This window comes from Nelusetta ayraudi, unplaced genomic scaffold (genome assembly GCF_046127955.1).
Source record: "Nelusetta ayraudi isolate G7.1 ecotype Tasmania unplaced genomic scaffold, CSIRO-AGI_Nayr_v1 ptg000008l, whole genome shotgun sequence".
Classification (NCBI taxonomy): Eukaryota; Metazoa; Chordata; class Actinopteri; order Tetraodontiformes; family Monacanthidae; genus Nelusetta; species Nelusetta ayraudi.
This window is the reverse complement of record NW_027466058.1, coordinates 7,013,986-7,152,500: the sequence shown is the minus strand read 5'-3', so window position 1 is coordinate 7,152,500 and position 138,515 is coordinate 7,013,986. Positions and strand designations below refer to the sequence as shown.

Genomic DNA, 138,515 nt, shown 5'->3' with positions numbered 1-138,515 from the left:
CACTTGTCAATTAATCCTATCTAGCGTCAGCACGCTGGCCTTTATGAAAACAAATGTCAGCTTTCAAGACAAGGACGATATAACCTTTCTTAATAGAATGCACAGCAGCCTCAGATTACCAACGCTGATATGACACTACAGGAGTCTAATAGAAAGCCACCCACCTCTGCGCCTCGCTGTAATTTAACCAAAAAGTGTTTTAACTAAAGTCACTTATCAGTCTCCAACACTGTTATTTATATATTTATTAAAAGTGTTTGTGTTGTGTTGTCTTTGGGGACAAATGACTTCTGATGTTTTTGTTTTTTGAAGGGGGGGGGGGGGGGGGGGTCATCAATTCTCAAACATGTCAAATTTCTAAATGTTTTCAGTGGAACAAGACTGGTTAAAAATCCCACCAAAAGCAGCAAAATGTCATTATACACTTGAGCCATTCTGTGCCGTGTTTGTATGACTCAAAAGAGTAAAAAAAAAAAAAAAAAAACCCAACCAATTGCACAAACACACATGCGAGAAAAACACACAGGCATGCCGCAAAACAAACACAATTTTTCTTTCTGCTTTCCTGCAACGGAGCAGGAAGAGGTGGTCGCTGATGTGAAACATCAATTTCCAGGTTAGCTGCTCTGCGTGGCTCAGGCAGGTATCAGCCATGACCCACCTGGGCCTGATAAACAGCTGCAAGAAGCTGATCTGCCACCCAGCAATGCACCTCTTAGTGTCGGAGAACACAGTTAGCACCCGCACCAGCACACACGCGCGCGCAGTCACACACATACACACGCGCGCACGCACACACACACACACACACAAACACACACACACACACACACACACACACACACACAAGTATTTCGTCTCCAGTGAATGAAAGTGCATTTTCAAAATCATCGGTACGAGCAAACTCACGCACGCACACACACACACACACACACACAGGTTGTGAAGTGAGGTTGTTGATTCTTTGATCGGCCGGTATTGCAGAAAAAAAAAGTGATCATTCATGACAATGTAACAATAGTTGGACTGGTCGTCACAAATGCTATGTGAACGCTGATGACCCATGCGGGTCTGAGCTCCCTCCTCCAGTCTGCTGCTTGCATGATTCAGCACAAACAGTGCCAGTCCAGTTATTTTTTTTTTTTATTATTATTATTAGTTGTCTTGCGCAGTGGCATTCTAGCGAGGAAAGTTTTTCTTGAAAAAAAAAAACAATAACAAAAACAAAATAAATAAATGAAGTGTTGGCGGGAAAAGTTTGCTGTGGCCGGCTCTGAGCGCTGCCGCATCCACAGCAGCGTCGATCACTTCACTTCTGTGCAGCCCGGCTGCATTGCTTAACCTGGTGTTGTGTACCATTGCCGCCGACATTTTGAATTAACTTTCACAAGCCGAGGAAATATCACACACACACACACACACACACACACACACACACACACACACACACACACACACACACACATACACACAGCCCAGCTGCTATTTAACTTGCATGACAATCTTTGTGTCGAGTAAAACAGGAGAATCAGGTGCCACCTCGGGAGCAATGCGTCCTCTTGAAGAGGATCGGGGGAGAGATCCGTATACGGTAACGTTACTATGACGGCATGTCGAAAGAAATACTAAACGAGCCTTACGTAAGGTGTCGGAGTGCGCAGGTGAAACGGGAAACCGCACAGCACGCTGACACGTGACCTCGGCCGGGTGTCGTTTTAAAGGACGTGCGAGTGAGCAACGTGCCTCTGCGAGTTTACTGACCAACCGGTAACTGAGTCAAACGTGAAGTCACGAGTCAGGCATCCGGAAGTCGTTCTTCTTAGCCTTCTCCACCTCAGAGTGTCGGGCAAGGATGCCTTTGAACTTGGAGGACCCTCTGTGTGGCCTGTCTACAGAGTGTTCGTACTCTGGCCCGGTCGAATCTCTCTTGCAGAAGTTGCTGAGTGGTTTTCCTAGTTTTAGTTCTCTATAGGGGAAATCCCCGGGGACGTTGCCATTGTCCATGCTCGGCATATGACCAAGCTAGTACTTCAGTCTCTCGGTATTCTCCAGAGTTGGTTTACTATTCACACAAGTGCCGAATATACACCCATTGTTTCACTGTTTTTTCCAATTTGCCGTGCCGGGTTGCGGAGTTTCTCACCTGTGGGTAGACCCCCAGTGGAGCAGTTTTCTTATGCTTTGGTTGGTCCCTTGCGTAGCCCCTTGACGTTACCAGTGTCGACTACATTTTGTATTTGGAGCACAGCTTGAGGAAGCATCTTAGCCGTTGCTGCATCACCCTACACTATGTTGAATTTTAGCCACAGGCAGTCCAAAAGACTCTCAAGCAGCTATAATATGCAACTAGGGCGTTTTGCTCCTTTCCGCTGGTGGGTATTAATTCCTTAAAAAAATAGCTGCCGTCTTGCTGACCTTCCATCTAAAGGTGAACTATTGTAGACAGTATTCCTGAAATGTACCAATACATTGTTGGCTTTGGAAACGGATACATTATACTTGCATTAGTCGTGCATATTTCTGTACACTCACAGCGCTCGAGGACGCTTCTAAGAGAGCGGCTTTGTGCTACTAATAGGCTGACGAGTGAAGCTGGAGAGAAAGGACCGGCTTTCTTCTCCCTGTGGGTGGAACAATAGTTTGCAGCAGGCTGTTCCTGACCACAAATTCCACACTGCGTCTCCTTGTCTCACCTGGTGGCTCCGCCTGACAGAACAAGGAGAAGATAAGGAACAAGGATCCTCTGCATCCTCTTCTCTAAAACCAATTAACTTCGTATCCTCTTTCACATCAGCCATAAATCTTTTTGGTCTTCCTCTAGGCCTCCTGCCTGGTGGTTCCAACCTCAGCACTGGACATGTCCAAACCATCTCAGTCTGGCCTCTTTGGCTTTATCTCCAAAACATTTGATGTACTACTTCCTGATCCTGTCCATTCATTCCAAAGATAACAAGCATAAACACGTTTTTCTTTGTTTCAGTGACACGTGGGCACACTGATGTTTAAGGCTGCTTTTCAATGTGGTTGTACATTGATCCACCAAATGTAAAACGAGTTACTTGGAATCCAAATCTACAAAAACAAGCAAAGTAACTAATCATGTTACAATTCTTCAATTATTAAAAAAAAAAAAACTGTTACATCACAGAAAATAATACCATAGGTTACAAATCCATGAAGCACAGTGGCAACAAAATTAATCAATAAAATGAAGGGATTTTTTTTTTTTTAACTGTTTAAAGTTACAAACTTAAATGGGTCGACTGAAACGATTTATGGGCAGCAGCAGAGGACGTATTAAGGCATCGATGCGGTGATTGGCTGAAGAGGTTGTCAATGTATGCGTGGGCCATAATAACAGCAAGGCATCACGTGCCGGGTAAGTGCAAACAATATAGTGCAGCACAGCGTCATAATGGATGGTGTGTTTGCAGACTCTACTGAACCGTGGACCCCATTATTTCCTGAGGGATAGAGAGGGAAGCAAAAGCACCACAGGAGAGAGATAAAGGATGATTGACTCAAGCAAAAAGCAGAGGTCCCTCATGGACGGCGTGCGCTAGCGCCGCTGCAAAGCCACCGTGAGATTCAGCCCAACAGCTCGGTGACGCCGTGGAGCCGTCGCGGGAAGTCGCACGATCGAGTGTATCTCTCCCCTCAAGTGTGGCAGGGAAGGAGTCATCACATGGAGAAAAACACTCCTAGTCATTAAGACTATCTCTGCGACACGTTGGAGTCCTTTTCCAGTTGAAATACAGGTGGTTCATACCTCGACAAGGCAGAATTTGTCACTGCTGCAGCGGGCAGATACGATTTACAGCCGTGAGACACGCACAGCAATGGGGAAAAAAAAATATATAAAAGACTGAAACACACTCAGTATCTTGTGCGCAGCACTGCCGCCAACTTCAGTTCGTAAACAGTGGCAGATACAATGGCAGCTGCCAGAGATGCGAAAAGGACACACACATCACATTCCAATTTGTTTAAACGAGGGCTGGAAGCGTGAGCAGAGACAGACCCTGCCCACACAGATGAACAATAAAATTGTTCTCATCCTGGAAGTGGGAACTGCAGACAAGGATACCAAAAAACCAACAACAAACAAAGGAAAAACATTCCAAATACCCAGAATTGATTCCATGCAGCTCCTGATAAAACCTGCCCTAGAAAAAACAAATCCAACGCAAATAATGATCAGCCATAAAGAGTCTGTCCTTTACTGCTCTGTGGAAGTTATACAATTAAATTATAAAATCAAAGCTACTTGCATCATCAAAACAATGGACTTGAATCTGGACTTGAAAATATCGTTTGTTTGTGATAGTGATGAATACGGACAGCGAGTGTTAAATTCATCTAAGTTGTAACACCGATAAAACAGTCAATGAAGTGAGTCAGACAATCTCATAGAGAAATACTAACAGGAAGAGACATTTTTCATGCAGAGTGCTGGGAATAGACGAGAGAGAGAGACAGAGAGAGACAGAGAGAGAGAGCGAGCACAGGCACTATCAAAATGTTGAGAGGACTACATTCTGCTCATAATTATTATCATTGAATTAGGGATGCGTCAGAGCTGACTGAATGTGTGAGGTATTTAGTGCGGCAGAAGAGGAATGTGAGGGGGCACAGAAGGATGTGAAATAGAGAGAAGTCTCCTATTACTGCCAAATGCAACTCATATTTAATTTGTATTAGATGCGAAGGACTAAAGACAGCGTTGCTTTCTGGCTTGAACTATGAAAATAAACAGGAGGAAATATGCAGGGATAAGAAGTATGTGGCTGATAACTGGAGCTGTCATAAGGACATTTGCTCGCGATTCAGTTGTTACTTGGGTGATTTTAAAGGAAAATATTACAATTACGTTTTTACGCACTTTCAATTTCAAACTGTCATCTTCCTCATCGTAATTAGTGTATTTCTATTATAAAAAGCAAATTAAAAGAAATGTTTTAAAAGTTTGCTTTAAACATAAAAATGCCACATTTTCACAAAGTGATTTGATGCAAACTAACTGGGCAACTGGAAGCTTATAAGTGGTATGAATAATTTGCAAACATTTTCCGTGCCAATGTGGAACAGCTTATTCTGTTGCTGCTATCGACTCTGATTTTGATTCTGGTTCCCCGGGGTTGCAGCATTATGTTCAGGGATGAAGTCCAGATTCGTAGGGGCAGTGTGGTCAGTGATGTCAGTGTGAGGTGTGGTGAAGACAACAACAACCCCATGTGATCGCTGCACCGACAGTGCAACATCTTTTTGGCAGATGCTGCGTGATGGTATGGTATGGGGTGGGTTTGTCATCAAGGGAGGCAATCTCAATGCAGAGAGATATCCAGGTGGCTTCCGCTTACATATATCCACCACCGGGGACCAAACTCTATCCTCTAATGTCCCCACAGAGCAGTTTTATCAAGGACTTCCTCCAGTATTGAGGAGTGGAGAGGACCGAATGACCTGGCAACAGTTGACTGACTTGACTTGACTGACCTCAAACCTCAAACTCATAGTATCAAAGTCAATTATAAGACAGACCAATGCACTGCATAAGAAGAATAAAGCAAGGCTAATAAAAAAAAAAAGTGAGTTCACACTGAACTGGCAACAGCAGAGCAGTTATGGGATGAAGAGGAGAGGTCACACAGTGGGAGATAACACTCAATAGACAAACTCCACTAGTGTGAAAGGAAGCACATTCCTCGCACAGCTAGCAAGAGAAGAGACTGAATCAGGCTGAACATTTTTCCATTATCACAATTGAAGTTGCAACGACTTGTTTGCACATTTTACAGACGCAATCCTCAGTGCTCCTGGGAAGCAGCTCATCATTTGGATCAACATCAGCATTTGCATACGTGTGACGTCAAGACTGGAGAACTTCTAGTGAAACCGGCTCTTGGCATTTGTGGCCTCTTTTCTTTATTGTGTTTTCCGCCTGCTCAGGCTTATACGCCCTCATCGACTGCAATTCCAGCATGCATTATTCTGAATTAAACAAAACGCTGGCTTTACAGCGTTAGCCAAAGACAAATTCGAAGCCTTTACCATCCCGGCAGAGTGTGGAAGTTTTTCATTTTCGACAAATGTTGTGTTCTTTTCACAAGTTAATTACTCAGAAGAGCGCTTAATCTGCCGAATCAGGCCAAAGTGGATTAGGAGATGAGAGCGCTTAATCAAAGTGTTCTCTCGGTCTAATTACGCATCCCGTTTCCTGATACACACACTGTTATCTGCCACTGTATTTAAACATCAACCGCTCTGTTTGCCTGCCCCCACCCAGCCAGGCGGCGAACAATCCTGGTGCCTGGATGTGACAGAAGTGAGTGAAACGTAAACACAAAAGAGGCGATGTTTTGGTTGTGACAACTACCATTTTCTTCCTTGTGCAAAAAAAAAAAAATCACCCGACACATTTTGCACGGTGCCGAGAAGGCCGCCGCTGCAGCTCATTGGTGCATCGCAGTCATCATTCGCGGCAGACGGAAATGAAGAGTCGCCTTCAGTTCAGTCCTCAGTTCAGAACCAAGAGGGAACAAACGTTTCCAGACAATGAAAACAGCTCCAAAGTCAAGTTGCAATATATTTGCCCGGGGTGCGAGTTTAATCCCATCGGCGGACAACACATCTGTGCCTCTTCAAAAAGCCCTATGCTGCTGTCTGGACTCCGAATCTTCTTCTTGCTTGTGAGATGGAGGAGGGGAAGAGGTGGAGGCAGTTCTGGCCTCAGATCAAATTTCCATGATGTTTGGATGTGTTCCCTCATCCTTCTGATAAATAATCATTTCCCCGCGCTGACCATACGGCGCCGAGGATACTGGCCGAGACCTCAAGTCACTGATCTGCTGCCCCAGAAAAGGCCAGATGCGCTCGCCGCTTCATGGGCACGCATGCAAACTAGCTGGCGCTGAAATAAGATTTTGGGATAAAGACACATGCATGCAGTGTTAATGATGGTCGCAGTGCTGCCCACATGACACCCGTGCTGTTATATTACCACAAAACCTTGTCCACCTCGGTTACGGTCTGCAACCAATCATAATGTCCGTGGAAAGCTGATCACTCGGCTCGAGTCTTCGAGCCTGGCCTGCGACACCTGCCTATTACTGCTAATGAAATGCGTGTTGAAGTAAGAGAAAAGCAGAAGGCACAAAGACTTGAATACGATTAAACTGCCTCCATTGTGTCGTGAAAGGCCAATTTCGCATGTCTTTATCCTGGGCACAATGCTTTTACTGAACCCTGAGATGAAAACGTGTTCTTTAATCTACCCTTTGCTCAACTTTTAGATAGAAGGAGCGATTTTAGCGCTGAGGCTACAGCCGGGCTACTCTGTTTAGCCAGAGTGCTGGACGAATCTGGGGTTTGTGTGAGGGCAAAGCACTGGCGTCCAAAAAAACAAAAACAAAAAAACAAAAACCCCTTAGTCACAAAATACGAGCACACGCCGCCACACAAACACACAAACACACAAACACACACACACACACGCACAAACGACACGGCATGTGTTTATAAACTGGAGGGCTTCCCGGACGAGGACATCTGCTGAGCTAATAAACAATAATCTTGACAAATTGTCACTGTCTGATCACTCAGCCCGCCCTAATAATCGCACTACAGACGAAACAATCGCCGGCGGGCCAGAGACATGAGCGACAGCTCTCTGCACCAGCGGGGGAAAAAAAAGGCGGTGCTGGCCCGCAGCCCAGCTGCCTGAGGAGAGGACACTGTGATTCATGGCCAAAGGGCAACCTGGACAGAGTAGTTCAGTAAATTAGCCACGCCACCCACCAGCACCGCCATGCCCTTCACTGGTTAGAACACAGGCTGCCCAAGAGGCGAGGTGGCCCCCTGCCAAAAGCTGCTTAGTACTGTTGGACAACGATATTATGGCAGCCAAATATGAGGGTCACAGTGATGATGATGTAGTGTTTTTGTTTCTGTTTTTTTTCCAGCGGGATATTATAACCTCCCCAGGTTACAGAGGACGTAACCAGGATTGTGATGAAGATGAGGGGAAGTTAATGGCAGTTAAAAGCAGCACGGTGACAGCCTGTGTATTATATATACAGGCTTTATGGGCCCGCAAATGGCAGGTACGCACATACAACACGCAAGGTGCAGATGTGGTGAGGGAAACGCGCCGCGACTCAGAGGAAGTTTGACAGACAGGCAGTGTAAAGGTCATGTGATAAAAAAAAAAAAACTTCTGGAAAATCAATCCAATATAAAGGATTTTAATTCCAAGTCACTGACACCCTCGGAGATGATGAAGAGCCAGACATCTCCAAATTGCCTTGTCAATCACAGCAACCAGCCAAAAGAAGAAAACATAAATAAGGGTTAAAGGCGACATAATGGATTCAGGAGGAATCGAATTCAACTCTTGCTAGCGCCGCAAAAAAAGGGGCCACAACAGTGACGGAAGATAACGTAAGAGGCTTATAATAAGGCGTGAATGTTAAAGACGGACGCTCCTTAGGACAGCGGGAGGCAAAATATTGACGGTGGACGTTAGACCTGCATGAAGGTAACACAACGTTTCCGCTGCAATGCCAACAATTTGATATTTTGTACCTTTTTAAAGTCAATAAATAATTATCTGCACTCTGTTTCGACATATATGAGCATTCAAACTTGAGACTCACCGACAGGCATGTCTTCATAGATCAGAAGGTAGGTTGAGAAGAAGTAGTTCAGGAAGCGTGGCGGCTGGTTCGAGCCTGTGATGAAAACAAAGTCATGGTCATTTGAATCAATAACACCTCATTCTTTATTATAGGATCATAGGGTTATTATAGGATCATGTATCGTGAAGAGTAGCATTGCAACAGGCAGCACATAGAGCCACAGGCTAGTCAAGCAAGCCTCTAGTGGCCACATAATGTACTGCAGAAACATTTTTAAGGGCACGGATTATGCTTGGCTCTCACCCATCCTCATTTATTACTGATGCTCAGGAGTGAAAGAAGAAAGAAATCATGCAAAAAGTTAATTGACTGCTTAATAATATACTGCGGATAAGGTGAAAAGAATACATCCAATTTGACATTTACTATTGAGTGTGAGTTATCTTATTGAGTCACATGCCCCTTTGTCTGGCGTATCTGTTCAGCTGCTGAAAAGTTTTCACCGCGGGATGTCCCGATCCGATCATTTGGATGCTGAATCGGCATGCCGATCTAGCATATGTTATTAGATCGGAGATCTGCGTTTTAATATAGATATGTTTTATAAATGTGAGGAAAAGCAAAGCATGGATTGATCATTGAGGCAAACAATCCAATTTATTTTTCAGTGCACCAAGAGAAAAGTTTGAATCCAAAGGATTCAGTTTAGTCAAGGTAAGAAAAAAGATCAGATCGGGAAAAAAAAATCGGGATTGGCAAATTAACTCATCATTTAAAAAAAATCTACTTCGGATCAGGACCAAAAATATGTGATCAGGACATCCCTAAAAACTACAGTTTGCATCTACGTCAACCAAAACTGGCCTGATGAGCTGTGATTCCTGCCGCAACATTTGGATGGGAGGGCCAGAATATGGTGTAACAGAAAAACAAAAACATTTAAGCATGGAATAAACGGTCCTGCCTGGAATCAATGGTCCGGGCTGCTGCTCATGGCGGCGACATGGTTGTGTGGGATATTTTCATGACACACTTTGGAGCCCGCTCAGTACAAACTGAGCATTGTTTAAATGCCACAGCATTGCAGGGGGAAAAAATATGGAAGGAAACGGCACACAGGCAACACGGATGACTGCAGTCTTGACAGGACTGTCAAGCAAAGCAGATTTAAAAATTGGGGGAGCTTCACAAGAAGTGTGTGAGACTGAGGTCAGCGCATCACGAGGCACCGCACTGATGCAGTAAAATACAACAAAAGGAGTGGCAAATAAGAACTGACATCATTGAACATATTGCAGTAATTCAGAGTTGTGTATCTAGCGTTGCAGTATTCGGGTAAAACTGGTTGAAAAACCTGAAAAACATTATAATGATTTCAATTGTTACATATTACACTTGTTGTATTTGATAGATTAAAAAAAAATAATCACAGTTTGAATTAATGACCTGAGGATTTTTTTTTTTTTTCATCTATATCAAATAAAATCTTGGTCACCTCTCGAATTTTTTAGGGGAGGCTGTAAAACACGATGAGGTTGACTTCCGAAATCCTTCCAGGAGGAAACAAACCTCAACAGTAATTTGCACGCGGGACGCTGCGATTAAAAATAATGTTCACACAGTTTACTCAATGAATCCTGGCAGGCAACACTACAGCTGGCGTGATAAGCGGTGCCGCCCTGACCCGCTGTCAGGTGACGTACCGCAGCATTAGACAAATTAACTGCTGAAAGAAGAAGAATGGAAAACTGTGTGTTTACTATCTTTTTTTCCCTGTCCATCGGTAAGTGCCTGCTGCGTCTCATTTCCAATTTTGTTGGCTGGCTCACGTTAATACTCCCACACAATACGCCAGCTGTGCATAGAATGCATATCTTAATGAGTGTATTCCAGCCAACTATTGCACTCATTTATCATGGTATCTTTGCTTGTTACATTGTTAAATAACGCATGCTTTACTACCCCCCCCCGTTCCCCCCCCCCCCAACAGAGATCACACTGTCACACTGTTTTTTTTGGCGGCAGGTGGTGTTCCGTGGTGTCAGAGGTTCCGTGCGATACAAGCTGTTTTGTTAGGAAGATCAGGTGAGCGAGTTGGCAGTCTTTGATCACACGCTAGAAAGAGGGAACGGGAGATCAGCTTGTTTGAAGTTGGATAAAGTGAACGGGCGCTTTGAAAGGAGGACTGTGCTCCTTCGCCGGACTGGCCGTGGTAGGAGGAGACGCCCCCCTCCACCCTCCACCCCCCACTCCCCCCCCCCCACCACCACCACCTGGCCTGTCGCCGCGGTGTAGCGCCAACAGCGTTAAGAATGTGTTGTGCAGATCCTGCACTTGATCTGCTTGTGTTTGGTGAGATGCAGGCGCCAAATGATGCCACAAATGTCTGTCGAGTGATTTTGTTAGATTGTGAAGGTCATGTGCGTCAGAAGGATGATCCAACTTCAACACCGGCATGTGCGCTGGACCCCCCTCCCCCTCCCCTCCCCTCCCCTCCCCCCAAGAGTGAATGCTTCAATACTGCTGCTGCACGATGCTGCATGGATTCCCTCTGGGTTCTCCGGCTTCCTCACACTTTGCAAAAACATCCATCCAAGGCGAATTGGGAAGTCTAAATTTTGCGGAGGGGTGTGTGAGTGTGAATGGTGGTTTGTCTTTCTATGTGGCCGAGGTGACTCATCTCACCTGAGGACAGCTGGGATATTCTCCAGCAACCCCCCGTGACCCTGAGTGCAGGAGAAGTGGGTATCGAAAATGAATGAATGAATGTATAATGAACTAATTTATGACCACAGTGTGATTTGGGGAGGTCATGGTGACTTGACAAAAATTCCACATCGCATGCAAAAATATGGAAAAACGAGATTAGCTGGTCCACTTCTAATGTATTTTGTCCAGCAGAAAACTAAAATCACAAAACTTGAAAACGTAATTTGTCCGTCTGATGGGGAAGCACAAAAAAAATATATATATATATGTATGTATATAATGCCTCCATAAATTCATTGTGTTTGATGGAAAGAGGTTGTGGCATTCACTTAATAACTTCTCCCTGTTGCTTTGGCAGTGTGTGTGACCTGCAGCGTCTCCTGCCCGTCACTGACAGACAGTTACTTTTCACAACAGAAAAGCTCCCTCGCACTTAATCTGTCGCTCTCTCATGCCGTCACAGAGACACTCTAGCAAGTAGGCAGATATTCTTAAGCAGCGCTTTGGCCAAACAATGGCTCGGGATTTTATGCAAGACAGGCAGGAAGCGAAGAGGTGAGAGAATGCACTGAGTGCAGAAAGTAGGTGACAGACAATCCCTTCAAACAGTTGATGGAGAGCCGAGAGAGCGAGAGCGAGAGAGAAGGGAGAAGGTGCTCCAACATTTGATTCAAATACGTTCTAAAGATACAGATAAGTATTCCGAAAATTTTAAACCTCATAAAAAATTTTGAACATTGGTTGAAAGTTTGATGACACAAATCTGCTCAAAACTTTGAGTGCATGCTTGGTGAAGAAGGTTTATCTTATCATTCACATCCTTGCAAACAGATGTGCACACAAAGCAACAACAAAAAAAAAAACACGATCAAAATTAAAAGTATGGTTCGCACGAGAAATTTAAGATCATTCTATGATGAAGCATGAAAAGCTTTCTTCTCATATTAAAGTTGTCTCGCATTGAAGAAAAACCAAACTCTATGCAACAAAAAAGGACTCACCTTCGCAGAAAGTGTGGATAATGAGGAAGGGGAGGAGGAGCCTGGCAAATGTCATCCTGCTGCCTGAACCCACACTCCGCGACATCACCTGCGCCTGGCAGAACACACAGAAACGCAGATTAGAGTCGCTATCATTTGGTGGGCTCATTATCCACCTTGCAGTTTCCGTATTGCAACAAAAAAAAAAAAAAGAAGCATTTCATCTCTTTTACGGCGGGGACTCTTGTGTAAGTGAGCGGGAGATGGAATCTCCACAGTTAGACCAGAGTAAAAATATTTGCCTCGTCGCAAGTTGTGTGTGCGTGCGTGTGCGTGTGTGTGTGTGTGTGTGTGTGTGTGTGTGTGGGTGCGTCTCGGGGAACTCTATCACTGAAATGGCTCATTTGGAGTACACACTGCTAGAAACCATCGCCGAGATCTTGCAGCCTTAATAACTCTGATAGAGAACTAAACAGGGAAAATCCAGCCGGCATCAAATTGGCCTCTAATAGCCGCTTCAATTCGCTGCGACGTCGCTCTGTTTCGTGCGCACATCCGCTTTGATCGTCTGCCTCGACGCCGGTGGCGGGGGCAGCCGCGGTCACGTTGACGAACTGGAATCGCCGGCAATGCACTGGCTAACTGTAGATATCTATATTAAACATGGGGAAATGATTTAGTTGCATTAAGTTAAGGTTCTCATTGCCAAGCACGTCAACATGGTGAGCTGGCTCTCACTCTGAAAATGTCTTCTACATAAGTCTTTTCATTCATTCATTCATTCATTCATTCATTCATCTTCTATACGCACTTCTCCTGCACTCATGGGGCAAAGGCAGGGTTACACCTTTGACAAGTTGCCCAATATATTAGACTAACAACCACTCACATTCACACACACACACACACACACACACACAGTCACATCCACGATATAGAGTTCGCAATTCGCCTCTGACGCATGTTATTGGACTGTGGGAGGAACCCCGGAGAGAACTGACGCAGACACGTGGAGAACACGCAAACTGCACACAGAAAGGCCCCCGGGGCCTGGGAATCGAACTCACAACCTTCTGTGAGACAACTGATTTTTCCACACACTTTTTCTGGCCGAGAGAAACAGGCCCCACACTTGTTGGCCATCCCATTCGCTGACCGTTTGCTTTTGATGGCTTATCTCTCTAAATTCCTCCTCTGCTCTGAATGTACAGCAAACCTGTGCATTCAGAGAACACAACTTGTCCGATAGCAGCGCGGCGGCAAAAACACAATGCCAGACGCGAGGCGTGGCCGCTGCCGATTGTCGTCCCCGTCACTGCTGGTTGCCTTTACAGATTAACGGGATGCAGGCAGGTTCGATTGTCGGCAGGAGCGGCCGGGACGCACAGGTGAATGCGGAGAAGACACGCGGTAAAGAATGGGCCATCACCGCCCATTGTGTAAATACAGTACGCCCGCGTGCACACACGCGCGGTCTTAAAATAGCCCATGCAACGTGCGCGCGCACTTACGTTGAATGGGCACATTTGTTTTCATTTGCATTCTTGCATTTCACATCCCGCAACAATAAAACCTGCATGGCTTTGTTTGCCACTCTTTCTCCACTCTGTCCTCATTTCCTTCACACACCCCCCCCCTCCCCCTTCCCAAACATGTATTGATCCCCCTCTCTGGGGCACGAAAATGATGCATTCTGACAACTTAAAAAAAAAAAAGTCTTGTTCATAATTTCCTACAGTTTCCTACATAACTTCCTATCACAAAAGCAACTCTAGTAACAAGAGGTATGCGTGCCTTTGAGGCTCAAAGTGGCCGCGTGAAGTGGCAACGCACGTTTATCAACGACGGCACAACAAGTTCGACAACCTCAGGCCAAACTCTCACTGTTCCTTTGCTTCTCCCCGACGCTTGGCCGAGCAGCGCAGATGAGGACGATCAATAAAGTCCATTCCCAGCTCTCCATACTGAAAATATAAACAACTCCTTTTTGGGCACTCCTTTTTTTTGCGGAAATCCCTTTGGCTGAATGGTAGCCGCACTCTTATTTTAAAAAAGAATATCATTTTGTGAACCGAGACTAAAACATTTCTCATGCAAGTAGTCTCATTTTGAAGAGTTAAAGTTGAGTATTTCAAGACCTCACCAACAACAGGCTGATTCGGGATTCAGGCTCTGCCTGGTGCACAGCTGATTCCTCTTCCTCTTTACCACACGCGCAGGTCCTTCCGCCAACCCCCCCGCCCCCATCCTCTCCCCTCCCAGTAATAAATGACATTTCTGAGATGACAAATGGGTGAGTGACTGACGGATACTAACTGAGACAGACGTGGGGTTTGATTTAGCTGAGGCAGCCTTGATAAGCAGCCTTTCCGCTGCCACATCCGGCTCTCTGATGTGGCCGCGGTGCAGGATGCTTTCGTATAGAGCTGGAATCTCATGCGCATGGTCACAAATGCGATACTACCGTCACCTGAGCACACCGGCTCAGCCTGTTTGGTCTCTGCGAGCTAAATATAAATTAATGAAAGAATAAAATGATATCCGCCGCTAATTAGTGGATACCATTAATAATCAGCTGTTTTTATTGTTTCTTGTATTGTTTCTTTTTTTGCATTGACAGTTTGGGCACTTTGAATCTCGTTGTGCGGGTGACAATGACACTAATAAATAAGTCTATCTATTGAATTGAATTGAATACTTGATTTCGATCATGTAAATTATAACAAAAAAAAAAAACAGCTAAATAAAAAAAATCAAACAGTTAACAAAAACCACAAAAAAATCAAACAAAATAGAAGCTGCATTTAAGATTACATGAGTGAAAAGGAGCAGGAAGAAGCACAAACTGATTTAATCCTACCCCTTAAAATATAATGTTTCATATTCAAACTAAATCATATCCTTATCATATATATTCATATATACACATACACACCTAGTTATATATACACATATATACATACATATGCAGTACATGCATACTTATACATATGTATAATTACATACATATACATATATAAACACTGACAAACACACATATATATACATCCATACATACATATGTCATCATGTTGCTACATTAATCTTATAGCATGAACACCTTATGATAATAATAATAATAATAATAATAATAATAATAATAATAATAATAATAATAATAACAATCATTATTACTGTTATCATCGCCACCATTACCATTATTAATCATACCCCCCACTCCAAAAAAAAAAACACAAAAAAAACTGCTGCCCTTCATTGCAAATGTATTCAGAAACCTATTAAAAGGTGCAATTTGTCAAATTTTGCATGGCAGATGTGGGCACCCTGTTGTTAATTTCACAAGCACTATAACTGAATCTGGACTGACCATATTCTGAAGACCTTAAAAGAATGCAGACCATGAATGCATAGGATTCATGGTCTGTAGCAAAACACGGAAACTTTATAAAATCATTGCGAGAAAAAAAAAAAAATCTGACCCAAAAGGACAACATGTCCGGACAAAAGAGGACATATGGTCTCACCTTACTGGAACCCCGGTAGATATCTAGCAATTAAGATGAGAAGCTAAGTGTCTTAGAGTTTCTACAGTATGAACATAAAGCAGAACATAAAAAACATCAAGCACTACGAGTTCAGAACAGAAATGCCACAGCCGGTGACCTCTGAAGGGTGAATATTGCAGAGAAAGCTTAAAAGAGTTGCATTGAGATACAAGATATCGCTTTGTTTTGACAAAGTGGATTTTCATTGTGTTGTCTGTCGACATTTTCATCCACCTTTTTTGCAGAGTAGTTAGTTATTAGTTAGTTAGTCTATTTGTTTTATTTTTAGTCACAAGTGTAATGATAGTTCTCACATATTTAAGTTTCATCATGCCCCTGGTTTACAAAACACTACTAGTGGCAACCGCTTTGCTTTTACTAATTCCATATGTGACATTTGAAAAAAAAAAAAAAAATTCAGCTGTCATATAATTAGCATTGAGAACGGAGCGGACGAGTGATTTTCAATTAAAGTTGGCTCAGTTTACAGCATGGGGAGCAGGTAATTAAATCAGAAATATAACCTGGCTCTGGATAGAAGTGAAGAGGAGTGCTGGCAGGACTGGGTGCTGCGTCCCAATCAGTAATTTATGGGGGAATTACATCGCAAATGACTATAGTGACTAATCTGTTCCTTGGTGCAAGTCCTCAGCACTGTATCACTTGGCTGGCTGTACTGTCAGCGTCTATCAATCGCTCACTTTCTCCGCCCCTCCTTCACTCTGTCACAGTCACTGCTCATCTTGTGTTCAGCCGCTCAATCTCGACAACAACACACACATCTCAAACTTCCTCTGAGCGCGCACCTCTGCGCTCATTTCCTTTGTTTTATTCTTTCGTCACTTCACTCTATTTTTTTTTTTGTCATGGTTCAGCTTGCAGGAACTTTTTCTTTGCCTCACTCTTTAATGAATGATGACTCAATTATACATGCATTTTAAGTTAAATTTATCATTGCACAATGCACACCTTTAGCCAATGAATATGACTAATATGTTAATAGAGGGCGACACGGTGGCGCAGTGGTTAGCGCTGCCGCCTCAGAAGCAAGAAGGTCGTGGGTTCGATTCCGGGCCTGGGACCTTTGTGTGTGGAGTTTGCATGTTCTCCCTGTGTCTGCGTGGGTTCTCTACGGGTTCTCCGGCTTCCTCCCACACTCCAAAAACATGCATGTGAGGTCAATTGAACATTCTAAATTGTCCGTAGGTGAGCATGTGAGTGTGAATGGTTGTCTGTCTCTATGTGGCCCTGCGATGAACTGGCGACTTGTCCAGGGTGTCACCCTGCCTTCGCCCTAAGACAGCTGGGATAGGCTCCAGCAGACCCCCGTGACCCTGAATAGGAATAAGGGGGTATAGAAGATGAACGAATGAATGAATGTTAATAGAGTGAATGATAGCCTATGTGCCTTGTGTATATGTTTTCATGCATACTGTGCTTATCAATTTCCTTGTTTTTGTATGGTAAGATCAGATGTGATGCAAAGTAATAAAGCAACATGATCGACATCACATTGTATTAAAGTGTAGGACAGATTGTCCGCTGCTTTAAGGGTTAAAAACTTGGTAATCACAATTCAGCTGCAACTCATGATTTATGCAACAGGCAAACAAAGGACCAAAGTATAGCGACTATCACATTTGATGTTTGCTCCTGCAATAGCTGCCAATATGACAGATCCTGCGTTTTATACAACTACTGCGACTGCAAGTTTTTCTTACTCACAAGTGCTCACGTTGAAACAATTATTCATGACTCAGTGAAGAGTGGCTAGAATTTAAAGACGAGTGTACATAAGGTCTGGGACTGAGACTATTGGGTGCAGAAATCTATGTGAAGGCAGAGCAAAGCACGCGATGACTGAGAGCCAGGTCTGTTGAACGTGCTGCAGCTCAACAGTGTATTTGACGGTAATGTGTGATTAAGGCAGTGTAAAATAAAGACTAATATCTGGACCCACTGTGCTCTCCCTCGAGAGGCCTTGACAGCCCGCACCGCCAGAACTCCGGGCTTACGGGACTCAATACTATTGATTACAAGGCAATTGTGTCTGACTTGCCGGAACCTAAAAGGCGGCCTGCAGCCAAATCGGGATTATCACGGCAAATCAACGGCAGATTTCTTTCAACTGGCAGTCCCCCGAATAAAGCCATCAGTCATTAGGAGAGTGATCACAGAGAGATTAACGTGCATTTAGCCTTGTCAGTGAGGAGAGGGACAGAGGAGCTCCGATGAGCTGAGTAATGTCTTCTTTCCTACCCTCTTGATCGCTTCATCTCCAGTGTGACGTGACTTTCCGAGGGCCTTAGTCAGCAAGCAAATCAGACCAGACTGCGTCGTCGATTTTTTTTTTTGCACAGCGTGCTGCGCTCTCTGGAAAGAAATAATTACATAAACCAACGCGGCGCATGAAGCTGACACTCGGGTCGGGTCAAATGTGAAACTGCTGTTCCTGATTTTTTAAATTAGATTTCTTATCTCATTTTTAAATGCACTACACAGCTTATTAGCTGGCAGGAACTGTGTTTTTTATGCTAAATCTTCGAGAAGATAAACAATACAGACAGAACAGACTTTAACTTTACAAATATAAAGAAAATACAAAATACAAGTCCATTTAAAAAGGAATTTAATTTATGTAGTTATGAAATCAAACATAAGCCATTTGAATAATCTAAAAGCAATTGACTCTTCAGGCATTACAGGTCAAATCTGTAATGTTAAATGATTAACATATACCCCTTTTGATCTGATTCCAGGCTGCCAGATGAGCATGCAACACAAAGTGAGTTAGGATGGTTTCATGAGGACGTATGAAACAAAGTTTGATTTTACCAGAGCCAAATCTCAGAAGAGAATTACAAAACCATCGGTGGTCACGGGACAAATGCCAAAAACCATTTTATTTTTCTACGGGGGATGCAGCCAGCCAGCGCACTGCATGATCCAGCACACAAGAGGAAAGCTAACGTTAAGCCAAACGAGACGAGAGATTACGTCTGAGTCGCAACAAGACCCAAGATGCAACACAGTGTCTCGTGACAAAGCACTCAAACGGACGGCAGGCTGTTCGGACAAGCGACACGATGATTTTCAGCAGATCGTGTAGTCGAGAGTAGAGCGGAGAGTTAGGGGGGGGGGGGGCTCTGATTATCAGCGGTCTGAATTAATGATTCATAGACTGACAACAGTTTGACTTGACAGAAATATCAACAGCAACTGTACTCTTCTGCCCTCTTTAGCCCCTGCCATAGCGCCCCATGGAGAAGTGGATTGGCCCTGAGTGTGCTTCTCCAGGGACAGCGTGTCTCTAACTCTCTGCTGAGATCAGCCTGCTAATGCACCAGCAGCAGAAGGGGAAGAAGAGAAGAGAGAGAAGTTTACGGTGCTGGGCTACAGCCTGGTTAGGGACAGAACGTGGCCTAGCTTAAACGTCACCTACGCACATCCTCTGTGTGTCACTTCGAGATGACACACAGAGGATGTGGCGCCTCCCATCAAACGCTTAAAGATGAAATTGGCCGCCAGTCCAAACCGTTGTCACTTGCCAAGATCAATCGGCCGGCACAGCGTTGTATATGTTGTGGGATTGCTCAAGGCAACGCTGATTTCTGGACTTTAGTAATGTCGACACCGTCAGAGCTACTATCTTACAATATTACCTTGCCAGAGGCACCGCTGATCAAATTGTTAATTTCCTCTTCAGATAGTGAATATTTCATTTCGTATGCACAAAGCAAAGCTGAACTTTATATTTTTCTCTTTAAAAAAAACAACAACAACAACATGAGAAAGACTAACGAGGCACCTACAAATAAACCTGTCTTCTCGTGCCCCTCAGAAAAAGCCTCTAATTGTCTAAGCATCACACCCGTGTTATTAATTCGATAGACAACACCGGCACTCTGTACGGCGGAGTCGAGGTGTCTTTTCTCAACTTTGAATTTGCTAAAGTCGGCCCAACAATCTGCCGCACTTCCGAGCGTTGATTGCATAGCGATCTTGAAGAAAAAGGTTTGTACCTATAAAAACAGAAAAACACACTGCACGACATCGAACACGACACTGTTTTTTTCTGCCGCCACCTTTTTGCCCAGATGCAGACTGACACGGCAATCTTGCTCACTCTCTGATTTTAGGCTTTTAGCGCCCTTTGTGGTCAAATTGCGGTGATAAAAGGGTGATGCACTTTTCCTCCTCTCATTGCACACTATGAAAATCAGCACAGATCAATATCATTCCACCATGTCACCTTTTGCCTCGTGCTTCACTCTTCTAGCCTTTACCGATTGCCGCTCTGCTCGGTAGCGGCGTTTTCAGAAAAAGAAAATGCCTTTTGCATTTCTCCTCTGTACCCCAATTAGAGCCTTGCAAAGGCAATTATCTTAACAATTATGTGCTTCAGTTCTCATCTAAACTATTTTTCTTCCTGTCCCCAACCGGTTCAAAGGCTCTATGTCGTCAGCCGACTGCATACTTCACGCGCTGGCACGCCAGCCTTTAAACGCCTCTTCCTTAACTGGCCCGTATGTTCACATGGCCATTATTCGCTGCGACGAGCCTGGCAAAGCTGTCCCAGCCGAGGGCCGCGTATATCAGACAACAAGCACAGACAGCCGTGTCAGAGGGCAGCCGATACACTGGTGAGACTCATTCAACTCCCTTTGTCTTCCCGCGTGTTCCAGCGCGGCCGTTCCTCTTCTGTCAGCGGCCGCTCGCCGCTTCTGTCCCACCCCAAAGATCAAAACGCGACACTTAGTGGCTCCTCTCCATGCACGGGTGACCTTGGCATCTTAAAACTTCACCCCACTGCTCGTTGGTTTTCTGTCGTCACCCCGACCGCATTGTCTTGTGTCTCCTTCGACTGCTGCCTGTGCAGTTCAGGCCGGTGTCTAATGCATATGCATGGAAATCCTTTGTTGCCCCCACCCCAAAGAAATGCTGCCATTGAATCATTTTTTTCATTTTATAGCACGCTTTACCTCTGAGGGGGATATAACAGTAGCCTGGATGGTATTGGTGGTGAAAAATGCTGTGGGTTCCGTTTTCGAGCCTTTCACGTTGGTTCAACTGGCAGCTCTAAAGTTGCCCATACTTGTGAATGTGAACGCAAGTGGTTTGATGCAATGATGCAGTGATCTGGTCCCCACTGGGAAAACTGGGATTGGCTCCGGAAAAAAGATGGACAAATGGAACTGTAGTCTGATGAAGGAATGTTACGTAGTTAAAAATGCTGTGCATTAGGAGGGCCAGTCAGTGTGCAAAACTTTTTTGGATTTAAAATTTTCCTTGCGCTATTATTTTGCATCTGAATGTAGTGTTTCTGGGTGCATGCCTCTTCTTTTCTTCTTTTGATCAGGACAAAACTCAGTACGGACTACAATACACATCAATATTGAAAGGTAAATCTAAAGGTCATAATCCCCTTTGGTAAACAGACCTTCCAGTTTCATTTGAAACAAGTTCATAATGGGTACTCTTGAGTGAGTCACCCTCTTACACAAGAGGAAAACAACTTTGCTGTCTTTTTCAAGGGAGTGCTTTTGAAGTGGACTGGCTGCACTTTTTGGTCATTTACAAAATGGCCAAACTGCTTGTATTAAAAAGTAAAATGTGATCATCATTAAGACCTGAAGTTGTTCAAATGACCCTAAGATGTTTTGGCAAACCATAAAATCTCCCTCGGGGAATTCTTGCAGAGGCACCTTCCCAAGTTAATTATAAACTTCCTGCAGTCAAATAAAAGTAAGATACTTAACAGCCTAAAAAAAGAAATGTTGCTGCTTCCGCGTACTTGTTTGACAGAGCTGTACCTCTCATAGAGACACCTTTTCATTCATTCAATTCTGTCAGTAAGGTTTCTTCAAGGGCTTCAAAGAGCCTAGATCCTAAAGAATCTGCGGACCATGACAACCTTCCCAGTCTGACTGCAGATATGACTGCTGAGCCAGTTTCACTTATGTCCTTTTATCTTTCTGATAAAAACTCATATTATTCCTGTTGTTTTGGTGAACAACTGCTGTGCTGTCCTTTAGCTAAATCGGTTAAGATCCAAGTTGTTGAATAATTATCTTCTCATTTCCAAACTCGTGCATCTTTGCCAATATTCCTGAAAAGCCGATGGACGAGATTAAAGAGTGCTGCTGTTCAATTAGCATTTTATCTCCCCATCAGAGTAGCTTTGGGAAATGGCTCAGTACATCTGACTGCCTTCAGCAACATTTGAAATGATGTTGTGGAAGCCTCTGACACTAAAGACCACAGAGACTTTCTGATACAAGTCTCTCACACGGCGCTGTGCTCTGACTCACGTCGCAGGCAACGCGTTCGGCTCATTAGCCACAAGGCTTTATTTTTTTGTCAATGTTGTTCACATCCAAAAAGGTGCTAAGGGGCACTCTTAAGTTTGGGGCCTCTGATAATTCTCTTTGGATGAAAATCTTTAATTAAGGCAAAAAAAAAATAAAATAATTGAAAGCAGGCTTCTCTCCGAGGAACAATTGCAGTTCTTCACTCACTGCCACGGAAGGACTTGTTGCTTCCTCATCTCACTTTGATATTGCTCACGTGGATGCCACACCAGCTCTTTTACACATGCTGGGTGCTGTATATCTCGGAGCACTCCGATTCACGACAAGAAGTAAACCCCTCAAATCACCACTGCAGTCACTGCTTCCAAGCCTCTCACAGTCCCTCATTCCATATACAGAGCTTGGGAAAAATGCACTTTCCTCTGAACCTTCAACATGGTATGCACTGGCCAGCCACTACCTGATTGTAAACATATTTTATGGACAACAGAAATCAGTTCCATTTTGAATATTTACTCCAATTCACCACTGTCATTTAATTGCTCTGTGTGCATTGATGAACCGGCCTGAACCCCAGTGGTTTTTGCATGACTTTGTAACAGGTGTGTCTTTAAAATGAGAACTAGTTTCCCAAAGCGATAACGGCCTGTATAACCTGATTTTAAAAAAAACGGTTTAGAATTGTTCATTTTTAATTAATTTATTTTCTACCCTCGTGCACTCGACAGGGCATCACATTTCCGAAGAGCACTGTGCAACAACTGCACATGCACTCTTATATGCAGCCACTCCAGTGAGGGAAAGAACATAGCAAAAGATACACTGAAAATTTAAAATCGTCACAATCACAGAGGCATAAAATTCCAAAAAGCAATGTTATGCTATGCTGTCTTAGTTACACGCAGAACGAGTCTCGTGCACAGATGCTCTCACATTTAAAATTAATGACACTTTCTAAATCATTCAACAAAGAAGTTGAGACTATTAAAATAAGATTCCTTCAAATGAAGATTTCCATATAGCTTTAGGATGTGATGTGAGAAAAGTTTAGCATTTCCAATCATATGTAAACAACACTACAATGCTGTAGTTATTATGAGTTAATTGGAACGGGTTAGAGATAGATAGATAGATAGATAGATAGATAGATAGATAGATAGATAGATAGATAGATAAGTCCCTGGTGTAACATATACTAGGAATTATGAATATACATGTCTGCGTCACCGCGTGAATTTGTATTGAAATAATGGCGCGAAGGCAACTCAAGCGTGAAAGCAAGAATGCGAAGGAAAAAAAAAATGGACAAGCAATTCTGAGGGAAAATATACCATCATACTGCTGCGTTTGGAATTGGCCGGTGTCACCCGTTTAACCCGGCGATGGCTCGCCGCTGCGTTCAGGTGACACATGAATATTTAAGTGGGCAGCAAGGCGCTTCCCAGCCGACGCTTTCTGGAGTCACCACGGCTACCTGAGATAACACAGTGCACCTGACACGTCTGCACGCATGCAACACTCAACCCCGCACGATTCCCGACAGTGTAACTGTCGCCGAGGAGGGAGGGAGGGAGGGGGGGCAACACGCTAGCACATACTAAGCAATAAGGTCCAGCTTTTAAAAGAAAAAAAAAAAAAAAAAAGGATGCGCTGCATCCGAATGTTTCCGCCAACTTCACGGCAGCGCAGTGAATGAATGAATCGCTACCCGACACAACTCTTCGGAGGTTTCATTCAAAGGAAACTGCAACAGCCGCATGCTTAAAGTCGCTGAACTACTGGCACGCGTAAAAGTCTTGCATTGAGCACAGCAACTACACTGGGCAGGGCATGCAGCACAATCAAGGGGGGGGGCAGAGGATGAAGGGGAAAAAAAAAAAAAAAATCATTATCGCTTAATGTGACCACCTCGGTGCCGCAGTCTGGCCGCTAAAACCGGGGGGTCAGGGCTATTAACTTATGGCAGGGTGATCGAGTCATTATCATATCGTCCTACCTTCCTCGTCCGTGTCCGCCGCTGGCTGAGCGCCTTTAGATTGGATTGCCTGTCCTGCTGTGATGCGTTACCAAGTATCTGCTGTCCCCCCCCCCCCCCCGCCTCACTCACTCACTCCCTCCGTCTCCCCCCTCTCTCACTCTCTCTCTCTCTCTCTCTCTCTGTACCGTCAGCCTGAGTAGCACCGCTGCCAGGACATGACCAATTTAACTTGACCGATTTTCAAACTATAAAGTATGAAAAAGACCTCCCCCCACTCCACCCTCTCCTCCGCACCATGCACTCCAAACTAGAGCCTCGCCGCTTTGGCGCTCGTGAATTACGTCCCGTCTCGCGTTACGCACATTCCTGAAGCGCGCGCGCGCGCGCACTCTCCAGTAATCCCAGCGCCTACAGGTTTGCCTCGCAAGGTTTTTCAATGGTCATCCGAGTTGATATCTTGTTTCAGAAGATGCAAATGTTTCACGCATGCGTGCGGGGGCAACCTGCAAGACGTTATCTACGCCTTGGATTTTTGATGTGAGCTGAATTTAATTTGTCCCATGCCTGCTGTATTTCACACACACACACACACACACACACACACACACACACACACACACACACACACACACACACACACACACACACACCTTCTTTTGAAGGCTACACTGCAGGTACAGGTAAAGGAGACTAAAGAGCCCCATTATAAACTTGCTTTATATGTCGAGCAGTGAACTCTTACACAGATTAAGATGCAAATCCGTCACTGACGATGTGGTCGATCGCACAATACCATACTAGATGGTGCAATAGCTCCATCTAGTGCATAACATTGGGCACACGGAAATAGAGTCAGCCAAAGTTAATGCATAATTAAAACAAAGCCAACTTTTAACAGTTGAATATATGTTATTATTAATAAGACTTTACTAAGTGGTTATTGGGGATACAACATTTAGACGAAATTGTTGTCTAGAAAATGTCTTCTTTTTTTTTAATTGTTATTTCTTGTGAGTTGCTATTTTATTTGAAAATGTAACTAGCCTCTCGTGACAGGTGTCGTGCCTTGGATCTCCCCCTCGTGTTTTGCCGTCGCTCTGATCGTCTTCCCCCGCCCTAATTGTTTCCACCTCTTCCACATTATCGCGTGCTGCGTAGTCTGCATCTTTAGCTTGTCTTAGCCACTGTGCGTTATTAGAAATGGACATGATACTTGTTTTGTATTTGTTATTGAATGCAGAGACGGCATGGTCACTCGAGCTGAGGAAAAAGAGAAGAAAAAGTTTCGAGGCCAATTAATCTAATCGCTACACCCCCACCTTTCCCAGGCTAAAAATCAATTGCACGAAACAGTGTGATGCTTCCCTCTAGTGGATATTTGTCTCAACTGCAACGTGGAAGTGGCAATGAGGTTAAAAGGAGACCAGGAGACAATTTATATTATGATAAAAGGCTTTTTGTTTTTTTTTTTACAACAGGAAAAGGAATTTACAACAGGCTTTATTTTAGTGCTTCAAGCCTTCATAAAAAGAGATGGAGTTAACTTGAGCAAAATGGAAAGTTACTTGTTGTTCTACCTGTTCTACCTGTGCATTACATATGTGCGACTTGTTTTCTTTTGAGCAGCTTAAGTTATTAAACAAATTTAGCCCATTACAGTATAATTCTATTAGCAGATTGAACAATGGAAGCACCAAAACAAACAAAATGCATTTTTAATGGACAGCCCCTGTGGCAGTTAAGAATTCATTATCTTACATGAATATTTATTAGAACATATTTATTAGAACATAATTTATAAATCACATTCAAAAGTTGAATGAAACAAAAGACCAATAGCTTCCAGTCTGGGTTAAAAGCAACAGAATAAAACAGGTTTCACCTGTTAGCATTAATACCTTTGGTTTAATGGTTATCACTTTGAGTCTTGACTCCCTTGATGAGAATAGCACGTGGAGTGTCTGCTAAGTTTATGCTAGCTATCTTAATGCTTTTTCAGGTCTTTGCAAACTGGATGTAGCCTTGAAGTTGCTGTTTGGGTAAAGTTATAGCAGGACCTTGTCAGTGGGAATGCAGCGGTGTTGTTAGTAGTCGATGATGGCTGTAATCAACCCAGGTGGCTCCGTGCCACTCATTCCTGCAACTGACGAACATGAAGTCATTTCCATCTGTTTGTTCCTGTTTGTTCCTGTCAGTGGATTTTTTGCCCTGTCATGTTTAGCCTGTATTGTTGACTTTTGTGAACCCATAATGTCACATATCACACACATTTAAAAATTAAAAACCATAATATTCATAAATCATAAATATCCATGGTGTCTTAAAGTCTGTTTGACATTTTAACAATCAGTAGTTGATGTTCAGTTCAAGAATGCAGCATAAATAAAATGATACATTTCACACGGACGTCTCTTCGGCTTTGTGGTAATAATGGTTTCCCACCTGTCTTCTGGGACATGCTCAAGGTGGCCATAATTGTGAAAAAAAAGGCCAGCCTTGTAAAATTGGCTCCGCTATCACAGCCTCTATTGGCAGTCATGTATACCTTGCCGTCGCTGGCCAAGGTTAATGTGTGGTCCTATCAGTGACAGCTATACCTACACCTTTGGAAAGACTTAATACAGCACCATGCCAGCAGCACTGGGGCTTGGGGAGCACTCCCAGTATCCCATTATTCTTTTTAGCTGGAGGCATGTCTTCAGTCTTTTCGACATTGGGGCCAATACAAAAACCCATTTCTTTCTCTGCGAGGAGCATGACGCATATTTGGCAAGCCATATCCGATGACTCAAGATGACAGAGGTCATAAAAAAAAAAACATAAGAAAAAAATAGAGGAATGATTTCTGGAATGACAGACATGCAAATAAAAGCCATAAAAGAAAGCCATTAAAGCCCTCTGTTCATTAAGTAATAACATTGACTTATTTCTTAATTTAAAAGACAGTCAGCCATGTTCAAGGGGAGGAAAATTCTTTATAAAATACCCTAATCATCAATGATGGACTTTGTTTTGGCAGCAAAAGGCTTCAGATCCTGGTATATTGGACATATTTCCATAATTTTTGCATTTATAAGGAAGCTTGATGCACAACTAATCATTTCTGGGGCAATAATGATAGGAAACATAAAACAACATTTACATAAATACAAAAAAAAAACTGATGTTTATTAAAAAAAAAACAACCTTCAAAACACACTACCACGTAAAAAATAAAATAAAATAAACAATGAAATAACCAATTATATAAACAGACTGGGCTCTCAACCAAAAAGGGATAAACATTTCAGTCTTTTTTTTATTTCAATCATTACAGTGGAAATGAGAGAAACACATTGACTGACTGGCTTGTTCTTCATTCTGGAATTTAGAGGCTTAGCAGTGGGATAAAGAAAGTCGTTGAAGTCTGAAAAGGGAGCCTGATGCCTGATGGCTCAAAGTGTTGATGGGGCAGATGAATGGGAGCTGTCTGAAAGTATGGTCGTTGTTCTTCCACAGAAGCCCCTGCATTATGGCATCATGTTTATATTACAGCTTTGACCACTTACTGTATGAGAAATATGCTTTCTAAGTTTCAAGTACTTGGGGCGGAAAGCAACAGATGGAAAGGGAGCATCAACTTGAGTAAATATTGATAAAAGGGCAAGCTTTCCAAGACAGAAGTCATTTTATTTTGTGAAGTATTGTTCTCAGAGACTTAGTAAGAAAAAAGTAGAACATCTACAGGCGGTCAGGGCAAAGGTCTGATATCAAGCGGCATCATTTTGTTCTTACAGATCTAAAATGATTCTTGACACTGGGTCATAGAATAGTCAACAAGCAGGAATAACAAAAGGAACTGCAGTGGCAATAGGATCACTATTACTGTATCATGTCACTCTTCAAGGTAGGGCAATTTTCATGTGCGTTCCAGTCCTTTGTATAATGTACAGAGAACAGGAAGAGACACGTCTGTGAGGTGAGCCAGTGAATTATTTCTTTCAGTATGTAAATTGCTCAGAATCAGGCCAGCGTGTTCCAGTTCTGGCCAATGTTTCCGACCAGGGACAAAGAGCTTTAGTGGAGGCAGGATAGCGAACTATGCCTTTAATGCGCATTGTATAACTCAACGTTAGAACAGACATTTTTATTGGATGAAAAAAAGAAGGACAGCTGTCGTTCTTTTACTCCTGTCTTCATCATGAGGGCTGGCCTACAGTTGCTGTGGGTGAAAAGGATGAGAGAAAGGAAGCCGCCTCCCTGTTTTACAGCCAGTGCCGGCACCGCGAGAGCTGGAGAGCGGGATGGAAAACTTACTGTCTCGGGGGCGGCTCCTCCACTGAACCGTGACAGTGACCCCTGCAACACACGTTGAGTGGAAGTGGAAGTGTGTCGAGCGTCGTGACGAGAGGCAGACGACACTGCAACTTTGGGGTCCAGCGTATTGTTCCAGGGGAAAACGTTACACACATTTGCTCGTGGCGTCGCTCCAGCGCACCTCTGCTCCTGTATCTGCAGCGCTGCTGCTGAACGATTTGCATCTCTGCAATTAAGCACAAGGATATGTGCCCCACATCGAGTTACTAAAAAGGCGTCGAAACCAAGGACAAGCAAGTGAATTCAAAGGCGCCTTTGTTTGCTGCGATAACCTCCACATGTGAACAAAGCTCCTTTTAATGATGCAACTCATCTCAGACACTCTTGCACACTCTGGCTGCTTGGCTACAAAATGAGAACACTTGCGCGACAGAACAATATGGAGGCAAGGAATCTGTATGGGAAACTCATTTTGGACAACAAAGGGCGTATAATAGAATTAAATACCAAAAGGATTCTTGCATTATGTCATTAATTGAGTTGCTATTGTCTGTCGTCGTACGCGTCGTCAAGCCCTGGGAGTTTCCAAGGGGCTGTAATATGCACTAGCGATTGACTGGGGAAGTGGGGAAGTCGATTTTTGGAGCCTAAACGGGAATTAGTGTGCGTCTTTAAGAGAAAGCCGAGTCATTATCCAGCATGCAGAGTAACGTCTTTGGTCCTTGCCGAAACGGTTGAGTTCTCATACTCAAAAGGCACACAATAGACAATTATTTTAGTCTATTAATATCACTTGCTGGGAGCACTTTCGACTTTTTAAGGAGGTGTAGATTTCTCCAAGGAGATGGATCACAGGGCATGCTGGATGCCTGTGTTATGTCATAAACATCCTATATTTATTCCTCTCGCCTCTATTGTGCCTGCACATGAAACATGGAACAGGTCTGAATGATATTCTTCCAGCAGTCGCTCAGCCATCTTTGAAAATAATAATAAAAAAGAAATAATACAAAAAAAAAAAAAAAATCATTAATCAGTGTGTGTTTCCTCGTGCCTGCAGCTAGAAGGCAGCTAGACACAAACAGATCCATCATGTCCTCTTTATGAGTCCGCTGCATATGTCCCACAGTAGTTTCCAAAATTTCAGCATCTGCTGAGTGTGCGATATCACTCGATGCACAAAAGCGTGTGCCATGGTTGTGTGCAGATGTGCAGACAAATCTATCTGAGCGGCTGTCGGTGTTTTCATCTGTGACCTTTAACAGAGAAGCAGAGAGAAGAGTTAGTACTCTTGTTGTACATCCAATCAGAGGATCATGTCTTTCTTCTTCACAGCACCACGGTCTGGGACTTTCTGCAGCGAATAAGCAAATGCAGAAGTTTTCTTCAGATGTTTTGTATTCAATTGTTTCTTTCTTTCTTTAATCTTTTTTAGTATTTGTAGTGCGTTTTTCTGCTCAAGAGGTTTTCTGTTTTTGAAAGTGGAGAATGGATGCTCATTGGTGTCAATTGGAAGTGCCGGAGTTTGAGCGTCGGAAAATTGGAGGAATGAATGATAAAGTAAAGGCAATGTGCACACACTCTGATCTGACACTGGAGTGCCAGATAAGCTACGCTACGGAGTCAGGGTGAGAAATAAACAGAATCACTGATAGCTTCCACAGCTTATTGACAACAAACCCAGATGGTTATTTTCGTTCTTTCCATTTCTTTTTTTTGTACTTTGTCTTGTTTTTGTAGAAGGGCAATAATCTGGAAACAAGTGATTTACAATCTTCAAAGGACCTTGAAAAACCCCCACTGGTTTGATTACTGTCACCAACATGCCATGGCACCGCTACTATAAACTTCTATGAGTTATTATCACTTTACCCTGTCTGAATATTTTTTCTGCCATTCTTCCTGCATTTAGAAGTTGCAGTAATTTAAGTAAAAGTAAGTAAGTTAAATTTGGCTCGGATATGTTCGTTAAATTGTCCACACCCTTTGATGGTGATAATTTTCTCCTCATTAGGGAAACAAGCTGTGTTCGATCTGCCAGGAGCTCTGATTTCATCAGGAACTCAGTGCTGTTGGAAATTGACAACATTAATTATTAAACGTCGTCTTTGCCAATTTTAATAATAGAGGTTTCTCATAGTTTTTTTTATTTATTTTTTTAAAACATGGAACCTGCCTTATAGCTAGCCCAGATAGAGTTCATCATTCACTCCCTGAATAACTTGCGTATTGACACATTCGGCTATTTGTTTCCGGGCCTGCTGACTCCTTCTGGCGGCTGCAGCTGTGATGGAATTCTCTTCTATCATTTTCACCTCCTCAGAGCTCTGCCACAGCAGCAATGAAAAGAGGACAATTCAAAAGAAGGCATCACAATGGACACATTCCTTGAAATTTTAGAGTGATGAAATCTATTTGTAATAGTAAATTTAAAAAAAAAATGCTGACAAAGAGTGCTAGCATGCAAGCTTCACGGCAGGGTCCAGGATAGAATGAAAAACAAACTGGGTGAAGCATGCATTAGTTCTCCTGGCTGAACTTTAATTTACCACTTTGTATGTACAGCCATAATAATAATGCAGTAAGTACACTATCACCAGCACAAAAAATACTAACAAAATCCATTTTAAGTAACAGGAAGTTGGCATCGTGGAGCTTGCTGACAAAGGTAAAGTGCCTGCAGGTGCAAAATTGGAGCATTTGGGATTTTGGCGGGAAACCAGGTTTTAATGGCCGCTCTTAACACCTGAAAGAAACAAATTATTGTCGAGCACAAGCAATTGGCTAATTATGGCAATTAGCCAAAGCAACAAACTTTCAAAATAAAAATCTTCAGTACGGAGACTGTAAAAGCCTTTACCTTCTTTTGTAATACGGGTCATTTCAGTTTATCTATCACATTAAAAAAAAATTGGATAATCACAGGCCATTTCTTTGTATCTGCATAGAAAAGTTGTCACTTTTTAAATAACTGGAGGTCTTCACTATACATACAATTGTATCACAGCTATTTAAAATGCTGTGTAATTCAGCATCTCTGCGCTGACTTGATTCTTACTCAGTGTTACAACTCTCAGAATTCTGACGCTCAAGAATCTCAGAGATTAATCAAGTAATGGAGAGATCGATCTGTGATGCAGCTCTTCTAAACGGTTTAGCAAATATTTCTTTACAATGGCAGCTGACGGTCGTTTCCCCAATTCTGAATTCTAAATGCATTTCGCAGAAACGTGAAGTTAAACGTAAGCACATGTTAATGTTTCCCCTGAGTATTAAAATGGTACAGTGTGAGTAGAAGAGTCATTTCACCCCTGGCCGTCCACCCACACACTCTTTCCATCTCCGCAACACATTAACTGACATCACGATAATACAAATAGATGGGAATGGACAAGAGCTTGGACTACGAAAAAGGCAATTAAAATGGAGATGTGGTCTTGTTCCAGTGCAATATTTTAACACGGTGTCCACTTTCAAGGCAATAATCATTTCTGACATTAATATGATATATATTTATATGTATAACACTGATCGCAGCATCACTGATCAGTGATGATGATCAGAGTAAATCTGAGGTCAATAACAGTAATATTCCTAATTATAATTTCCAGTACTTCACATTCTTTCCACACAAACCCTCTGGAGAAGAGGCGAGGAATGATATGCAATATGCAAAGAAAGGATAGAAGAGAAGGTGTTTGAGAGACATGAGAGGTCCGTCCTGCAGGGCATTTTGTTGTGTTCTGCTTCATATCACCGCTTCTCCTGCACTCAGGGTCGCTCAGGGTCACAGATGTCTACAGGTGAGGGGCGGGGGGTTACACCCCTCTATGGAGTATGTGTCCACATGCTTTGATTGTGCCGATAAAATCACACAGCAATCAATGCTGGACAGTGTTGCTTCCTTGCAGTCAATTAAATAAGCATCTGCATTGGAAAGCGAGCTGCAGTCGCTCCCTGACAAACAGAGTGTATTTTCCTGGACCCTTCTTTGGGCTAACACTTATTCATCATTTGCATCATTTTCCTACTGATGTATTGGTTATGAATCTACAATTGAATAAATATGAGCGCAACGATGCTTGGTTTAAATAATTAATTGGACATTTAGGACTCACTAGTTGGAGAAAAAAAAATTACAACTTCTATAAATCATTTGGACCTGAGGGTAAGAAATTGCTCTTTGAGGTCCTCTGAAATATTCAGACCCACTATCACACTTGGCACTAAGAAAAAATCAGTAATTTCTCCTCTGACCTCATTATAAAACTCTGTCTACTCCAGTTCAGCTGCAGCATCAAGAGCTGAAAGGCTACCAGGGGCACCATGGCCGGTGAGTAATGGTGAGGCTGCCCTCGAGCGTCTTGCTCGCGGCCTTTCAGAGATTGCTGGGCGTTCTTGACGCAGCGGAATGACTGCTTCGTAAAACACCTCCAACTAGTCGCTCAAGAATGTCTTCTCATTTATGGGCCAGCCTGAAGAAAGGACATATTGAATTTGGGCATTAAAATGTGTTCTTTGCCTCACAGTCGGTGGAATTTATCATTTTTATTTTCTCACCAACAGGTAAAAACACCGTGGCCGACCCAAAGCACAACGGAGCCATAACAAGGGATATCTAAACACATCCTGCTGCAAATCCATTGCCTTGAGAGAGGACACCGGATAAATATTCATCTCTGTCTTACTCTGCTACTGAGCTCTTATTGATTTTTTTTTTTTCAAATGTCTGTTGGTAAAGTATTTTCAATCTAGAATATAATACATTGCGGTCAATTCCTAAAGTAAACAATTCTGTCTAATTACAAAAAAAGAACATCACATTTCTACCACGTTCTACCACAAACACAATCAGATGTTCAAACTATTAGCAATGAGTCAATGTTGAGAGAGCAACATTCATCTGAACTTTATGTGAACTCAAAAAAGAAAAGAAAAGAAAACATTGCAACCCCGTGATGAACTGGAAGTTGTTTTTGGGCTGCACCTTTTCTTTGACCCCATCTCAGCTGGGACAGGCTCCACCCCCTTTCATCCCCACATCCAGGTAAGCCAATGAAGTCTGAGCAGTTGATGGCTTCCATCAAATGGCTGCCATCGATCTCGAGCCTGTACTGCAGATGGCTGGGGGTGCTCACGGGCCCTGAACAGCGCTTCAAGTGGGACCCCGGAGTGCTAACTCACTCCAAACCAATAATTTTGCCCCAACCAAACTGTCCATAGTACCAGCTCAGAGACAAAAAGTGCAGTTATTGTAAAAGTGGTGCTGCCCTGGTGAAATTGGATATTGATCACTATAGCTTTTTTGTTATGGGAGGTTCAGAAAAAGCACATAAATCCACTGTGATTTAATCAGAGAGTACCGAGATCAATTATATTTAAAGAGATATTTCACACTAAAAACTATTTCTTTGTTGTTGGTTTTCACATTTGCTTGGTCTTAAGTGGACACCATAGAGAGTGTTCATAATTGCTTTCGTTAGGATTTCGATATTAGCAATTTAAAAAAAAATGGCTCCACAATACCACACACACACACACACACACACACACACACACACACACACACACACCAATTGAACTTCAAACTTCACGTTCGAGTTACTTTTAGAACATGTCCATCTATTGCTTATAAGACAAAGTCCTTTTTCATGGGCATCAACGCTCTCATTTTTTTAAAAATATTTTTTATTTTGTTAATATATGACACTATTTGCTTGCATTCTTTAAAGTAGTCACAAGCAACTACATGAGTCCTATCAGTGCTGTGACTACTTTAGCATTGTCAGGAAACCATACCACTGCATTGACTTGCGCTACAAGTAAAAGGACTTTTTCTATCAAACAGTGGATGGACGCATTTCATTAGTCAACATCTAAATAAAGCAAGACATTTAAAAAAAACTGTTTGAAAGTGAAATATCCCTTCAAGTCGGCCAAGAGTGGTGGGTGGAGCTGCACGCCCATTGAAACTACCCAGACACCGAATGGAATGTTTTTGTGCAGCAACTTTCATTTGAAGTCATTTCATGGTTAGTTTTTCAATTTCATGATCAGCCAAAGTTGCCAAGAAGTCTATCAGGAGTTCATCGGGGTCAGATAACAAAGGGTTTGAGCCTCACATGGTGTTCAAAAGTGTTGTAGCCTCTTTAATAAACTCTTTCCACGTGCCAACTGTGCCAGTAAATCGACGCGCGCCGTTGGCACTTTCAACTGCTCTTCTATTATTTTCCCGTCAAGTCCAGCGGATTCTTTTTTCTGTCTTTGTCCACTCCTTGAAAGTTTTCAGGTATGCTTCTCATTCACACTCAGTGTAAAGCAGCATTGCTCACCAATAACAGACCTTTATCCCGCGGCAGTGAGGCAATTTTTTTTCCCAGCATGCTGATGCAACTCTCAAGACAAACACAAGTAGGAATAACAAATAAAAATCCAATAAATCTGTGCCCGCCGCGCAACAAAGAGATGTCCAATAAGTTTAAGAAGACAGAGAGTGCTGCAGCCGTTCCCATGAGGTGTGACGAGAGACTCTGCTGCAGAGTGAATTCGCTCAACCACGCTGAGGTGATCAGGAGCCCTTTGCAACTACACACTACTGTTTATTTACCGGGGTACGACCTTATTTTTAGAGTTTGCAACAAGTAAGCCCTCACAGATTTGGACCGCGGGTTTATCATATCGTGCACACTGCAGATATGGCAAAAATAACTCAAGAGGTGAAGTGGGACCGTCAATTTAATTTATTTTTATTTGATTGATTGATTCAATAACTGATGTAAGTCATCTAAAACAAAAAGGACTAGAGATTAAAAGGGAATATGATGTGCCTTGTTGGGCATCACAGGAAGAATAAGCCAACGAGAACAAAGTACGCCTTGTGTTTTGTCCTTCCCTGTTCCCTGCTCACACCGCATCCTGATTCACGAAGACTCTGAAGCGCTGTGAGGTAAAACTGTCCTGATAGCTAGTAATATACACGCTACGCCCCGCAAGGGCTGCAGTCAGATGGCAGCCGTCGGAGCTTTGAAGCCGGATCTCACCTCTTCACCTACTGCAACTTTACGTCTCCTCTTGTTTTGCTCTTGTAGCTGCGAGCTTGCTAAAAGGCTGCGGGCGAGGGAGCAGATCAAAAACCCTGCACTTGCGCGTGTGCGTTCATTTCTTCCAATTCATTTGCAGCAAACAGGATGCCTCGTTATCTGGCAGAAATACTCATTTTGCCAAGTTTCTCGCTTGTGAGGCTATTGACCTAAAAAAAAAAAAAAAGAGACCAGAAAAGCATTTTTTGGGGTCCTTCTCTCTGCCAACACACACGAACACACATACACACACACACACACACACACACACACACACACACACACACACACACACACACACACACACACTCAGGCCAGTAATGACGGGCTGTTTTGAAAAGGCAGAAAAATATTGACATGTGTCTAACAACTGCTGGGGTCCTGCAGGTGTGGCGCTCTTCCTTCTCCTCCTCCTCCTCCTCCTCCTCCTCCTCTTCGCCCTCCGCCTCCTTCGCACGCCCCTCATGATGCCAGACCATTGACAGTGGTTTGATTGACAGGTACAGAGAGGTGCCGACAGACAGCCGGGTTCTCTTCGTGCTCCGGCTATGTCATGACACAGGGCTGCCAGATATTTGTTGTTTCCCCGAGCGCTGAACTTGCTTGTCATTATGTTGGGAGCATTTTGGAGCGTTGCATTAGAAAAAGAAAGATGAAAAAGCATGGTTTTTTTTTGTTTTGTTTTTTAAGGTGATTAGTGAAAAATAGGTGAGTGGGATGGTGAAAACAAGAAATGTGCACATCAGGAAATGGGAAGACGTTTGCTGAGGAATATGTGAACTGGCAGTCACTGCACTCTGGTTTCCACTGAGTGTCTTTCTGGTTTCCAAATAATATGCAGCCGCAGGACTCATTGCAACAACAACAATACATGCGTGTCAGCCGATGAGGGTATGAAATATTCAATTTACTCAGAGTCTCTTATTGGTTGGACACATTTTTTGTACAATGGCATTTCTAATGAAAGTCTTTCTTGCATTGTGTTGGTTTATTCTGGAAAGTATTGACTTTTTCCTTCTTTGAATATGATGCTGTGCAGTATTTGTATGTTTTATTGTGGGAATTCATCCTTACAGATGTCCGACAGCACTTTATTGCTGACTGACAGAGTGGGAGCTTTCTTAGCAACTGATGAAATGCTAAATAAATGTGACTTTCTTTCTTTCTTTCATGTGTGGACAGTGAGTAAGTATTCTTTCTGTTTTGTTTTGTTTTTTAAACACGAACAAGAACCACAATATCAAAATGCTAAATATTAGATTACCGGACCACGATATGATGCTCTTATACCCATCAGCAATATACCTGCCGTTAAAAGTTTGCCATAAAAATGGAAACAAGGCTATTTTAACCAACCCAGAGCATGACTCCTGGCCACGCTCCTGACCTTCGTTGTGAATGCTGCGTAATAAATGAGGAGACACTCAAGAATAATGCCTCTTGGCTTCAGACTTCATGGCGAGGTTTTCAGTTCAGAAGGTGTTAAAAAGTCAGCTCCTCCAATTCAATGTACCAATTTTTTTTCCAACAATGGGATTTCTCTAGCCTTTCAATGAACTCCCCAGGAAGGAGAAGAGTCCATTCTTTGCTACTTTTGCTTGCTCCAGTTCTATTGAGAAATGTGTGCAATCTTACACGGTTCTGGATAATCAGGGCGCTGAGCTCCCTGTTTAATGGCAACACCTCCAGCCTGGCTGTCCTTTACTCCTCTCTAGCTACTAAAAACAAACTGTGACGGTTTTGTCTTTGTCCGCTTGCAAACGGGGAACGTAAAGAAGGAAGTTAGTCTATGCGAACTGCAGCGGTTCATGGAACCACGCTGTTATTATTGGATTCACATCACTAGGACCAAGAACGGGCGTGTTTCAAACAACAGCGGGAGGGTACAGCTTAACGCGGTAATGTGACTTTTATTTGAGTGTATTTTACGGCAGTTTCTACTTGAAACTTTCTAGTCGACCGTCTCGGTCTGTCGGTGTGTCTCTCCACTGAGCTGTTCCTGAGAGCGCCCCTGCAGGTTTGGAGCACTTCCGTTGTAGTGTCTGGTGGACGCACTGTTTTTTGTTTGCATGTGTTTTCTTGGTTTGCATCTGTGGTGTTTTGCATTGCTTCTCTGTTTGCAGCGCATTTGACGATTAAGTATATGAATTATGTCTTGCGGCGCGTGTTTGGCCCTTGTCGGCCACCGTAGGAGTCTTGTATGCACTTAAAAAAACGGGTAGATAGGGTTTGTATGCAGCTCCATAGAACACACGATATGTTTTAAACATATCCCTCGTGATCAACCCCACACAAAACATTTCCCATACTGGAGCTGTATCTTTGGAGTTGTACACATTGGCTATGAGACCTTCCTTGGGCAAACCTGGGTGCCTGATTGATGCTTGACTCCTTTTAAAATCAACTTACTTCTATAGAATCAAGTCTGCGTCAATGAGGATTCCTTCACCATCAACACAACACAACACTGCGGCCTGACAAACCACCACAGTCTCATCTGAACACGTGACAGGAGGCTGAAGGCATAACTTTTAGAATTTTGTGAGGCCGACCCACCCCTTAGTGAGATCTTAAAATGAGCTGTAATGTGAAAAACCTGTGAAGTCCTGAGTGGTGGTCCAGAGAGGATTTTGTCATCATCTGCAGCTGAGAGGGAGAGAGAGAGAGAGAGAGAGAGAGAGAGAACGTGAGAGTGAGAGAGACCCAATCTGACTATGCTCACGACCCCACACACACTACTCCTCTCTCTCACACTCTCTCTCTCACACACACACACTCTCTCTCTCTCGCTCTCTCCTACGGTGTCTCCCATCACTTCCCCTGGCTCACGCGCACCGTCCCCTCCAATGATCCCCCCGCGTCGCTCGCTCGCCTGCTCCGCCACAAAACTCCAACCCACTTTCTCTCCTTGATGGAGTTTGCTGAGAACGTCCCCGGCCCGCGCGAGAGCCGCTGTCAGTGACAGCTGCGCGAGGAAGAAGAAGGCGATCAGCCGGAGAGGGAGAGCGCAGTGAGGCGAATCACCCCAGGCAGGCGGAGCGGACGGCGCTGCTTCAGGTGACCGATCGAGGCGCGATGGAGGCGCGCGCCAAGTGCGACTAGCAAACGCCGCGTGGATTTAATCGACTTGCGTGGACCTCCAGTGTTGACCCCCACCACTGTGCGCGCGCGTCTTCTTGTTTTTTCTTCCTCAATTCTTTCGCCTTCGTCCCCTGACGGATTTTATCCCAGAACCATGAACGCGTCACCGCCGGACCGCAGGAAAAACGCACGCGAGCTGGCGCTCGAGATCGGCATCCGGGTTCTTCTTTTCGGAGTTTTTGTGTAAGTAGCCGAGTAGAGAGTTTCTTTCACCTGTGTGTGTGTGTGTGTGTGTGTGTGTGTGTGTGTGTGTGTGTGTGTGTGTGTGTTTCGCTCCGGTCTGGTCCACCGGTGTGCGGTGCGGTGCGTAGCCGCTCTCTGCAGCTGCTCTTCTCTCGCAACTCGCTGGATGCCCGCTGGCCACACACACACACACACACACACACACACACACACACACACAAACAAACACACAAACAAACACACACACACACACACACACACGCACACACACACACACACACACACACACACTGCGTTAACAGGTTGCAACACGCTGCAAAACAACTTCGCCAGACAAGTGAGAAATGAATCGTATTCATAAAATAAATCAATAAAAGCTTCATATGTGTTTGCGGAGAGAATGAAACACTTGCTATCACACAGTGGTTTTGTGTGAAGTCCCTCAACAACAGAGACCGTGATGCAAGCGGAGTCGAACACAGCGGCGGTGTGATATTTACCACTCTTTCCAAGAGCGTATATCTCACTCGCGACTGAAATGAATTATTAATTTCTCGTAGCCTCTGGGTTTTTTTTTGTCCTTTTTTGCGTCATGGTTGTGGCGCTGCTTGTTTGTTTTATATCCTCGCCTGATGCAGCCTTATAACATATATTTCTCTGAGATGACTTTCTCTCCCCCTCCCTCGAAATATGGGCCACAAAAGGCTGTGAGCTCCTTTGATTTTGGGAGTGCGGCTATATGCTGCTTGTGCAACGTTACCATTATTATCTGTCCTTGGGCTCGGTGGTTGTGTTGAGCTGTCGTCCCTAGAAGGATTACACCCTCGTAAAAAGCCGACGGTGAGATGTTTGGGGAAGCTTGACAAAGCTTAAGTCGAGGGATTGGATCAGTCCGGCAGAGGTGCAGGGCGATCGAAAGTGTCTCATGATGTATCCGGTTTTAGTGATGCCGGCCCGGTTGGGTGCACCTTTTGGTGGCTTTTGTGAGTGTGAGTTTGCGCCCCCGAAGAAATGTTTCACACAGTATCATCAGCATTGTCAACATGTATGTCAACTGTCTGCACATGCTGGAGCTGTAGAGTCCCGGATTTTCCTCTTGCCACACACAGAAAAAAAAGAAAAAAGAAAAACATGAATGGTGGATAAAAACTTTGCGACTGGAAGAGGCCCCCCCCTGCTGGGTCAGCTTTGCTTACTGACTTCAAAAAATCCCAGCGCGGTGGAGAAAACATTCAATTAACCTTGTCTAGAAGTCAGGTTTTACTCCTCGCTGACCCGAAAAGCCTTCGACAAACACACCGTCTTTCTTCTCCGACTGAACACAACACGGCTCAGCTCCGTGAGCATTTCACTTCATCAGACCACATGCGCGGTTGCGATTAGATAGGAGCAACACTGGTGTGACAATGAGCAGCCATGTCTTTCAGAACTACGTTGCTGCCTAATTAAATTTGGGAGATAGCAAAAATAAAAAGAATTCCCAGCGCCTCCGTGTCTGAGAATGCAGCCTTTCAGTTTTTGACGAGAGACAAGTATTCGTCTCCTGGCGACGGGAGTATTTCCGTGTGACACGATTCTTTGTGACTCCCGCAGTCATTGCTGTGTTGAAACTGCTTTTCCTCTGGTGGATCAAAGAGTGGTGCCCTCTGGCACTGCGTGGCAGCGGGTCCCTGTTCTTGTTTCACCTCGAGGTCTTTGACGAAGGCGGGGATAATTGGGGTCAAACAAAATCTGTTAGTTTCTTCTCTGGAGAAATAAGGGGCAGATTTTGGCTGCCGATGTCTTTGTGTAGCCTGTGATTGTGGCTCGGGAAGGTATCGGCGTTTGGGTCTCGGCGTGTTTGCTGAGATTTGGCAGCCTTCGTTTTTGTTTTGTTTTGAAACCTGCCTTCTCAGATAGGTTTGACCGTGGTGAATGTGACTCATTAAACGGGGACTCAGATTCGAGTCAGTTGTGTCTGTGTTTTTAGCAGAGTTCAGGAGGATCCGCTTTAGTTATCCCACCAGTAATTGGCTGGCATGTCAGCGCAGGGGTGATCCAACTGCTTTCCGCTGCCTGCCCGTTTCATTGACAATTAGGTTTCTCACCAGGGAAAAAATGGCACCAACAGTCTAATTTGCCTTAATATTACTTTGTAATTATGAACATGTACCAGGGGAGGTGAAGAGTGAATGAATTAACGCTTTAATTCCGGTGTGAATATCAACTTGGTGAGATTTCTTGAATCAATTGTCTCTCATACAACCTCAATTCTTTTTTTTTGTTTGTTATTATTCTAATAGAATTTTTTAATTTGACACCTCACACTACTCCATCCCTGCAAATGGCAGCTCACCCACACATTTAAAACACAGTAGAACGGCCAATAACCACTTAAACGTCTCACTGTTTTTCGGATATCACACCGTATTAAACACCTTTTACACCATATTCATATAAACGATGACCTGCGCCATGAATGTTCCTTTTTATTAGCCCGAACCTGCCAAGCAGCACGTCCACTTCAATAGAATAACTGATCTGAGTCAGGTTTGTGACGTACGGTTGACCCTGCGCAATCAAACTGCTAATGCCCGCAGCCAGCACGGCATGCTGAGTCCCACGCCTGCTGTGTGCGTGGAGCATAAAGTTTAATCTAAATGGAAATGGATCTTTGACATTTAACCGAAAACAAAAGCCGAAAAACTGTATGGCTGAAGGCTGAAGTTCTTTTTTTCCCTTCGCCCTCTCGGCGGTTAACCACTCAACACAGGAAGAGCGGATAATGAGACCGGTGCTATTTCCCTCTCCAAAGGCCAAACAAGCAAGAGCCAGAAATTATTTCTTCCTTGAGTGGTTGCCTGGTAAAGGCTGTGTCTTCCGTTTATCAAACAGAAGCGAAGCCAATTTTTCTTTTTTTTTTCTTTTTTTTTGGCTTAATAGTGAGTTTACATAAAGCCTCTTAATTGCTGCACTTTTTTTTATATTGCACTCACATTTTAATGTGTTCTTAAAACATACATACAGACATATTTATGGACATGTACCAACACTCAGACACAGGAGGAAAATTATACCGCTCCTTTCATTGAGGATAAAAGGCTGCAGTCAACTCAAGAAACACAAAAGATGAAAAAAAAAAAAAAACCCAAACAAATACAAAGTGTGTATCACATTCTATCATTTTGTCCAATTTAAGGGCAAGTAGTACCACTCTGGCAAGTCAGTACAGTCCAATAGTGTGTTCACATGTTTGGCTAGAGATCATTTTTTCAGTGAGTTAATAAGACAAAGCTGTTTATGTGATCGCACTTTGGGTGAAAATTGTGATTTTAACTGAACTGTCTGCCTGATAATAGAAGAAATGTGTATTTTGTAATATGCATATGCATTTGTATGGAAATCCATCACAATGTAGTACATTGTAATGTTACATAAAACAAGTTAAACATTGTGATACGACGAGAGGATCTGTGACTTTAAAGGATTATGTTAAGAGTTTTTGTCAGATGACAACACGGCCGCTAAATCAACAGCAGTCGTTCCAGGAAACAACGATATGCCGCATTTTATCCTCTTCTCCCAGAGGAGGGCTTAGGAGCAGTGCTGGGACACGGCCCAGAGGGTTGGCAAGTCTTAGAGGGTCCTGTCAGTGAGGAGACTGTTTGAGACTTAGCAGATTTTATAGCCTGCATGGAGCTTTCTGTGATCTGCTGGAAGGTGAGTGTTTCTTTTTCTGCTTCCCATCCACTTATTAACACAAAATAGTTATTTTTACACAGGAGTGGAAAAAGTTTTCACCCTTAAAATATTTAAATGGATCCCAATTATTTTCATTACTGTATCAAAGGCATGGAAAAAAAGTGGAAATTATATTTTGTTGTTTATTGTCAAAAAGACAAGAAAAGAAAACAAAATTCTTGTTGTTCTTGCACTGTCATACTGGATACGGAACATTGCACGTACAGCATGTGGGTAAATGCTGCTGACTGCACGGATATAAATTGCATTTGGAGACTTAAGACTTTTAATGCAATACATCACAAATGCATGAGGTGTCCAAAACCTTTTTTCCAACACTGTTGGAAAAAAACTAATTAAATCTTGCATTTTTTTTTTGCCCTTTTTTTCAAAATACATTTACCTCAGACCTCTGCTGTCTTTGAACTTTGACCATTAATCTCAGGTCAAAAGGGATACATATACTCAATCATTACTGCTTTGTGTGGCCAAATGCACTAATTTTGGCATTTAGTAGATTGGTCATTTACTTAAATTTGTAAGAGATTCATAACGCCACAACATTTGACTTATGTACAGTGAATCTAAAAGAATCGATTTTCTCAGTGAAATGTGAGAGCCACGATGAGGCACACTGGAACCGAACGTAACCTGATACCGATGGAGCCTTTTAATACAAAGGCCCCAGCACTGGCAGGCGCCGGCAGTAAAAAAAAATTGAGAAAGAGGAAGGGAACGCCTTGCAAGATTTACTGAAGCAGCCTGTGCCCTACGATGACCTTCAGTTTTACCTGACGAGAATTATGTGGCAAATATGCTGCAGCCGTGTCATTATGTCCTGTGTGATTAAGACGGTGTACTGACTTCATGCATTTTTTTAAATGTAGGTAGCTGACATTTGATGCTCTAAGTGTCAGGTCTTTTATTTAAGGGAACGTGATAAGAGAGTCACATTGATATTGAAGGCTTCAAAACACACGTGGACATAACTAGTTTCACTTCACATCTGAAAACTGTGACACATGGGGACTGAGAGTAAAGGTTTGCGCATGCAAATGGACGGACATGATGCCAATAGATTATTTAGCATGCGCAATGTGATTTACCAAAAGGGGAAAGTGTTTGCGTTGGCTGTTTTTACATCTATATTTAGCACAACTGAAAGGCAGGTATTTATATTTGCACTAAACATTGGTACCATGGGGGACAATTTAATGATCTGATTCAAAGCCATCTGTCATTAGCCATTTGAGGTTCTTTTATTTGTCAAATAGTCTGTCTTTCTATCTAGCTACACACACACACACACACACACACACACACACATGCATATGATCTCATGAGACCATATGCACATTTGCAATTAGATAGGAGCTACACTGGTGTAACAATGCACAGTGCACATATGGATGCATCCTTTGCCTTACATTACATGCAATCGTTAGTCCAGATACATCGCTGACCAGATGGCGATGACAATGGCAGGACTTCAGTGTCCCTTGTGAACGTGCACGGCAAAGATGACGCAGCACTTCCTGTGCTACTGTACAATCCTAAAGAACAATTCTATGGCTGCAAGTTTTGATTTTTCACTTGCAGTCACTCTGCTTTCCAATATTCCCTTTGATGGAAGCCAGTAGGGCATGCAAATCCCTTATTTAAAAAGGCTGAGCTTCAACACTTTAGCAATGTTTTAAAGTTTGCACTTGCAATCTCAGTGGATTGCCCACTTTATGTAAACATATACAACACAACATCTGTCTAGTGTGTTCAATTGCTTTAGTTTGTGTTTTTTGTTTTGTAGATCTTACAAAAAATGAGGCCCATCATGAATAAAGACAGACAGGAAATAGCAATGGAAAAGAGTTTTGGATGTTTTTTGGTTTGTTTGTTTTCCTGCAAAAGCACATAAAACACATCTGGTTCAATTTAACTCCAAAAAGAACATACATTGTGGTACTTCATTCTGAAGTCGAGGAATTTAATTGTATTTTGGGTGTTGGTTCTAAAATGTGGCTTCTAATTGACAGTGACCCCGAAGAAAAAGGAGCAGATTCAGGTAAGAGCACGACTTAAACCATGGACACGTAACAATGTTCACACAAAGTTAGAAGACAGAATGAAAAGATTGAATGGAAACTTGGATTTGGACTTGAACCAGCTTGCAATTATTTCTCTGATGAAATTTTACCGCAGACCATTTTGGATTGTGGCACCCAAAGAGCTATTCATCCATTTATCCATCCCCAAGAGACCTGGTCAGAGGTGTTTGAAGAAAGATTTTGAAACTCTGTGTGCGCTTTTGGCTGAAAAGAAGCCCCAAACATTTGATCTGCACCCACGCAGGGTGTGCATTTCCATGATGTAAACCACATCTTTCAACAGTCAACACAAATGTGAGCAACAATGAATACAGCCTTTTCATTTTAGTTTGTCTCAGGAGACCCCTTCAGCTACTGAATCTGACTTTGGGTTGCCTCAGACTTCTGTGTTCCTAACACTAGAAATTAAGACATTAACCAGTAGAGAGATAGATTAACAAGACAGAAACTGGATAGCTTTTAAATGAGAAATAGAAAATACAGCCTGTAAGAGAACGCTAAATAATAAATTAAGGTGTAGCTTTATCGTCTTGTTGGCTTGTGGGACCCCGGTCATTCACCCATTACTGAACACTAATGATCATTGACTGACTGACCAATTAATTGGAGCATCCGTGATAAAGTATTGTCTGTTTGACAGCACACCTGGCTATGCATCTCACTTTGCCAGTCAGGGCCTGGTGTGAAAAACTAAAAGAAACACTTAGCTCTTCGCCCAGCATCGTGATTTATGCAGAATCTCTGTCACAACAGAACTAATTCTAAGTGACAGTTTCACTAATGACACAGATTAAAGCCAATGTGAGAACAAAAGTAGAGGAGAAATATACAATTTGACAGTGGTGTTCAGCGTGCCATCTCTTGTCAGACTGAAGCAGTGTGTCGCACCGTGCTGTCCTACTGGGTGAGTTCTGATATTTGTCATTCTATTGCTGTACAGTGCTTGCAGGCAGGCATTGCTTTGTCAAACAGTCCGTCCTTGCGAATTCCCAACCTCTTGTTGTGTCTGCATTGTTTACTTTTTACTTTGCAGGCAGCGCCATGCTATTATTTATGTGACAAGACTTACAAGTGTTCATTGCAAATAGTCCCCAATCGTTTAAAACGGTATCACTTCACACACTTGTGAGTCATGACTCTTTGTCCCTATCAACCTGCTAATTGACTCGTCACTGCTGCTGCAAACTGCTAAGTGTAGCCCAGACAACATGTCACAAACTGTGTGACCGCTATTCTAACTGAACTGCAACAGCTCTGGCCTCCTCTTTCAACTCAGCTCTCCCTTCCCCTGCCTGCTATGAGGCTGAGCTGTTAATGAGCAAAACACAGAGTGGCTCAAAGTAGCCCGTTTCAGACTTAGAGTCAAAATGCTTTACCAGTCCCAGAAGGGCAATTCATTACTATCGTCAAACTAGCCATAATAAGAAAAGTATAATATGGTAAAAAAAAAAAAAAGAAAAAAGAAAAAAAAGAATAGAGTTAAATAATAGTTAACAGTCAACAGTCAAGTATCATCACATCAACAACGACCACATCCAGTGACAGCTCTGCAGAGTCGGATGCAAAATTGTCCACAGCCCACTCTGCATTTGTGTATTTAGCAGAAGGAATAGCACAAAGTGAACAAATCACTTACTTCAGAAACAGAGCGAAAAATAAATATTTCATTCTTGAGAATAGCTGGCCTTTTGTTTATTTCACAATGAAACTGATAACATTCACGTTTTCAGTTCGTAGTTTAACGATATGAAACTTGTGTGTGCACATGAATTCCTGCACACGACTCAATTGACTAAAAATAATACTTTAAAAAAATGGAAAAAAGATTATCTACGGTGAATGACTGAAAACTGGAGTTAATTAGTATCACTGGACTTTTAGAAGCTTTTGAAGGTTTACTGAAGAATTTAATCAGCGGTCTCATTAAAGCAACTAACCAACTTTGAAACCATCATTAAGAGATTTTTAGACGCCTCGCTTGTATTGTACCTGCAACTTTGGTCGTACAAAACACGGTGAAAACAAGCAGGGTCTCCATGCAAAGAAAGAAAGGAAAACCTGATAGCAATCGTGATCAAGCTGAGCTGGGGAAGAGGATGAGAAACAACAAAAGGAGGACAGTGTGCATCTGCAAACTCGGCATGCGGCAGACGTAACCGCGGCACCCGCTGAGAGCAGAGGCTGCTGACTATCACAGCAAAAGCAGGAATTCCCTGACACCTCAGTCTGTCGTCGCTGCGAGCTGCTGTGGCATTTCAATCTGCGCAATCGTTTGATCTGCTCATTATGCTTGCTGTCCCTGCTGTCATCTACCCAACCCCATCTATTAATCCCTCCACGGGCATCTGATCCCTCCGTTACACTCTGTCCTTTTTGTGCTTTGCCGTTAAGGGGATGTTTTAGTGGACAATCAGCTGCGTCAGGTAGAAAGAATGGAAAAAGAACTAAAGAATAAGTACATTGATTACCTCATGAAGTCATTTAGAAGCTCTTTAAATATCTAGATTTTGCTATTTACTGATCCATCAATTAGGTTTTTGTAATAAATACCTGCAAATTTCTGGCATTGTCCTTAAAGTTCTGTCATTTTGACATTAGTTGTGTTGTGGTTTCTGGAGATCTGGAAGGCACTCAATGCACTCACTGAAACAAATGCCAATGTCTTGTGTGTGTTTCACAGTACTCGATATTAGTCATTTCCGCTGCACGCCATAAGAATGGCGCTGTCAGATCACATGATCACAGCAAAATTGGAAGCGTACACTGGATCTGCTAACTGGAACAATGACAAGAACCGTGAATAAAGTCAAAGTCTGAACTTAATCCAACATTGCTTGGCTGTATTTTTATTGTTTATCTCAATGGTGGGCTTTAAGATGTAAATAGTTGGGTAAACTTCAATATTAATACATCCTGTTGATAAGTATGTCATGAAAAACGTTGTAACTGTTTTTGCTATTGAGTCTATGGACTTTTAACGGATGCTGTGTGTGTTTGATTTCCTGTTTGGAGTGATATTACCTACTGATCTACAATTGACGCAGAATCGGAGCGGAAAAAATTGACCCAGAGCGTATCTGAAGTGTGTGTCACACCTGTGCTGCTTGAGAGATGCTGCTGTTCCGCCTGCAGTGGAATCTGACAGATTGACTAGAATGGATTCTGTTTGCTCTCGAGCGTGCTTTGCTCCGATTCCACATGCGGTGAAATCCAAGCCCAACAGACCTCTTTGATAGGCGGCACAGCCGCTTTGCTCCAATGTGACTTCACAAGGAGGTCATGTTAAAAAAAAAACAGGATCCCTTTCAAGCCAGACACATGTCAGAAGCGTGAAGAAAAAGGGCGTGTCAGTGAAACATTATGCCAGGATGTGCTTCCTCTGAATTATTATTGGATTTTCGAACTGTCTGTCCAAATGAGCCCGTTAGTTCTTGACCTCTGTCAAATTCAAGGTCTCCTCTCACTCCAAATGAAATTATAAGAACGTGAAGGCATTACCTAAGCTTTAGTTGTGACGACGTCTCCTTGTGATAGGACACCTAGCACACCAGTGTTTTTTTTTTTTAATCTGAATCTTAGTAGATGGCCGACACGGTGGCGCAGTGGTTAGCGCTGTAGCCTCACAGCAAGAAGGTCGTGGGTTCGCTTCCGGGGCCTGGACCTGGGACCTTTCTGTGTGGAGTTTGCATGTTCTCCCTGTGTCTGCGTGGGTTCTCTCCGGGTTCTCCGGCTTCCTCCCACACTCCAAAAACATGCATGTGAGGTCAATTGAACACTCTAAATTGTCCGTAGGTGTGCATGTGAGTGTGAATGGTTGTCTGTCTCTATGTGGCCCTGCGATGAACTGGCGACTTGTCCAGGGTGTCACCCTGCCTTCGCCCTATGACAGCTGGGATAGGCTCCAGCAGACCCCTGTGACCCTGAGCTTGGGAATAAGCGGGTATGGAAAATGAATGAATGAATGAATCTTAGTAGTATAGCTATAGTAACATGCATGAGTGCGTGAAATGACTGTCCATGTGACTGTTTATGTAGTTAGAGTCAAAAGGAAAGAATGATTGCTCTGTATAGATATTCTATTTGTACTGGTAATGATGATTACTGAAATGCAAAGCACCATGGTTGTATTCCAGACTCACTGACGTCATTGCAATGTCCAATGGGGGACGTTGTAAATTAACGAAATTGCAGAAACATTTTTAATTTTTTGCAATCAGAGTCATAAATTGCGGTTAGAGGAACAATACAAGAACACCACAAACTCATCAGACAAGATGCAATGAAGGATCATGTTAGAAAATTCTCTTTTGGCTGAACCCCAAACAGAGAAGACATTTGTGAGCTGAAAGTAGTCCAGAGCTTAACTTGGAGCCAACCCAGGGTGAATCAGTCAATGAACCGTTGGGTAGAAAAATTTGGGCCTTGGCCTCTGGCGAAGTCTATAATTCTTACTTTTGTGCATCATTGAATAACCACATGATAAGAGGCCTTTGCCCGACAGCCTTTGCAGGTTTAGGTGAGCGGCGCACGGCAAATCACTGGAGCAGAGGGAAAGTTCCGTGCTTCCAGGAATAGGCTCCCTATTGTGAATTTACTGGGACAAGAGTGCTTCACTCCCTCGAGTCTCGCACCTCTGCTTTCAACATCCAAATATTTGCCCCTTTTAAAAGCAGATAATCTTCCCTATCGCCTCGCTGAGGTAGAGGGTCTCCCAGGATGTGCCCATGATGCTCTCTCAGTTACCACTGTCCGTTTATTATCTTCTCATGGTACGGGCCTTGAACAAATCTGTCGGTACCCGCGGGCCGGGATTTCCTACCTCAGCATCACGTAAGGAGCGGAGAATTTCGAACCTTGAAGCCTGACAAGATCGCCCACAGGGGGCTTGAATCAGCTGCGCTTTGCTGTTTTCTCTCGATCTCCCTTTTGCTTCACCTGAACTTCCTGTAGTTTCCTCATGAATGTCAGAGCTATGTGTTCTGAGTAAAGTCAGCCAAAATTCCCACACAAAAACTAATTAATTTAGCGTGCAGTACTTAGAGCTGTTATCAAGGCCAATCAAGCTTTTTGTGTTTGATTTTTCATTTCTTTTAAAACTGGGTCAGTTTCTACACCAAAGAAACATCCTCCTTGTTTACAATATTAGTACAAAGAGATGAGCGGGGCCCGATTATCTTTGTCTGCGATGTGACACAATTGTTAAGTCATGTGGTGGACATGCACGCAATGCTCCGACAGTTGGAAGCTCGGCTAATCCGATTGTTCACATGGACTTTGATACGATCAGGAAAGAGTTTCACAACCTCCTCCGATCAGATTGAAATTGTGATCAGATCTGACCAGTGTGTTCAAAGCGGGATGTTTATGTGACGGGATTTTAATCAGATCAGTGTTTAATTTGATTATGTACGCCACCCGCCACCCCAACCAGACTCCAAGAGGCTGGTTGTTAATATAATAAGCGGGTGGTATGCTGCAAAAACCTGCTACCTTCTATCTGAAAATAAATATATAAATGAAATTTAATAATCAAGTCTGTGGTTGCGTTTTCTTCAATATAAATAAAGACATGGTGAGCTCATCCCATTGGAAATCCATTGGAATTGCACTGATCATATTTATTATTCATTATTTAAAAGAAAATGGCTACACTGGCAAAAATGCCCAAGAGTTTATCTGGTTTTCCCCTTTGAAGCGAAGTCTATTTGACTGTAACGGTTCAAAAAATTCAGATAATTAAAGCAGATTTTATCACGATGCAACTTAGAAACAGAACGAACAACACAATGAACATCAGGAATGCAACTCGTAAAGTGCCTCCCTCTAAAATAAGTGCAATATGTTAGTGGAAAGGTCCCAACTTTTTAAAGGCTCCTCCATATCCGTGAATATTTCATCTGCCTGGTTGAGCTCAGATGAGCCTGAGTTGTTTACACAAATGCACCAAGAATAAACCCTCATACAAAATCAAAATCAAAAAGTGTCTCTAAAAATCAGCCAGTGAACCATGCGCGACACAAATCAACTGTATCAGCAGTCAGTGCAGGTAAATATTTAACTCAGGTATGCATGCATGCAGGTTCAAGTGTGAGGACAAACAAAAACACTCTCTCTGCCATGGCAAAAGAAAATATGAGACAGCGGTGCTTTGTCAGCTTGTCACACACAAGGCATTGGCAAGAATAATGCATTAACACATTGGTCACAAACCCTGTTATTTCGCAACAGACAAAAACTGGCTAAATAATCAGACAGAAGCGTTCACACAACAGTCTTGGATTCTCAAAATGTTTTAGTTGCTGCCAGCAGAGCAGACACATCACGAGATGCTAACGGTCGTTTGAACGCACATTTAAGCAATGCTAAATGTTCCACTGCGAGACATAATACAGCTTCTGAGCAGGATCGGCTGTGACGTTGATGATTCTGACCCCGTTTTGACATTCTTCGATTATTAATCGGGACAGGCCTGTTTTATTCATCCTCAGTTTCGTCGGAGCGGCTGAAGGAACCTTTGACTAATGCGGTACAGCTGTTGAGGGACTTGAAGCTGCCAACCTGAGGAGAAGTCAGCATCTCCAGGGCGGCTGCGCTTGAGTGACAGCTGAGGAGGTTACTGTTTTGGTTTCACGCTGACGCTGAATGTTAGTTATAAGCAGATTAACATTTTCACACGTACTGGTGGAAAACACTTTCCTGGGATCTGGGTTTGCTTCTCTGCCCTCTCCCTGCCGCTGATGTAAGACTAGATAGTTCAATCTCTCATTTCTTGTGAGCTCTTGCAAAAGTCTTGATCATTTAACATTGTTTTGGTTGAATGTGGAGGCCCTTCCTCTGCACTTAACATTTCCCCTCGCCCGATGTGTTGTGCAATTAAAATTAGAGCTTACATCAAAGGACGCATTTACCGATCACACTTGCTTTTCTAAATTTAACACCCAAATTTAGTCTTGATTTTTTTTTTCCCACTCAGTCACGCTCTTAAAAGAAAAACAAATAGCTCAGAATGTGTACATATCTCAGCAGAACTGAATTCTGGTGGTCTTGGTTAAAAGGACCGAGCAGAGTCTTCCTGAGACGTTACGATACCAGAGCTTCAGTGTCTCCCACAGAATCAGGAAGCATGAAGCTAGCAAGCCGTCTAACTTAGAAAACTATCATTATATTGACATCACTGAGCTAACAACAACAGGCAACACGGCTCCTTTCGGCAGTGAATGTTGCCTCTTGCTGCCTTTTTTGATGTTGTCCTTCGTTCTTTACCCTTCATTCTTCACAGATCGATGACGTTGATCGACTGTGATCACGTCAAAACAGCCTGTGCATGCTTGCTAACCATACAGCCCCGTGTTACGACGTGTGAGAAATAAATTTAATAGTCGTAAAAAAAAAAAAAAAATGTATGTGAGACCGAGCAAAGGTAAGTGGGGACAGTCACCAATAAATTCACATATGGCAGACACTAACTATTACAAGGAAGCTTTTAAATCAGGGTGGTAGCAGTGTGAATGCTTCCTTCATGGTTTTATTTCATCTCACCTGTCGACACTTTCTCATTAAGGGCAGAGCAAAAAGCAACACCTTCTTCTACTCTTGGCGGGCCTTTTGGCAAGAGTATAGCAAAGCATTAATGTATCAAGTGGCTTCATGAGCACTCAATACATCTGATTATCCTACTTAAAATGTGATACAGGGATGATTTGTACACACACACACACACACACACACACACACACACACATATATATATATATATATATATGTATATATATATATATATATATATATATGTATACATATATGTATACATATATGTATAGATTATGGAGGAGGTGGTGTGATGGAGATGAGTGCGAGGAGATGGACTCTCTTTATTCAATCATAGCCACTTTAAGTTAATGGAACAATTAACACAAAGTGCCTATTTCAGTGGTACACTCTGAAAAACTTTGACCCTGAATGGGGGCGGTATGCAAATGTATGCCTCTGCATTGGCAAAGACGTTACTCCACAATTCCACAGCACACAGAATCACAGTGGAAGAGCTGCACCTCTGATTTAGAGTCGGCCTATTATCTCCACACCCAGTCAATCAATATCATCAATGCTAGATCAGAATGCAGCTGATGCAATTCCAAACAGGAAAACAAACACAGACTGCGAATCGAGGTAGTCACAAGATGTTTTTCAGGGTCGTTATTAAAGGCTATACATCAAATAATCCTGGGCTTCATCAGCACCAATTCTACTGATGTAGGATACAGCAGCGGTCTCAGATTTCTTGCATTTTATTCTATCATTTGATCGCAGGTAATGGTTGCATGACAACGCACGTCAACTGCCTCCATGTTGCGCTGCCTGACAGCGGAGCTGCTGTTTCACAGCCAAAAATATCAACATGTTTCCGTCACGTTGGTGGAGTTCCGTCCTGGTCCGGCCGTAAATCACACAGTTTATTTATTTAAACAGTTCAGATTATTCAGACACTGGTTAGTAGGACTAAGCATTCCAGCAAAACTTGCACCTCTGAAATGAGGAGCTGGATCGATGACTTTTTGCAACCTCTCGACTGAACTTACACTTTATTTTAGCCTCTTACAGACGAGGTGCACCTCCAGGATTTTCCCTTGCCCAACTATAGTTATCAGACAAACTGTAAAACATGTAGCGAGACAAAGGGAAGAACACTTTTTCTCAGTAGACACATTTGGGTCGGCATAAAACTAATCAAAGCTGGCATCATTTTTGCAGAGAATCTTGCCGTGAATTTACTGAATCAGCCCTGAAGGAGATTGAAGTTCTACATCCACGCTGCGCTTAAACCAGGGAGCGCCTTGCCAAGGCATCGAAGCCAATTTGCTTCACCTTTTGCCGTAACCGGCTGTGACAAGTACTTAAGAATGTGCGGAATTAAAAATGCGCACGTATTTTCACAGAATTGCTCCGGCTTAATCTCCAACTTGGATCCGACGCGGACGGCGGCCCAACCCTGTGAGTGAAAGAAGAGAACATTAATCCCACGCTGTCAGCACGTTCACCGAGGACGTTTCATCAAGGGGCCGCCAGTAACGGCTGCGGTCACGCTGAGGCTTGTTTTTATGCCTCTGGGCAACCACAGCTGCTACTATTATAAAATTATTGCACAATTAAACTTTATTGACACTGAAATATACCGCAGATTACATTCATTTGTTTTATTGGCATAGGAATGTGTGAGCTCAGCTAAACCTCATTAGCTTCGTAAACACGGGCACGTTGATGAGCTGACTGGTGTTGAGTGGGAGGAATGACGTCGACCTTGGGGAGGTGGCCGAACTCCTTTGCGAAGCAGATGACTGAGAAATCCGTCGCTTCACATCTGCTGCCTTCATGATGTTTCTATTCTCACGCCTTCTCTTTGTGACCCAACCCGCTGCTCGCTGTCTCTATTCGCCCGTCATTTCTCCTGTTCTGGGTTCCCCTTACATTACTGTCGTTCACAGCCTCACGCCCTTATCTGTACAATGACAGATGAGGGTTGAGGAAATAGAATCTGCATATACAAAACTGTCTCCGGGTCCGTCTCTCAAAATATGTAACGAGCGCAAGCTAGCTCACGAGTGTCTCTCTGCAGACGCTTTTATCGCGTCTAACTCTGCATCCTCTCCAGGCCCACGAGCTCTGCTGTCAGGCCAGTCTATTTCCTGGACGGCTCCTCGGGGGCTGTGTTTCATTGCACTCCAGAGTGATAGCTCACTCTCGGCCGCAGCAAGGTGAATCGCGTCCAAGAAACACGTCATAGTCAGTAGAACTTGGAAAGGAACAAGTGAAACTTTTCCGGTGATTAATATTTTCATTAAATAAGCCTGTAATTGAAAAATAGTCCCCCATTCGCAGAACAGCTCATTATTTTTTTTACACCCACGTACGTGGAGCTCCTTTCTTTAATATGAGGCGCCAAAATAAAAAAGAAAGGTAAAGAGAAATAAAAACCTTGTCTAATTTGTTGAAGGGCATGAAAATAATAAAAACCTTGAGTTTGTTCTCTGTGGTACCTTTTTGGATCTTTGCCTGTGATGACCTTAGGATCTGGAGCCGGCTTGCGCTAATCTGTATCCAAAGCCCGTGGACGCTGCCGTGCGGTGGCAATTACATCCTTAAAACAGATGCTGTTCAAACAGCTCGCTTTGATTTAAACAGTCCAGCACGGCCAAGTGCAGTGTCTAAAATAACCACTTCGCAACCTGGACAGCACTCTCTCTCCTGGGACTAGCGGTAGACAAACTCCTCAAAGCTACACTGCTGTGGAAAACTGTAAGAACGTGTGAAGGCAGCAAATGCGACAGGGAACAGTTCTCCTGCTGCTTCTGAACAATCCATCAGCAAGCGTGCAGTGACAGTGAATGAAGACGCCTTCACAAACCTTCATGAAACGCGCACAAACACCATCGTCCCCTTTAGTAGGTGCACCTTGCTTTTACTGGGTACCTTAAAAAGTGACTATTCATAATATATATACACTTCTTCATGGCTGGGTGTGTTGTTCTGCCCACCTTGACCATGTGAGTCATTGTTTCTTATTGGCCAACTAGTCCGTCCTTTCTGACTCCTCACATCAGCAGGGCATTTTCCTTTGACACAGCTGCAGCTCACTGGATATATAATACATATATTTCTCTTTTCTGGACCATTCACAGCAAATCCTAGACTTGTGATGGGAAATTCCCAATAGATTCTCTGCATCTGACATAATTATAAAAACAACAATAATAATAGTAATAATATGATGATGGCGGTGATGATTATTTTCATTATTTGGTTGGACCATTTAAGATTTAAGTAGCAGCTCAAAAATAAATTCTGAATCTAACATCTAATAATTTGTAGAAACATATTTTGTTGCAAAGACTTTGAGAAAGTTAAAACATGTGTGCCAGTATTTCTCCCAAGGTTATTTTTTTTTCCCTTGCTCTAAATGTTCAAATCGGGTGTGAGAGCTGTGGGTGGTTCGGCTTTGGGCGGCAGCTCCAACAGCTGCATTGTTGAGAAGCGGGTCAAATCAGCAGGCCAACCCGACGCTGACTAACTGCCTGCTGTTAGAACACCGGCATGCTGTTGCTTTTCACCTTGTGAAAAACCCTTCTCCGACTTCCCTCATCAACCTCTCCCTCTCTGTCGGCGAGGGGAGGTGACCTCTCAGTGTAACCACGCTGATTCGCAATCAGTCTCTAGCTCAAAGTAGAAGAAAATAGGGGCTTTGTATCAAGTGAAGATCCGTTTGGGATGAGTAATGCGATGTCTTTTTTCAATGTTGCATGTGGTGGGGATGTAAATGTTCTGTAAGTTTTTTTTTTTTTATGGCAGATTTATTTTTCAGAAGTGACATTAAAGAAGAAACTACACTTTCTTCTTATACAGATAGTCGCACAGTTAAACAGGTGATGGGCAGACAAAAAAATAAACTGATTTCAAATTCCACTCATTGTTTAGAGACCCAATGCATGATGCTTATGGCATACTGTTGGAACTGAATAGAGAAAAGAAACACATGGAACATGTTTTAGTGAGATGAAGCAATTAAAATTATTGTTCTGCTTTCCTTGGTAGATAATGAGCATTGATCTTTACATAAAGGTGATTGAGGTTGGAGCTTGAGAGGAGTCGTGAGGATTATTTTATCCTCTCTTAAGTGCAATGCAATGATGGTTGTAACATGATCTTTTGATACTGTTATATCTCTGACATTTAACAGCACACTGTAGGGATGTCTGTATTTGACCCTTTTGTGTTGTTATTTCCCTTTAGGCATGTAAAAAAAACACTGAGCTATTTTTTTTTGTTGCTATTTTATCATATCACTATGTTGCTTATTAGATGTTCCTTGATGCAAACAAACCAACATCTTACTTCAAGTCTCTCTTACTGTAGAAGCATTAGCGTGATAGTCTTGAACTGCAAGCAACATCATTTTTGACAAAGTGCTGGTCCTGCTTTTCATTCCTGTAGCCAACAAAATTCTTTTTTGAAACTGCGGTTGAGATTCAGAGGGATGCATGCCGGAAGTGAACAGAGGGGCTGATTTTCTCCTGGTGGTGGAGCCTTTGATATTTGGCCAGGGTGACCAGGGAGTGGGACAGCAGTGATAAATGTCTGCGCGGCGTGTCAGTCATAAATGTGTCCAAGAGAACATCGTAGGGTGAAAGATCAGAACGCCTCTGTCCCCTCCTCTGTCTTTTTTCCTCTCCACGCATGGCCACACTCACATTCATCTCAATAACTCACGCTCGCCAGCCCTTGTCGGCCTTGTAGGGGAGGAAATATCTAGACACAAATAGTAATATCTCCCCAATACGTATTCCGTCGTTCCGGTGTCAAGGTGAGGATTTCAAAGTAAAATACATAATAATTAATTTAATCTGACTCCATTTGATAATAATAACTCTACTTTTATACATTGATTGAGAGAAAGACTTGATTAACAATTAAGAATATAGACTCAATAATAATAAACTTCTCGTGATCTGACATTAGTCTTCAGTTCAGGGATGGCTTCTATAAATTAACAAAACTATTCAGTTTGTTCATTAAACATGGAAGAAGAGCCTGATGTCTGGGTTGGAGTATTCAGAGGTTATTGAACATGATACCCAATCTTATCTGTCCAACTCAGAGGTTAAGGGTTTGAATAATGTCCAGTGAAACTTACCATATAACTAAGGTCTTTGGGATTCTGATTAATCCCTATCTTAGTTCAGTGATGGCAGATATAGACAAAGCATTCAGTGACCTTCTTAACATAGAAGAACAGCCCAGACATCTAGGTTGAGATGTTCAGAGGTTTATATCTTCCAACTCAATAGTTAGAAAAACATGACACTCAATCTTTTCTATTCAACTCAGAGGTAAAGAGTACAAGCATTACTCAAATGAATTTACCATATAACTGAAGACTAAATCAATATCTGATGTCAGATTGCTCTCCACATAGAAACAAAAGTCTCAACAAGTTAATATTGAAGGGGAATGGATAACATACCAGTTTATTGCGATGTCCAGAGTAAAAATGCAGCAAAAATGTAACAGACCGGTTGTGTAAAAATGATGGTAGAAAAAATCAAGAAGTCAAAGAAAAAGAAGAAGAAGAGAGAGAGAGAGAGAGAGAGAGAGAGAGTCGGTCCCAGAAAAGGAGAGAAAAGAAAGACGCCCTCAGATTCTTGTTCCTTCCCTTAAATATCCTCCCAGAACAGAGACACTGCTAAAATGCATATTTAAAAGATTCAGATCAGATCAACTCTTCCTACTCAGGAACCTTTTGGTCATCAGGGGTAATTTTCCACAGCAACAATAGATCACCAAGACCTTCATACCTCTCGCACTGACACTCACAACATTTCAAAGGAAAGTTCTAAACAAAAGGCAGAGACAGTCCCTGAATGCAAATCCAACAAACACAAGGAGATACCTTTTGGCCCTCGGGGGTTCCTTTCCCGCGACATGTAAATCATATCAGCGGATTACAATAGGTGAGATACACACAGTTGGAACCCCTGTCTTTGAAGAACTTCCATTGTTAGAGAAAACACTTCAGGATGTGGATTTGACTGTCTTACAGTTTCCCCCTTTTGGCCCCTGAGAGCCATCTGGAAAAAACAAACATCAAAAGTAAAAATGAACACAGAATGAAACGATAGGGGTCAAGTTGAGAATTGACAGTCCTTCCCCACATCCATAGTAGTATCATCTCAGTCTTTGTAAATCTGGTAGTTGCAGGGAGCTGAGTACCAGGGCAAAGTGTGTGACTCAAGTGTTTGCATATTGAGCCAAGCGTGGATGGACTGGACAAGGTTTTCACTGTCCTCTTAGCTAACTGGCCTGCACCTGGGCTTCAGTGAGATGATAACCTGTGTTAAGAATCATCTCTTTAGCACAGTCCATGGTGTCTGTTGGAGCTTGGGTGCTTTCCACGTAGAAGGTGTCCTCCCACCAGGGAGAGATGTCCAGGTTCAATGGTATTCTGCCCAAGATGTAGATTTGAGTTCATTTCACGGGCGACGCACCACTGTGTGTGTGACACCTGGATGGTGTCTGCGTATCCATGTGAACGGCTTTAAAGTGACAGATGATACAACTGGGAATTTCATGACAACATGTGCGAGAAGTGAACCAGGTCTCAGTGTCTCTTACTGTCATATACCCCATGATGTGGTCCCATTTTATTACCTGATTTATATGGTGATGGAATTTGGAAAAACCTGTTCTGGGTGAATAAGTGGGAAAGTGACAAAGAACCCAATACAACCAATACATTAATTATTGGTAGACATTAATAAAGTACAATAAAAGTACAATGAAAATAAAAAGTAATTCTGAATAATTAACATCTTTCATTCTTTTTGGACATGAACCATCGATGTAAATTCAGAGCATTAATCAAATCATTTAAGGCATGTGTGAGAGTCTTATGTAAACAGAATCTTTTGTCTAGTAGTTGTAAGTAAATCTTTTGCGAATGTTCTGCAAGCTATGTCACGTTCAATAAATCCGGTCGAATTGAAAAGGAAAAGGCTAACAGTTAAATGAACATGTCTCAGATTTAATTCAAGTTTTGTGCTGGTCTTCTGCGGAGCAAGTTTGGTTAAATAGTAAATCTGTATGAACTATGTGTCTAAAAATTATGTGGAGCTGTATGCATGCAGCTAAATGTAATTTTTGCTCTAGATCCTTCGTGTTATAACACTTTTTAGGATCAAGTCCATGGTTCGGCTTTTAAAACATTAATTAAATAGAGCCAAATTTTGGAGTGAGGTGTGTCTTGGTGTTGACACTAAGTTGTAAGGTCGTGGAAATTTGTATATTATCTGTTATATTGAGAGTGGGGAGATGGGTGGTTCCCTCACTACAGCAAATTTTGTTGTTACAAAATTTTGTTCCGGTTCTAATCCGGGGGACCATTTGACTGACTGTTTTGAAAGAAGTGTAATGTGAGGTGTGTATGGCCCCATAGAATATTTCCATACCCATCTCCCACAGTTAAAACTATGGGTAAGTAGGTCTCGTTGACCCAGCTGGATACAGGTTGTTCTGGATGCTTTCTTGGCATCTGGAGTTCCTGGAATGGAAAAAGAAAACCTGCGAAATGGCTGCTCTTGACTGATTCGATTTGAAGCTGTGCTCCAAACAGAGAGATGATTTGGTTTGCTAAAGCCTGTGCCAATGTTCTTGCAGTGTTGTTGCAAGTGAATTTGTCAATTATGACGTGGCAAGAGCGGTACCCCCCTTTGGCACTGGGAAGTGGACCAACGAAATCTATCTGCAGTGCTCCCCACGGGTCTTTGGGTGGATTAGGCCTGCACAGTCTAGTGCAGCCAGGTTTTCCTGGGTTAAAGTTAGCACACACAAGGCAAGAAACACACCAACCGTCAACATCTCCAGCCATTGCTGGCCACCAGAATTGTTGTTTTAAGTCAATAGGTGTAGTCTGGATGGCTCTTGTAGCTGATGTATCAGACATTTCCAATGTCAAATCTGTGCGACGTATTGCTGCCTGCTTGGCTGACTGGTCAACAATGTTTGTTGGTTCATGTACATCTAGGTTTTTCTGCACATTTGCTCGGGTTTTGATCACAGACATGGAGTTTTGACACGCTTGGAATTCTTGATCAGAGGTGGTGATGGACATAATGCTTGCATGGTTTCTGAGCGATTGTTTCTTGTTCGTTTTCTCTGGAGCAATCTCAATTTGTTTTTCCAAACAGTGAATAATAAAGCCATGCTTTTCCATTATGTCCATGCCCAAAACAGTACCCTCGCTGTTTCCTGGTAAATACCAGAACGGCTCAGTTAGCACTATTGCACCCAAATCAAGTCGGACTGGTTTAGTAAGGGTCGCTGTCATTAGTGTGTCATCTATCCCTTTGATTTGAATGGTCTCGTCTGTCAGAGGTAACGGGATATTTGTGCAGGAGCAAGCAGCACCGGTGTCAATTAATATGTCGACTAATCGGCCTCCAAGATTAGATTTTACTATTATACGGTTGCTGCTGGAAACAATGCTCCCAATGGAGGCCACGCATCCCTATTTTTGGTCATTCATTCGTTCTAGATCATCGAGGATGTCTGTTTGAGAACTAATCGCCGTTGTCTGTCTGGTTTGAGAGGTTCTTGAATGGTTTCGCATAGATTTATGAGTTGTTTTCCTGAATTCACCATTCAGTCTGAAACAACGTTCAAGTTTATGGCCAGATCGATGACAATAGTCACAGATAATGACATTATTGTCTCTCTCGGCTACCCATTGAGTTGCCGCTACAGGGCATGGCTTTAGAAATTTTGATCGCTGCTCTATTTTTGTGGCCCATTCAACGAGTGCGTTGAATGTATTCTGAGGTGGGTCTCCACCCAGAGCCAACGCATTCTGAACAAGTGGTCCAGCATTATTGCGTAGCATCTGTAAGAGAATTTCGTGGTTACGATCGCATTCTTCTATCCCACTGTATTCTCTAAAAATCACCCACATACGCTCTGCAAAAGTCTCAAATGTTTCTCTACTTGATTGTTTAAGATCAAGGATTCTATGCCACTCGGCCTTTGGTGGTCCTCTCATCTGAAGCAAAACTTCTTTTATTCTATTATAAATGTCGTCGTTAGTTTCACCGGGCTGTCTTTCAAGGATTGTTCCAGTTCTCAATTCTTGAGGAATTTTAGAGTGTAACTCTTCTGGAACTGTAAGCAAAACTATCTGCCACACATCGCGGAGCTCTAGATTGTAAACTAATGCTTGGAGCATTAGTTTGTCCCAGTAACTCTGGAACGGGCCGCGGCGGGGCATGATGCCGATAACCTCACGATGTTTTGAAGTTTCTTCACAAGACAATGCTCTGGTAATGGTGGTTACACCATTGTTCGCATCTGTAACTGTTTTGACGACTGAAACATTGACGGATTTTCTTGGAATTGTGTCTGTTTTGAGACGAGTTTTCATTCGGTTTCGATTGTTTTGCTTCGAGTGAGAGGTGCGCCGGCTGAGGGACGGATAGAGCGGGCTTTCTGCTGTTGCGAAAACTGCGGAGGTTGTCAGAATTTCATTGTCGGTGTCGACCTGAGTTACAGGGCACCCGGTGATGAGGGTAATATCCTCATCTTCACTGTCGTCTTGATCATAATTCTCAACACATTTGGAGCTAATAACAGCCTGTTTTATAGCTGCAACTGGAAAGCCAGCATCGCCACAGTAGTCTTCCAGTTGGGAAGTGTAGCGTTTGTCTAAGTTCAGCTTTTGTTTAAGCTGTTTAGTTTCAGTCTCCATTGTTTCGATTTGTCTCGCCAAATTTATTTTTTCATAATCAAATGCATCAATTTGTGCGCGTAATTTTTTCGTTTCTTCGGAGCGTAATGTTTCAAAATCTCGGATGTTCTCTAAAGTGCGGCGACCTTCTGTTATGGTTTTTGAGTCGTTGCGCCGGAGTAAATAAACAATTGCGATAGGGAGATCGTGAAATTTGCCTTTAGATTTTAGTGCAACTCCCTTTGTGGAATACCAGTGAAGAATTTCACTGTTATCCCATTCTAAATCAACGCCGAGATCGCGCAGACGAATTAACGTTTTGTATAAACGTAAACCAGCCATGTCCATGATCTGCTCATCTATGCCTACACACTCCTGTCCTAGTGAGTTGCGAAATGAAACTTTTCCCCCCATCGGATTTCTACGATCTCCGATCTCACAATGGATATGTCGATCCGTTCTATATTATGTGTCTATATATGATGTGTGTTCAAACTTTCCCTCAGTCTTTATAACTGCCGTAAATTTGTACTTACCACAGAAACTGTAGGTAGACACACAGGAATTCAAACCTCATTACTTAAACGTACCGGAATTGACTTCTCTCGCCTTCCTGCTTAATGCGATCGCGAGATCACGTCGGGGTCACCAAACTGTAGGGGAGGAAATATCTAGACACAAATAGTAATATCTCCCCAATACGTATTCCGTCGTTCCGGTGTCAAGGTGAGGATTTCAAAGTAAAATACATAATAATTAATTTAATCTGACTCCATTTGATAATAATAACTCTACTTTTATACATTGATTGAGAGAAAGACTTGATTAACAATTAAGAATATAGACTCAATAATAATAAACTTCTCGTGATCTGACATTAGTCTTCAGTTCAGGGATGGCTTCTATAAATTAACAAAACTATTCAGTTTGTTCATTAAACATGGAAGAAGAGCCTGATGTCTGGGTTGGAGTATTCAGAGGTTATTGAACATGATACCCAATCTTATCTGTCCAACTCAGAGGTTAAGGGTTTGAATAATGTCCAGTGAAACTTACCATATAACTAAGGTCTTTGGGATTCTGATTAATCCCTATCTTAGTTCAGTGATGGCAGATATAGACAAAGCATTCAGTGACCTTCTTAACATAGAAGAACAGCCCAGACATCTAGGTTGAGATGTTCAGAGGTTTATATCTTCCAACTCAATAGTTAGAAAAACATGACACTCAATCTTTTCTATTCAACTCAGAGGTAAAGAGTACAAGCATTACTCAAATGAATTTACCATATAACTGAAGACTAAATCAATATCTGATGTCAGATTGCTCTCCACATAGAAACAAAAGTCTCAACAAGTTAATATTGAAGGGGAATGGATAACATACCAGTTTATTGCGATGTCCAGAGTAAAAATGCAGCAAAAATGTAACAGACCGGTTGTGTAAAAATGATGGTAGAAAAAATCAAGAAGTCAAAGAAAAAGAAGAAGAAGAGAGAGAGAGAGAGAGAGAGAGAGAGAGTCGGTCCCAGAAAAGGAGAGAAAAGAAAGACGCCCTCAGATTCTTGTTCCTTCCCTTAAATATCCTCCCAGAACAGAGACACTGCTAAAATGCATATTTAAAAGATTCAGATCAGATCAACTCTTCCTACTCAGGAACCTTTTGGTCATCAGGGGTAATTTTCCACAGCAACAATAGATCACCAAGACCTTCATACCTCTCGCACTGACACTCACAACATTTCAAAGGAAAGTTCTAAACAAAAGGCAGAGACAGTCCCTGAATGCAAATCCAACAAACACAAGGAGATACCTTTTGGCCCTCGGGGGTTCCTTTCCCGCGACATGTAAATCATATCAGCGGATTACAATAGGTGAGATACACACAGTTGGAACCCCTGTCTTTGAAGAACTTCCATTGTTAGAGAAAACACTTCAGGATGTGGATTTGACTGTCTTACAGCCTCCTACTGAGGAGATTTGAAGCACGAGCCGGAACAGAAGCACCCTAACCGTTACGCTGTTGACTGAGGTCTTCATTTTGACTGTTTCATTCTTGAGGAGGTCCAATCGTATGTATTTCTATTTCTGATGAAGGACGGCGAAGAGAAGCGTGCGCATGGCAGTCCAGAAAAATGTGATTTTTTTTTTGTCATTATTTCAGGCAAAAATGAATTGATCGTGTAGTATGTTCTCTTAAAAAGTGCAATGGAACACTCAAGATATTTATGCAATTTTATGCAATGGAAGTGCGTGAATTCACAAACAAATTGGGTGAACTTGCAGAAGTTGCAGGAACTTCCTAAAACTGCGGTTTGATGAATTTAAAAAAAAGACTGATTCCACCCTGTTCTCATTAGGCTTCTACCTTAAAGGAGTCAATTCTTTGACTTCCTACGATAAGCAAGCACACTACATCACAAAGTGCTAGGAAGAATTCAGTTTTCTTGTTTTATTTCAGACTGTTTACCGTAAACCATAAAAATAATTTAACTCAACACAATTTAACACAAAGGGAAACTGCTTTGCTCATTCTTTTGTGTTACGTGAGGGACAGAGTTGCAACCCAGAAGCGGAAAAAGTAATCAACAAAGTGTATTTAACAAAGTGACACAGCAAGAAAGACAGAAGTGAACAAACAAAAGGCACTGGAAAAAACCAGGGTAAAGATTTTCAACTTCCTGCAAAGACACATGATTTTTTTTTTGCAATGGAAATGCAGCTATTATGAAATCAATTCAAGCATTTTAAGTGGAAATTGGTGAAAGTGCAGCACTTCTGAAAAAATATGCAGACTGACATAATTGCTTGCTTAATTGTTTTTTATGGAGGCACTGAAATGAGTTTAACAGTCACTTTTCTACAGGGGACGACTCTCTTACTTCAAAATGTCAGCGTGTGTGTCTTATCTGACCTAGTCTGTATGTCCTGCACGCTGTAAGGCTTTTCTGGCACGTGCTCAGTGAACCCCAAGGCACTGAGCCTTGAGTGGCTGCAATCTGCCCAGGCGACTTTACTACCCTCATAACGCCACACATCCGCGGCCCATACAATCAGCCGGTCATTTGATTCCCTTTCAGATGGATCTGCTCAGTAAGCTCGATGATTGTGAGCCTCGCACCTGTGGAGCAAATCGCAGATCCTCGGGGCTCATTGTCATCGCATTGCAGGCTTGGTCTTCCTGTCCTGCCGTGATCTTTGGAACGCCGCCATGTCTTCACCTTGACCTCCACTGCTTCCCTGATCTCCTAAAGCCACTCAATCACCTCAAATACCAAAATATTGCAATTGTAGCAAATTATGTTATTATTCAAAGTCTTAGGTATAGGGTGTAGTTTGTATGTTTGATGCCCTTCCATTCCAACCGTGATTGAACCATGTAGATTTGTCAGAAGACTCAATATTCTTACTTGAAAAGAAAAAGATAACAATTTTGACATAGAAATATCAAATTTCAACTCTTGCTGCGAGCCCCAATTTTGAAGGAGGCTCTTGTGTTAATCCACATTAATTTGCAGTTCCATCGATTATTCATTTCCAAAAGTCCAACAGTCCCATTTGTCTCCAAACGACCTTAACATCATGTTTGTAGTACAATTTTCCTCTGCAGCCTCCTACAGCCTGTGTTATTAGCACATTATCAGAACCACCATAGTTCAATTTTTTTTCCACTTTAATCTCCAAACATAATCTTTTCCACCAGGTACATTACCATCTGCTTTGCTACTCCTCATGCCATCTATTCTCCCCCCCAGCGCAGTTTTTATATATGTATTACAAATCGAACCTGTAAAACTCAAGGTATCTACGGCAGGTATAAGTTTGATGCAATTGTTCCTCAGAGTTGCAGTGATCCCCGGCCCTCCCTCCAGCAGCAATGATCTCCGCAGACATGCATGCGTAATAAGTGAAATGAAATGACATAATTAAATCAAAAATGTATCCCCACTTCGACAGTTGGCTCCTGCCTCTCTCTCCACCGACCCGCCCGCAAATGTAATAACAGCAGTAGTACCTAATGAAATCACAGATACGCAGTAGCCTTTATTTTTATTGCAGTCAGATGCATGCCAGAGGAGTTGGATTTAATTTTGCTGCAGTAGAAAATACAGTTTGCTTTTTTGGGGTGGCAGTATTTATTTTTTTGTTATAGTGGAAACTCGAGCAAAGCCTGCGCCGTGACTTCTATTCTCTTCCAAAGCAGTTTTCACATTGCATATTGCAGATTTGTGGCTCTCAGAGACTCCCCTGCTGGGACTGTCATCCCCAAATCACAAGACATTTCCTTCTGTTGGCAAAGCAGTGACAGAGCCAGCCACTGGCGCATCTCTCCACAAAATCTGATCTCAGCGCAATGTTTATTTGACAATAAAGTCAGTTTCAGTCAGAAACCTTCAGACTAATACATAATACATACATTTAAGCTGCAGTCACTTCAGCCTTCTGTCGCCTGCATTTAGAACTTTATTAATATCTAGATCATGGCAGATTATTGATGTTTTCAAAGGAAACTATGCAAGTTGTTTGCTTCTTCGCTGTTGGTTACTGTTTTGGTCTCTAGAAGTCCCCTCAGACTTCCGTGGTGCCGATCTCACTTGCCCGGTGTCCCAGATCTTGCGAGGCTGGTTTTCGGCCAGGAGGCGCTATATGAGCGCTGTGCAAAGAGCCTCATTCCTCCTCGTAACACATCACTTAACCATCACAACAGCTCCACAGCTGTTTAATTACAGTAAAAATGTTGCTGAGTACAACACATGCCAGAAACAGAGCCTCCAGTGATTCAGACTCACGTTTGTTTGTTTTTCCACAAATGTGACAAACTTTGGCTGCTTCCTACACTTCCACGGTTTATTTACATCTCATATGGAAAAGCGCCAAAGGAATCAGAAAGCTGATCCACTGGCAGCATTTCTAAGGTTTGACTGTAAAGAAAAAAAAAAAAGCTCTTCTGCATTAACGAAGAGACAAGAACAAGACATAAACGCGTATTTAATGTCTAATGTTTTTAATTACTGCTTAGACATGAAGACAATTTCTTAGCTTAATATATGTATAAAATTTTTGAGAATTTTTACGCCATCCTTCTCCAACTTTGTTGCTAATGCCTGCTTGTTGCTTTTGATTTTTGCTGAGGGCCTGACACTCACAAACACTGCACTACACTGTCTAGTTCATAAGGGGAGACATACGGGATGACTTCCCCGTGTGAGTAATCTTTCATGTGCTCCGAGATCTTTAAATGTGTCCCTGCTTTAAGCAGATGGTCAGTTACAGTCCCAGTCCCTGCACACACACACACACACACACACACACACACACACACACACACACACACACACACACACACACACACACACGCACACACACAGCTCTTCCCTGCCCTACATCACTGCCCAGCACAAGCCCAGCGAGAGTTCCAAGGCAGTGAAATGTGAATGGACACGATGCCTTGCAGCTTTTGAAGCGTCCGTCTGGCGTTGCATCAGGTGAAAAGTTTCAAAAGCAAGGAGCTAATACGTTGACTATTCAGAAAGGGGGCCAGTCCTGCAGGGAAAAAAAAAAAAAAAAATCTCCTAATGTATCAGTTCCAAGCCGGCTTGCGCTCTTTGCAGCTGAGTCAAAAACACTGTCCGTCCCCATGATATTTTTTAATTTCTCCTGAGAGACGAAGGTCACACGCTTCCTCTTCATCAGGGAGCTGTGCAGCGTTGCAGCCGCGTCCTGGCCTGCACCTGCAGATAACCGCTGTAGTTTAATCATGACTAGTGGCATTTGGCTCCGCTCAGCCAATTCTGCTGGAAGATATAATGTTATCAATATTGATGGGAAATGCTCAGCCCCTGGTTGAAAGTGTCTGATAAGATGAGGCGTAAAAATACCCGGAGAACCACATTCAGGCCTCACAGCTAAAAGAGTATATTGGATTTTTTTAGCCGTTTTTTTTTTTTATTTATTTCGTGACAACGGTAGTTTGTGTTAAATTGTTGCAGGGAGGAGATTCCACTTTTATGTGGGACTCATCCCGACGCTAATTAGGGGGTCATTTCTTTGCTTACGTTGACTTTCTGCTAAAGTGGCCTTCATCCTCAAGGCAAAACTAGAGATCCCTCCACCCTCCCTCCTCCCCAAATGGTGGACAAGCAATCAGAAGCTATTCCAATTAACTAGCGCCAGTCCTCTTGGTGTTGTGAATTTGATGAGGTCCACATTCAAGCGAGGGAAGGAAGAAGCAGCATAATGATGCTAGTTTCTAGCTGTCAACTCGGCTGATATACATGTCAAATGCACTCTCTTGATTTGGCAGTCTATTTAAACTGCCCTCTCAGGTCAATGCACGTTGACCTGCATCTGTACTACATCTGTTATTTCAACCCGATCCCTGGCCCAGCATCCACGAGCTGGCAATGTTGTCTCTTGACTCCCCATGTCAATGCTAACTTGCTGCAGGCAGTGATGAAGTTGGAGGATGGATGGATGGATTCTGCTGCAATACACATTTCAAACATTGTTTGAAGGTTGAAGTCCCAGTGATTGTCACATCCCGAAGGATGCGTAATTAGTCCTCCGCATTTGACCCATCATCCCCTGAGGGAGAGCGGTGGGCAGCAGCAGTGCCTGGGAATCATTGTGTGATCTAACCCCCCAATTCCAACCCCGAATACTGAGTGCCAAGCAGGGAGGCAATGGGTACCATTTTTACAGTCTTTGGTTTGACTCGGCCGGGGATCGAACCCACAACCAGTCTCAGGGGGGACACTCTACCACTAGACCACTGAGCTGAGAGAACTTTTGCAGATGACACAGCCTTCTTGAGCTCCAGATTTAAAATAATAATAATAATAACAATAATCATAATCATAATAATAATAATAAATCTTAATTTTAGCTTAGCCTAAAAGAACAGATGTGCTTACATCCTACCGGTGTTGGAAAGAAATAAAGAAGCGAAGAAAAGGAACCGTATAGAAAAATAATGAATTTAAGCGAATTTATGGTTTGCAGAATTTACTGTTTTTCTGGTTGCCCTCTCACCTGTGCTCAATAAAAATGCCCACTCAGAACAAACACGAGCTGACAAAACACCGTGAGGCACTCCCCTGACGGACAGCAGGCGGCATTGAGTTCAGTACCTTCTGTTTATTTTGGGTTTATGGCTACTTCCAGAGATCATCTATTTCTGCTGAAGATAATGTCAGGTAGGCATCGGGTCTCATTTGAGCACTAATGAGAGTCTGCTTTCAGTGAAACAGCTTCATTTTTTAACAGTGCTCAATTATTTTGTAGAGAATACTTTAAAGCCTCCCTTCTTTTTAAGTATTTGTTTGCTCCATATGTTGTGTTTCCAGCTCTGGCTGGCGTGGGTATTTACTTGAAAACAATAATCCCACAGATCTTCAATCTTGGGAGAGAGCAGTGGCGGATGCGAGGGGAACTAAGCTACCCTCAAAACTACAAAAGACAGAGGGCTGTTATATATCCAGCTTGGCTTTTTTTTCTGTGATTTTTATTTTCATTTCATTTTCTAAAAAAAATGCCCACGTCAATGTGTGTCTCTCTGTTTGAATCAGTGCAATTATAATTATTCAACAGCAGGAGAAATTAGAGTGCATGCTGACTTTGTCACCAACACGTGTACTCCGTCAAGTCACACAAATGTGATACTGGTAAATCATGATGAAATAGAAAAAAAAAATATTTACAGCAGCCCCAGCTCTGCTTTACACACAAGACCCTTAACTGTAATGTACTGGATTTGTCAAGGCAAGGAAAGTGTTTTGTTGTATTTTTGCCCTTGTTCTTGGAGTCACTTCTCTTTTTATTTTTAAAGTCCAGTATACAAACCATCCTCAACTTTCCCTCTTTGACACTACATAATGTCCCTCGTGTGTCAGTGTATCCAGAAATCTTCCGTCTAAGTCCTTCTCGTGTTCACAGATTCCGTCCCACATTGTTGTCCTCAGGCTTCCCGCCTTAATACCTCATCCTGATCCTGACTGACATCTTGGTTTTGACCCTGCTTCGATTGAACAGACTCTGTTCTTACCTCCGCTCTGCATTTTTCGTAAGGCTGAGATCATGACGGGATTCTTTCATTTTTTTTTTGATAAAGTTTTTTTTTTTGTTTTTTTTTTGAGGATGGGGGTTTGGAGGATGAGGCAAAAAGTCCATCGGCGTTTGGAGCCATGGGAAATCCTTTGAGGGCTGTATGGATTTGTTGGATGAGACTGAATACAAATGCTCAACCAAAAGGAAGAGGGATGACAATAAATCTCAGAGAGGGTTTTTCATGAGTTGGAGCTGGAGAAGAAGTGAGCATCACTGACAGACAAGGTCCACCCATTCCATCCTCCATTCATCCATCCAAGACATATTGTCTTCTGCGATTAAAAGGACGTGACAATAAAAAACAACGTTCAGTTGTAGAGTTCGTGTTGTATATTTGCTGATTCTTGAAAGAACTCATTAGGCTGTCAAGGAGCTGCATGTGTGATGAGTGACAGTCGCTGGCAGTGTTAGAGATCAAGTGTGTTTGTGTGACTGTGCAGGGATCAGGGTTTGAGGTCTACCGTGGCTCCTGTAATCCCTCGAGACAAGGATGCTCTTTCTGAACTGAGCTAGACTGAAGAAGAGGGCGACTCAGTGGTGCCCCCTTTCTGTGTGGAGTTTGTATGTTCTCCCTGTGCCTGAGTCCCAGGGGACCCCAGCTTCCTCCCACATTTCAAAAACATTCAGTTGAGAGGCAGTCGAGGAATTCTAATTTGACCGTAGGTCTTTGTGCGTGAGTGAGAGTGGCTGTTTGCCTTTCTGTGTGGCCTTGCGATAAACCAGCGACTTGTCTAGAGTGAGACCCTGCCTCCGCCCAAAGACAGCTGGGATAGCATCCAGCTTCACCCCGACCCTTAGTGCAGGAGAAGCGGTTACAGAAAATTGGGTTTCAGAAGAGAGGACATGCAGGAAAAACTTTAAGAGATTCCTGCAGCATATTGTGAGTCATTAGCGCAGTGTAAACCTTTACGCGGCGCAAATCAGTGAGTGTGACTGAGGACCCATCATGAACCCGGGCCCAGCAAGGTGTGAAATGAGCTTCTATTAGTCTCTCCAGCATCATGACACATTTATCAGCAGACCAGCAAATGTACTTTTCCTTAAGGTGGCTCCCTTCCCAGGTGAAAATCCCATAATTAACGTCCCGTTACTTGTGAGAGAGGGGTAAATAAGATGAGTGTTTATTGAGGAAACAGCTTGCAGACACCGCAGAGCAGAGGAGGATCTGGGACATCCTGGCAGTGATGCGCTCGGGTGGAGCGGCTGTGCGATACGTGCCATCGCTAACGGGCATGTAGTTATTTTGGAGAATGTTCCTCCCAAACTATTAGACCCACTTCACTCAGAGGGAGAAATTGTTGGAGTTGTGAGTTGTGCGTGTCTCTGTTTGTTTTTGGAGTGTACAACACATCAGGAAGAGGTTTATTGCCAAGTGTGTTCACTAGTGTTTCGTGCATTTTTAAAGACAGACCCATTGTAAAGCAATCATTCTGATATTTTCTGAATAAATAATTAAAGTAAATAATTTTACATTTATTTCTTCTTTCTATCAGCTTACATGGATGTACAGTATATGCCAATGAAATGCATACATTTCTTTCAGTTGGGTTTTTAAATTACAGTTACCACTGGGCATGATGCAAGATGCTATGAAGTGGTCATGGAAGGGGATTTCAAGTCTAATCAGTTCACAGCAAATACATTGTTTTCAAGAAAATGTAAGTTGGTGGATGAGGTTGGATGCTCAAATCATTGTTCAGGTATTGTTGTTATTATTACACACTCATAATCGTGGCCAGAAGTTCTTCTCTTTCTCAACATCCCTACAACATATTTCCTCATTCTAGCAACTTATTTCCCCCACCCCTCACGCTGTAGACAAGTGTACTTTGATCCATAACTATAATGAACAATTAGTGTTGATTCATACCTTAGACATCTTTAGCTACATTATTGATCTGTCTTTATTCTCCTCATTACAGTGGGCACGGTGCAGTGTTCTGCATATCTGTATTAATCATTATGAACAGGCTTTCCAATTAGAATTTTTTAATTATGCTTTTTTCACTGATTGCATACATTAATTCTCTTTATTTTGGGCTACCATGGCCATGCACATAGTTTGTATGGATTTTGATATTTACGATGGCTGGATTTGGTTCGTCAGGGTCGACGTTGAAGATACTAAACCGGCCTTATCGCCATTGTTGGTGCCTCTGAAATGTGCATAGAAATAACAAGGACTTGACAGTGCACGGGTTTGCTCTACACCTGTGCAAAAACACAGGTCACATTTTGCTGGCAGCCTGAAATACTTGGAGAGCTTTTCACTGTTAAAGATACATTTTTTCCTTTGCACAGCCGAGGGAATCTAGATAATAGAGAATTTTTTTTGCTAGACCCCTTTACACCTTATTGTAAGAGGCCCTTATACCTCATACTTCGGACATACCTACTGTTGCTAAGAGCTGTTCTCCATTGGGTAGCACTTATATTATGATGCATGGTTATTTCCAACTTTGAGCTCAATCAGCCTTGTCTTCCCTTAAAATCTGCTATGGTAAAAAAAAAAGAAAAAGAAATGTAAATGCAAACTCTTTGCAGGTTGAGAGATGTGTGCTATGTTGTGTCTAATTTTTTCTTTTTTTATCATGAGGGAGAGTTCAACTGTTCTTCAGTTTTAAAAAGTGAGATTGTCTCTCTTGTAATATTGAGAGTCATATGTGTTGAGAATATGGGATATAATTAAAAGCTATAAGTTAAAGGAAAGATAGCCAATGTTAGTTTCCTTCAAATAGCTAACACTGATATGCACCATACCTACATTCCCAAGAACAAAGTTTGCACTTTTACTCTTTCTGAATGTCTTTTACCATGTGACTCTAGTGGTGAGCTACATTCAAAACGCAATTGCAATGTTATGACTGCTCTGACATGTTATTTTTTTGGCACATTGTCGTCAATAGTATTATCTGCCTGCTGCCTGGAGTTTCCTTTCCCTTGCCTCTCTGAATACGTCTGCAGTAGCACATCATGCTCTCATTTATGTGTCACTTGAGTTCTGCACATAGGCAGCAGATGACAGGCTTGACGTTGTCCGTGCTGCCATTTTTGTAAATAGTAATTTTTAACCAAGTCTTTTAGATATCGCGACCTGTCTGTGTTTTCCGCCAGAACAGCCGACTGGATCGTTTTAAAGTGTGGTGACACAAAGACTGTTAAGATGGCAAAGAACAAGGTCATGTCTGACGGATCACTGGATGGCCAGGAGGAGCTGGTGGGAGCATGGGCATGCTAATTTGCTCCCACGAGTGTGTGTGTGTGTGTGTGTGTGTGCGCGCGCGCGCACGTGCGTGTGTGTGTGTAAAGTAAAGTCGACCCGCTTCTGCACCCTTTCAAATGGACACTCTTGATGCGAGCTGTGCTAAAAACAAACTCACCCGAGTGGCTGATGAATGCATTACTGATCGCTGTGCGTTTGTTCCTTGCTGCAGATTCACAGAGTTTCTGGAGCCCTTTGAGAGAGTCATTCAACCGGAGGAGCTGTGGCTCTACAAGAATCCTCTTGTGGAGTCTGATCACATTCCCAAGAGGGTGATGTTTGTAAGTACCTGTCGTCTCATTATCTATTCCTCTTGCGACTCGAGAGAGACTTAATAAGTGGTCTTTATGGCTTTAAGCAATGTCCCCTGACAATATTTAACATATCGTTTTCCACTCCACCAATTTGCACTGTGAAAAGGTAGGGCTCCAGCCAATAGGCTGCTGTCATGGGAATCGATCGATAATGAGAACAGGTAAATGAGTTGCTCACAGTTTAATAGCAAACAGTTTCTTTATTCAATTTGAAAGATGAATATGTTACTACAAGAGGTTGATTCCCTGTGCGTTATGCCTTTCTTTTCGGATGAGTGTCTAAACCTTATACATAAAGCGTAAAGGCAAAAAACAAACAAACAAACAAAAAACGTATTTGTATATTAAATGTCAAAAAGGGTTTTGTGGCTCCCAGTGTGTTCTTTACTGGGAGAAACAGGTTCAATGGCTCTTTGAGTGGTGAAGGTTGCCGACCCCTGGTCGAGTGGATCGTTATAATATCATCTGTGTCAGTGTTGTCCACTTCCTGTTTTGTTTTGAAGGATTCCTTTATGTGTCCTTGAAGGGCTCTGCCCTTCAAGTTCAAATGATAAATTTGGTGCCATATAAAGCTTCACACACCTAATATGATACATTTAGCGCATCCATCAAATAAAGAGCCCATTGAGAACAGTTAAACAGTTAAAAAAAACAACCAAAAAAACGTTTGTGCAAGGCCCGATTCTAAACATGCATCACTAATTTATGGAGAGCAACAATGTGACCTAGCGTTGAACTACATTCTTTCCAAAACCAAGCACAAGTACAAAAATAAAAATAAAGCCATTTAGTAGTTTTCTACGCGTCTTTTAAGAAGTCCACCTCTCCATAAATTGACACAATTGCAGCATCCACACTGTGGCTGCCTTTGTTTGAAAGCTTCAAGTAGCTTTGTGCTTTTTTGTTTTTTTTGTCACAACAAAAACATACTGTGAGCTGCAGCGTCTTTGTCTTAAAGGGATGCGAGCTGGCTCAGTCATATTCCGACCATGCATAAGCGACTCAGACAGGAGCTTTCTAAGATAGAGCTTGGGATCACACATTGTAATCTGCAATCCAAATGCCTTGCAAATTAGCATCATTTGCCTATTTGCGAGGTGCCATTTCTTTTCTCAGCTTTTTCATATGACATGAATATAACATTTTTCGTCATCATTTGGCCCGTTCATTCCCTCTGTAAATACATTTCTTCTCATCGGGCCAGCTGTCTACCCATGCTTTGTGTTGTCCAAAAGTGGGTCCTTCTGGCACATGCTAGACAGCTGGATTCATCATTAGGATGTCTGCTGCAAGCCAGCAGAGAGCCAAAAGCTCTCGGTGAGTCGTTATCATCCATCACCTTATTTCTCTCTAGACATTAACGACAGACGAAAGCCCCGTCGAACTCCGAAGCCTCTTTCCTCTCACGATGAGCTGCTCGTAGAACCCAGTTGATGATATCCAAACAACGACATCCTCCCATTGTAAATATTGACTCATCTTGTGCGTAACAATGTGCTGCAGGGTTCCAGACCAATTTCAATCAATACAATAAGATATCCCCATCTGTTTTACGAAGTAAACACTGGAAAAAAAATCTCTTGGCTTCTCTCCTGTGCACACTCGTGCATCTGTGCCAATTTCACCATCACTGCAGTTAATAGCAAGCAATCGCTGGCTCAGAACCCATCAGGATGGGTTTCGCAGAGATTATTCTAATGTAGTTGTGAGTCATCCAATACCGTCAGACTTCACTGTCTGTTTTGTTCCCCAAGTACAATTTTTTTTTTTGAATTTCATCAACAGCACTGTCCAAACAAACACATTCTTGAAAGTGAGACTATTAGTAAGTAACCTTACACAGTAGCTGGGTCACTTTTTAGCCTCAATGACATGAATATAGAGTGTGTGTTATGATTAAAAGGTAAAAGGGTTGCAGGAAACTTTTTTTTTAATTGTTACAACTCTGAACTCCAAATTCGACCTTATGCCAGCGTTTAGCAGCGTTCTGTCAGACTTAAAATTTCTGTGAAATATTGAAACCACTTGGCATCCTTTACGAATCAAGAGGCGGGAGGTACGATTGTTTTGGCAAGAGTTCCATTTATCTTTGCAGTGCACGGCGGCGAGCCACAGGCAAAATGTCACCAAATTGAATTGATCTATTTGATTGTGACAGTCAGACCATTGAGCGTTCTAGAAAACATCTAACTGGGCTCATCAGATGTTTGTGCTCTTTGAACATCAGAGGATCTCGGGCAACTCACCGTGGTTTGTATACGAGCAGCTTTAGCTGTCCACAGAACCCCACGCTTGATCCAAAGCCGTCTTGATGCCTTTTCTGCGGCGTCTGATGTTCCTCTGCTGGAACAGCTTCTGTGCAGTCCCCTCCACTCCCAGCATTTTGAGCACCCTAATGAGAGAGCAGCCGGTCAAACCCCTTCATCCATCCTCCATCCATCCATCCATCATCCGGCAATTCCATCGTACTTGGCCCTCCCTCCATCCAGCCATCCCAGAGGCCGGTCAATCCCGACACGTCCACTTGTGTTGTGGTTGCAGCGTCCGGTACCACATCTGGCCTGAGTGCGGCTGCTGCAATGTTTTCTGGGAATTTGAGTGATATTTCTGGGTCGACCTTCAGGTGCCGTTCCGGAGCTGTTGCCAGCATCTCCCCCGCTCGGCTCAGACACTCCGCAGCCCCGACCAAGGTGATGAAGAGCCTTACCACTGCGGGACATGATGCTGATCATATCTGAGCAGCTCTGCGATGACCTTCCAAGTTTTAGCCTCCCATTTCCAAATCTCTGATATGGGTTCTTTGCTGCAGGATTTAGGAAATGTGTGCAGCGCCTGCCAAGTTAACGAATGAGACTTTCAAAGTTTCAAATCAAAGAGATTCTTTTAGCCTTCTGTCTCATGGAAAGCTCTCCGAGCTGAGAACTGGTGCAATGGTTTGGTAAGTTCTGGAAACCATGATGATTGACAAAAAGTAGGCCAGCCTTTTCAAACTGTTATTATCAGAATTCTCTCCCAATGTACTTTTCGCCCCAGTGGTGAAGGGCTTCCCTTTAAAAAAAAAAAAAAGAAAAAGTCCCTCAATCAAACAAGAGCAGCGCCTGATGTCTAGATGTCGTTTCCAGCCTCATTACTAATTCTTTTTTTTTCAGCTAGAAATGTAGCTGCATAATATGACATAATTAAAACAGTAGCTGACAGCTGGTTAACTCCCTTGCTGGTTACCTTTGTATAGGTGTTATTTCATTAAGCAATAAAAGTCTAAATGTCACACCACCCTCAGTGGCAAGAGTTGTTCCACCGTTGTTAGTTTTTGTCTCACTTCTTTTCACTCTAATTGTTATTTTTTTTTACTCCCCTGCCAATCAGTGTGTGGCAAATTGGTGTTTAGACAAATGCCCCTCCACACACATCAATCATTTCATTGTGCACGGAAACAGCTGCAGAGTTGCCTTAGAATGCAAAGTCAAGCAAATTTAAACTACATTGTGAGCCTCGGTGTATTAATGATGACGAGTCGGGTGATATGCCAAAGTCCATGCTTTCACAAGGTGTACCAATTAAGCATTTGCATAAGCACCTGCTTTAATTCAAAACAAACAAACAAGTGGTATAAAAGTAGCACGTACGTGTTTTATGTCCCAATAAATACAAGCAGTAACTTGGAAGGAAGATTGGAAAAAAAAAAAAAAAACAACACTAGTGAGGCACAATAAATAATAATTGGAAAAAACTCTGAATTGTGAAGAAATTCCCCCTTTGAGAAAAGTTTTTGTTGTTTTATGTATTGTTTTATTCATGTCTTCTCTGTGAAATAAAAAAAAAATCTATATGGTTGCGTCCACTGCTGCTTTGTTCATTGCGGATACCTGCATTTGTGGTCCCCTTATATACAGGAACTGTTGTGCAGTTAACACATATTTAAACCTTAGAAACACGTTAGCTGTCTCATAGGTTTTTTATAACGCCTCCAAAAGACGTATTGCTGTGTGAGTAGCATAACGTCTCGTGTCTCTGATGCGGCAGAAATCGATGGTTTGACATCATCACTTGTTCCGCGACAACCAGCATTGTCCGCGCTGCAGTGACAAGGGAAGATGAGGCAGAGCGCCGCGCTCGGCCCCGCTGAGTGACACTGCCTTCAACTGAGCTCACACATTATTAACGCGTCCTCTCAGTTTTTTTAACGATGAAATATTGACTGTAATAAATGACATCCCCACCCTCACATTTATCAGGGGGGAAAGACACCCCACGCTCACACCCAAGAGCCAGATTTCCTTCGTGTCAGTGCTCTGACAGCTGCCCCGAAGGTGTGCGGAATTTATCTTGGTATTAAAAATAGTTCATGGAAGGGATTCATATGAGGCGGCATCATGACTCAAGCTCGACCTTCGCTCGGGTAGCTATCTGCACACTGTTGTGCAAGACCTCACTCAGTTGTGGTCTCTGTGTACGTTATTTATAGAGCGTCTTGTGACGAAAACACCAGCACCTGCCATCACCTTGAGATCTCATATCTCAAGGTCGAGGAATCCTGCCACCAACTGCTCTGACTGATGGATGAAAACCTTGTCTTCAGTGAGATCCTGAGTGTTCACGTTTTCAGTGCAATTGACAGATTCATTGTACGTGCTGGAGATAAACGTCAGACAATGTCATTTATTAGGCACATTTCCAGCAACGAGGCATCTCAAAGCGCCGTACACGTTTACGCGAAAGTCGTTGTAATGTCATTTTAAAACAACCACCAGAACCAATGATCTGATTTCGACGGAATTGAAATTGTTTGCCGATTTAACGACATCGTAAATAATATACGTTAACTGGGAATTGATTCATTTTGACTTAATTACACACATTTGACATTTTCCAGAGAGCCGCAAAGGTCAGCAGTCTGCCCTGGAGGCAAGCACTCAGAGGGGATGCACATCATCTTTCTATTGACACCAGCCAAGGCATCACCTCTGTGTCTTTCCTACCATCCCTGAAAGAGGGGAACAAGTAACACACATTTAAAAACTATTTTTAGATGTAGTCTGGAATTTAGGATTTTCTTAATTACAGCATGACAACAACATCTCTCAACAAACCTCTCTGTGTGGAGTTTGCATGTTCTCCCTGTGTCTGCGTGGGTTCTCTCCGGGTTCTCCGGCTTCCTCCCACACTCCAAAAACATGCATGTGAGGTCAATTGAACACTCTAAATTGTCCGTAGGTGTGCATGTGAGTGTGAATGGTTGTTTGTTTCTATGTGGCCCTGCGATGAACTGGCGACTTGTCCAGGGTGTCACCCTGCCTTCGCCCTATGACAGCTGGGATAGGCTCCAGCAGACCCCCGTGACCCTGAGCTCGGGACTAAGTGGGTATGGAAAATGAATGAATGAATGAACAACATTACAACATTATAAAAACGTGAAATGGAAAACAATGTTTCGGGTTGTTTTTTTTTTTTGTTTTTTTTAATTGTGTTTAATTTTTGCTTTAAATATATTGGGATATATTTTCTACAAATTTCAAGGTTTGATGATTTGTTTTTATCTTTGAGAAAGGTAGCAAGGGTTTGATCCCAGGCCTGTGGCCTTCCTGTGTGGAGTTTGCATGTTCACCCTCTGTCTGCGGAGGTTCCTCCCACTTTCCAAAAACATGCATGTGAGGAGAACTGGGAACTCTAATGTCCTGTGTGACCCTGCAATGTACTGGCGACTTGTCCAGGGTGTCACCCTGCCTTTGCCCCACAACAGCTGGGAGAGGCTCCAGCAGACCCTCGCTACCATGAGCGCTGGAGTAAGCGGGTGTAGAAGATGGATGGATGGATGGATGGATGGATGGATGGAAGGATGGAAGGATGGACGGGATTAAAGGTTAAGACCTTGAACACTGCTTCCCTCATACATGTATATTACTCTTCCAGGCCTTGAACGCAGCATTGAACCCTCTGAGGTTTCACTGTATCATTTTCAGACAATGTCAAAGAACTCAAGCCTTAAAAAAAAAATGTGACAGTAAATGTCAGAGAATGTAAAACGCTGCCACATCAGCAACTAATCAGCCCAACTTTGATGTACTAATTGGAGTCGCCATGTCACTCAGAATGCCTTTAGGGCAGATGAGAAGGTCCAGCAGTAACGTTGGGGTCTCGCTGGAACGTTTCTCTTCCTAATTAAGAAAGAGAGGGGACCTTGTGTGACAGAAAAGGACACTAAAGGCATTAGTTGCGCTCCAGGCTGACGTGATGGATGCCACCTGCCGCAGACTCTGAATCAGTTTTGTTTTAAGTAAACATCACCTGCTCACAGCGTTCACGTGGCGCTGCTTATTCAAGCCATTTTCCCTCCCCGCTGCTCAGCGTACAGTGTGTGCACGGGCAAATCCAGGTGCAATTTCCGTGCACATGCAGGGCCGCGCTACAAAAATCTGACAGAGCGTGAAATGCGCCGCCGGTGTTTTCTCGCGCTTGCTGCCTTGTTGTGAATGAAAAGGCTCAGTTCCGGCACAATCCGCCCAACGCTACCACAAGGGCGGCTTCTCGCATTGTGACAGATCTTGTTTGTCATTTGAGTTTCAAGCACCCTCGCGAGTCTTGACAAGCAGATGTTTGCGCAGACAAACGCTGCTGGAGAGGAATGAAGTGTGTGCATTATGGTATTTACCTCTGGTTTTACTACCTCTGCTGTGCATGCGCCTGCCCATAAAGCATATCGAGTTTGGCCAGGAAGCAAACGAGCAGAGAGCGAGATGCAAACAACAACAACAACAACAGCAAAAACAACCACGGCGCTGAGAAATCCCACATCTCCATTCTAAGTGGGGAGACGGGCGAACACTCTTCTCTGTGGAGCCGGAGTGAACAATGAAAAAAGCTTGTCTGGCCGCTCACGTTGCCTTGTTAAAATGCGCTCTAAATAATGGATGGGGTCTGTGTCCTGCGGCAAAAGTTGTCTATGGTTTAACCTGCAAAGCAGGCCCCGCGGAGTTGTGCGGCATATGTGGTACTAAGCATTGTTTTGCCTTTTATTTCCCCACAGGCCATCTCATTCCTTACCCCGCTGGCTGTGATATTCGTGGTGAAGATCATTCAAAGGACGGACAGGACGGAGATTAAAGAGGCCTGTTTAGGTATGTGCAGCCAATTACCTGGGATGCTACCGCTTTGCAGTCCTTCGATTTTTTTTTTTGTTTTAGCTTACAGAGGGAGTTTTTACCCCTCCCTCATCTCAGTGGGACCAGCTTGGAAGTACTTTGCGTCGATGCTTGATACTTCAACTCAGTGACCAGCTTGTTAAAGCCGGCAGGGCGCCCCCACCCGTGCGATCCCAAATCGCAGATGCGCAGCCACTTACGATTACATGCCACTTGTTTAATTCTCAAGTATCTTGGCATCGCTCCCCCTCCGCCCCACAGCTCCAGCCGCGTCTCCTCCCTGGGGTCCGGAGGCTTTTGGCACATCGCAGAGCATTAAGAACGTTTAGCACAAATCCAATTGGAGAGACGCGGTGATGAATCTGGTGGAGCGAGGGAGGCTCAGCGTGTCAGTGTGGAGATTACACCGCTGTGTACAACTTAACAGGGACATGTTCCCGCTGGCAGTGCAGCACTTCTGAGGGTTAGGGACATAACAGAAAAAGAATAACAGTTAAAAAATATATTTTGTTTTTCTTCATGTATTGTTTAAGTTATTAAGAACAAATTCTTATTTACATGTATATGTACAGTATATATATATATATGTACATATGTATATATATATATATATATATATATATATATATATATATATATATACATATATATATATATGTACAGTATATGAATATATATGTCTATATGTCTATATGTATATATATATATATATATATATATACATATAGACATATATATATATATATATATACACATATATATATACACACATACATATACATATAGCTTTGACAAACAGTGAAAAGTCTGTGTGGCATTGTAGTATTTTAAACCAGAAGGATTGAGCCTGACAGTTTGCTTCAGGATTCACCTGTTGCACCTTGCCTTTATATGAGGAAGACAGAAGATTGTTTCACAAACAGAAATCAAAGACAGGTGCATCATGGATAAAAAAAAACAAAAAACAAAAAAAAAACAAAAACAACGGGGGCAGAAAGTTGGCAGCAGCACTTTGCTAATTTCAAGGTCACAAGACCAACCTTAGATGTACATGCTGTCTCCACCTGCCCCCAGCTTCCATCCAATCTCATTGTTATGGAAGTGGGTGCTTACGTCAGTGAGATCAGGGAAGGCTTGCACCCAGCAAAAAGCACTTTTATCCACGCGAAGGTGTCATGCATGCCCGAAGACATCCACCACATTCCTCAAAGCCAGTCTTCTATCGACCGCTGAGTCATGTCAGCTTCAGTACAGAACAAAGAGATGTTGAGGGACACGGAGGATGATATCGCCGCTGCTCTCCATACAGACCTAAATCTCCTGAAGAACATCGTCGTCGTCGTCATCATCATCATCATCATCATCATCATCATCATCATCATCCAAATTCTGCCTGATTTTGGTGTCTTCCATTATATTCGCCGCTAGATTAATGTTTCTGTTCCCCTCCGTCCCCACCAAACTATCCCAAACGGTAACATTACCAAATTAGCAGTTCTTATTATCAGCAGTATTCCAAATTTGTTGTGAATGGATGCAATGGCAATTAAGGCGCTCAGGCATGACAGTGAACAATGTCAACATGTAAAAGAAAATAAATATGGCAACAACGCTGTGTTCACTCACTGGATCATAGCTGTTTTTCTTGAAATTGGAACCAAGTGGAGCGCGCAGTCAAGGACACGTGGGATGTGATCAGGGTTGGTGACCAGACGCAAAAGCTCACAGCTGCACGAGCTCACGTGAAGAATGGAAAGCAGGTTTGAATACACGTTTATCTGTGGAATCGTTACCTCTGCAGCTGCATCCCAGACAAAATTCAAAAAGTCATTATTTATTCTCCGGACTAGTGAATCAATACTGGACGAGCCTTATGCTAAACAGTGTTGTACTTTTTGATGCAGCATCCCAAATATGCTAATATAAGGTCTCTTTCAGGGCTTACTTCCGCCAGCTACCTCCAGCCATCAGCTGGCAAAAAGCACTTTGTTTTGATGCCAGGAGTTTCACAAACACCCATTTATAAATAAAGTGGCAAATTTATGTCAGTTCTGCGGTCAACTTTGGGCCAGACAAAAATTAAATTATGCCCAAATGACTTTCAGCGAACTTTCTGAATACAAATGAAAGACGAATGGGCAATAAATATCGGCAGCATGTAGACACTCACTCCGCAACACGGAGGTGTCTGACAGAAGTGATGAAAGGACAACTGCTGCAGTTTAACGTCTCGTTCGTCAACTCGTCAAACCGGCCTCGGACAATTGGCGTCGGAGTTTGGCTGAATTAACCAGCTGTTAAATAGCGTTGACAGACTTGCGGGGAATTCAATCGAGCCGCAGACTACTGGGAATAACGGAGTCGGGAAGGAACTCCAGCTAATGACGAGCCCCAGTGGTTTTCTTTGCAGCAAATCAAAAGTACGGCCACACTGCCCCTCCCCCCCCCCCACCACCAGTCCTCCTGTCGCTCATTAGCAAGGCTGAGCTGGTTACTGCTTCACTCTTCCATGTAGCTCAAAGTAGCTGCTACTGTATTTATTCTTTTTATTTTTTTGCAGGCAACTTTCTGTCAACAATCATTATTTTGGTCGTCCACCGTTTGGCACTCTAAAATAAAAAATAATCTCAAGAATTTTGCACGTTGTCATGAGGTGCATTTCGAGTTGACTCGACATTCCCACCACAAATGTTTTTATAAGTTAGTAGTCATTATTGTCATCATTATCTTAGCCATTATTGTTTTAAATTAATTTAGCAGATAAAAGAACTGGCTTGTTTAAACTGATTTGAACTGGCTTGATTAAAGAATAAAATTAGCATGCCATATACTTTAAAAAATAAGCTCTAGGCAGCTCTATATCTCAGTTTTTTTTTTTTTTTTTTTAATCTTTGTTGACTCAATAAACCTAGAACTAAATCTTTACACTCTCAATTGCACATGATTTCTGACTACCATCTGCACACCTCTGGGGGGGAAACTCCCACAAACCTAATTTGTCTGTTTTGTTTATTTGATAGAGTAGAGTTACATTCATTTGCAGTGGAGGCAGTGCCTAGTTAGCATTTTACGAAAGCATGATTTCTGTGATGAAAAATGATATCAGTGTCACATTTGTAATTACAACAAAGAAAATCTGATTTTATTGAGTGTGTGTGTGTGTGTGTCTGTCTGTCTGTCTGTCTGTCTGTCTGTCTGTCTGTGTGCATGTGTCAACCTTCCCTCTCCAGCTGTGTCCCTCGCTCTGGCCCTGAACGGAGTCTTCACAAACACCATCAAGCTGATTGTCGGAAGGTAAAAACCAGACTTGTCAATGTTTCCGCCGGCGTCATTGGCAGCGATCCTGCACTTATATCATCCACGAACTGCTCAGCGTGGCGCCAATTAAGGAAGCAGCAGCAGTGCGGAGACGTGTCCGGTATGTGTTGAATTTTTCAGACCGCGGCCTGATTACTTCCAGCGTTGCTTCCCAGACGGGCAGATGGATGCAAAGATGCTGTGCACGGGGGAGCCGGAGTTGGTCTCCGAGGGACGCAAGAGCTTCCCCAGCAGCCATTCATCCTGTGAGTGCCTGTTATCTCTGCAGGCAGATCGCTGCTGGCACTTGCACGGCGGTGCGCCGCCAAGCCGTATCGCCATCACACTGATTCATATTAATCTGAGCCCGATGCTCGGAGAAAAAAAGATTACGTCTGATGATAGGTCTTCCAATGAATTCACATGTGTTTTGAACTCGTAGCTGTGATTTACCGTTTAATTCCCCCAGCGCAGCAGCACGTTGGCAACCTCATGCACTTGCCTCAACAATATCCACTCTTTTTTTTTTTTCTTCTGTGACTGCGAAAATTCTCGGTTTTAGCATCATTTGACTCCCTGCTGCGTCCGCTTGTGTGGTCCAACATGGGGCGGTGGACTCCATATTGCTTTCCAAGCTGTTTTCTCTTCATAGGGGTGCTTAATAATTCACACACTTTTCTCTTTATGCTGTCCATCAGACTGATTGCAGACAAGGTTCCTCTGTTGGCAACACAGGTGTCTGCAAAAAAAACAAAACTGTCAGCTTAATGCATCCTGGCCTGGAAAGAAGATATTATGTCACCTTCTGAAGGAAAAGAAAAGGTAATCATGTGCCTGGCTGGTGCTGAGCTTATAACAGTGTAGTTAACACACGCAGTGACACTTCTCTCCACGTTTGGTGATGCATAAATACATGGGGTGTCTTTTTCATTGAACCCTGGCTCTGACGGGGCCACGCTTGATATTAAAACTGTGTGAATATATTCAAAGTTTGTTTTACACTCCCTGAAGATGCGTCTTCGCTATAACTTGCTACACAAGAACCGGAAACCGTTTTCTCTCGCAGCGAGTTGAAAGGAAATAAATCCCCGGTGCTTTGAGCGCCTTGAACTCGTGAATACGTTTCTTAGTACTCAATATTCCCTTTTAACTGAAAACGGTGACTCCAGCGTGAAATCGGAGCCCCTTATTCTACCCATTTGCCCCCGCGTTGTGGAATGTTTAGCCCTCTGTTTTCAGCCTCCAGTAAACATCCTGTGATTTAGCTGAAAATTGAGCATGAGTAAAAGTGAGGGATGGTCTTCTGAACTTTGGTATGGAGCCTTTTTTCAACTGTCTAGAGACATATATTATCGTCAGAAAAGTATCAGTAATGTGAACTTTGAATAATATATACATTTGAATAATTCAGGGAACAAATCCTCAGAATGAATGGTAAAGGAGGGCTGTGGCTGATCTACGGTGAGCCTGAAGAACTGGAGAGGCCTTTCGGATGAATGGCAAAACGTCTTCAACTCCCAAGAACCAAGTTCTTCTCAACTCTCCAAGGCTTCGGGCCGTGAGTTGTATTGTCTTTCCGACCAGAGATACAGCGTTAGCGGGTTCCCGCCACACTACAAGATAGCATGTCGGATAACACACGGTGGGCCGTTTTTCTGGCAGAAGATTATTGTAATTTCACGGTCTGATCTGATTCGAAATGGAAGTCTTAGTGTAAGATTAAAGCTAAGCGGGCACCTGCTTCACGGGAGAGACGCTTTGAAGTTCCGCCCGTGTCTCCATTAGGGACGGTTGAGAGGGACACTGTGTGTGGATTACGTTCATCTGCTCGATGGCTCTAATAGCCTTATGTTGTTGCGTTGCAAGTCGGAAGGCGGACCGATGGAGAGTAGCAGGAAAGCAATTTCCTGTCTTTGTCCCCTTTCACCACGATGCCGCTTGTCTGACCATCTGTAAGTCATTCCACCTATACTGTATACTGTACCTCCATGAATCGGTGAATGTGGTAATTGGCTGGAAGCGAGCCAGACCGATGACCGTCCGTTCTGAGCAGCATCCGGATGCATCGGCTCCCTGCTTGTTTGAGCATTGTCACATTTAATATATGGTAAGAAGAAGCTACGATTGTACATTATCTCCGTCGTAAATGTCCTTGCGTAGCCGGGACTAGTCCATTAGCCGAGACAAAGGTGTAAATATAAAGCAGTCGTCAGTGTTTTCGATACCTATATCTTTTTTTTTTCTTTTTTTTCGTTATGCACAGAGCCAGTTATTGTGTTTCAGAGTTGTTAAAGCTGCTCCGGGTTCTTTATGATTTGGTTTTTCTTGATTTCCACGGCTCAAAGAAACATGGCAAGTGAAATCGGAGAAGACAGGTTTCTCAGAGAGAGAGTGAGAAAGAGAGAGAGAGAAAACAAACAGAGCCCGCTGTACCAATACACACAGCACTAAAGCTGGCGAGCAGGCCCTGAAGCGTTTGAGCATCTCCTTATTATTTGTTTTCAGCTCAGCATTTCCCCCCAGTGCCGCTTAAGCCATTTCATAAGATCAATTAAATTTTAACTTTTCCAAATAATGAATCCTGAGAGACACGCCTTCACATCCTGATATCTGTAGCCTCTTTCACCTTTGCAGAGGTCTCTACTTTGATTGTTTTCTGCTGCATTAGAGAGAATCACGCCCCTGCAGTGTGCGCTCCTGTGTGCTGAGGAAAACCCCAGTCCATCTGGGCTGCCCGGAGAAGGTGTGGAGCGGCTCGTGTGGGGGGGAAGAGCCGCGCGCACGGAGCCAATTATGACTTCCTGTTGGGCTTTTGTGTGTTCTTGATTGGAGGTGATTTGGCACCTGTGTGCTTGGTTAATATGCATGACCTCCGGCAAGAGGCAGGAAAGCGTCGCACCTCGGTCTCTGCTCGGACCAAAGGTCAAAACAGGAAGGGGGGAAAGGGTTGGAGGGCTGGAGAGGTAGGGGGGGGGGGGGATCTGAGCTGACAGTGTGTGTCTCTGTGTGCCCAGGAAGCCCAGGGAGAGATCATTTAACAAGAATAAGGGCAGGAAGTTGTAGTATCTCATTATGAGACCTGAAAGAGGCTTCAGCTAGACAGCCGACCCGACTCTCCTCAGCGGTAATTTAAAACCAACTCAACCCCTTCACAGCAATACTTTGTTTAAAAGAACCAAACAAACGTGTGATGGGCAATGTTAGAATAAATAATTGTTTGAAAATACACTACAAATTTCACAATTTCCCTAAACAGAATGTGGAATAGTAGAAAGTGCTCCATCCTAGAATAAAGTGTATTTGCAAAGCTACAAACTCCTAACAGGTACGAAGTAGAACGCAGGTTGTAGTTTCCATGCTCACAGAGAATGTTATGTTATTGTTAATGTAAATCTCCTAACAGTTAAATGTGCATTACGCCGTTCAGGCTGTGCTAATTAGTAATAAGCCGCTGAGGCTGATGGAAATTTTTGCCTCTTGAGCCAAATTGTGGCACACATTAAAATTTTTAGCCTAATTATCTACTGCCTAATGAAAACTTGCATCCGTTCCACTTTGCTCAGCTTCTTGTAGCCAAGTGCCGTGACGTCCCATCTTGCATCTGCCGAGAGTGTTCAGACTTCCCTTCGTCGCAACCTGTGAATGCACCCCGCGCGGGTTCGAAAATGAAAACAAAAACACTGCTCAACACTCATCAGTCTTACTGGGCATATTGACTTTATCTCAGGAGACAAACCCCACCAGGGCTTTTCAAATACATGGAGCAGATTCATTACTCATTTGTTTCTTCTCTCTGTTGGCCCCCTCTCTGTCCTGTGGCCTTTTCGGAAGCTCTCACTGCCTCCTGGGAGAATCTCCTTCCTTGGAAATTGTGCGAAGGCTGTATGTATTACAACGCTCTCCCACTGAACAGATATTAGTTGTTATAATTATGCAAATTCAAGGTTGGAATTGTATTTCTCGGTCTGGCTCAGTGCAGATATGCATGAACAAAAAAAGGGCCCTTGCTGTTTATTCTCATGCATTATGCATGCCATCCTTTCATCCTTTACTTTGCATGCAGAACTTTCCCAAAAGTGTGCGGCAAGACACATCAGCCCTTCGTGATATCACAGTGGGCACTGAAGCCTCTCCCCACATCTCAGGTGTTTTATAATCATCAAGGTTGCCGCACTAAATAAAATGGAAATTAAAAAAAAAACAAGTAAACGATAGTTATGGTTTTGTTTATGCAGGTCATTTAAAAAAAAAATCCTTAAAACATTTTCCTTGATTCTCTGTCTTATACTGAAGAGGAAACTTTATTTGGTCCAAAGTGTGTTGGTCCTCGTCCATCTTTCACTTAAAGTATAATCAGATAACATTCCAACTTTGTGAACAAAGAAAAAGAAACATTTACAATTGTCAAACCTGAGTGTGTGTTGTGGCCTGAACTTTTTTCTGTACTGCTTTCAATCAGATTTTGAAAGTTAAGGTGGAAGGTGCTTTGTTTTTAAAGGATGATAGAAAAGTTCAGTCAGCAGTTTAAATCACACATTTCCAGGATTGGATACTTCCTCTGATAATTCACCTGAATATTTGCTTCAGCAGTGTGGTTAGAAAAACATTCAGAGTTACATGGAGAATATCTACAGTGGAATGATTGATGAATGATGAGGTGAGGTCACACCTTATAGCCTCAAAATTTGGCCAAGCACCTGTGCGTTTTCCGTAAAACCTGTGCACTGGTGGATAAGCACAGTGATTAAAACACTATAATAATAAAATGGCGCCTCTATAAAACTGTGAGCCTATTTAGCTTATTTCTTTTTCTTCCTACTTTTTATATGGATAATATCTCATTGTGTTATATTAAGAACACATGGTCCTCGGCGACTTTATTTTCCAGAACGCCATCAAGTGGTGGCCCTTGTTAAAACGTGATTAACAGGACCCTTTGGTCAAGTTTAATGGTTCAATTTAAGCAACAATATGGACCTTTGCTTGTAAAGCTAGGTAGTTTATCCTCTAAGACCCATACAGTTGTTAAAAAGGAGTCACTGGCTGGCTTGGATTTAGCTGCTTATGAATATATGCACTGGCCCTTGGTTTGACTAAAGACATTTTTCTTTTTAACAGAAGACCCATTTTTTATAATTTATAATTTAGAAAATCTGGTTGATCCTTTTGGTGAATGTGACTGTTACATTTTGCTCTAGTTGTTACACAGTTTAGAATCCTAGAATCTTGTTAGTACATAGGAGTTGAGCAATTACCTCTCCTGTATCCTCTTTACGATATAGTTAGACTGCATACTCCATGTATACTCAGACCCATACTGTGCACTGAAACCAACATTTTTGAAAGTGAGCTAGAAGGTGCTCCCTCAGAAGTGGAGTGCTGTTACGGGTTAAGGGAATTAATCTACTGGGATGTGTACATCATACTTAAATGTGTGCACATTCTGCATTTCAGACCTGGTAAGTATTCATTTTGTACTTTATTAGGCTGAATGTCAAACGTGAAACAGCATTGTACCAATTATTGCAGATTACTTCTGTTTTTTAATGGACCTTTCTTTATTGATGCATTATGCGGTAGGAGTAGTAATAGGTACATTTTTCCCCTTTTTAAGAACTGGAATGAACCAGAGCTACAGTCTTAAAGTCGGCTATGCAAGAGTTTCACTTGTGAAAAAAAATGTAACTGAGCTGAGCTGAACCTTTATCGCTTCTTTTTTCATAAGAAAAAAAAAATCTATAAAACAGAGTGAACTAGATGTGGGATCAGGGGATTTCCATCGAAGCAAAATACTGCATCTTGCCAACAGAGAAGTAAAATCCAAAATATGTAACTGTAAAGAATTTAAGTGGAGAGAATCCGTGCTCGCGACAAAGGATCCGTTTTGATAGATTTGCCGAGAATCTTCCACACGACCGTGTCTGTGTAAATCCCTCGCAGCTTCTGCTCCCAAAGTTTGGGTTGGATGATGTGCTCCATTATACCTCCGAAATGGGGTTTTCCAAGTTCACGGCCTTTTCCATCACCAGAAACATCCCCTTGAGTTAGAATTTCAGGTCAAAAAGTCAGAACAACCCAGGCGACTCGAAGTTTGCAATGCAGCACATCAATTATACTCTGTACTTGCCACTTGGCTGGACTTCAGTGTCAATAGTAGAATTGTACAACATACACTTTGTTTATGTGCTTTCACATGCAGATTATCATCTCTATTGCTTACAGTGATTCATTTGCTATTTCATTCCTTGTCTGGAACTCTGAGGTAATCGAACACATCATGAGCAGCTGATTGATTGTACAGACGATCCCAGTTACGCAGCTTTCCATTTTTCAAACTTTTTTAAACTAAGAACAAAAAGGCATTGCGGCGTTGATAAGCTTTGATATTTAAGTAACATAAACATGAAATAACAAAACATGAAAGAGGAAAAAAAAAAAAAAAATCACACACCATCTTCCTCAATACATCTGAAAAATGTAAAGACTCTGTGCAGTGCTGGACTTTGAAGGTAGGATCAGTGATTGACAAGGGAAATAAGTGGCTTTCAGTCTCAGTGATAGGGTGGATGGTGTTACGACCCTAGTGTTATGATACTGGAGCATTTTTCCTGGATGGACAACACCAGAGCCTTGAAAAGCCAGAAGGTAGAGTGAAGCCACTCGCAAAGAACAGTGAAAAGAAATAATAATAATAATAAAAATAATGACTGAGCCTCCAACCTATGCTGTGACAACTGAAGAATAAAGCAAATAAATTGCAATGCGCACCAGAGGCTTTTCATGTGTAAGTGGATCATCTGCATAAAGCTTCGGTTCGACAAAAGAAAAGAGGAAGGTTATTTCCATTTGTATTCAAACCTCCAATGTCTTCCTATATGAGCCACCCAATATATTACTCCAAACTGCCTGACATGTATTTTTTTTCCTCCAGCCAGTAAACATCTTGACTTCCTGCACCCTGTTCTTCCCATCCATCCCTTTACCTTCATGTGCTCCAGTGTTTTTAATAATTTCGGCCAGTTGCTGGTTGAGTGATGATTGGGAGCCTGAGTGTTAATTTGTGCAGTCCCCTTCCCCACCCTCTCATCCCCACCCTCTGTGACAGTAAACTAATGCCGCCTCTCGCACCTCTGTCACACACAATGGTGTTAAAACAGCGTCTTGTATAGACTCCTGGCTATCAGCCGAGACGTGGCTCCCTCCCCGACACACATCTGCCACAGCAGTCAAGTCACATTGAGCTCTCATGAAGGGCTTTCCCATCAACTCCCAAGCCATTGTTGCTTTTCGGATATTTGCAAGCTGTTGGATTTTTTTGTCTGCTCGGCGTTCAACTGTTGTTGCAACTCAGTATGTTCTGCTTGCAACCGGTTGGCTGTGAGCTGCACCCTTGACTCCATAGGTTTTCCCTCCGTGCGTGGGATGTGCTGAGCGCATCTGCGATGAGCTGGTTGTCTGCCATCAATTTCCCCTCTGGTATTTATTGAGCAGTTGTTAAACGTGATGATATTTGCTGCACGACTCTTCAGGTGCACTCGTTATCATACACTGCCATCTTACAATATACTGTAGTTCCACTTCCTCGCTGACTTCCGTGTCCTTTTTGCACACTAACAAGCTCTCCCAGTTATTTTTCTGTCCCATGAGGCTCTATCACAGCTTTACTCCACAAGCCTCCAAACTTTACTGCCTGAGATCTCTGATGCATACTGACTTTTTCCTCTTCTTTCTGCCCTCTCTGCCCTCCTCCCCTCCCCTGCTAGTTGCTTTCTCCGGCCTTGGCTTCACCTCTTTCTACCTAGCAGGCAAGCTCCAGTGTTTCACGGATCAGGGTCGAGGACGTAGCTGGCGCCTCTGTGCCATGGTCCTGCCCCTCTACAGCGCCATGATGATTGCATTGTCCCGCATCTGCGACTACAAGCACCACTGGCAAGGTCCGCCATCAGTCAAGTCACTGTCAAATGAATGCCGTCGTCGGGACGCGTGGAATGCGAAACCTGGCGCTGCGAGCCGGCAGGGACTCGCAACACAAAAGCCTATTTTAATCACTCACAACTTGAGGCGCTGAGATCATACAGAAAACATTGAAGGCAACCAAGGGAGTCACGCTGACTTCACGCAGCTCTTGTAACTCAATCACACTTTTATCTAAATCAAAAAGTGTTGACAAAGAGACAGGCCTAAGGACGATAAGAATTCTTGTCCGTTAAGCAAAATGACTCTTGACGTATGCACATTTTTTCATCTGCTTAAGCAAAAAAAAAAAAAGAGAGTTGACGTGAAGGAGAGAAAAAAAAAACATACATGGGATGTGTGTAGAAGAAAGTATGTGGCAACACAATGACAGATCTGTCATGTGGTGTTAATTGGTTTTCGAGAGCCATATGTTCCTGGGGAGTGGGGCGCCAAACAGACAAGTCTTTTCACAATCACCGAGTAATCACGTCTGGCAACGTTGTTATAGGCAATCATATCGAGATTGCCTCTTTCTTTTTTTTCCTTTTCGAGCTTTTCCACAAAATTTCTTCTCCTCACAAGCAGACTGCAGGTATGCAGCAACGGTGGTGCCCATTAAAACTGATGGGCCCCAGGTATCTTTGTGCAAACATAAGCTGTTACACAGTCATAACTCAGCTGCCGAGCCATGTGTGATGGATGCTGATATTATAACCATCCTTTCGCGCAGTTGGGAGGTGTATGCTGTCCGCGAGGGGGTAATGCTAGACCCCCCAATCACAGCCCTGGCGCGACAAGCAAAGTGATATTCCATCCAGTCACACTCTATTAAATTCAGTAGATGCCATTTGATGAAACATTCACAGAAGCAGGTTCATGCTTCATATAAGTTCTGAGTAGTGGGGATCGATTGCAGGTTTTTTTTTGGTCATTTCAAGCCGGAGGTTGAAAGGGTTTGGTAAGAACTGTGGAAAAAAAATACGGCGGCAACACAGTGGAAAGCACCATCTGACTGAGCCAGCAGCAGGAGACGTCATTTTGATCTATGCCCAGAAACAGAGTCTTAATATTCACTACCGCAGTGTCGTGCCACAAGATGTATTATAGCTCAAAGGGTAACCAGCCCTAATACAAAACTGTTCAGCAGAGGTGACAAAGTAGCTGTGACGTGCTGTCCAGAGGCCAGTGACCAAAGCACCCAGCGGACCAGATTCATGGCCTTGCTGCTGGTTTACTTTCATCACCTCTAAACTAGCCCCAAGTGATGAATACTCCTTGCCACACAATAAAGAAATGGCCAATTAACTGTAGACATTTTAGGAAGGGTGTTGTTTTTCCTCCTCCACATCGGCTAAAATTAACCAGCACGCGTACCTCCAAATAAAACTGTTTTTGTGACTTTTACAGACGCCATTGTCGGAGGGGTAATCGGCTTGCTGTTTGCGTACATCTGCTACCGTCAGCACTACCCGCCCTTCCTGCACACGGACTGCCACCTGCCTTACGCCAGCCTGGCTGCTGCGGCCAACAGACCCTCGCATCCCGCCGAGGACTTGCAGCCCACTGACAACGCCACCAGTCTTCCCTTGGAGGGTTTGACTGAAGGGCCAGTATGACTAGTGGCCACCACCGAGACTCCGCCCAAGACCTTCACCAAACCACCCAGCCCACCTCCCCTATCCCAGTGACTGACGCAACAGTGGACAGTAACTCCTCTATCTCCATACCCATTGGCCAGTCTCGGTGGCACCCAAGTTCTTGCGTTTTTATTGTTGTTAATTTCTATTTTAGATCTGTTTTTCTGCTCGGCTGCAGTCTATATTGGGTTCTGATGTGTGGTGCAGGAATCTCAAAACGCGACACATTACACCTTGGAGAGAAACTTGCAAGCCTGTGAGAACAAGGCCTGCAAGTGGGCAACATTTATACCAGTTATAGCGTGTCACGGGTTTGGCAAATGCTAATTTGCTTTGCCGTTTACAGCATTGGGTTGTTAAGACAGAAAGGAATAAACTTGATGAAATGTTGCAACAGTATAAACGTAAGGTGAAATCAGAAGCCTATTAAATATCTTAATCTTACTAAATTACACTCCAATGCAAATTTCGTAATTTATTGTTCACAGTATGGGAGGGTTTATTTATTTATTTTTTAATCATGCACCTTGTAATTTGCACATGGCAACAAATTTGTTGATTAGCACCTGAGAAGTAACATCATAATAACAATAGAACTCACATTTGATTACAATGAGAAAAGTATCAATCCATGCCAAATATCAAATATCAATACACAACTCAGTATTTGCCCTTTTTTCTTTTTCTTTGGGTATTATACATTCCACTTCCTTGTCTGGTACTTCCCATGTCAGCCTTTCCCCAGCCCTCATCCTCTCCTTGTCACCTTGCATTTAACACATGCAAACGAGGTTGTGACAGGCATACACCTAAATTACAGGTTACACGGTGCAATCAATACAAGGCCGGTAGGACCAATGTGACGGCACTGTGTTCAGACAGGCGCAAACTCTGGGCTGATCCTGCATTAATCCTCATTACGGGGGTCAGACACTGTTGATTTTGAGCACATTAGGACTACATGAGGGGGCCTATGAGTTGCCCAGGCATTGCAAATGGCTTTCAGGAAAGTGAAGTCCCACAAATAGACAATCTAGCATTCAGGGGACGTCAGGCCTGGTCTTTAGTACATCAACTATTTATTTATTATTTTCATGGGGGATTATTTATGGAGGGCATGTAGAAGAAGACACCAAAGATTTTAGTTTCTTTACACTGTATGCATGACGTAGGGTTTATTTTGGTATTCATCTTAGTATTCATTCTTAGATTTTGTCATAATTATTTGAGAGTTTATCAGCATTGCTGCTTTCCCTACCATGTGTATCTTAACAGTGCTGGGACATTAACAGGGAGGTTCATCTCAGTGCTGAACCTGCCAGCATGAAGTTGAAAGGTAACTAGATTTGCACCGAAAGAGTTTTAACACCGTATGGTATGAATAAATGTAATAAAAGGTTGTGTTTTTTATTTATAATGTAGATACTGAAGTCTAAATTATTTGTGCATCGCTTTGTGTCAAAAGCAAACATTAGCTGAGGCACTGACACCCTTACCCAACAACAGTTTGGGTTTTTTAGATGTAATTTCTTCACATCAAATGCCATGACCGTTATTATTGTTGGCATCCTGTTGGCAACTCTTTAGAAGTCCACGTGTGCTGGTTCTCACTCGCCACAGAAATAATATCAAAACGATAATATTGATAGTATTAAAAACCTTTAAACAAAGAAGAAAAATGTGCTCAACTCATATTAGGCTCTGAAATAGGACATAGTTTAGTGGAGTGAGCGCTCTTGCCGACTCACATTCTCCTGACCCATTCACGTATTCCATCTGATTAACACAGGGGGCGTTTCTTGAAAACACGCCACCTGTCGTGCTCACTCACTGATTACAGTAGTGGCTAAATTGGAACATTTGCACAGACACTCTGATTAATCAATTCTCGGATGTGTGTTTTGCGTTTGCGGGTTGTGCGCGGGCAGTAGCGTGTTGTCATTTGGTGTTGTGTACTCAGTATGAATGGGTGAGCAGGTCTCCAGCGGCCCACTCCACTGATTAGGGCACTGAAGAACGCGTGGCAAAAAGCAGAAAGCTTCGAACCACAGGTCATCTGGCAGGAAGTTTCCAAGCCATATTCCAATTAGGAAATCTAGTGTTGCGAGATTAAACGGCTGGGAGGGCGCAAGTCATTCCGATTATGAACGTGCCCTGGGCGTGTTGCCGCACGTGAGAATCGTAATTTCACAGAAATGCTTCTGGCTTTGCTGCTTGCAGATAAACCAAAGACATTGGTTTATCAGCAAGTCACCGCCCATCACCTGGCTGCGTTGGATATAGGTGGCGTTACTCCACCTGGACTGCATATCTTGAGCTAATCACACCTATAGTTGCAATGTCTTGGACAGTCTCCTCTGCAGCTGAAGTACCTTTCATGCGACTGCAGGGTATGTCCGTGTAAGTTTTATTTACTTCTTGGGACAGATTGAACCATTTTCTAACTTAGACAACTGTCTTGCCCCATAAGTAGTGCTTTTCTTGAGACTGCCCTCGGAAGGTTGATCTGTTTGGCTGAATGCCTAATCTGGATCCCCAGCCTTTACACAGAAAGATAAAAAAAAATGCTAGCCATTAGGTTGCTGAAGTGGTTGGAATAGGACTAACCAAGGCTGTATAAACTAGGCAAGAGTACAGTCCTGTACGTTCTTTCATAACGCGGCCCAAGATACATTTCCTGCATCCTGGCAGGTAAGCTGAAACCCTCCCTCCTCCACTTCATATCTTGCTACATCTTTTGTCAGAGCCATGCAACACCTGGACCAGTTGTCTTGTGTGTGCAGTCTGGTGATGCTGATTTCTCATTAAACTCAACCACTACTCGATCTGCTTTCACCATACATATGGAATATGTGACTTGGTTGTCAGACATTCTCAATAGGATCTTGGTTACTTGGTTACAATTTAAACTGTGGCCTAGAGAGACAGCCTCTCGCTCTAGCCACAAACTAGGCTTATACATTCCGATTAAAGTCGAATAAAGATTAAACATGCAAGTCCTTAAATAACATGGTGTATCTACAGTGCATCACCACTGAGGTTTGAGTTTTTTGGAGTCGCCTGTTCCCGAACTTGTTGTAGGGAAGAAGCAAAAAGCTGCTTGCTGTCGTTATTTTTTTCTGAGGATGTCCTAACTTCCACAATGTGAAGTGGCATGCTGCTTTGTTTTTATTATTATTATTATTATTATTATTATTATTATTATTATTATTATTATTATTATTATGAAGCCTTTGTAGAGTTAGTCAGCATCAAAATGATGTGTGTAATACATTTCACGAATTTCTGTTCCATGTCCATCTCTTCACACATATGAAATATCAAGCTGGGTAGGGAGATACTCTTTACTCAGAGAACAATATCTATAGAGAAAAGTATCTGATTGCTCGGTATTTGACCTGCTGAGGGAAATATTATGAATACAAGATGATTATAGAGTACGTGTCCGAGAGACTGGATTTGCCTCAGTTGGTACACATTCATTTAATTGAGCTCCACGTGTATGGGAAAAGTTGTGTAAAGGTTTAATCTGTTTTACAGCTAATACACTATTAAGTAGTGATAAAGTAATATATGAATTCCCATCACTTCTTCAAACCATTCAATTGCTTAATTTTGGTGCTATAGGTTGTTTTGTAGCAGTAGAAATCAACTTTAGGAACTGTGGATGTGTCATTTTAAAATGAAACTTGAGCAATTTTCTACAGTGAATGGGGAAAAAACAACATCAACAAGATTCACAATGTCTTAACAGATGCACAAGGAAATCTGGTGCTTGACTACCTTCCACTTCCCCAAGGACTGAAGAGGGAGATATTTCAGAACAATAAGAGGGATTATGAAACTTTAATGAGTACATGTCACCAACATAGAGCGTCAGACTTCAGAAGTGTTGTCCATGGCATGCAGTTTCATTTGTGAGAAGACTTTTCTATTAAATAAGCATGCCTGGCCTTGAGGTCTGTTTGAGCTGTGTATTGCTGTTTATATGTTTATGTATAATAAAAAAAAAAAAAGACTGCAGCTGTGCGAAAAGTGTCAGATTAAAAAAAGCCTGCATAACTTGTTAAAGTGTGGTTGTCAGAATCTACGTCTGTTGCCACAATGGTAGCGTCAATTGGATTTAACACATCTTGGGAACCCAAAGTATGACGGTCGATGTTTATATGATGGAATGACCTCCCTTTGTTTAGAAATAACAAGTACCACGACATTATCTTTTATATGCAAAAGAACAGTCTTTCATTATGCAGCAGCAGATGTTTGAATGAGCAAAATTTCCGAGTTGTCTTCGTTGATTTTAGGCTTCAGTGGGCCTGCGCAGTGCCAGTGAGGCACGTTCTAGTTGAGTGTATGTGCGTGAATGTAACTCTGTAAGTGTATGTTGTGCTTCTCTGCATCAGTTGTGCTGCGCTCTGGAGTTTCCAATAAATGTTTGTATGCTGTAGACTGCATCTTGCTTTTGACGTGTTTTGGCCTTCAGTCAGAGGCAACTTTCCTTTACATTTTATCTGTGCCTGTAGAAAAAAAACAAACCTCTGCTTTATGAGCAGCAATACAGTGACATACGGGAAAACATATTTTCAAAATAATGTCCATATATCTCCATAGAATATTTTTTAAAAAGTCAGGCAATGGCTGTTTTCGAGTCTTGAACATCTTATAATTATATGTATACCAAACCGTTTTTTTTTATCCTGGAGTTGCACTGAACAATTAATCATCTAAAAAAAATTACACAGGTCTAAAAGAAAAGCCTCTGTTTATAGCCTCGTCTAAAAACTCACAGTTTTCACTTGCTTCCACAAACTGGTGCTTGTTGCACCTTTTCCTCAAATTTTGAAGGAGGCTAAAACAACGGTCCAAAAGAAAATGTGTCAACTTTCCCTGAATGTGAATAGTTAATTCATCAATTTGATACTTACTACTCTTTTGAGTTGTTTTGGGATTGATTGATGAGTACAGAGAATGAGGAGACACTATTTCAGGTGAGGGCTGTGAAATGGTGTCACTGTATCTCCATCCAAGACTATTTTAACCACCAGCTTGAAACCTCAACCATGGCAACCGTCATTATCACATGTGCAGAATGCTTTATTGATGATGATTAACTCTGTAACTCTCACTAACTTTATGAGAGAAATATTACAATAGTATAACAATCGAACTGGATTTTACCCCCCCCCCCCACTTCTTCTTTATCATACATGAGTCCAGTGACTTCCCTTGATGTAATATAAAAAATGATAACATTTAAATTTAGATAAATAAAACACACACACACTTTTTAAAACATTGACAAATTGCTTCTGTTAACTGGTGGAAACCATTGAGGTAAAAGCGAAAGTCGATAAATGCTTGGAAAGGTTTGAGGTAAAATCCCAGGCTCATGCTTTTCAGCTTTCCATGTCTGTTTTCATGAGTTTATTGAACCCTGACACCCCAAATTCACACATGGATTTAATTAAAAATACAAAATTCAAGGCCCCTCTAGTCCATTAGAGTATGATCCCACATGTCCTGCCGCCAACACCAGATGCGTAATATTTTGAAAATTGTGAACATGTATTTTGAATCGAATCCAGCTATGCACTCTGAGTGTAATATATATTTTTTCCATTTATGCAGAATGTTTTCATGCAAGCTTTCAACCGAGACCTCATCGAAAATGAAAATGTTTCTGGCTGATAATGGAGACAAAGGCAGCCAGGATCAATGAGGATGGCTGCTCTAGACATCTGCCCTCTTCACCTGATAGAAAACCTTTGAGTGCATGGTAACAACCCACTCAGTGGGAGTTCTGCGGTGAATCTCCCTGCACAGAGAAGCGTTTGCAGCTCCAAAGATCCTGCTTTCACCTCACCTTTCTGAATACCCGCCTTCAAATGTCACTCGGTGTTACAACTTGCGAACTACGAGGGCACAATTGCTTTCTCAAAGCTAATCAAGTTAATATTAATTTAATTTGCCCACCCATAATCGTCTCACACTCATTTTGCAAGCTGCTGTGCGTATATCTGCTTTTAACACTGATAGTAAATCTCCCATCATTATTTTACAGGCAGCCATCGTCAATCTTTTCACTTTTCAACCCTTCAGGAACCCACACGAGATTTTCTTTTCCACTGCGCCAGACTGAAAAGCCTATTTGCAAATGCAGACGATATACATTTATGACAGCAGCAAAGATCCGGCTGCAGATGCACTTTTGTTTTTTGCTTTCTTTGTGGCGAAAGAAGAGGCGGCAGCCATGTGGCACGGCCGCAGTGACAGACAAGTGCGTCATCCTTCATAGCATCCATATTGTTTTCCTGTCCACAGCAGCTCCCCGAATCTGGATGAGCGGTGCCATTAAAGGCAGTCAAATCCACTTGGATGTAATGCATCTCCAGTCAGCTGGCATCCAATATCACTTAACATTGCAGTACCCTTCATGCAGCTTCGCATCGCACTCTATCGCAATCACTAGTTTTGATAAAGAGAGCGTTTGACTAAAATGCAACCTAATATTACAACATAACGAATTAAAGATTGTTTTAATGTATGAAATATGCTTGATGGTGAATTAAGATGGGCAGCCTCTGTGCTGTGACATATTAGTATACATAGAACGTTCTGTTCACGTTACAATTTGACGATGGCCCTAAAGCCTTGAAAACCTCGCCAAGCGGGACCCTGAGCACAGAAAAGAGAAAACCATCCATTAAAAATCAAGTGTCAGGGGACACATGTGAGGCAGACATTTATATTACATATTAAAAAAAACTAAAGTAAAAAAACAAACTCAAAATGCTTGCAAAGGTTTTTGAGTGTGATGCAGGTACTGTGAGGTTTTTCACTCTTTTTACCTAGCCAGCCATCTTTTAAGATTAAAAATGGAGGGCAAGCAATGATTAACATCCATTCAATATCTGGAACGCTTGATGATTATGTTTTACTGTCAACTGAGGATCAACAGATTCCCCTCTTGACCAAATTCCACTATGTTGAATATTTGACTTTTGCATTGATGTAGGTTCAGTGAAATGTTTTGTTGCTTTGTTGCCGCATAGATGTCCCTTCACATACCTTTTTGTCGTGTAGAAGAACAACCAACTTGCGTAGGAGTAGAGAGACGCAATGAAGCAATCTGTGATGAGGCGTAACAATGCTGAAAGCGTGTGAGACGGCCGTGAACCGAGGGAGCGAGTGGAAACAGGATGAAACAGAAAACAAGGCTATACACGAATCTCTTTTTTTCACTTCATGTGTTTTTAACTTTGTGTGAAGGATTTTGATTTGTTTTTGTATCAGAATTTTTGATATATATATATATATATATATATATATGTATATATATATATATATATATATATATATATATATATATATATATATATATATATATATACATATATATATATATATATATATATATATATATACATATTTTTTATTATTATTATTCTTTTTTAACCTGTTGGCTTTTTAAGTGGTAGATAGGTAAGGTAAAGGTAAACGTTCCCTACTGCAACAGCTGACAATGCAGCTTCTAAAAAGTCTTTCCATAATACCTTATTTTTGTTTTGCCTATTTTCTAATTTTAATTTTAATTCTAATTCAACTTCATGGACAATCCTGAATAATGAATGTGTCTGGTATCTGAAGAACCTGGCGAAGAAAGGGCGAAAGATGGTGGGCTCATGATTAATGGATCAGCCAGAATATTAGACTGCTCTGAGGAGTTTTAATATCGATATCGGCAAAACACAAAATAAGAAAGAGGTTTTTGCCAAGTTTCATGGGTCTTAAATCAAAAATGAATAACAAAAAAATGTTACAGGGGGATTTACGATTCACATGTTTTGATTAGCTCAAATGCATTAAGGATTCCGTCTGAAGCATTGCTGTTGGGGCCAAAATAAGTGCTGGAAAACTTGGTCTGTTCATGACACTCGTACATCATGACTGTTGGATTTAGAGTAGCGGTTCCGCTTATTATCATTAAAATCGAACTGCGTCCCAAATGCAATGCAGCGTGCGTACAATAAGTTCCAAGTCAGCCTTACTCACAAGTGGAAAAGGACATCAATAATACATCAATAGCCATGAGTAGACAGCTGTGGATGTACCTTCACACTCCCGTGAACTCCTCCGGGAGCTGTGCTATATTTCAGAACCCGGTGATTTCTGTCACGCCTGCCATGTTAATACACGAATCGTAAATTCCAACGCAAAATATCGCACGCTTGAGCGTGAACCGCGCAAGGGGGAAGCTTGGGAATTGTCGGCAAAGTGAGAGGCAGGCTGGCTTTTTTTGTTTATTAAGAGCGGATTGAATCATTGCATGTGCTCACTCAAAGGAATAAAATTATCCCCACCATTCAAACTGCAGCGAAGGACGACATGGTGGCAAATGGCATCCAAAATAAAAATGCTCTTAAATGAAAAAAAGGTTGAAATAGCTTGTTTCTCGCTTCCTATTGAATTAGAAATCATAAAAATGCCGTTGAACTGTCACTGTTTTGTGAACAGCCGTTGATAGCATGAAAGTAACGGGCGAGAGCTCCAAAGATGCTTCTCCACTCTGGTAAATGAGGTTCTCTTTATAATACTGAACAAAGAGTCAAGGTAAGTAGTGAATAAAGCTTTGCAGAACTTCTTTTTACACTTTATCTATTTTTTTTCCTTCCTGGGAGCCCATGGAGCTTTGCCTTGTTCATTCACCTGCCTATTTGTTGCCTCATTTGACATCAGCTCCTTTTAATGTCATTACGTTCTTATTGCTTTCTCTATCGCAGTCTTACGAGCACACAGCGTGACTGTTTTTTTTTACTTGCTCCCACGCACTTCCTTGTGAGAAAACACAAGGCACAGTCTGCGCACCGCGGCAAACTCCTTATGTGAGGTTTAACGCGGGACCTCCCCATGAAGGGCACATTGTGCATTCTGTATATTCCGACACGCGTCAGTTTATAGAAGCAGACGGGAGAGGCTTTATGGTGAAAAATGTGAAATTACACTTCGAGCAGTGCAGGTGAATTCCAGCGGCCAGAACAGTGGATTGAGTGCAGTGTTGCACCGAGCCTCTCCTGTCAGAGTGGCAGACTGTTTGCTCGGAAAATCACAGCCATTATTGTTGGAGATGTCTCAGTTGTGAACAGGACAAAACACAGGACAAAACTGGGCTGCGCTGTCGGCGAGGCAAAAACCCATATGTGCCGCAATTCGTGACTTTTCATTTAATATGGGAAACATTTCTCTTGAAAATTGTGAGGGATTTATTAGCATTCCATGAAAAGACACGTGCACATTTTACTGAAATGATGAATGGAACGTTCCTGAAATCCCTTTGATCTAACATATCCATCAGGAAAAGCGTCCATAAAAAGCATTTGGAAAGGAAGAACAAAGCCAGTGTCTGTCCGTCACTGCATCATGAACCAGTCAGCCGTTTTTGCGAACCCACTGTGGTGCTGCTGGGGAAAATATACATGATTTCCCACCATAATTCGTAAGCCCCTGTATGAGCTGCACGGTTGCTCAGCCTTGTGACGGATGAAGGCGATCGTCTCAGAAACTTTGCATTTAGTTAAATGCAAATGAATTAGGCGGGCAACATCTCCAGGCATTCCTAACAGAATAAGACAAATCTTGGATACATTCCGTGGAATTGAGGAACCAGGACAACGAACAAGTCTGTTTGTACCACAAGCCTTTGCACAAAACAGTGCAAGATGTTGTGAATTGAATGAATAGCTGTGGGTAGCTGCTTACTGCTTTGTGTATCTCAATTATCAAAGCTGACAAAGACACAATGATATCCAACGAGAACTTACAAGCATCCACTCTCTACAACGTGTGGTAGTTACCCAGACGACGGGCGGTGTTGGAGAGGAGATGGTAATCTGTCTGCTGGGATTGTCCTAATATTTCCCTGGGCAGACATGATAGCAGTAATCAGACCAATATTCAACTCACAGTCTGATCTTAGTTTCAGTGATATATATTTAGGAAACCTCCCAACTCAGTTAAATAAACCAGACAGAAACCTGTTACAACTGCTATTAGCAAGTCGCAAAAAGGCAATAACCAGGAAATGGCTGAGTAGTGAATGTCCAACCATTTTAGACTGGATAAGAATAGTTCACAGCAAAAGCAAATTCACAGCAAGGAAAGGTTAGCATTTTCTTTGAGACATGACACTGAAAGAGGTAACAAATATATATGTATACATACATATATATATATACATATATATATATATATATATATATACATATATATATATATATATATATATATATACATATATATATATATATATATATATATATATATATATATATATATACATGTATATATATATATATATATATATATATATATATATATATATATATATATATATATATATATATATATACGTATATATATGTTCTGTAAGGAGAAATTTATTTTTTTCTTTCTTCAGCAAAAGAAAATTGAACCTTTGGTCTGTATTGAGAACTCTGGATTTCATTTCTTCTGTGCAGTCCATTTACATTTACCATTCTCTGTAAAAGACATTAAAATTTGATTCCAAGTGGAGAACGTTGCATCTCTTGTGACTGCATAGTGGAACACTCCCCTGCGGGAGCATGTTGTGTTACTATGGACCAAAAAAGGAGGACACCCTTTCTCAGTCTGTCCCCCATTTGGAACAATGTCCGGCATTTTATTTAGCTGTAGATGACCCTGTCTGATACATTCTATGCATGTATTTCAAGTTGTTCGTTGTTTTTGACTTTACACAGGGAAAAAAAAACAGTAAAAATTAAGTTTGAAAAAAAAAAATACTTGTGGTAGTTTACTGACGTAGGAGCTTGCTTCTTGAATGCATTTCTTTTCTTCCAAGCAGCGGATGGCAAGAGCAAGGCCAAGGACCACCTTGTCCTTATACCCTCCTGCTTCTTTAGAATTGAAAACTATTGAAAACACTGTTGGTCTACTGGAGGTTGGCAATATGGATGAGCGTGAAATCAAACAGACTGAGATGCTGTGCAAGGTTATATGTAAATGTAACAAAAATATATGCAATCTTAAACTGTGTTACATTACGGTCCGCATTGCACGGGGCAGTCCAGCAGACAGACAGAGAACGTTGCCGCTATGAAGATAACAGTGTGCAGGAAACAGTTTCGGATGATTATTACGAACCCTCTGGCCAAGTGAGTGATGCACCGCTGTATTAAACCCTATGTTGCACTCTCTACGGCGGCTGAGACAGCTGGGAACTTTCTAGGAGTAGAGCCAAAGGATTATCCAAATGATCAGCTCTGGAGCGGGCACGGCAGCCACAGGTGAGCTGCATTTATGCTAGCAGCCACTGACCTAGTTGGGAGCTTATTTAACAAGGGGGAGAGGGGCCTCGCATGCTAGGGGAGAACTCATTTTCACCTGAAATTGCATTTCTCAGAGTATTTTAATCCTATTATCGTCAAATTATTGGGAGGGAAGAACTTTGAAAAACAGCTATCTTAAAATTATCTTTAAAAAGCCAGACCACCTAATGTGATTCCAATCCGGCTAATGACATAAAATTATTCCAAACCCTCAAACCCCAATTTGTTACTTTTTAAAATCAGTAGTAAAGTCCTTTTTTTTTCTTAGATTTTTTTTTTTTCATCATCATTTTTGATTTTGACTTCAGAATGAAACAGCGCTGAAATATCTGCAAAGCTGTGGGCTGAAGATTTAACAAGCAGGTGAAGGAAGTTCAGCCAAGTTCACGATCCCAACAAAAGGTATCTTTCTGTTAGTCTCAATGTCAGTATGCAACATTGCTGTCAATCTCAACAAATGAAAAACTGAATGCTGTTGAAAATGTGTTTGTTTCAATACACCTCTGGGCATCAGATACAAAATGGAGCCAGGCTTGGAGAAAAGCCCAGTATGGTATACACACATATTCAATGTCTGCCAAGTGATATGGATCAACATGAAGTCAGGTTGGTAGATCTAATCCTGAGGTGAAATCTGGGTCCATACATATAAACGTTCACAGCCCAACGTGCAGAGGGGACCCCAGAGATGATGTGTGTCGAATACAAATGGTCGTTCTTCAGGTGCATTTCTTTTGAATTCAGTCCACCAGCTCAGATAGAATCTGCATTCAAGTCTTGGCCACATGCACTGTCATTCAATCGGACAGGGATTACTTCAGAACTGGATGGAAAAAAATAGCTATTTTTTTTAAACTTGCGGTCGCATTTACATCTCAGCACAATCGTACTGGCGGTAAATAAGATCACCTCCATAAAACCAAAGTTGTCACCTTGTTGAACAGAACAGTTGCACCTTGTGACTTGTGGTACAATGGTAAAAAAACAAACAAAAAAAAACTTGTTGTTTAAAGCCATTCACCAAGGCAGTTGTCCGCACTCTGCTTCAGCGTGTGGAGCAATGAGGTAATTCAGCTTTGATGCAATTACATTTTTGATGCATTACAGTTTATGTAATGTAATTAAACAACAATCGTTGTCCTATTGAAACAGGTATAACATAGTAACCAGTGCTAATCTATCTACTGTGCGGGGTCATACTCCCACCTATCCTGTTGGAGTTTGTCATACCTAGCCACCAGAGTGATTCCTCTTACATGCCACTCCATTTCAACAATCACAGTCGTCTAATTTTGTCCCGAAGTAGTACACGCTGATCTGATCTGACTCTGGTCTTTGTGCAGGTTTGGTGAATGTTGAGTAGGGGTCATGCCTTAGTTATCAATTTACTCTCCATCCCATCCCATCATATTGCTAACCAACCAGCTGCCCCAAGTCCCACCAGTCTCCATGCCTCTCCTCTCTACCAGTTTCTTCTTGGTGCTTGTGTTGTCATTGTTTTGGCTGCTCCCCGCTGATTCTTTGAGCCAACTTGACCTGTTTTATTTTATTTTATTCTTAATTTTACATCCTTTTGACTAATTCTGTGATTTATTTCACCTGTGTCTTCCTGTCTATCCGCCCTCATAAGTATTTAAGCTGCATTCCCCTTCCCTCCTGTGCCAGATTGCTTTTGTGCCCAGCAATTATAAAAACCCTTGCGTGGGTTTTCTCCAGGCGCACTGGCTTCCTCCCACACTCAAAAGGCATGCAATTTAGGTGGACTGATCAGTCTAAATTATCTGTATGGGTGACTGTGAGTGTGGTTGTGCTTGTGTGTGTCTAAGTCATCGCTGCGATGATTTGGTTGCTTGTCCAGCGTGTTCCCAGCCCTCCAATGACCCTGAGTGGAGGATGGGAGCTGTCAGAAAACAGGCTTCATGCTTAAACGCTTTGTTGTCTCTATTTTTTGCACTTGCTATCCAACTGAGCCAGTTCTGCATTGCACCGGTGCTGTTGTAATTACTTTGGCACAAAGTTTTAAAGCCCTTCTTTCTTTTTTTAGGTTCTGTACCTCTCCCGGATTGTCTGACGGCAGTGTGATGTCTGTCTGCTTTGTCTCGTGTCTACCTGATTGTTTTGCACCACTGATCTACATCTGTCAGCCTCAACTGACGTCCCCCCTGTGTATCATCTGCTGCACCATCAGACATTATTACACTTGCAGTCAAAATGATGTCTGGCTTCTTCATCATATTTATTGTTATAATATTGCACCAAGCCTTTGTATCATTGTCTCGTCTTGTGTGTTGTGATTGTCCCCTGACTTGTGTTGATCAGCGCTTTGCTCCCTGTGATTATGATTTAGTCCCTCTCTTAATGTTGCTCTCCAGCAGCAGTCATTGTTTGTTAAAGTGTGGCAAGAGGATTATGAGGAGCTTTCCTTCTTAAAGTTTGGTTCTTCTGGGGCTGGTGTCTGATGCCCCCCCTTATTTTTTGTCTTGAACTCGTCGTAAGGGCACTTGTGACAGGTGAATGCGAATGCTACGACAGCTGATGACACACACACAAAAAAATCCTCCTTTCACATTGTTGAATTAGCTTGTTTCTCCATGCATAACAAACAACCCAAATCCTTTCAGTGAGAGATCAGGCATTTAGCCCGGAGTCACTTCCACTTGTATGGTGCAGAAATTACTGCAGCTGTCATCATTACGGCACATTTTTTGAAAGTTTGCAAGATTCCAATTTGAAATGGCCAGGAGGGGAGCAATAATTTAATATAATAGACAAATGAAATTAGGAAATGCAAGATTTGTGCTGAAAAATGCCTAAAAGCTGAGATGATATCAAGACTTTAGAGAGACATGAGAACGATAAATAAAGTGTTGGGTATCTTGAACTATACTGAAGATGACCTTGTGGTTGGATTTGGCATTGTGTGTGTTTGTGGTATGTGTGATGAAATTAAGATGTTGAAAGAACTAATGTTATTGTGGCAAGGCGCAGAGGGGCCAGGCAGACTTCGAACCCCAGGCTCCTGGGTAATAGCCATGCGCGCTTAACCATTCGGCCAAAGGGATGTCCCTTTGGCCAAATAGCCAGGGCGCATGATCAATTGGAGGCATTGTGACAGGCCGGCCACTGTCACAATATGATGACAGCAGAAAGTGTCATCACCAGTGTGTTGAACTCCTGTTGATAAAACTGGAGCCAGTGGAGTAAAATGTAGTCACTGGCTGAGGCTATTTACTGAACCAATTCCAAAACAGTTTTGGAACCGACTGCACAAAATATATACAAATTTTGATTTTGTTAAAAGAAATACGTAGACTTCTTCTTGGTTATGAATTACACTTTTAAAAAAAGAAATTATAATTTGAATAGTTCTTTTTTAAACTGTTATACAAGAGTTATGTAACCTCTGTCTCCCCTAAAGATTTTGAAACATGTAATCTTATGTCATGTAATTAAACAGACTCTTGCAATTGTTGTTTGTGTTCCAAAGTTGATTCATCCTAAGACAAGCTACCGCATATGATGCCCATTGACTGGAAACATTCATTCAGAGCAGCGTCCCTTGTGTCTGCAGCTCGAGTGGAACATTTTGAAGAAAAGTTCAAACCTTCAACACAGCTGTGCTCACTGTGTTCTGCATGTTCGTCCACTACTGAACTCCTTCTGTGCATTTCTTCTTCATCTGTGCTACTGACCGTCGATGATTAGCATTGAACAAAGAAAGAAAAATACACCTGCCTCTCGTGCAATGACTCATACTGCTGACTTACATATTCATGGAACTCTCCTACCCATTTGAGGTTTTCATTGGTCATTTCCGTGAAGAAGCATGCCAAATAAAACTGCTGATCCCCCAACACAGGTGATCGTTGATGGGGAAAGTGCACGATGGAACCCTCCCGCGCCTAAAATCAAATCAGTCACAGCTGACTGCCTCAAGGAACGCTAGAAACCGCGGGATTACCTGTCAGACTACTTACTGACACACTGACAAGGGGGATGAAGCGTGCACACGTCTGTGCATATGTGTGCACTTGAGTGAGGGTGCCCCCGTGCATGCCAACTCGTCAACCTGTCCACCTGCACATTTACCGGTGAGCGGCGCAGCGCAGCAAGGCGAGAGAAAATGGAGCCATAAAGTTTAAGTCCTTTGCCATGAGCCACACCACTGCGCTTCCTAAAAGGGGCGAAACATCAATAATTCAGCAGACAATTGCTCTTCCTGTGTTTCAGACTTAACAGTGTGGATGTATCCTCCACTGGTCTTTTGCTGTCTCGTTGGGCTGACAAGCTAACACCCATCTGGTGGAGCTGACAAACACGGAGGTTTTTTTTTTTTTTTTTTTTTTTTTAAATAAACCTGCACAGATCTTTTTCTGACTCTCGACGTAAATCACAGCAAGTGTGACAGATGCTCTCGCCTCCTACAGCTATTCACAGCATAATGTGACTCCCCAAATAGATTGACTTGGTTGCTTGGTGATGGTTCAAAATTCTAAAAATGCACTGTACTTAAAACTGACAGCAGAAATATCATACAGATTTTTTTATTTTTTTTATTTTTGGCATTAGACGAATAAACCTAAATGTCTACTATATTGATGTTCAGTTAAGATCCTCGCGGAAACTTTTTGTTGAGTTTTTTTCTTCAGTGTTTCAGGTTGGGAACTGCTAGATTGCCAGACCTGGATAAGATCAAGCAAATAGATGGATCATTATCGAGAATAATGAATAGCTTAATAAACACCTCTATCTCCCCATCTCATCTCCTCACTGTTAATCGTCAGTAGTCATAATAAGATCGTCCTGGCATCTTAATTGAGGCATAATTTGCAGCCACTTCAGTGATCCGTCATAGAAATGAATGAGTCTGTTTCCTGCCCAGCGATTTTGCCTCCCAGGAAAAAGGTTTGCAGGTTTGGTTCCTGGGCCTGGTGCCTATGCAGAGTTTGCATGTCTTCCATGTGTCTGCATTATTTCTGCCAAGTACTCTGGCTTCATCCTGCAGTCCAAAGAATTGCACATTAGGCGAAATGGCAACTTTGAATTGTCTGTGGGTGTCAGTTTGAGTGCAAATGGCCATGCATTTCTCCCAACCTTCACCCTAAGTCAGGGACAGGCTCCAGCACCCCTGAGTGCAGGATGAGTCCTCATATAGAAAAATGAATGGATGGATGTTTCTTGGCAGATTTTTAAGAGGGGGACCAAATGTGCTTCTCATCATTTGCCTCAGCTCAGTAAACCTCTGCACTGACACTGCCGATGACCGTTTGTCCTACCCCTTTATTTCCTGTGGTTAAACCGTTGAATGAGTTTTAAACCCTTTTTATTTTCCAGTTGGTTGGGCAAGGAAGCAAACCACCTGTCCCTTCTCACTCTGCTCTAAACTCTTGACATATGTATTTGTGCTGAGGACATTGTAAATGCACAAAGCTAGTGAATGCAGGTGATGAATCAAGAAATTCGGTGTCCATTCAAAACGGAGTTCAATTTTTGCTATATTCTAGAAATAAGTAAAACCAGCGGAATGTCCTTCAAAATGTCCTAACAATCTTGATTGATGTCACATGTGGAAAAATACATGTTGTCAGATTCAAGGCAACCCAACTGAAGAAGTGCTTTAATAACCTTCTATGAGACCAAATGCCACGCAGCTGAATGAGATCAACGTTAGATCACACACAGATTGTTTATGTCATAAATGAACCACTGCAAAGTTATTATGACCTTGTTGACGTCTACCCAAGAGTTTTACCCCATTGAACCAACAGGAAAGGCGTTGACACAGGCGTTTGCTGTATCAGTATCTGGTTTTATAACAGGGTATGCACATGACTCCGTGGCTCTTGTGAATTTTTCCAGGTTCATAAAATTGCTTCCTCACGGCTGCGCCCTCTAAGAAACGGTTGAAAAATAACCCACAGCCTATTTTGGCATGTTTGATGGTCTTTTCAAACAAAGAAATGCTGGGAATAGCCTAAGAGATTTTTTTTTTATTATTATTTGTGCAGGATTTTAATAAACAACAAAACTCTCTTTGCCTACCGCAAAGTCTTGTGTTGCTCAAGGCAATGCATTTGTCTAAAAAGAATATCTGTTCCTGAGGGGGTAAAAAAAATGATTAGTCTCAGCCAGACAGCTTCACTGCTCCAGGGCATCCTGGCGCTTTCCCTCAACCCCGCCTCTGTCCGCAGGTTAAGGTATATACTGCAGTGGAATGCACATACAGTACCTCCTTTATTTGATTAAAAAATAAATAAATAAATAACAAGTGAATACAGTGGGTTTCTAAAAGTGCTGGCTCTCCTCACTGAGAGGAATCATGGATGGAAGCTCTACACAAGTGGCAAAGAAAGATTTGTTGAGAAAACAAGTCCACAGAACTCAGTAAATATTTAGACTCCCATCTCGCTTCATACTGATTCAATTTATCCTCTTAATTGGCTTTTAGTCAATTGTATTTGTTCCAGTTGACGAATCACACAGCGGCTTTTGTTTTTGTTTTCATCCCTGAGAAGCTTGTCAAGGTGTTTGCTTGAAAACTGCTTTGCCCTGAGCGACCACAATTCTCATTCTCTGATCCTCCATATCTTTAATGAATATGTTTGGATTATTATTATTTTTTTAATCAACGTCTTAGTTCCACCAGTAAAAATGTTTTGCTGGTAAAGCAGCACACCAGTGGTGTTGACTGAGATGGGAATACAGCTGTAGACATTGTTGACAAAATTTGGAGATGCTGCTTCTCAGCATCATGAGTCAGAACTGCTCCTCATAACCTCGCAACTGGCCCCCAGAGCATCATTTGAATGATCTGTCTAATGCATACAAGGAGCGGACTGTCAGCAGCAGAATCCCTGCAACGCTCCGTTTATCCTCCATATAAGATAAGATAGACTATTTTTGTTCCTCCCAAGACTGGGAAATTGCATTGTGTTGTACTGCACTACAAAACAAACACACTCCAGTTACAAAGCCACAACAGATAAATGTAAACTTTTTCTAATAGTGGCAAGAACAAGAACTATGTTAATTCTAGCAAAGACAAGTCATACTTTACAGGAAACTTCATTGCAGAACTTCTGGGTCAGTGCCATTGTACACAAAGACAGACGGACGTCACCCATTGTTTTGTGTATACCGTTCAGAAGCCTAGTGATTGGTTTTACGGTCAACACCAACTTGAGCTTCAAGTTGGTTTTGAAAGCAGAAGATTACTTATTTGGATGTGTGGGTCATACCATAGGTCAGCTATTGGAGCATGCGTACAGGGTGTACACCAACATCTGCCTACATGTCGGTAAGCTGACTACAGTTGGCAGCTATACTGAGGCTGCGGCCACAATTTCATGGACATTTTCACTCAAAATTAGACCTATTTAAACAGTATGGACATTAGAGCCTATTTGACAAATTTTATTTACTATTGATTTAGACCAACAATAAAATGTAACCAGTTTGTGATGGCATGAATGTATTCCTCCTTTCCGTATTGACAGTCATTTATTTTTTTTAAGCCATCTTCAGCAGTTCTTGCTGGCCAAACAATGAAGGTCTGTTGCACCTCTGCGTTGGCCTCCTTTGTGAAATTCCTCATCTATCATTTCATACAGTCAATAGTCAATGCTCCTAACTGCAGCCAGCTGATCCTCAAAACTATCCATCACTGTGCAACAAAGCTGCATTGACCACATTTCTGCATTCTGCATTAACCACACCCACTTGAAATTTCTGACCAATCACAAAAAAGTTCAAGAAAACTTGAAAGTACAAGAAAAAAAGTGCTGATGCCCGGATGAATAGAAAACATCTATAGCAGGACTGCAAGAATATAATGACGTAATTTGTTTTTGCAGGCCTGGGAGAGAGAACAAATTTCTCTGTTCTTGCGGAATATGCAGCGGCCGTCGGTTTACGGAAAAATGTTGAAACAAGAAAACAAGAGTGCGGGGCAGAAGACCGGTTTACATTCATTAACGTGATTTGTCTATTTTCTGCTGTGCTTTGTCGGTGACTGCTCTCTGATTTCACGATTTTCCAACAGCATCTGAGGGCAGCAGGACTCTGATGTTTCTGCGTTTCCTGCCTGTGAGATTTGTGATCACAGCGTCGTTATGCGGCAATACCTACCGCGTTTCCCTTCATTAAACCACGTGAAAAAGAAACCAGGCTGGGGCACCACGGCGATATCTATCCACATCAGACACATCAGTTGCTTGCAACACTGATGCTCTGCTGCTTTGTAGGAGAGATGTCCGGTCGCTTTCACATTTATGTGCTCGTCTCCTTCCAGCGGGGATAACAACTCATGCTGTAGCCTTGAAGCGCACTGTAACGTACACGCCTTTGTGCTGTATTGTGCAAAACAGCCCTGGCTTCTGTTTCCTGTTGGCTTTGTGTGTTTATATGTACTTTCACACGCATAGAAGCATTCTTTTACTCTTCAAGTCTATTTTTTTCCCGACAGAACATGTGCGCCAACACAAGGATGTTGCAAATGCACATCAGTTTGTCTGTCTGTCTGTCTGTATGTATCATCATCTCTGGAGATAATGCAGTAACAGCAACAGAGGCAGTGTTCTTCTCCTGTTTACTGCTGGAAAAAGAGCAAATTGAACAGTGCTCATCACAGCATATTTTCTAATGCTGCAAAAGTGAATACAAAAATAAGCAATTGGCGTGAGCTTAACAAGGTGATGTGTCTTTGTTATAGGCTTTTCAGGCAAGAGGAAAACCTTGTGGATTGAATACGTAAATCCACATCAAGAAGGTCAAAGTTTCTGAGTTGCGTGTTCTCCCTGTGCCTGCTTGTTTTGTTTGTTTGTTTTTTTGTTTTTTTTTTAATAACTCCACCTTCTTCCCACAATGTAAAGACATGCATAGTCCAAAGGCAAATTTACAACTGTGATAGACATGAATGTGAGTGTGGATTGTTGTTTAGACCCTCCGTGTTGGACCTGTGAAAAATATGTGCGGGATGTAATCCCGCCTTCGTCCCACGTCAGCTGTGATAGGCTGCAGCACCCTGATTGCAGGATAGAGAAGGGGAAAATGCATGGGTGGATGAATGTTGACAAATGTGATGGTGACATGATGCTCCTGATGTATAAAAATTGTAAGAGAAGTACAACGTGTCGGGGTTTATTTTGGTCTTTGCATCTGCAACTCTGAAGCTGCCATTATCTGCTGATTATCATACTTTTCAAGATGTTATTAGCTTTGAGATGTAAACATTAGGTGAGATATTCTCTCCTGACATTCATAAATGCTTCACTAGCATCATTATTACATCTGACAGCGAAGTGCTGTGAGACAATGTGGGTGTTAATGTAAGCTGAGAGGGCATTTAAAGTCACTACGCTGTTTTTCCGCGTTCACATTTGTCCCATACAAAGGGAGTTCCACAGAGCCATTTCACACATCAAATTCAAATTTAGGGAAAGATCCACAAAGCGATTGCCTGGCTTTTATCCATGCTAAATACCAAAGTTCACGTAGGCGATACAGGAATTTAAAATTCAAGCTGGGCATGACTACAGATTTGATAGTTAAAATGTGGTGATAGATCGCTGTTTTCGGTCATTAAGCTACATTAAGCCTTTTCTCTATAATGAGATAAAACAGGAGCTATCGTTTTGGTTTTTGGAGTGGTGGAAGTGGGCATGATTAGAGTTGTCCACACGAAATTTGGCGATGATTGGTCGCTGTTTCCAGTCATAAAGCTACACTAAGCTTTTCAAGTGTTTTAGAATGTCCCCCCCCACCCCCCCCAGTATCACGTTATAACGTGAAAATTATCACGTAAAAAAGTGAAAATTATTGCCGCATTTCTGGCGAAAATGACTTTGTGGATACGGCGCAAAGGTGGCCGAGATTATGGCCATAAAGCCACCGCAAAAGCGCTGCAATTAACCTTTGCGCTTGATTCTTTGTTGATCTGGCCATTGGTCTTCAGTGGCAGTCTGTGCTTCTGTTGAGGCTTCTGCATTTCAGTCTTTACTTGTAAAAAAACAAAAAAACAAAAACAAAAACATTGCTTCCAATTAAAAAAAAAAAAAAGAAACAGCTGTCACACCATTAGGTTTTTTTCATGTATCTATATAGGATTATTTTCTCAAGTGTCTTTCGTTTGCTTGCTATCTGAGATAAACAGGAAGTGTAACAACAGTGTGGCCAGTCAGTCATAAATTACATTACATCAAAAAGGAAAAATGCACATCACCCCCACATTATCCAGCTGGCAGTGTGATATCATATCTGGGCTCGTCAGACCTTTCCCACACCAAAAAGGGATATTTATGAAATCTAATTGCAGAGGTTTGTAGATTATATGCGCACATACGCCCTCAGACATGGCCAGCCCTCTGAAGTGTGGCTCCTGCATGAATCTGGGCCATACTGACTGATGTTCAGCGTTGATGAGTGTTGGCGCCGCCACTCTGCCAAATGTGTGAGGCGCCCGCCCGCCCGAGGAGGGAGGCTGCAGCTGGCCTAGATATGACCGACAGCAACCTGTTCCCAGCGGGGGTGGAAACAACATGGGGATTACAGGTGCTCATCCAGGATGGTGCAGGATTCCGCTACATTCCGCCATCCCCTTTGTGAAAACATGAGTGTGATGTGGGAATGTTGCCAAAGCATAAAGAAAAGGTTCAAATCATTATTGAGAACACCAGTACATTAGGTACTGCATGCTAGGACTGCGTACCTATTAAAGAGGCTGGTGAGTGCATAAATATGGATGCATATATAAGCACTGTTTCAAATTTAGACATGCTGAGATGCTATTCTGCTCATCTTGGTTGTATCCAGTGACTGTTTTTTGAGTGACTGTAGGTCTATGGTCTCCAACCAGTGTGTCCATTCTGACTGACCTCTGACTCCTGACATCAACAAAGCATTTTCATCCTCACAGGTGCAGCTCACTGGATAGTCTCCTCTTTTGAGACATTTCTTTGTGATGGTTGTGCGGAAAGTTTGTGAATTAACTCAGACCAGCCCATCTGTATCATCAAAAAATGAACAGGTGTTTGTATATAAGGGATTTTGTTATCATTGTGTTCACAAAGTGCAAGCAAGACGACTACTACAAGCGGACTGACCTTATCCCAGAGTATAGGCAAGAATTCCACTCTCTGGTATTAGATACAATTAGCTGCTCAGATACAGCATAAGCAGTTCTAGCAGGTGTCCTATTCCTATTCTTAGAGTAGCATCTGACTAAAATTTCAATTGGGTAGACTGCCCCTTTATGAGACGGGCCTCGCTATTTTCAAATCCAAATCAAATCATGTCCTTGTGCATGTTTGACCTCTTTCATTCTGTCTCAATGACTTGTCAATCACTGCATTATGCCTCTCCGTTGCGAAATATTCACTGCGCTTCAATCTGTTCCACTGTCACTTTGTTGTGGCAGCTGAGAAAGAGAATACCTCATTTTGGTGTGTATTCTTATGTGCTACCTTTGTGCTGTAAATAGAACCTTAATGATTCTTTGAACAATGCACTCTAGTGGGAGCATGACTCACATTAGGAGAGTGAAGCATGCATGAACCACTCCGATAAGGTTGCTTTTTTGCAGGCATTACAAGGTGCAACATTGCCTTGGGTGTTGAATTCTAAGCGGAAACAAATGCCATTTGGAGAAAAAGGGGTAATAAATTGTGGAGAAAATAATTGGACTGCAGTCTATGGCAGGTTAAGCGCTAACAGTACGTAAGTGGTCTGTCTAGGTACTCAAGCTGTGTGCCAAGGATGAAATTAAAACAAATTTCCACGAGGTTTGACAGATCTTTGCAAGTTGCGTGAGACACTGAAGTCAGAAAGCATCCCTGCATTGTGTGGTGAGGAAACTTTTAAAACATAGCAGTAGCACTTTTTCTTATTCTGCGGAGAAAAGTTGGTTGATCGTGCCACTTGGAAAGTTCGCAAAGTTTGAAGATTGTTCCGTCCTCATGTTGGTCTTGACCTCACTCACTGTCCACAGGGAAAGAAACAATGTTGCCGGCTAGTTAAAAAGTTATCGGACCTTAACTTCAACTTTTGCAGTCATGCTATTAGACCCCCAAAAAAAAAAAGAATGACTCCCACGCAGTTTGGTCAGTCTGAATGAAGCTGCGTGCTTCCAATAAACTTTGCTCACAATTTTCACTTCAACAAAGCCAGTAAGCTTTGTTGCCGAGAATGAAAGTTTATAAATATTCAAAAATGTAAATATTCTTACATTTTTAATAATTTTTCTGTGGCGGATGGCATGTTACTTCTTTCCTCAGTGGCAACTCATATATCTTTTATGACTTAACTCGACTCATCTCGTGGTGGGCATTCTGGCTCTTTTTAGTGAGCCACATCACTCAGCTCAGCTCAGCTCACCAAGAAAGGAAGTGGCTCTTCATTTTACCACGGACAACTTTAGTATTCAGCCTGATAAGAGCTGTTCTTTACGGTGGCTGACAAGGACCAAACGCAATACAACGTCTTAATGTGCCTTAGTTGGCGAAATCAGCTGCAAGTATAGAAACGATGCAAATACACAAACACAAGTCTAAAGAAGATATAAAAAGAGGATCATGGTGCAAATGAAGAAACACGCTACAAGACATGAAAACATAGACTAAATCATCAAATGTGTGCTGACAAACAGAGAAGCAATGCAAAACACAACAGATGCAAACCAAGAAAGCACATGCAAACAAAACAAAAAAAACCCTGCATAAACCAGTGACTACAACGGAAGTGCTCCAAACCTGCAGAGGCGCTCCTTCGAAGGAAGCGTCCTCCGTCGGAAGGACGAACCCAAACCCACCTCCCCAGTAACCACATGGGACGGTCGGTTCCTGGTTGCATCACCGCCGTTCCCTACTTCTGGCCAACCCCAGAAGTGACGTTTTCATAGCATCAAAGCTAACCATTGGTTCGCCATCTAATGATGGCGTTGGATGTTCAAATAAGTAAAAACCCTACGTTAAAAACTGAATATTTTATGTGAAATTTCAATACTTAAATTTATACGTCGTGTCTTTGCCAGTACATGCCGCTAATTTCAGCTGACTTCCCAGGATCCCAGGATGCTTTGCAGCAGCACGCAAAGCATCATGGGATACCGAAGGACGCGAAGGATAGTCGCGGTGTATCCTTGGAATCGGCTAAAAGTAGGGCGCATTCTGAGTACGCATTTGGAGCGTCCTTTGGATTCTCGGGAATTGGGACAAGCCTTCGAGCAGTGCTATGACGCAACTTCCTTTCAAATGCATACTCCGAAGGATTCAGACCCCGAATTGAGACACAGCCCCTGCGTCTCCTCTTCTTCTTCTTCTTCTTCTTCTTCTTCTTCTTCTTCTTCTTCTGCTTCTCCTTCTTCTTTGCTTAATGGCAATCCTCTTTGTGTACCTTGTTAGACTTGTGTTTGTGTTTGTGAATTTGTATCATTTCCATGCCTGCAGCTGTTTCCGTTAACTACGCCGCATTGGGCAGTTGTATTGTGTTTGGCCCTTGTCGGCCACAGTAGTTGTTCACCTTTGATCAGCGTGTGTACCGTGCACATATATCAAGGCAAGATCGGAATGCATATCAACAAAACTCTACAATCCTAAAACTCATTTTCATTTTATGTTTGGTCAATAATAAATGTGAAAGAGTTTTGCACTATTCAAAAATTAATAATAGCATTTAATAACATTAGCTATCAAAACAGTAGATTGCAACTAACTGCCTACTCTTTTACGGCCACACTTTTTAAAGGTGAACTTTAAAGGGAAAAGCAGCCTGAAATTTCTTAAAATTCATACAAAAAAGAGGACAAAATAAATTTACTTTATCAGTGTATTTTGTGTCCTCTGCACCTGCGGACTCCTGCCTCTGACTTGATATGAAGGTGCTGCTTTGGTATAATTATGTTCATCATGACGTAAACACTCAGCATGCATGTGATTACTGTGTGTGTATGAAGTGCTCATTGCTCAAAGAGTGTCATAATTCTGCCTTTTATTGATTCACGCACTCACACACAATCCAGCTCACAGTTGGAGGTTGGCTTTAAAAAGCAGCTCTCAGAAATGTTAATTTGCAACATATCACAAGATATATCATCTGCCTGCTGTTGGTCTACGATCATTTTTTTTTTTTTTCTTACTTCAGTGTTACTTACAGAAAGGGCTATTTGCGCTTTGCCGATTAGTGCCATTGCCGTACAGGCTGCAAAACAACCCTGCTGTGCATCGGTGTTTCACTTAGATTCCCTTTCATGCACAGGAGATGATGTGCACAGGAGCAGATAGGTTTGTTTATTCACTCGTTTTCATTTCGGCTGACACAGCCCTCATCCGTCTGAGGGGGCCGGAGACAAACGAGTGAAAGATGATGTCTTTGGACTGGACGGAGGGTGGCTGACTGCTGAGAGCACCGTCTCTCATTATCATATAAAGCGCAAGAAGTATTGCGTCTGCATCCTGGCCCAGGGTTTTTTACTGCTTTTGAAGCCCCGTTAAAAATGCATGAATCATTACTGTGATTTACAGATGATTTCCTCTGTATGAATCTTTAATGCTCAATTCCGTGTCATCTGCCAAGGAATACTATTTCTCTGCTGCAAAGAATGAAATTCATGGACCGATTCCCCAAAGAGCCAAAACATTAGAATCACAAGCTTCAGAGCTGCAGATGTGTAATGGCCAACACCCACTGTGGTGTGCATTTGAAACTCAAAAAAAAAAAAAAAATCAAAGACAAAACTATGAAGAACTTTTGTGATGACACTGATGGTGAACTCCTCGTTTTTATGCACTGACCTCTGTGGATTATCGCATCGACATGTGTCTGAGGCATTTCACGGGGATGCATGTTTCATGTTCCTAAAGCTTTTAGTGGTATGTTGTTCTTTTTTTCCTCTAGTGTAAACCACAACAATGTGAAAACTATGTTTTCTTGGCTTTGTATTTGATAGAAAATGGTCATAGGGCAGATACAGTAGATTGTTTTTTTGGGATTGGTATGAAATGCAAAACTCATCACTACCTTCAGAATATCGTAGTGTGTTGACTTTCTGCCAAACATTGTCTCTAATTGTCTTTAAATAGCTTTGAAATTGACTCAAACTTATTTTTCTTGCTTACAACCAACCTTTGCTCATTCTTCTGCCACCTGTCTTCTGTCATTCCCTGATGTGACGCGTCACATTAGTGTTGTAATATCACACCTGTCTACTGTATCACCCACTGAAAGACTGTCCTCGCCCTGTCAAAGGTCTTGTTTCTCCACAGAAAACCAGTCATGGCACAGCCACGTTCATGAAAAACAACGTGTTCAAGCTGTCACAAGAAACCTTTGAGGATTTAAGATTAGATTATGATGCAAGCATTTCAATTAATAATTTTAATGCCACCATCACTGTAGCTTACTGAGCTAGGTATGTACAAAATGTGGTGCATGCCATTCTCCATATGCACGTCTATTTTTGCAATATTTTAGAGGTTAAATTCTGGACATACTTTGGTGCCCACTTTTAATGCTACCTCTGATGCTGCAACTTTCCCCATCCTGCTCGATGAAGTCTGATTTTGGAAGCGAGTGCAGAACCTCTCTGAGATCAGAGGTATCAGAGCTAAACGCGGCACAGATACCTCAGCAATATTTTCTTGTGAGTTCACACTCAGTTTGTATCGCTAATCTTCTTATTTCAGTGCCAGTCGGATTACCTGGGTGCTGATATGTAGAGACATCGGTGTGTTTTTCCCTCTCCTCAGTCGGTTAAGCTTCCTCGGCCTGGGAGTGCAGGCGCACGACGGCGTCAGTAATCATTTCGCTGCAGCCGCTCGCACAAAATGTGCCATATCTCTGTATCCCATCACATACTGACTGCGAATAATATCACTTGTTCCCTCCAAGCCTTTTAGCTTATGTATTGAGAAGAGCGTTCGTGCAGCAACAGATAATGCATAACAATTATGCACATTAATCAATCTGCTCGATGCATTTTTTTTGTCAGTAATTGGAAAATGCATGCATAAATGGATTAATTTCTGAAAGCTCCATGATCTGCAACTGGTGACTAGTCCAGGCCGCTACCCGGCTTTCATTTTGTGATAGCTGGGATCGGCTGCAGCTCTCCCTGCGACTCTGGGTGCAGGAGCAGTGGTGACAGAATTGAATCATCTGCGCAGTGATTAAAGGAAACATCTTAAACGCTGCTGTCTCTTTGTCCACCGCTTAAATCTTTTGCATGAGCTGCACCAGTCACTGGAAGATGCTGGCCACCGCCTGCGCTTGCCGGACACACGCTGAGGCAAAACAACGAGTCACACCAGCAGTGACCCTGTGTCTCTGCCAGCAGTCCACATCTTTGATCTTGACTTTGATGCACAACCACAACAACAAGCAACTGCTCCCCGACTTGCAAAAAAAAAAAAGCCTTTTACATCTTCCTCTATATCCAACATTAGCACTGCAGCACACAGGCGCTGCAGTCAACCCTTTCATTCAGCAGGGATTTTTTTTTTTTTTTTTCAAATTGTCCGTTCTGCCTGAGTCGCCGTAATGGTTAAATATCTCATTAGGTCAGACGCGACCACACAGTATCCTTGGCCGTCCTGTGCCACTGTGCGTTGGAACGATTCCACCATTAAAAGCAAAATCATTAAGAACGGCCATTAGTGAGTGTAATGTGAGGACATTTTGGCTAAGATGGAGGGTTTTGGCACTGCGTTGTTCTCTTCAGCATCTGGACAATGGTAAACAATGTTTGTTTCCCAGCGATCGATGCCAGCTCGATCACAAGCATGAAAGTTGCCTCATCTGCACTGCAAAAACCATCCAACCATGCTCACAATTAAAGCCCCAATACAAGACATTAAAGTGAAAAAGAAATCCAATCATAATGTAAGTTTGTGTTGCCAGCCAGGGTTCTTTAGCCTAAAAGCCATAAACATTTAAACAGCACTCTGCAGACATATTTCCACATTGAAAGCTCCCTAAATTCATTTGTTATGACAGCTTTTTAAAACTGCATACTTTGCAGGTTGACAGCAGTTTTGAAATAAATTATTCATTTGAATAGGCCATTTTGCAACATTTTAAGGCATTTTTTTTTTGCTGATTTTGCTGCTAATGGAAACGCAGCACTGGGGGGAAAATTGGCCTGTTTGTTATTTCTACTGACAGTGGCAACCCAAACCTTGTTTCACTGGTCATTTACCATCACCATCTTTATGGGTTCTTCATCGTTGATTTGTAAAATCTGACTAAATAAAAAAAAATACATGAACAAATAAAAATAAATGTGATAAACCTCGATGAACCCATCTGCAGTCGGTTTTGGTTAACGTTTGGTTTGACTCAGTCACAAACTGCACACTCAAAACCTGGAAAAGCTCTTTATTTCCCACTTAGAGTAAAGCCATGACAGGCCCGACAGGTGTGGACCTTTTGCGACAAACACAAGCCAAAATTTATATTCCAAATGTTCAAAGCACGTCTTCAACACTGCTGAGTCATTGAATATTTCTTCAGGCTAGAAAATTGTTGCTCTTGGCCTCGCTGAGATATTTCTCGAGCTCAAAACACTTTACTGCTTTGACATTTTGCACATTTGTAGTCTCCTGTGTATCATGATGTTTAAAAAAATGCCAGAATGGGACGATTGCCCATCTTGATAATAAACGATGACAACCTAAGAAAAGTGTCTGAACATGTGATAAGGTCATCGCCTCAGTGCAGGCTTTTGTGAGACTGCCTTGGATTATGAGTAAATCCTCTCTGGATTTATTGCATGTAGGCAGCCTTCATGCAAACATTCTGGCTTTCTACACAATTAAACATCACTTACAGTAAATACCAACCCATTTTTAGTTGTGTATGTGTGCACTCATTTGTCATGCAAACTCAGGGCTGATCACAAAGCCATCAGGCCCCTAATGTCTACCGAGTGATGAATGACTACACGGCTCAAACTGTCCACTAAATGAGTGTAACCGGCCACAGCTGTAAACACTTCCAGAAACAGAACAATTCCTGGGGCTCCTAGCTTAATGTGACAGTGGCGGTCCTGTCACTATGCCTCCAATTGATCATGCGCCCTGGCTACTTGGCCAAGGGGATATCCCTTTGGCCGAATGGTTAAGCGCGCGTGGCTATTACCTGGGAGTCTGGTGTTCGAAGCCCGCCCGGGCCCTCTGCGCCTTACCACATTAATAATGCACAGCCCATTTACATTTACCTTTTCTTGATGCAAACTGTTCAAAATTACCCAGTGAGCCGGCAGGTAATGCAGACTCGTTAAATCACCTTTCAGACACGATGTGAGTCGTGCAGCCTTTTTTTGGGGTCGAGGTCGACGCAGAAACAAAGATCATCTGCTCCACCAAGCTTCTCCGTTCCCAGCCCTGTGGGTCAAGTCTCGGTTCTTTGGCTGGTCGGGACGTGATCAAACTTGGCCTTTCATATTTTCCACTCTGATGCGTCTCACCTTTTCTCCACTGTCACTCCGATGTCCTTCCCTCCCCCTCTCCTCCCTGTGTGTCGCTGTCTCGGGAGCGCTGCAGTGGGATCAGCTCTCCTCGCAGCCTCCTCCTCGTGAAGGTGATTGATTAGGCCTGGCCTCATCTGCTCTTATCATCGTCAAAGCTGCACTGTCGCCGGTCATTTTTTTTTTTTTTTTTTAAAGGCTCTGTGTTAGAAACTAGCCCAAAACAAGACTGTGACAGACTTTGATTTCACGCCTGTCTTCTAAAAGTCCTCTGATCTTGTTTGTGACTTTAACCACGCTGAACGCTCCCGAGGGGGTTGAGTGACTTTCATACTCGGGAAGATCACAGTCATGATTCATCTTCCCCATCAGTCAAGTAAGTCGTTGTTTAGTCATGATCGTATGACTTTACACTGTAAGTTTAAGTGTATCGGTTTGTTTTGTTTCCTTTGACGGCGGCAACATCAGAGCATCAGAACGGCAACATCTCTGACCCCCCCCTAATAAAAACCTTCTATAGATCAATACTGTGTCCTACTAATTTAGTACCACACAGTGGGCACTGTTTTGAGTGTGTCAGGTGGTGTAAGATGAATTACCTCAATTACCGGCAGCAATATGTCTTTGAAGGTATTATTTGCGTGCAAAAGTGCAATGATGACATGAGCACACAATGAGGGGTGGAAACTTGAGGACTGGCTTCTTTTTCTTCACCTGAGAGGAAGGTTTGTCAAGAGAACCTTGGGTTTTAGTCCAAAGATTTGTTTTTTTTTTAATCCACATTTTTTGTGTGAATGTTTGATTTTCTACTGCAAGGTTTCGCCCTATTTGCAACAAATTTGAAAATTGCTTAAGCAAAAATGTGCCCATGTAGATGCATGCTGAATGTTATTAGTTATATTCATTGTATCAGATGCCAACCTTGAGAAATGATCTGCTCCGTTTGCCTTTCAGTTATTATTTCAGTGTACGTAAACAACACTTACTTGGGTGTTTGTTGTCAACATTTCAGCATTTTGCCTTTGTGTTGGAGATGGCCATGAAATGCAGCTCAGCAACACTATAGGTAGTAGCAGCAGAAGACGGATTAGCAGTGACGGTCAGCCAAATGAAATCAGGAAGCTGAGGTAAAAACAGCAAAAGGGATGCCGCAGCAAAAATAGTGACAACTGGCAGAGGCATAAAGAGAACACCGAAAAACTAACGAGAAAAACACTAACTGAGGTAGATGAAATAATGTGGTATAGGATGGTGATGATGGTCATACACTTTTTGTTTGTTTTTGTGAGAAATAATATGATTTATCATTTGCATAGCATGGATGAAATATGGATATTTATTTTATTTGAAATATTGAATGCTTTCATACTGTTGTGCATGATTGGCTGTTCTGTCTGGTCTGTTGAGTGATGTCTGTGACTTGATTGACGGATTGACATCTGATACATGTGCCATCACCCTGATGTTGAGGTAGAGCAGAAGTGGCAAACAGTTTTTCAGCCCAGTGAATACCATGGAGCCACGTTTTATTTGTATGTTTTAGTTAAATTGGAACAAATAAAGTAAGTACTCTATTTTTCTAAGTCTAAGACTCTGCTCTGAAGCGGTTGCTGCAAAGATGCTCTAACATCAAGTTGAAAAACTGTGTCCTGAAGCGTCGGACATTGGATCTTTGTGGATTAACCATCTTTTTGGATTACTTGAAGATTTTTGTGGAATTATCCTAAATTGCCTTCATTGTCTCAACAGTTTTGTGAGTAACCTGGTGCTTTTCATTGTTCTATTGACCCAGGTGAGCTCAGGCATTGATTTACAAGAGACTTTGAAAAGTTTGGATGGACAATGCAATTGTGCGATCACTCATCTCCGATGTCAGATTATGGAGATCCAGATGTGTTTATCCCAAGTGGACATTAAAAATCATGCACTAGTCTCTCCTTTTTTGTTGTAAGCTTCCACTGCTACAATCCCCCAGACATAAAGTATGTATTGTATTCAGAACTCTCTGCATTTACACCTGTGATATCACCCACAACTTTATTTTTGGTTTTTACATATCTTCACGTAATTTGTGTGATGATGCAGCAGAAAAAAAAAGAATATTGAAACTGCAAGCGTCTACCACTGGATCATAACTGTCTCTCATGACAAACAGGTCATGTAAGGGAAGATCTGCAGCACAAAGCCAGACAAGCTTTCAAATATTAAAGTGGCCTTTTTTTTCTGCGGCTGCAGAGAGAAAGAGTTAAGCGGGGGGAGAGCTGAAGCTTCTGAAGACTTTGGAGCCACTCGCTCAGCCAATCAGAATCAAACTGAACAAAGACACTGTGGAGAAAACCGGTGGCACAAACGGGGCCGAGAATGAGGAAACCTGAGAGATGAGGCCGTGTTTTGAAAATCATGTTAAATGTGAAAATCAATATACACTGACGCGAAACAAAATACCTATAATTCAATTTGTGTATGTGTGCATCATGTCGACTTACTTTAGTTTGTCAGTCTCTCCTCTCTGTGCATATGCATCATTTATCTATAATTTCCCCCGATTTCCGTCTCGCTCACACAAGCACAGTCGCGCCAGTGGCAAGCTGAGGTCAATTAATATCGAGCTGTCACATGCATCCCCGCTTTGGGAAGTGATCTAGCTTAATTGAAACTGGCCTAATTACGGCGTGACAAGTGTGCAGTCCAGGATGTGGCGCCAATAATTCCCTTGCACGCACACGTCGGTGAGTACATGAGTCTACACATTCACCAGACACGGAAAAGGTTGTGCTGCTGTAATTCTTTAATTAGGATCCAAAGCCTAAAGATCCAGCCAGGTTTATCATCGCAGGTTGACTGGGTACACTGAGCACACTTTGCGAGAGACACTGTGCGGAGAGCTTTTCCTGTCTGATTGGATATATTTTAGCAATAAGGAGCGACGGAGTCTCTCAGCATTTCATTTTTCTGTTTTATACAACCTTCACTTTTTGCATTATCAGTCTGCTTCATCTGACTCGTTCCCTTTCATCTTAGTTTTACTTTCTGACGCACATTCATTAAAGGTCGGGTATTATGCAAGATTCATTTCATCAGTCATTCATGGCCATGATGTCTGTCCCTGGACTGGCAATGAACTCCCCAGAAATTAAAAGACAAAAAAAAAAAATTCTTCTTTGGCTGGTTTTACATAGTGATAAAGGAAAATGCGAAAGGAAAAAAAACAACAAATAAAATACGAGATAAAGACCTTTGTAAAGTCACAAAAGCATTGATTCCTCAAATTCGCCTTTAATAGGTTGATGTTTTGTCCACCTCTTTCAAACATGCAAAGAGGAGGAAACTAGTTTGCTGTAGGTCATAAAAAGAGGGTTAAACATGCTGGCATGCCTTCACTGGGATTCAGTTAAGCTATATGAACGATTGAGGCTGCCACTCTAAAAAGTAACTCGGAGGATCTGTTGACACCACTTGATTTAATACATACATGCAATTTAAAAAATGCAATTCATTGATTTAGATAAACTTTCTAAGTTGTTAACTTTATTTTTTAAGTTGTGATCAAATAATAATGTTTAATAATTTCATAAACTTAATTTAACATGTCATGTACACTCAAATTTCATTGTTGGTAAGCTTAAAACAAAATTCAAGTTGCCATAACTTAATAAACTTAGCTTGATAACTTAATTTTTCTCCACATTGACTTTTCCATTTTACGTTCCATCTCCTACTCAAACAGCTGAATAAGACAGTGCAGGAGGCTGAAGCAAGATTTCATGGTGCGTAAAATGTATTTCTATTTGCTCTAAATTTGTGGTAATGGGTTCAAATTTGTCACAAGTGACTTTTATTGTTTAACCGTGTGACTGCTAGCTAGCCTATAGCACTGTTACCACATGTTAGTTGTGTTCTTCCCCTGAGTTAGTTTAACCGTGTAACTGCTAGCTACAACAATGTTACCCAAGTGCCACAGCCAAAAAATAGTTTGTTCATTCACATGTGCATCTGTGTTCTTCCCCCAAATGGTGGTCTGATGTTAAGTGATGTAAGTGTTGATAGCAATGTAAAGGAAAAGATGAACAAATGACTGTGGTTTAACTGATTCTCTTATTTTATGCAATATAAAATGGTCGAGATACAAATAAAACATGAAGATGTACTGTACAGACAAATTTAAGGTCAATTGTAAACCTACAACGAAGAGTTCGAGACCAGCCTTGAAAGTCACAAGTGTGTTTTCTTACTTTGTTGCAATGCTCCAGTTCAAAATAAAAAATAAGCAGTCAGTTAACAAAAGCAGTGGTTGAACTGTCTTTCTTGAAAGCAGAAAAAATACAAAAAAGAAAAAATGTTGAATTTATTTGTATGTATATATATATATATATATATATATATATATATATATATATATATATATATATATATATACATATATATATATATATATATATATATATATATATATATATATATATATACATACATATACATATATATATATATATATATATATATATATATATGTATATATATATATATATATATACATATATATATATATATATATATATATATATATTTAGATTTATATTAAATTACTGCTACTTAAAAAGTTGTGTGCATTGTTATTATAATTAACTACACAACAAATGAAACTACTTTAAAATAATATGGTAAAGTAAGTTGACTTAACATATTTTTTTGAGTTACCAACTTAAAAACTTAAGAGACTGACTGAAGAGGAAGAGGAAAAGCTAATTCGTCCAATGTAATATTGTTTGTTGGTTCAACGCAATTTCAAATTAAGTTGTCATAACTAAGAAAGACTAATGGAAACTGTTGCGTTGATTTTTTTTGTTGAGGCTAAACATTTGTTTTTAGAGTGTGCGCCACTGGGATTTGCAATGTAATATCGGGTTAGAGATGACAATGAGTAAAATATGGGAGCTGTAACAGTTAATACTGTCAAAACCATCATCATCACATATGCAAATAAAATAAGACAATAGAAATGTGGCATAGTAGGAGGTCATGGGTTTGATCCCCGGGTCACACACAAAGACTATACAAATGGTAGCCATTGCCTCCCTGCTTGGCATTCAATATTCAGGGATTAGATCACCCAAAGATTCCCATTCCGCTGAGGATGGGACTAGTTTCACATCCTTTGGGATGTAACAATCAGCGGGACTTATACTCACTCTTAATTTTGATACCTCCATATTAATACATATTTCTTAACGTTGTCTTTGCATCCCATCTCGTCACCCATTTATTTGGGTATGTCTTGCAATGACAAGAGCAAAATAACAGGACCTTGGCTATGAGGTAACCTCTCACAGGTTCCAGTATTTTCATCACAAATGCAAGTCCCCCCAAGGCTGTAGATAAACATCGACACTGTACAACTCAGCCTCGGGAAACCGACTGTGCAATGTTTGCATCCTGGACAAAACATTGGTGAGTAATTGTTAGAAAAACAGAGTGATTTGCATGAGAGCGAGACATCACAAGCTTATCACGCTGATGGAGATTTGGAGCCTCATCTTCATGTTAAGCCGGCGTACACTTTTAGAAGCACTCTTGTGGCCTTTTAAGATTCCCCAGGCGGCTCCTCCTCGGTGTAACTAATAGCCTGTGAAGTCTCGACGGCGCTGCACGTGGAACATAGCCTTGCTGTTTTATTAAAACATCACACACCCAAGGTTTAATTTTATTTTATTTCCGCCGCTCGTCATGGAGACTCGTTCTCTTTAACGGCATTGCATGCCTGACTCTCTATCACCTTGTCATTTATTAGACATTAATAAAACATCAAGCAGGAGGCTGCAGACGGAATGGGTATTAGTTTCTGTTGACAGACAAATCAGTAATCATGCTTCAGTTTGATGGGTTGTTAAAAAACCTTGAAAAAGTGATATTTATGGATCTCTCTGTGTCATTTATCATATTTTTCTGCTCGATTTGTTCTCTTGCTCTCCATGCAAAGTGTCCAACTATTATGAATACACAACTTGTGCATTATATGTCTGCTTTTTCATTGCTTTGGTCAATATATCTCAGCATGTTATATTAAAGAATGACATTGAAAATGAAATGTCTGAAATGTGGTGTATTGACTCATTTCTAATGTGCAAATTGTGTGAGTCTTCAGATGATTACTCAAATGGAGCCTAATGATTGGCATCTGGGATCTCTGTCCCACTAATTCTTCAGTAAAAATGACAGAGTGCAAAGAGAGGGATGAGAGGGCTGCTGTATCATTCATTATTTTTTACAGCTTGAAAATACAATTTGTTTCCCTTCATTTTACAGTAAGAAGCCACCAATTAAAGCTCTGAGATTTATCAACTTTATTCAGAACAAATGGCATTGCTTCATAACAATACAGATTAAAGAAAAACACAGCTGCCTTTACTGATGGCAGTGGATTTGAAATTGAAACAATACAAAGCAACAGAGGTAAAAAATAAATAAATAAATACACTGAATAAATAACATAGAAACAGATTAGATTTTTGCTGATCAAAGGTAATCAGGTTGTTTTATATGGAAATTTCTCCAAGATGCTCTTACTCCTGTCAAATCAGGTGGAAGATGTTTTAGTTGTGGGAACACAGAGTGCCTTGTCTCACTTGTAGTCACATCTTAGCAACTTTATCATCCTCATGTAATCCGATTCCAATATACGTAAATTAAAGGGTGAGCATTTGCTAAGACGTTGACAAACCTTCCAGACCTCAGTCTAATCAAGTCTAAATGGATGTAAAGAGAAATATATTTTTACATCTGCTCCCATTACCATCACAAGCCTTTTAGTTCCCATTATTCATATTCTGCATTGTGCAAACACACTGTCCTAATTGCATTTATTTAGTTAATTTCAATGCCATGTTTGAAAATAGGTTTTCTATTTTTTTGTTAACACTTTCAAACATGTAAAGCAAAACTAACAGAACAATCACCATGAAGCCTCTCTTTTGACTCGAAATATGTTCGTAATACTTTCCTGCTGTGGCAATGAACTCAGTCCTTCAGTTAGTCAGTCTGCAAGAATTCCAGGATTATGAATTGAAAGCCTGAATAATGGTTAACACAGTCCCCTCAACTGTTGGTGTTCATTGTCGTGCAATTCTATGTCTAGTTCATGTAATTATAGCATTACTTTCACTTGATATCATAAATGTAAACAACCGTTATTTAACAGACTGGACAAATTGCGTGCGCTGAGCATGAAATCGGATGATTCACACCGCTGTTGCGGAATCTGTTTCACACGACCATTAGTGACAGAACTGTTGCAAGTCAGCGTTCATTAATCCACCGAACGTATGGCAGATGTTCAATTGCCTGGCGAAAAGATTAAATCGTCAGTATCTTTCCCGGTCTGTCTTCTGGAAATGTGACATCATAACTCATGCTGACATCCAGAGCTGTAGCTGTCGAGACAGACTGAATTATGGAAGAGAGCGGTTAACGTTCAAATGGCTGGTCTGCACTTGTTAAAAAGAAGATCTGCATTAGAAACTGACGAAGGGATAAAGACAGGTAGAGAAATACTTTTTGTATTATGTCGTGGAAAAAATAAAAACTCTCCGACCAGATCACCAGAGTTTGTTTTTTTTTATATAAGAAATAGAGTACAACACAAAGGAACTACAATGCCATCAAATGAGAGCAAGTGAACAAAAAAAGAGTAAGAGAGAGTGAGAGCGAGTGCGAGAAGCGAGTAGCGAGTGAGGGAGAGCGTGCCCGAGAGTCAGCCTACAAAAGATACTTATAGAGGAGAGAGGATGTGTGATAAGGAGTCTCAAAGATGCTGAGAGGCCGAAGCACGCAGGCTCCTAATGGCCTTGCTCACGGGCCTATTGCTGGGAAAACAAGTGATGCCAGACTCTCACAGGTGTGCGAGTACACAAGGCAATAACTCAACCAGAAGGACACTGCTCTACTAAGTAACATGAACGAAATGCAGGAACAAGTCGTATATTAAGACGGACACAACAAAGTGGTAAATTCTCCAACTCTTTGACACTCCCAAAGGGAACAGGGCCAGAACCCCCTTCCCAGGAAGACAGGGACAGACAAATGTAAACAGAGCATTAAACAGACATACAATGGTACAATGGTGCGCTTAACATGTGAATAACAACGTGAGAATAACAATTTTCCATTACATATTACTTGTCATTTTTTCTTTTCTTTTCTTTTCTTAATGCACTAAGATATAAAATGTGAAATAATGTATTCAACCCTTACATAGAGTTTGGAATGCATCATTATTAATGTTATGGCCCTGTTGCTCCCCCATGCAGACTGTGCTCACATTTAGAAGTCTGCTCATCAGAAGATGAGAGGGATGCGGGCAGGGCAGCAGAAAATGAAATGCATGCTGAGGGGGAGCTTATCCCTTAGCCTATGATAAAATTCTCCTCTCCCTGAGAGAGCCCAAAACAAACACGATCACACCTGATTTGATGTTGTTTTTGTTCAATATATGTTCAGTGTAAGTCTCTTGGCATTTTCACCTGCACGTCTGTTGTAACTTTTGTCCATGACTACGTCAGTGTGCGCCGACTTATAAGCATTTTAGTATCAACTGTTCACTTTTCTTTGTTTAAGAACAGTGTGAAAATATAGTCATAAAGTTATCATACTGTCAAACTGACAATGGTTCGACTGCTTTTAGTAAGAAAAGAAAAAAATCACCATTAAGAGGTGAAATATAACAAGCTGTAACTGCAACATTTTTATAGCCTCAACATGTTTTTATGTCCGTTTTGACAGATATTGATGTTTTGTCTGGACCCTTTGTGTACATTTGAGAGGCACAAGATGCCTTTTACTGTCAGACAGACACAAGCAAAGTTTATACCATTTATGTAAAACTTTCATTAGCATGAAACAAATCCAGTTGAAGGCGTGAGCATAACACGGTGCGGTTTTGGTCAAGGACCGCATGCAGGAATTTTAACACGAAAAATAAAACCAAAAACCCTCCTCATGCTGACTTTAGACTGAAACATCCAACAGTCTACTCATTGTCAGATGTTTTATCTGATTTATTTTTCATCATATTTTTCAGTGAAGCAACCTTGGGCGATCGATAATCCCACAAAATTTAGATCTCTCAATGAGAGCGCTTTTGTGGTCAATGAATTTAATAAATACAACAAAAATCACTTCTCCAGCGAGGTGCTTCAGAGGAAGAGACACAGCATGACAGCACTGAAAACAAATAAATAGTAAATGGGCCAGTTAATAGATGAAGTGTCTTCAGTCAGCAGTAATTAGACATGGGAATAAGCTGTTAAATTCAGTCCTTTATTGGGGAGGGGGGGGGGGGGGGATGTCTTGAAGACAGCAGGTCAAACGAAGAGTGAGCAGCGCTAGAAATGCATTTTGGATGTTTTTAATTTTGGTCAGATGGGAAGGAGCACAGCTGTTGATCTCTTGTGGAGTGTTTACTACCTTCTGGGCAGCCTTTGTTTGCCTGCTGCAGAGTACACCGCATGCAGTTCTGTTACACAGTGAACCAAGATGCTCTCTGCGGTGGAGAAAAACACGACCAGCTAGTTTATATATAGACAGTTCTACACCAGTAACCTCAGGGGGTGAGGGCACTGGAGAGCCTTCTGGTGTTGGCAGACCATACAAGGTTATTGGATATGAGGGTCACTCCCTGCGCTGCCGCCACCGATTGAGAGTGGAAGCGAGTCTGCGCTGCTCTCACTGGTGGTGTTTTGTTTTGTTTTCTTATTGTAAAGGGTTGTGTTTGCCGAGCAGCGCAGTCGCACACAGAGAGTGGAGGGGTGAGTAGCAAGTGCCGACGGCAAAGGTGGACGACGGTCGAAGACCAAGCATGTCAGTCTGAGTAAAGCTGTTCAGAAAGTAGCAAACCCAACCAGCTGATATGGCAGTAGAGGCTGAGGCTATGCAGCTTCCCCGTCCATAGATCTGATGGCACAGTTTTCTCTGCCAAAATTAAACTAAAAAAAAATAAATCAAACAAATTAAAAGCACCCCCACTCCGCTCCCAACATGTGGTTCCCATCAGTGTGGAAAGCCGCGGTGACGCCGTGGACTGTGTAAATGTGTTCACTTTTCAAGTGTACTGATGGGAGACCAAGGCACAGTGGGAGGTGCTTTAAATACTGCAGGTCTACCCTGCGTCATTAACCATCCACTACTGGTCTGGTCTATGAGGAAATCCATTGAGGGTTTTTAAGGGGACTTAAGATGATGATGGATGGCTTCACACAGAGTAGGTGGATGGATTGAATAAGGCACTGGTTGGATGTGACAGCTGAGAGCTGATCGGCACATGCTGGGAGCCCTTTGTCAGTTACTGGGAACACAGGCAACGGTATCAATTCTCGCTCCTGTGCAGTTAGTGGGTGGTAGCTGGACACAAGTGAAGGCAGCGTGTCTGAGTTTGTCCTTTTAAACCTCTGCAAGTGAGATGTCCACGTTATTATGTGTCGCATCCCTTGGAATTCTTGATGTGCTGAATTCTCTGGTAGCTGTAAGGCGGTGTCATCGCGAGGCAAAACCAGGTCTCAGTTAGCGCCGTCACACTGCAGTTCTGTACTGGCTTGTTTGTTGCCAACTCAATCCATCACCCTTTTTTTTTTTTTTTTTTCTTGTTACCGGAAAAGGACGTGAAGTTGGAGAAAAACAAACTTGACAGTGGTGGTTTAAGAGACTGTTTCCTCTGCCGGACGCATACACACTTATGCTGCCTCTATAAACAACGCCTTCAACGCTTGACAGACTTGACAACAATCCACCGTAAACTGAGGGGTCTCACTGTGTCCCCAGGGATCTTATGATCCCGCTGGAAGTCTGCTATGACAGCCACACTGAGCTGCAGCCCACAGTGTATTCAATCCTGTCGGCTGCAGATGTATTTTCCCTGACAAAACACAAACACACACACACACCAAAAGAGAAGAGCCAAGAAGTGCTGCAATAATGCATGTCATTTTAATTTTTTGTGTCTTATTTGTATGTTGAGAGATTTCATACCAGGAAGAACAATAGCAGCTAAAAAACAGATAATCATGGATGCCATAACAGTTTAAATTTATCAGAAGAAAAACAAAGGAACTGAATGCCAACATTGTTTGGCTTCCCTCTCCACTTAGGCTGGCCAGGGTTATTTTGAACGCTGCAGTGAATAGCTGGGCGTGTTGCTAATGTTGCATAAAGAATATAGAATCTAACACAGGGGACCAGTAAACCAAAAACCAACCTCAAGTCAGCCATATATCGTGATATTGTGCCTTTTGGGTCCAATGCATATGAAAAAGGAAGGGGGAAGGAGACTCATTACATTGTCTGAAGACACTTAAGCCCACCTCTGCTGACGTGACACAAAGCCAGAATGACAAAACAGTCAAATGCGCTGATGTGCTAAAAACATTTCGACTGAAAAAAAGAAAATGTGCATAACACTTTCAAAATGTAATCTGATGGTGTCATGTGTTCATATGGCTTGCAAAAGACTATAATCATAGTAGATGATGCACTGATGTTCGCAATTATGTTGCAGCTGTGTTTGTGTCTGTTCCTTTTCACCACATTTGGCAAGTTTGGCTTTGTCAACGTTTACTTCAACTGTTACCTGCCAAAAGATTTGATCCCTTTTCCATACTCCTGAAATCAATTTAATTATAACATGCAAGTTCAACTTTGCACATGTGCCTTTTCACTTTTCCATCCATCTTTTGCCACTACTTGTTCTGCACTTAACGCTGTGGCGTGGCTCCAGCCTTTCCTGGCTCGGAGGGTACTGGTGGGGTACAATCCAGCATAGGTTTCCAGTTAATGCCAGAGCTGACAGAGATGAACAACGATTCATGCATATTCACACCTGTGGAAACTTTAGAGTTGCCAGTTCATACATCTGTATATTTTTGGGCTGTGGAAGAAAAAAAAAAAACTTGAGACGAGAGGGAAACTCCACAGTGAAAGGTCCAAGTTGGAGTGAAACCCACAACCCTCCTACTGCAAGATGACTGTACATCTCACTGCAGCACTATTGCACCAAGTTTATATTAATGATTAAAACTGCTTGGACAGCTTTTAAATTTGATGTAACATCTACTTCCAAGGGAATGCACAGATTAAAATGATCTGCACAGCAGGTCGTCTTTCATTTATGAGCCTACATTTGACGTGCATGCATATAATTCTGAGGAGCGTAACCCCACTTAAGTTTGAAGGAACACCAAATATTGCGATGGGATTGTCAAGCGGTATGCCAATACAAACATCTCAGGGAATTCATGAAGACATCTCAATAGCGGAGTTTCAGGCTGAACAAACAGATGGGTGGCGGAAATAATGAAGAAATTTTGCGCGGCTGACGAGCAGTCAAGTGCTGAGAGCACTCAGACTCTAAATGAGTTTTTCCGTGACCTAAAGTGTTATTATCCCCGCTCTCCATTTTCATCACAACCACACTCGTTGCACGTGGCTGCTCAGGTCACTGCTGCCAAGGCCAGGAGGCAGATATTTAAAAGCGTGAAAAAAACACAAGACATAATAAAAGTCTGATCTATTTGTTTTCTCTCTGTCAAAAATGGCCTGTCCTTAGACTGCAACCCTGAGTAAGCACTGGCTTTTCGGTTGTAAAAAAGGAGAGAAGGGGTAAATGACAGAACATGATGGAAAACTCTGCATCCTGCCAGGAAAAATATCTTCCTCAGGAATCACAATAGATTGAAAAGCAAAAACATATCAAGGTAAAGGGCAGTCGTGTTATTGTCAGGGGGTTAAAAACGTCCTTGAACAACAAAAATGTTTCTATTGGTGAACTTTCTTAGAACGAGACAGGAAATGCAGAGGTATGCTTTCCATAGTGACATTTGATTTTTTTTGATTTTTGAGTTTGATTTGATTTATGTGAGTGTTGCCTCTTATGTGGGCTGTGATATTCACAGTGATGTCAGTCTCTTGACCAGAATTGTATTACTCCGGATCACAGGCACTGTGCTCTGTATATTTCTAAAGGTGGTTTAAACTTTAACCAAAATGTCTTTTAGGAGTACACAGTATAAATCTCAAATTACTCAAAGCAATATCAAACATACCTTTTTAAAATGAAGGGTATTCCATTGCCTCCACGTTCCTCTGTTTGCGTCAGTGTATTTGTTGTTTGAGGAACTTTTATGTCGCGGATGAAACATAGTTCTTTCATATTTTTTTGGTTCCTCAGTATTTAAAGAGTGTAGAGTTTTTGTTTCATGTCACACCCCACTCAAAAAACAAAAAAGTCAAAATTGGGTCTAAGTGAAATACAACATATACTGTGCAACAGGTGAGGGTCCTGTCACTATACCTCCAATTGATCATGCGCCCTGGCTACTTGGCCAAGGGGACATCCCTTTGGCCGAATGGTTAAGCGCACATGACTATTGTGCGGGAGTCTGGGGTTTGAAGCCTGCCACAACTCCATACATGAATATTATACATGCATTTATTTCTGATGAGTGAGTGGCAGATTAAATCGACTGAAATGATGTCCAGTGGATTTTTCAATAACCCCTCAACAAGTAATAGTTTGGCAAGAGTTAACAGATGCCAACAAAGGTGCTACCGACCCTTTTCTTTTGTGTGTGCCTGAATTCATTGCCTTTTGTTCAGTCCACTGGGTTTCACTTTGACATTTTCGAAAATATGCTTTGCAGCTGTCTCATGAATTCAGATCAATGCAAATTACATTTGTTTTCTGTCTTCATCTGTTCCCTTTTTAAGGAAGAAAAGTTTTTCTACTTGTCAAACAAGTAGTGAGACAGAGAGGGACACAAAAAAAAACAAAAAAAACATAGTCGATTCATTTTTTCAGGTTGTGCATGGCAAAATCAGCTCAAGGAGGATAGCCTAATTTACATTTGAATTGCTTAAATAAGTGTCCCCAAAAGCATACAGATAACACTTGGAATGACAATTGCAAACTTCAGCCAGGGACTTGTGAGAAAGAGTTTAATAATTATTTTTCAGAAAAGACTGCAGACCTGCAATAATTGCCACGAATGCAACACATTCTGGGCTTGCACATTACATATGCAAAAAAACATTGAGCGCAAGATTATTCAGAGAGCAGACAACAACGATGTAAAATAGATATGCGCCAACCATGATGGTTAACATGCAAATCAGAGAACAGCTGCAGTGAATTGCTAACAATTTCTATCTCCATGTGACAAAGACATCCGCAGCGAATGTTTATGTAGTCTGTTTGCTGCAAACAGGGTACAAGATTAGACTTTCTGTGCTTTGGTCTGCACAGTAGGTTTGACCTAGTTCGTAGAAAGGGCAAGAATCTTTTGGAAAAGTTAGATAATTAAACCTAATAGGATTACATCGATAGAAAAACAGGTTGATTTTTTTTTCCTGAAAGAAGATGCAAAAATAACAACAACAATAAAAAAAAACAAAACCAAAGAAAACACACACACACACACACACACACACACGTAGGTACGTATATATATATATATATATATATATATATATATATATATATATATATATATATATATATATATATATATATATATATATATATATGTATATATATATATATATATATGTATATATATATATATATATATGTATATATATATATATATATATGTATATATATATATATATATATATATATGTATATATATGTATATATATATATATATATATATATATATATATATATATATATGTATACATATATATATATATATATATATATATATATGTATACATATATATATATATATATATATATATATATATATATATATATATATATATATATATGGACCTTGAGTCTGTCAATAAATAAATCTAATCTAATATATATATATAGTTTTTTGTCAAATTTTTGTACTACGTAAATCTTTAAAAATACATTATAGTTCATGACAGGAAAAAGAGGGAGCCAGACAATGTCTATTTTCTAAAAAACCTGAAAAGCTAAAACTGAAAGTTTGAATCCTAGGGAATCAATATAGGCATTAGGGGCTCAATAAAACACAATATTTTCATTTTAAA

The 138,515-nt window shown here is 42.0% G+C and overlaps 2 protein-coding genes across 4 annotated transcripts in view; one reads left to right on the top strand and one right to left on the bottom strand.

Annotated features, from left to right (window-relative positions):
• Positions 1-12,436, bottom strand: part of cdh23 (cadherin-related 23) — a 141,031-nt gene extending 128,595 nt beyond the window's left edge. The window contains exons 1-2 of the mRNA XM_076019063.1: positions 12,347-12,436; positions 8,655-8,729 (exon numbers count right to left, since the gene is read on the bottom strand). Of these exons, the coding sequence (XP_075875178.1) occupies positions 8,655-8,729; positions 12,347-12,431 (160 nt within the window). The 5' untranslated portion in view covers positions 12,432-12,436. The remainder of the gene's footprint in view (positions 1-8,654; positions 8,730-12,346) is intronic.
• Positions 12,437-38,573: 26,137 nt separating this feature from the next.
• Positions 38,574-98,100, top strand: plpp4 (phospholipid phosphatase 4). Of its 3 annotated transcripts, XM_076019056.1 has the most exons (8): positions 38,574-38,858; positions 53,617-53,671; positions 73,483-73,591; positions 80,649-80,739; positions 83,994-84,057; positions 84,202-84,326; positions 91,824-91,994; positions 93,424-98,100. In XM_076019056.1, exons 3-8 carry the CDS (start codon positions 73,586-73,588, stop codon positions 93,630-93,632), a joined length of 666 nt encoding a protein of 221 aa, XP_075875171.1. In that variant the 5' UTR covers positions 38,574-38,858; positions 53,617-53,671; positions 73,483-73,585; the 3' UTR covers positions 93,633-98,100. The 3 variants fall into 3 exon arrangements, with proteins under 3 accessions (XP_075875171.1, XP_075875169.1, XP_075875170.1); XM_076019054.1 differs by lacking the exon at positions 53,617-53,671; XM_076019055.1 differs by lacking the exons at positions 53,617-53,671; positions 91,824-91,994.
• The last annotated feature ends 40,415 nt before the right edge of the window (positions 98,101-138,515 follow it).

Bases quoted from the DNA above. Each gene is read 5' to 3' on its own strand.
- plpp4 (XM_076019054.1), top strand. From the start codon at position 38,770: ATGAACGCGTCACCGCCGGACCGCAGGAAAAACGCACGCGAGCTGGCG. The intron at 73,592-80,648 runs GTAAGTACCTGT...ATTTCCCCACAG, and splicing joins TTCCCAAGAGGGTGATGTTT to GCCATCTCATTCCTTACCCC. The intron at 84,327-91,823 runs GTGAGTGCCTGT...CTCCCCTGCTAG, and splicing joins CCCCAGCAGCCATTCATCCT to TTGCTTTCTCCGGCCTTGGC.